Source organism: Narcine bancroftii, chromosome 7 (genome assembly GCF_036971445.1).
Source record: "Narcine bancroftii isolate sNarBan1 chromosome 7, sNarBan1.hap1, whole genome shotgun sequence".
NCBI classification, from domain to species: Eukaryota; Metazoa; Chordata; class Chondrichthyes; order Torpediniformes; family Narcinidae; genus Narcine; species Narcine bancroftii.
Window position 1 is genome coordinate 20,047,004 of NC_091475.1, and position 144,179 is coordinate 20,191,182.

Below are 144,179 nucleotides of genomic sequence, written 5' to 3' on the forward strand. Positions count from 1 at the left end.
TATATTCAATAAAGTCAAATGTGCTATACACTTTCTTTACCGTCTGTGATAGTACAGATTCTATCACCAATGTGAATATGTACAGATGGTAGTGTAGGATGACTGTGATTGGCTGAGAGTGTAGCCACACCTACTGGCAGGTCTTAAAGGATTGCTCCTAGCCAGACCAGGTCACTCTGGACTGGTCGACCTACTTGTGATATGCTCCAGTCTTTTAGTTAATAAAATCCTTGGTTTGGATCAACAAGTCGTTGGTTCTTTCAACACGCACTACACCGCCCGATCTATTTGTGAATCTACTTGGCCTCTGGATCCATCTGCATATCAATGCTGTTAAGAGTCCTGCCTTTAGCTGTACTGTTTCCCCTTACATTTCACCTCCCTAAGTACAGGACCTCATACTTGTCCAGTTTAAGCTCCATCTACCATTTTGCTACACATACAGTATCTGTAAATGATCTATATCCTGCTGTATCCTTCGATAGCTCTCAGTGCAGTCCACAATTTCACCAATCTTTGTTTCATCTGCAAACTCACTAAATTTAAATTTAAATTTTAACATTTAAAATTGTGAGACGTACAGCACGGTAACAGGCCCTTTTGGCCCACGATCCCATGCTGCCTAGTTACACCCAATTGGCCTACAGTCCCTGGTACACATTGAAGGGTGGAGGGAAACCAGAGCCCCAGGGGAAACCCCATGCAGGTTATGCCACCCATTTAATACGTTTTAATAATTTAATGCTTTTTCATTTTTTATTTATATAAATAGCACAAACATCATATAATAAAAGCAGAAATTTTTAATAATACTTAGCTGCCACCTTATCAGGACTGGAGGACAGGAGTTGTAAGGTGATTGGATGGCTGGGGCGTTTCTCCCTATAATGTAGGAGGCTCAGGAGCAGGCAACTTACAGATCATTTGGGAGGGGGTTTAGAACCATGGGCCAGGAAGAGTGACACAGATAGCTGGAGCTCAGGTTCAACCACTGGACAGGGCAAGAGCCCATGTAGCTACGGAGGTTAAGAGAGTGCAGCAGGCAATGGCATCGGAGGAGTTGGTGGGATCCACGGGCACTCTGAAGGGACTCCCATTTGCTTCTCTTTTCCACCTTGATAAGGGTGCTTGACCAGTGCACCTCTTTGTGTGTCTTTATAGGGCCAACAGAGGAAGAAGAATTTTTTGCAGTTTGGTGCACCGGTCAATGAGTGGAATTCTAGAATCTTGAATCTTGTAAGGACAGGTGGTTGTGTGGGGAAAGTGTAGGAGAATGGGGAGTGGTTGGTGGGGATGGGCGATCAGGTAGGCAGAGGACCATGTAGAGCACAGGAAACATACCGGCTGAAGAAGGACTTGGACAGATCAGGACAATGGACAGAGAAGAGACAAATGAGATATAATGTCAGAACGTGTACAGTCATTCACTTTGATAGAAAAAAATAAATGGGAAGATTATTTTAAATGGGGATAAAATTGAAAATACCTAGATGTAAAGGGACCTGGGAGTCCTTGTGCAGGATAGCCTGAGGTAAACTTGCAGGTTGAGTTGGTGGTGAAGAAGGCAAATCCAATTCAGGAGGAATAGAATATAAGAGAAGGAATGTGGTGTTAAGACAATGGGAAGACCTCACTTGAAGTATTGTGAGCAGTTTTGAGCTTATTATTTAAGAAAATATGTGATGAGAGGGTTCAGAAGAGGTTCACTAGGATGATTTCAGGAATGAAATGGTTACCATATCAGAAGACTGTAGTCATTGGAATTTAGTAGAAAATTAGATTTCATTGAAACATTTTGAATGTTGAAAAGATGGACAGAGTAGGTATAGAAAGATTGTTTCCCATGATGAGAGAGTTGAGGACAAAAGGGCACAACTTCAGGATTGAGGGGCATCTGCTTAGAATAGAAATGCATCAGAATGTCTTCAGCCAGAGGGTGGTGAACCTGTGGAATTTGTTGCCACAGGTAGTTGTGGAGGCCAGGTCATCGGGTTTATTTAAGACAGAGATTGACAGGTTCTAGATTAGGTTATGGGGAGAAGGCAGGGCAGTGGGGCTGAGTGGGAAAATGGATCAGTTCATGATTAATTGGTGGAGCAGACTCAATGGGCTGTATAGCCTATTTTAGCTCCTATGACTTATGGTCTTATCATCAGGCCAGGCAGTTGTGTAGGAGCTGATCCATTTGAGATGGTGAAAGGAGAGTGGAGTGAAGCGTGGCCATGATGGTGGAATCTTGTTGGATCTTATGGGAATTACAAAACACGATCTGTTGAATGGGAAGGCTGGTGGGTGCACCTGCAAAACTGTAATCTTTCTATGCACAGGATAATATGGAGTGAGTGTGAAAGGGCAGGGAATCAATGAGACTCAGCCAAAGGCTCTGTCTTCTAGGGTGAGGAGTGTCTGGGAGGGTGGAAGTATTGCCCAGCTCCATTAAAAGGATCTTTGGCATCATCCAGCTACAGGAAAACATTACTCTCGATCATACCCTTCCATTATCAGCATCTCAATTATACCTTACATTTTAGAAGAGGAAGAAAGGCAAACCTGCATGTTTCAACCTCTCGCGCAACTGAACCTTTTCTGGGCTGGAACTGTATCCTTTGCAAGCCTTTTGCATCCAACCTCTTGGAAAAGGCTCAGAAAAGAAGTCTGGACCATGGTTAGAAAGAGCTGTACATCACAGAAACAGGCCCTTCAGCCGACCAGATCTGTGCTGACCTTTCTCTCCATCTATGCATCCCATTTGAACATTATTTTCTTCCTGTTCGCATGTCTCTTGAATGTACTTGTAGCATCGAAACAGACCTTTCACCTGCACTGATCACCAAGCATTCATTTGCACTCATCTCATTTAATTCCCTCCAAATTCCCTGGAACTCTTCCCAGGTTCCACCACTCATCGACAAACTGGAGGCAAGTTACAGTGGCCATTTAGCCTACCAACCTACACTTTTTTGGGGTGTGGGAAGAAACCGGTGCAGACAGAGGATTGTCATTCTGCAAACTCCATATAGACAGCATGTCGCTGGAATCTCAGCACCGGCTCTACAAGTGCTGCTGCGCTGCTCGTATCTCTCTCAACCAACTGGAAAGTTAAATCTGCTTCTCTTGCTATGGATACTGTAGATTTGTCTAGTTCCACCAGCAGTTTGCTTACTGAATCTGATTTCAGGTTCACAGACCCTTGTCTGAAAATGTTTTGGGGATATTTTGCCCTTCCTCTCTGACAGAGGTCGACTGCTAACATCCAGGAACAGGCCTGCCGACGCCATTATTCCTTATATGGGGTGTATGGTTTACGCTGCCAGTGTTGGCAAGTTATCAATCTGAAAGAACAGGAAATTCCATGCAGAGACACAGATGTGCACATGCATTATGCGAAAGTGCACACGTGCGCAGCCTGCCTGCGCATGCACAAAGATATTCTTGGATCCAGTTACCCACGCATGTGCATAAACACTGATACATACACACACTTGTGCACGAAAACAAATACACCCATACATATACACAAATTCTTGCATTTAGTTATACACACACACATTCACATAGGCACATGCACACAGGTATTCACAGCTGAACACATACAACATATGCACACACCAGACACACAGACACGCACACACACACACCATGCATCCATTGACACACAGGCACACATATACCAAACATGCAGATATACACACATAGACACACACAGTCACACACATGCACACACATATACACACACACACACCTACATATACACACACCACGCACGAAGACACACATATATTTCTTCTTTGGCTTGGCTTCGCGGACGAAGATTTATGGAGGGGGTAAAAAGTCCACGTCAGCTGCAGGCTCGTTTGTGGCTGACAAGTCCGATGCGGGACAGGCAGACACGGTTGCAGCGGTTGCAGGGGAAAATTGGTTGGTTGGGGTTGGGTGTTGGGTTTTTCCTCCTTTGCCTTTTGTCAGTGAGGTGGGCTCTGCGGTCTTCTTCAAAGGAGGTTGCTGCCCGCCAAACTGTGAGGCGCCAAGATGCACGGTTTGAGGCGTTATCAGCCCACTGGCGGTGGTCACATATATACCACACATGCAAATATACACACATAGATACCCACCGACATGTGCACAATTACACACACACTCATATATGCAGAAACACACATGTGCACACACACTCCACACGCACCCACATACGTACACCACCCCCTCCCCCCCCCACACACACACACACACACACACACACTCTTCTTTTAAATTCCACTTGAAAGAGATCAAAGCAGGAACACCATCTTCACCTTATAGATGGTGAAACTAATGCAGCTTTACAATTGACACGCTGACTGAGTTAAGCTCCACGAACATAAATAGTGGATTGACCTTTTACCTGACCGCTCCTTATTGTTTGATTCCACATCATGGAGATGGGGGATTCCACTGTCTTTGAACTGCCCGACACTATAATTAAGTGAACTATTGGAATAAATGTTCCAACACTGTGTCCTTTCTCCTCTCATTCATCAGAGCTTTCATTGTGAAAGGTCAAGTACCATCAGGTCATGACCTCTGACTGCTGAACTTTCCATTTGACAAGGGCAGTGCTTTTCTCAGGAAGTTTCCTGTGAAGGAAACTCCCTGAGGGGTGCTGAGGAACTTAGTGAAAATGCGACAGATTCTGCAAACCTCACATCTCTGCAGTTTGACAGGACCCAAAGTAATTGCTTGGCAGATACAGTGAAATCAGAAGAGGGTACTTCCAACTGAGCTGTGCTTGAAACAGTACAGGACTTCACAAGGGTCTTTTTGATTGGTTTCTACCTGAACTGCCAAATCTCCCATTCCCCTAGGATCCCCATAAGTGTGTGTTTAAATTCCAAGTGACCACTGTGCAATCCAAACACCGTCATCCCCTTCCATCAGTCGAGAGGAATCTGAAATTTCTGACCCACTGGCTTCTCCCTCCTCCCACTCGGAAGAAACTTCAAGTGTGTCAGATCATGCACTCTCATGTGCAAGGACAGTTTCTGGACCACTACTATCAGACTATTGAATGAGAAATGAGAGTTTATTGTCAATATACTCTAAAACCCCTGGAGGCTGTGGGGGATTAATATGATGCCCATTAAGTACATGTTCCAGTTGCTTGAGACTGTGTGTTGCGTGATTGGCGAACTTTCAAATTTTTTTGCCGATTTATCTTCCACTAATTTTTTTGCCAGTTGCTTGAATTCTGGCTAACGGGGATTTTGCTGTACTTAAGTGCAAGAACAGATGTTCTGAAATTCTTACTTGCTGTAGCCACACAGCTACATAAGATAGACCAACTACATTAGCATACATTAAATTACCACAATATGCCAAGACAGAAAAAGAGACAATAAATATAAAATTATAGATGTAGTTGCCATTAATGCAAGAAAAAACGGCATCGTTCAATCATACAGACAACAGGCCTTTCTGTGATACTGGAGCAGTTCATGATTAGGAGGGTAAGGTGAGGTTGATGAGACTAATAACTGTGAATAAATGTTGCACGTAATATAATGTTGCCCTTGCTTGGTTCCAATAGTTCTCTCATTCGTAACCCTATTCTCTGCTGTACTTATGCATGGATAGCACACAAAACTAAGCTTTCACTGTAACATGGAAAACTTGACAATAAGTGCAAACTTTAACATCAACTTGGATGATGTCGGATCTGAACACACAGCAGAGCTGTGAAGCTGCTCACTTACGATACTGGAAGCCACAGAAACTTCAAGCTGCACCCAAGTCAACTTTATTATTATCTGATTGTACAATTAGAACCCGACAAAAGTCGATCACTATTTTTGGCCAGAAAATCTGTAATTTTCCTCACTAAAATTACTGTATCCTTGAATGGGTACTTAGCACCTTAACTACCATAAAATTTCAAAAGCCTGAACACAACAGTTCATCTGCTTGCCGTTCACAGATCTGTAAATAGTCACTTGTAGGAACACAGCTTGCCCAAAATTCATTACTATTATATTATTGAGTGCTGGATATATCACACCATCATTCCTTATATAGATAAGGTAGGCCAATATAATGGGTTCTACATGAACTTAAAATTATGCTTGTTATCCACAGCCATGGATAACAGCTAAGCTGATTCAGTCAAAATACATTAGTGTGAATTTCAGCCTCTCAAAAGTAGTATCCATATAAATAGTCGACCCTGTAAATTTAACATTAAGAAAATAGTCTAGAAAATTCAGCAATTACATAAATAGATACAGTAATTAAATATAGACGATGAATACTGGCAGTGTTCGCCAAGTCCACATCTCAGAAATGAACAATTAAGTTTTGCTACTTATCCTGGGAAAGAGAGCTTAATGTTCAACCCATAATTTGCTCCATTGTCTCTAAGCAACAACATAAACAAAAGGTTAGATTACCATTCGCTTGGGCAAGATTTTTTAACAGTAAAGGGCTTATTAAAGCAAAGAAAAAATAGCCCTTAGTGTACTATCTGATATTATTGCAGGTACAAAGATAGCAATTATCTTACCACTGCCATCAATGTAAATACTGTCATTAATGTGAGGTTCAATTTAAAATCATTACCTGTTTTGTTTTCTGAGAACGGTTTATAAAAACTTTTCCCACTCATTCCTGAGTTAAGGAATGAATGCAAATTAATGAAGCCTTTCAAAGGAAAACATTATTTACTTCAAAGAACAAGAGCACATAATCAGCAGAAGGAGGCCCATCACACTCCCCCGCCACCCCGCTCGCTCCCCATTCCTCTCCCCCCCACAGCTGAACCCTCAATTCACTATGATCAACCTTGCTTTGTGCCATGCCATGCCAGTTCCCTGTAGCCCTCAATTCCCCAATCTTTCAAAGTATGTATCTATATCCCCCAGTGATCTCAAATGATTTGCCAGAGATATACTAAGATCCAAGACTGAAGGTTCAAGATTTGCATAAGAATGTCAATGACATGATGAATAAGGTTGCAGATGACAGAAAAATTGGCGGTGCAGTGGACAATGAAGAAGGTTGCCAAGATTTACAAGAGGATCTGGTTCAAGTGGGAAAGTAGGCAAAGGTGTGGCAGCTGGGATTTCACTTTGACGAGTGCCAAGTGACACACGTGGGGATGTTAATCCTGGGCAGAACATAGACATTGAATGACAGTGTCCTGGGTAGTGTTGTAGGACAGAGCGAGAGTGAAGGCTACAAGCACAATAAAATCCCTTCTCTCTGGAATTCAAGCAACTGGCAGCCCCATGCAAGTGGCAAAATCAAAAATAGTAAAAAATATGGAAGTTTAAAATTAGTGCACCACGCCGTTAGTCCGCCAGTCACACAGCAAGCAACAAGAAAATTAATTTCTCCAGCATTCTACCAATCCCCATAGGTGCCAGATACTAGGTGTTTTTCTATACATAGTTCTCTGAAGGTGGTAGACAATGTAGTGAAGAAGCCAGTAAAGCATGAGAGTCTGCAGACATTGTGATTGAAGTGAAGACCCAATGCCGGAGAAACTCAGCAGGTTACGCAGCATACTTTATATAGCAAAGATACATACATAACCAACGTTTCAAGTTTGAGCCCTTCATCAAGGTATGAGTAGAATGATGGCAGGCGTCTGAATAAAACGATGGGGAGGGAGGGAGGAACACAGGCCCAAAGCCAGGAGGTAATGGGCGGATAAAAGTAATGAAGAAGCTACGTGACATGGTTGTCTTCGTGAGACGGGTCAATGAATATAAGAGTTGTGACTTCAGGTTAAGCTGTACAAGTCATTGGCTGATGAGACCTCACCTGGAATATTGCATGTCATATAGTCACCTTACCATAAGAAGGGTTTGATTAAGCTCGAGAAAGTGCAGAAACGTCTCACAAGGATTTTGCTAAAACTGGAAGGTTTGAGTTGCAAGGTGAAGCTGGATAGACTGGAGCAGAGGATCTTATAGAAGTTTACAAAATCAGGAGGGGCATCGATAAGGTGGGAGGTCACAGACTTTTACCTGATGTTGAAGCATCTGAAACCAACAGCCATTACCCTAAGAAGAGAGGGGAAAATTTAAAAGAGAATCTGGGGGGCAGGTTTTTCAGACAATGGATGGTAGGTATAAGGCACTTGCTGTGAGGGGAAGTAGTAGAGGAGGCTACATTTATGATGGTTAGATGACATTTGGACAGGCTACATGGCTCAAATAGGACCGGAGGAGTGAACCAAATGCAAGAAAATGGGACGACCTTCTGTTGGTATGGGTGAGATGCGCTGAAGGGCTGTTGCTGGGCTATAGGACACCATGATTTTTATGAATCAATAGACCCCTGGGATGGATAATTCCAGAAACTCACCAGCTTCTCAGAGGAGAAGTTCTTCTCACCTCAGTTGACCATCTCCGACTCTTATTGCCACCAGTGGAAACATCTCAGTACTTTAATCACTGATGCACTCTCAGGATCTTGTATGTTTCATTGAGATCACCCCTTATTTTCCTAATCTTCAGCCACTCTGAAAAGACAAATGAAAATCAATTAATCTCAATAGTGTTGATTTCTTTTTGGATTTGAAAGAATTTTGTGCATTTTCCATTTTCACACCGAATAAATGTTTGTGATCTTTTGCTGTCATCTTCTCGACTGCTTTTGAGTTTTTCTGATCTCAGTCGTTCAGTAACTTTAAGTCAGAAGATTGTGATCTTAATGGCATTAGTTCACTTTCTCTCCAAGCCATTGTAGTCACAGCGATTTCTGTAAAGGCAGCACTGCCACTGGTTTGGACCTTGGAGAGCGAGGAGCAAAGACACAAGGGTACTCTGAAGGGTTCTACTGCGGCAGCTCTGTACAGACTTTAAGAGGCCTGTTGGAGGAGCCTGCAGTGTTTTTAAACTATATTCCTGCAGCCTCGGGGTCTGTACCCATGAGGGTGACGCCTGCACTCAGTAGCAGCCATAAGGCATTGCGAATTATGGGGTGGGCACCCCACGTTGAGAAGGAGGACGGTGACCACAGCAGCGGACCAGAGAGAGCCAGCAGTAGAAGGACCTGCATAGGTTACGGGCTGCTGGAGACCAGCTCATGGGAAGCAGGTACTGGAGCCGGGATTTGAGAGGGTGCCAAAGGCAAGAACATCTCCTGAAGGGCCACAGGGGTTGAAGGCTTCCTGAGCAACTTGGAGGTTTGGATCTGGAGCTCAGGTTTCCGAGGGATCGAACAGGATTCTGTGCGGCTGGAGGGGTTGCAGAAGCACTGGACGGGAATCCACGGAACATCAGTGACTCTGAAGGGTCTCTCTTGTCCTCCTCTTTCTCTCTTAAAGGATGTCGGGTGACATGAATGCCAACTCTTTGACACATTGAGCCTTCACCAACCATCAACCACCCATTTACATGGCTCCTACATTAATCCCCTAATGCCTCGTTGGAGAGGGAGGCATCATTTTAACGGCACTTGATTTGCATGCATTAGCTTTTATTTCACTTATCGCCAGGCGGGCGGTGTTGCTTAAATGGAAGGACGTTGCTCCACCTACGCATGCTCAGTGGTTACATGATGTTATGTCAAATTTAGAGAAGACCCAATGCTCAATATCCAATTTGAATTTAAATTTTCAAAATCTCTGATCTGGTATTAATGCAGAGGTTTTGGCTAATAAGGTCATTTATTACTGTGACAGGGAGTTCTTTTTTATCTCTCTTTGCCAAACAGCTCCGGTTTTGGTGGTAGGATTAGATTATGTTTTTTTATAATAAAGTATTACTAGAATATAATTTGTTTGATTAAGAATGCAGGTACTGTGGATGAAATAGAATGATCTGAGTGCAGTGTACTCAGTACTTTCCTTTTTTTTTACATGTATTTTTATGTACTCTGAATTTTTTTTGATGTGGAATTTCAATAAAAATATTGAAAAAGATTAATCCCATTGTTATTCTCCCCACATTCGTATCAACTCCCCCCTCTCACCAATTCTACCACTCATGTACTTACTAGGAATAACTGACTAACTTTAATGCCTTTGGCCTTTGGCAGGCAAACCATCGGCCCACTCCTCACACTAATCCTGCATCAGTCTTCTTTTATTCTCCCACGTTAACTCACACACTTGAGCCATTTAACCTACCAACCTGCATCACTTTTGGGATGTGGGCAGAAACCAGAGTGCCCAGAGAAAAACCCTGCAGTCTCAGGAAGAACCTGCAAACTCCATGCACACAGCATTGGAAGTTAGTATTGAACCCATGCTTCTGGTGTTGCAAGAAAGGGCCTCTGGAAGTAGTGCAACCCTTTAAGCTTATATTTTTTTCCTTCCTCCATACACCTTTCCAAGTGAGTCACTCTTGGTATTCAGAGGGTTTGCTATTGCAGCGCTAGCAGCCCAATTTTGAATCTGGCGTTGTCTGAAAGGTGTTTGCACTTTCTTCTCATGTCTGCATGGGTTTCATTCCGGTGCACCAGTTTCCTCCCACCCTTCAAAATGCACAAGATTTGTAAGTTAATCAGGGTATTTGGGTGGCACAGGCTTGTGGGCCAGAAGGGCCTGTTCAAGATCAAGATTCCTCTATTGTCTTTCAATGATACAGAACAGGTAATATTATACTGTGGTTGGTGGGCTGTGCAGTAAAGAAAAGAAAATCCACACAGAAGCTGTGAGTGAGTTGAACCAACCAACTAACTTTACTGGAATTCTCCGAGAGCTGATCGCACAACTCCCATGATCCTTTGCCCATCCCCAGACTATTGTGATGTCAGCCCTATCTATGTGAGCTTGCATCTCTGTGATCCAGTTCACTTGAGGATCAGTGCAGCCCACTACAATAAAAATAAAATTGCCTTCTGCCTGCCTTAAGGCATAGAGTCACCTTTAGTGTTGCCCAGTGCCCCTTACAGTAAAAGAGCAAAAAAGAAGCAAAAAAGAGACCCTTCAGAGGTGCTGAGTGTCGGTGGATTCATCTGTTACCATGTGGCATTCCTAACTAAATTAAAATGAAATTAAATGAGTTACACAACAGGTCTGTGCTTGAGATTACGGATGAGTTTCTTTACATTACTGTGAGTAGATGATCTGCTTTAATATTTATTGGATGCAGTTACCTGCACTAAACAGACAAATAAAGCAAGAAACAGCCATATCTCTCAACACCTTTTTTGTTTGATCTCAGATTACGAGGGAAGTAGCAGCAACAACCTTGGAGAACAGAAACCCTTTGAAGCCTTGCTTCCGTAACAGTGAATAATGGTAACCTGCATGTTATTATTAACCTGGGTGAGGGGCAACATTCAGTCTCAAAGCTGAGAGCTAGCACTGCTTAGGATCCTTTTCTGCAGCTTAGTGCATCCAATAGACCTTCAAAACCCCTCAACCATCAGACGCTTAAACAACAGTCTCAGGGAAACTCTCATTTAAGATCTCGTACTTATCTCATTATTTATTACAGAATATTTATTTTTCTGTATTTTCGCAGTCAATCTGCTTACATTTCTTTCTTTGTTTACATTTCTTCCATTTGTACATATTCTTTCTTCTTGAGTACCATTTATAGTTACCATTAATTAGAAATTCTACATGGGCCACAGGAAAGAAGAATATCAGGATTGTATGTAATGCTATGTATGTACTCTGACAATATACTTGATCCAGGTTCAATCCAGGTTGCGGGCCCTGGCCAACGTAGACAAACCAGTTGTGTTGTACATGCTGGTACAGGCTGGGGGGCTAGTTGTGGCATGCAACTGGGGTATCTTACCCATTGTGGATTGTAACCAGATTTGTACCTTTTAGTTACTCAGTGAGAGATGGGTGGCAGGAACTATTTATACAACCCTCGTTTCACAATTGGAAGGCGTGATTATCAATAATCTATTGAGAGGTGCAATTATCAGTGATTAACCCCTGCCCTCACTTCCCTGTAATGTACTTGGCTCCCTTGCCTCTCACTCACACACTCGACCCATTGGTCAGCCCCTATCCTCTCCCCCCACTCGTCACTTCCTTCTTTATTTCATTCTCCGACACCATCTCTACCCTTCCTCTCCCACCTGGCTCCACCTGCCCATCAACTCCTCCCTACTAAGATCCAACTACCACTCTCCAGCTCCTGTCACACCCCTCTCCACTTTATACTGGTTCTCTCCCCTTTGCACTCTAAAGTCTGATTGACCTAAAGTGTCGACCATCTCCTTCCCTCATGGACGCTGCCCAACCCAATAAGTTCCTCTACATCTTTTCATTGGGTAAGAAACAAGAGCACTAAGGAACATGCAAGCTCCACCTAGACAGTGTCTGAGATCAGGATTGAACACAGTATGGTGATTCCAAGATTTATGAGGGTGTTACCAGGTCTTGGTGGGGGGGGAGGGTTGAGCTACAGGGAGAAGTTGTGCAGGCTGGGGCTTTATTCCTTGGAGCACAGAAGGATGAGGGGTGATTTCATGGAGGTGTAGAAAATTGTGACAAGAATAGATTGGGTAAATGTGGGGTTTTTTTTGCCCTTAGTAGGGGAATTGGTAACCAGAGGACACAAGTTTAAGTCAAGGGGGAGAGATTCAACAGAAACTTGAGGGGTAACTTTTTCACACAGTGGGTGAAAAGGTATGGAGAAAGGTGCCAGATGAAGTTACTATTGCAATGTTTAAGAAACATTTGGATAGATATATGGATAGCATGGGTTTAGAGGAATGTGGGCCAAATGTGGACAGGTGGGACTCATGTGGGTGGGATAGTTGAGCCGAAGGACCTGTTTCCTCACTATATGACTCCAAACATATTCCTGAGAAAACATACGGCACTGCTGGTGCTTCAGAGGTCAGTAGCATTGTCACTGGTGCAGGCCCGGGAGAACGGAGACACAGTGCTGTTACTGCCACATGGTCCTACTGCTGGCAGATCCATAAAGGCTCTGAAAGATCTGTTATGGGAACCAACCGTGTTTTATTTTAAAATTCTGCAGCCACAGGATCTGTGCCCAAGATGGTGACGCCTGTGCTTAGCAGTGGTTGCAGATTCTGGGAGAGCAGTGGACTGGCGCAGGGCACCAGACGTGGGGAGGATGCCCACCATTGAGAAGGAGAAGCACAGGGGATGACGCTGCAGGGAAGGTGAGCATGGCAGCACACCAGCGAGGGTCTCACCAGCTGAAGGACCCCTACAGGTTGCTGGCTGCTGAAGACTGGTTCATAGGAACCATTAATCAGAGCAGAGATTTGAGAGGGCACTGAGGGCAAGAAAGGTTCCCAAAGGGCTTCAGATACCGGAGGTTTCCTGATCGTGTTGGAGGTTTGGATCTGGAGCTCGAATTGAGGATGCAGCTGAAGGCAAATCCGTGGACACTCAATGTCTCTGAAGGGACTCTCATTCGCTTCTCTTTCTCTCAGACATCGCTGGGCGACGTTAATGCCGAATCTTTGTCTGCCTTGCAGCAGGCAGAAGGAAATTTCATGTAATATTACATATTCTGCACTATTACATAACAATAAGGAAACCTTGAATCTTGAATATTATCTATTCTCTTCCAAACCATCACAGCTCAGATAAGTATCTTCCCTCCATTTTAGCCGGAAGATTCCATTATTTCTGTTGAGCTCACCTTATTAGGTTTATCTAATGTTATTAGTCAAAACTAAGAATGCAGCAGTGAGGACTGAAGCAGAAAGTGGTAGCAGATGATGAGCAGATAGATACCAGGTGATGTTCTGCTCCTTTCAGACACATAATAACAATAATAAAAAGCCTCTTCACTGTGTTCTTTGCTTTTGAAAGCTTTTCATGTAGAAGTCTTTAAAACAAGGATCAAAGATCAAAGTGTGTGGATTTGTTGCTACCAAGTCCACACGAGATGGTCATCTCCTCTCGTACTGTTTATGTCAAGCCTTTCAGCGGGAGCTTGGGTTTAAAGCCACTTCACTAAGACTGATGGTAGGTCAGATCCAGTCTCAGCTTGTTGTCATCTGAGTGTACCAGTTCAACCCACAGAAGCAGCGTTCGCCAGTCCTTGGTGCGCAATACACAGACACTCAACTAGACATAACATGCATGTAGACAAACATATGCAGGGCATAGATTCATCCATGCAAATAAATAAATATCTTCTCATAAATATTGGAGACTCGCATGGTCAGTGTGAGCAGTTCCTTCGGTCGTCCAGCATCCTCACTGTCTGTGGGAAGGTCCTCCCCTTTCCCCTTCCTCCTTCCTCTCCTCTCCTCCTCCTCCTTCCCCCCCACCCCCGCCGCCCGCATTTTGAATCTACCTGCTTTTACTATGTTCCCCAATACTTTTGTGCCACTGCATTGGTCTTAAACTCTGCAAATCCCCAATCAGACCCTATACCCTTATCCCTCTGCTCCTTGCCCTTGCGCAAATGCTGCCTGAAAGGAGGAATAATCACAGCATAATCAAACATACCGGGAACTTCTGAAGGTGAAAGTGGGAGATGATTTTTAGAAGATGCTGCTTTGACTTCAGGTATATGGATATCTCATTGCATGTATCTCTGGAGAGGTACATCTCCGACATTATCTCCAGAGTATATCTTGTCTAGCTACATTTCTCTGTTTACCCTTGCAAGTCTATCAATGCAGATTATTCTGAATAAACATTTTTTTAAAAATTCAAGCTGAGGAAATATATGACCCAAAGAATATGTGAATCAAACAAATGTAACACCTACACATTACACAGGGGTGGAGTGCTGCTGGAACTCTCCGGAGCTCCACTCCTGCACCGCATGGAGTCACTCCAGGCACCTCCTTGGTGCCGGTCTTGGTGAGCACCGGCACCTACAAAATTCAGTACCGCACCCCTTCTTCGTTGCAGAACTTATACCCAAATTAAAAGGAGGGAATTTGCGCAGGTACAGCGGATAGGAAAGGTTTGGAGCGATATGGGCCAAATGCAGGAATTGATGACCAGGGGGAACTGGAAGTCCAGGTCCATAACTCATTGAACGTAGATAGGGTTGTGAAGAAGGCTTGGCTTCATTGGGCAGGGCAGTATAAAGAAAGGAAATTATGTTGCAGCGATGTAAAACTTGGGTTAGGCCGCACTTCGAATACAGTGTGCTTTTTTTGATTGCCCCATTATAGGAAGGATATGGAGGATTTGGAAACGGTGCAGAAGAGATTTCCCAGGATGCTGTCTGGATTATAGGGGGTGAGCTGAAAGGGGAGGTTGGACAAACTTATGTTAGTTTCTTAAGAGGCTGAGGGGAGACCTGATTAATGTTTTTGATTCATTAGCGGCACTGATAGGATTACTTTTATCTAGGGAATATTTATCCCTAGTGAGGGGATGTTTAAAGTAGATGTAAGGGACAAGTTTTTTTTTAAACAGAGAGTGGTAGCAAAGTTTCCTCTAATTTTTAGCTGTCAGTGTGTGCAAAAATCTGAAGTTGTGCAATTTTGTTTTTCCCTGTGACAAGTGCATGCACACCAAATGCTTGTGCAAATATAAACTTGAAATTGCTTCAAGATCATTTTGCCACAGCCGATCCCTCATGGCCAATAAAACTGCGTCGCGGACGAAGATTTATGGAGGGGTAATGTCCACGTCAGCTGCAGGCTTGTTGGTGACTGACAAGTCCGATGCGGGACAGGCAGACACGGTTGCAGCGGTTGCAGGGGAAAATTGGTGGGTTAGGTTGGGTGTTGGGTTTTTCCTCCTTTGTCTTTTGTCAGTGAAGTGGGCTCTGCGGTCTTCTTCAAAGGAGGTTGCTGCCCGCCGAACTGTGAGGCGCCAAGATGCACGGTTTGAGGCGATATCAGCCCACTGGCGGTGGTCAATATGGCAGGCACCAAGAGATTTCTTTAGGCAGTCCTTGTACCTTTTCTTTGGTGCACCTCTGTCACGGTGGCCAGTGGAGAGCTCGCCATAGAACACGATCTTGGGAAGGCGATGGTCCTCCATTCTGGAGATGTGACCCACCCAGCGCAGCTGGATCTTCAGCAGCGTGGACTCGATGCTGTCGGCCTCTGCCATCTCGAGTACTTCGACGTTAGGGATGAAAGCGCTCCAATGAATGTTGAGGATGGAGCGGAGACAACGCTGGTGGAAGCGTTCTAGGAGCCGTAGGTGATGCCGGTAGAGGACCCATGATTCGGAGCCGAACAGGAGTGTGGGTATGACAACGGCTCTGTATACGCTTATCTTTGTGAAGTTTTTCAGTTGGTTGTTTTTCCAGACTCTTTTGTGTAGTCTTCCAAAGGCGCTATTTGCCTTGGCGAGTCTGTTGTCTATCTCGTTGTCGATCCTTGCATTAATATAACACAAGTATGATTGTATTCTATTAAGTCATGTATTTAGTTCAGATTTTATTCTATATTTTGAACTAGGTTACCGAACTTTTGTGCCCACATTATGCCTTTGTGCTCTGGCTGCAGAACAAGTGTGTGCGCATACACGCACACAGCTAAACGGGAATAATGGTGGTGTGTGGTTTGAATGGTCTACCAATGAGAGAAGTGGAAGTAGATGCAGCAGTAACATTAAAGAGATTTTGAGATGAACATATCAACAGAGAACAAGGCAGCACAGTATAGACCCTTCAGCCCATAATGTTTTGCCAATCTATATAAATCTTCTCCTTGATTAATCAAGCTCTTCCCTCCCTTGAAGCCTATAATATGCAGGCAATGGAAGAATATGGATTACGTGCAGGCAGCAATTTTACTTCAAGTTGGACATCACGTGCAAAACAGACAGGTGGGCCTGTGTTGTGCTGTAGATGTTCCAAAGTAGATGACCTCACACTTCCCCACATTGCACCACACCTTCTTGTTTAATTCATCTATGTCCCTCTGCCGACGCCTCACAACTTCCTTCCCTTCTCGATTTGTTTTACCAGGAAGCATGTCTGCAGCACACTTTGTGCCATGAACATTTATTATAACTAGTTGAGGTCCCAGTGTTCATCCCAGAGGCTTCCTACTAGTGGTAGCTCGCCAACCTGAGAACGATTCATTTGTCTCAATGCCCCGTTTTCAGTTGGCTTAACAACCTGCTGCAAATAGTAATATGACACCCAAGGCCCTGAAATCTTACCTCAGGAAGTCACTAATTATATGAAAGATCATCAAATGACTTTTGGAAATCTAAATCTGCTACTTCTGATGTTTCTCCTTTAGAACAGCACTGAAGTCCCATTTTCCCGCTTTTAGCTCATGTCCGTCTGAACCTTTCCAATCCATTCCCAATCTAAAATTCCTTTAAACTTTGTAATTGTGCTCATGTCTCCCATTCCATGTGACAACTTGCTCCATATACTCCCCATCCTCCATCCCTCAGATCCCTTCCAGTTTTAGATTTTCCATGGAGAGGAAAATTTAAAAAAAACTCTGACCTTTCATTTAATCCAGGCCCCTCATGATTTTATAAACCTCCACAAGGTCACCTATCAGCCTCCTAAACTTCAGGGAGAAATATCCCAACCGAACCAATTTGGAGCGTAGAAGGTTGAGGGGGGATTTGATCGAGGTATATAAAATTATGAGGGGGATAGATAGAGTGGATGTGAATAGGCTCTTCCCCTTGAGGGTAGGGGAGATTGGAATGAGGGGTTATAAGTTAAGGTTTTAGAACTAACATGAGAGGGAGCTTCTTCACTCAGAAAGTTGTGGCTGAGTGGAATGACCTTCCGGAAGTGGTGGTTGCAGCAGGGTCAATTTTGTCATTTAAGAGAAGGTTGGATAAGTACATGGATGTGAAGGGATTAGAGGGTGGAGGTGGGGTGGGGGGGGGGGGGGGGGCGGGGTGTGGCAATGGAAACTGGAGGTCAATGTTAATGCTATCTAGTTGGGGATGGGGGTGTTGTGCCCAGATGGAAGATGATAGAAGTTGCTCTTCCATTTTGTGGGTGGTCTCAGTCTGGCAGACATGGATAGACATGTCAGCAAGGGAATAAGACGGGGAATTGAAATGGGTAGCCACTGAAAGATCCGCGCTATTGCAGCGGACTGAGCCGAGGTGCTCAATGAAGAAATCTCCCAGTTCGCGTCCATTCCCTCTGAGGTAGAGGAGACCATATCGGCAAGAACCAGATGCAAGAGATGAGCCTTGCAGATTCACAAGTTATGGACTTGGCTGGGGGCTTCATATGGTCCTGATCTGCCACCTGCTGGCCAATGCACATTGTGCAAGCAATGGCATTAATTTGCAAGTTTGGTGTTATGACACCCAGCTACTTTAGAACAGAAAGCATCATCTCAGGGTTGTGACTGAGGGATCAGTGCAACGAAAATGAGTGTGCAACTTTCCTGGACCATTTCAGCAGATATATCAAGCGGAAGGCATCGAGACTGGATGGATATTCTGAAGAAATTGAGAAGGGGTAGAGATGAGGGCAGAAGGCTCAGAAGGGTAGCTCTGTATTCTATCTCTTCAGTCTCCAACTAGAATATCAACCTCCAAATTGCACTCTTCCCCTTGATTTCTCTTTCAGTCATTCCTCTGTCTCCTTAGCCCTCTGCCCTCTCCTACCTTTACCTCTTACCTATTAGCCTGTGCTCCTCCACCTTCCCCTCCCACCCCCCCATAGCCCCACTATTTTATTCGGATGTCCCCCTTAATTTTTGACACCCCTCACAAAGGGTTCAGGACCTATGCATCGACTACCTTCTATTTCCTATTGATGCTATGTGGCCGGCTGAGTTTCTTCCTCGCTGTTGTGTACTGCTGAAGTCATTCATCATCTGCTTGCTTTACTTTGGATCTTGCTGTCCACAAATTGGCTGCAGTAGCTGGAACTGTGACTTTGCTTTATTTATCACTGACTCTAAAGCACATTGTGCAGTGTCTTCATTCATAAGCTTCTACAGGTGTACTCTGGCAGGTTGCATCACTGTCTGGTACAGAGGCGCAAACTCTCAGGACAAGAATAAACTCCAGAGGGTTAACTCAGTCTGTCACATCTCAGGCACCAGACTTCACTCTATACAGGGCATCGACAGGAGGCAGTGTCTTAAAAAACAGCCTCTATCCTCAGAGATCCCCACCATTCTGCTACCATTGGGAAAAAGGTACAGGAGCCTAAAGACAAGCACTCAGCAGCTCAAGGACAGCTTTTTCCCCACTGCCATCAGATTCCTGAATAATCAATGAACCAAAGACACTACCTTACTTTTCGTGCACAATTAACATTATTATTATTTAATTTTATTTTTATAGTAATGTCATAAGATGGTTATAATATGTATGTTTGCTCTATGACGCTGCCACAAAACACCAAATTTCATGACCTGTTCATGTCAATAAATCCTGACTCTGATTCTGATATCAGAATCACTAACACAGCATTATCTTTCCTCCTAATATATTGGGGAAACTAATTTGAAATAGCTTTACGATGTTCGGCTCAAAGGAGTGACTGCCACACCTTGGGGTTGCCAAGGCATCAGGCTCTGTTACTTCCTCAGAGCCCTGGTTAAGTCTCTAATTGACTGGATTCAGTTCAAGCCCCCATGGGCTCTGGCCAAGACCTAAGATGAGTCTCGGCTGTCGATGGAGTGAAAACGGAAGTCAGAAAAGCAGCCAGGACCATCCACTGATGAAAGACAAATGGCTCACTGGGCGAATCTGCTTTGAACCCAGCGGTGTGCCCCTAGCTGAAGAGAGATAACTTGGCAGGGGCCAAAAGCACTGAGCCGTGATCCCAACAGTCCTTCATAAGTGGAAAATATTCCCTTTCATGACTTTTACTGCCTTATATTTGCTCATTGAAGATCTCTCCAGCTTTTCACATCGTCTACCTCTCTCTGCACAATGCTTCAATCCAAACAGTGATTCAGTTCAGCATTTAATGACTGAGAGCAAAGAGTGACATGGCACCATAAAGACGAGAGGGATAGGTTCTGGGGGAAGGTTCGCAAGGAATGATGATGGTAGTTGCCAGCTGATTATTGAGTCGCACTTTGAAACGATACCGCAGTGGCAGATTATGGAGGTACAACATCGTGGCCTGAAGGGAATGTCCTGTTCTATGTAAAACAATGGTGAAGGAATTCAACAGAGAGGGAGGAATTTAGGCACCGTGCATAGGACAGCACAGGAATAGGCCTTCGGCCCACAATATCTGTGCTAACCATGATGCTCAAGTTAAACTAAATCTCTGCTGCCTGCACATGATCCTTATCCCTCCATGTTATGGCAGCAAAGGAAAGAAGGGTTAGATTGACGGTGGAGTATTATATAGGTCAGCACTGCATTGTGGGAAGAAGGACCTGTAGTGTTCTATGTGTCTATCTAGAAGACTCTCAAGTGCTACTGTTGTATCTACTTCCACTTCTATCCCTGGTGGCACCGAGCTCTCCATGTAAAAACTTTCCCCACGCATCCCCTTAAATTCCACCCAGCCCCTCCGAGCACGTCCTCTAGTTTGTGACATTTTTTACCTGGGGTAAAAATAACAATAATAGAATAATGGAATATCAGAAATAGGGACGGTCATAGCCACACAAGATTATGAGAGGCATAGATAGGGGAGACAGTCAGCACCCCTTTCCCAGGGCAGGATCAGCGAACTCCAGAGGGCATGTGTACAAAGTGAAGTTTAGGGGAAAGATCAGCAATAAGGTTTTTTTACACAGAGTTATGGGGGCCTGGAATGCCTTGTCGGGGATGGTGGTGGACGCTGAAACACTGGGGGCATTTAAGAAACTCTTAGACAGACACATGGATAAAAGCTCACACTTGACTGCAGGGAGAACTAATGCTTTTATTAACTTACAACACAGGTCGAGTTCATGAACAGGCTTCAGAGGGATTCAGGGTTTAGGCAGGAAACCAGGGTTATATATGGGAGAGGGTCCAGGAGGCAGGACCAGTCATGAGTACAGGACACCTCCAGTGAATCCCAGGTCACTACAATGGATAAAAGAAAAATAAAGGGTTACGGGCAGGGAGGGTTTAGTACTTTTTAAAGGAAGGAATATATGGGTCAACACAACATGGAGGGCTGAAGGAACTTGAAGCGTTCTGTAGTGACTCAGCCCTGCTCCATTGCTAAGAATAGTCCAGAAATTGAAGCGAGTGACCTGGATCTCAGTTTAATTCCCGCCGTAGCAGCTGGAAGATTTCATTAGAGTTAAAAACAAATATAAAAGTAAGGGAAAGGATAGGTCACTTCATGTCTGCCCCTCCATTTAATGATATCCGCTTGTTTGCCTTTTTCTGTTACCCTGAGTAACCTTTCACTCTCTTGGTTGTCTGACTCAAAAATGGTCAAAGGGTCTGCTTCTACGGCTGTTTAGGAGTGAGATGAGGAGCAATTTTCTTCTGTCGGAGGGGGAATGAGTGTTTCTAATTGTCTCTCTGCCATCCAGGATATCTTTGGAATTCTGAAAGAATATGACACTCATAATGGGGATCAATAGATTTATCAAATCAAAGAGTCACACAGCGGGGAAACAGACCCATCGGCTTAACTTGCCCATGCCGAGCAAAATGTCTCAACCCACACTAGTCCCACCCACCAGCATTTGGCCCATATCCCTCGAAACCCAACCAATCCACATATCCCTCTAGCTTTTTTTCTTAAAACATTGCAGATCTTTCTTTCTTTGGCTTGGCTTCGTGGATGAAGATTTTTGGAGGGGGTAAAAGTCCACGTCAGCTGCAGGCTCGTTTGTGGCTGACGAGTCCGATGCGGGACAGGCAGACACGGTTGCAGCGGTTGCAGGGGAAAATTGGTTGGTTGGGGTTGGGTGTTGGGTTTTTCCTCCTTTGCCTTCTGCCTTAACCACCCCCTCCGGCATGGTAATAAGCCCTTGGACCATGAACCCACCAAACAAAGCCCACTGTCACCTGCATGGTCACGGATTTCATTGCACCAGGAGATCTTCCCACCACAGCGTCCATATGAAGAGATCTGATTCATCACTTCCAAAAACCTTCCTCTCCCACTGATGGTGTTCGGCCTGCTGAGTTCCTTCAGCAGATCATCAGATTCAGATTTCAGATTTATTATCTGAGTACATACATGACATCACATACAATCCTGAGATTCTTTTTTTTTTCAGAGTAAACTCTGGAAGTCTATTGGCTCACTGAATCCATGCTGACCTTCAACCATGTGAGTTACACAAATAATTTTGATTCCCTCCACATTCCCCTGAAGTCCCTCAAAATTCTACCACTTGTCTACAAATGACAGCTGCCAATTAGAATCAAAATTTATTATCATGAACATGTTACAAAATATTTTGTGGCAGCATTAGAGTGCAAATATTGCTATTAAAGGCATTTTGGGAGGACTAAATGGAAGGCTGAGTGCAGGGTTAATGGTTGGATAATTAACAATGGGGAGAAACAGAGGGACCTTGGGGTCCAAATCCATGCATATCTCAAGATTGCCGGGCAGGTAGATAAGATAGTTAAGAAGGCCAGTGGGATGTTTGGCTTCATTAAAAGGGGGATTGAGTTTAAAAGTCAAGAGGTCACGTTGCAACTCTACAAATCTCTGATGAGACCACATAGTGTGTTCAGTTCTAGTAGCCTCATAAAAGGAATGATATGGAAGCTATGGATAAGGTTCAGAAGTGTTTTACCAGGATGTTATTTGGATTGGAAAAATATGTCTTATGAGGCAAGGTTAGCAGAGCTGCGACTTTTCTCTTTGGAGTGAAGAAGGATGAGGAGACTTAATAGATGTTTATATCCTCTGGGACTTTGCCTAAAACATTTTAGGAAGCATCTAATTAATTAATTTGTAAAAGAGATAAAGACCTAACTGACTGTGCCTCCCACAGGACAATATCATTATTAAATGTAGATTATAAAATCATTTCTAAAATTTTAGTCAACAGACTTGAGAATATTCTACCCAAAGTTATATCTAAGGATCTAACTGGGTTCATTAAGCATAGGTATTCTCATTTTAATATTCAAAGATTATTTAATATTATATACTCTTCTCCAGCTGAAAAATCTGGATGTGTTGTATCCCTTACTGCTGAAAAAGCATTTGATAGAGAGGAATGGCACTTCTTATTTGAGATCTTAAAACGATTTAATTTTGGTCCAGGATTTATTTATTGGATTAAAATGATTTATCATGCTCCAGTGGCCGTGATTATTACTAAGAATCAAATCACTTTATCTTAGGCTGTATGGGGTCACTCGGCAGGGCTGCCCTTTTAGTCCTTTGCTATTTAATTTGGCTCTGGAGCCTTTAGCTATTGCCCTTCGAGACTCCAACGACATTCAAGGTATCAACACGGGTGATACGATACATCTTCTTTCTTTCTTTGGCTTGGCTTCGCGGACGAAGATTTATGGAGGGGGTAAAAAAGTCCACGTCAGCTGCAGGCTCGTTTGTGGCTGACCAGTCCGATGCGGGACAGGCAGACACGATTGCAGCGGTTGCAAGGGAAAATTGGTTGGTTGGGGTTGGGTGTTGGGTTTTTCCTCCTTTGCCTTTTGTCAGTGAGGTGGGCTCTGCGGTCTTCTTCAAAGGAGGCTGCTGCCCGCCAAACTGTGAGGCGCCAAGATGCACGGTTTGAGGCGTTATCAGCCCACTGGCGGTGGTCAATGTGGCAGGCACCAAGAGATTTCTTTAGGCAGTCCTTGTACCTTTTCTTTGGTGCACCTCTGTCACGGTGGCCAGTGGAGAGCTCGCCATATAATACGATCTTGGGAAGGCGATGGTCCTCCATTCTGGAGACGTGACCCATCCAGCGCAGCTGGATCTTCAGCAGCGTGGACTCGATGCTGTCGACCTCTGCCATCTCGAGTACCTCGACGTTAGGGGTGTGAGCGCTCCAATGGATGTTGAGGATGGAGCGGAGACAACGCTGGTGGAAGCGTTCTAGGAGCCGTAGGTGGTGCCGGTAGAGGACCCATGATTCGGAGCCGAACAGGAGTGTGGGTATGACAACGGCTCTGTATACGCTTATCTTTGTGAGGTTTTTCAGTTGGTTGTTTTTCCAGACTCTTTTGTGTAGTCTTCCAAAGGCGCTATTTGCCTTGGCGAGTCTGTTGTCTATCTCATTGTCGATCCTTGCATCTGATGAAATGGTGCAGCCGAGATAGGTAAACTGGTTGACCGTTTTGAGTTTTGTGTGCCCGATGGAGATGTGGGGGGGCTGGTAGTCATGGTGGGGAGCTGGCTGATGGAGGACCTCAGTTTTCTTCAGGCTGACTTCCAGGCCAAACATTTTGGCAGTTTCCGCAAAGCAGGACGTCAAGCGCTGAAGAGCTGGCTCTGAATGGGCAACTAAAGCGGCATCATCTGCAAAGAGTAGTTCACGGACAAGTTTCTCTTGTGTCTTGGTGTGAGCTTGCAGGCGCCTCAGATTGAAGAGACTGCCATCCGTGCGGTACCGGATGTAAACAGCGTCTTCATTGTTGGGGTCTTTCATGGCTTGGTTCAGCATCATGCTGAAGAAGATTGAAAAGATACATAAGGTTTCATTATATGCAGATGATTTATTCATTTATATTTCTGATCCTAAGAAATCTATTCCTTTTATGCTGTCCCTACTTTATGAATTCAGTAGTTTTTCAGGATATAAATTAAATAATTATGAGTAAACTTTTTTCCTATTAATAACCAGGAGTACTTATATATCAAGTAGCTTTTAAAGTTGTTAAGAACCAATTTACTTATTTGGGTATTAAAATTATGAGAAATTTTAAGGATCTGCATCAATATAATTATAAATATAATTATCTCGATAGAATATATGAAACAAACGCTTCCCAGATGGTCTCCAATGGTGCAATTAAAATGATAATTTTACCAAAGTTTTTATATATTACTCAAGCAGTACCATCCTTCATCCCTAAAATATCTTTGACAAGCTAGATATCTTCTTACATTTGGAATAATAAAAATCCTAGATTGAGCAAACCTTTATTGCAGAAACAAATGAAAGACAGAAGAATGCCTCTCCCTAATTTTAGTTTTTATTATTGGCCTATTAATACCCTTTTGGATTTATTATTCAGACGTATATGAATGTCCTTTATGGGTAGATTTGGAGAGGAATTCAGATGGGGGGGGGGATTACTCGTTGGCCTCATTGCTGGGAGCTCCTCTACCCTTTGCATTATCCAAAATTAATAGATGAGATCTTAACTCAATTCTTCATCATTGATTGGTCAGGTGTCTTCAATATGGAAAACTAAAGGAATGACAACCTTTACAAACCTATTTGCAGGAGGCTGTTTAATGTCCTTCAATCAGTTAGCAGACAAATACGATTTGAGAAAGGCACAATTTTTTAGGTATTTGCAAATTACAATCTGCATACATTACTTAGATGATCTAATATGATAGACACCTTTTTTCAGGTGTATCCACTTCAAAAAGGGTTAATAGCTACAATATATAATGGTTACTTAACTTGCGGTCGATATCCAATGATAAAATTAAAGGTGCTTGGGAATTGAAATTCCAAGAATTGCCTCGGGACGAACAATGGGATCATATTTTTTGACTAGTAAATACTTCATCAATTTGTGCCCGTTATTCCTTGATTCAGTTCAAGCACATCGGGCACATATGTCTAAAGATAAGTTGGCCTGTATTTTTCCCAATTTAAACCCTACTTGTGATAGGTGCAAAGTTGAGGTCACGACTTTAACTCATATGTTCTGGTCATGTTCAAAACTAGATACCTTCTGAAAAGGTATCTTTGAAACCTTAGCAAAAGTTCTAGGATAAGAATTATAACCAAATCTATTAACAGCTCTTTTTGGAATCATACCAGCAGAGACTGGGCATATGCCTGTCTCTGCACAGCGAATAATTGCCTTTTTAACGTTATTGGTCTGAAAAGCTATACTACTTAAATGGAAGGATCCAAACCCACCTACTCTATTTCAACGGCTCTCTTCTGTCATGTCGTGTACATATTTGGAGAAAATCAGGAGTCGGACATTTGATACATCTTTCAAATTTGAAGAAGTTTGACGAATGTTTATTCAATATTTCTGTACAGTTTAAGAATCATAATTTTATACTGGATTCTCTCTTGGTTCCTGATGGTAAATTTGGTTTTAACCAGGAAACCCTTTAACCCTTTGTTTTCCTACTTTACTCTCAGAATGGACGGCCCAGTCCCTCTTTCTTTTCTTTTTTTTTAGATTAGTTAGAGGGGTTTTTGCAATAAAAATCAATTTTTTTCTCTCTTTTTTTCTTGCAGTTTTACAAGAGGATACAAAATTTATGGTTAATATATATTTGTTAAATACTAATATGTTCTTTTCTTTAAACACTTGTAAATACATGAAGGTTATGCAACTCTCCTCTTGTATACATGTTTGATATAACTCAATAAACAGATTGAAAAAGAAAGAAAGAGAGTGGACAACCAGCATCCTTTTCCTAGGGCAGCAATGGCCAATACCAGAGGACATCCCTTTAAGGTGAGAGGAGGAAAGTTCTGGGGAGAATTCAGTGGTAAGTTTTTTTTAAACACAGAGAGTGGTGGATGCTTGGAATGCATTGCTGGGGTGGTGGTGGAGAATGGTACAATAGGGACGTTTAAAAGACTCTTAGATAGGTACATGGATGTAAGAAAAAATATGGGCGTCACACTCTGTGAGGGACCGAAGGTTTAGATTATTGGTAGAATAGGCTTATAAAGGATGACATAACATTGAGGGCTGAAGGGCTTGTACTATGTTCTTCTATGTTCTATTTTCAGTACTAATTGCACCACTGTGCCACACCAAAATCAGATATTCCCTGTGGCAATGACTGCTGGAGGTCCCAGTGGCAAAGTGGGCCTGCTTGGTTGCATCAAGTAAGAATGTTGATGCATTTGTATGACAATAATTATTTTCTGTCCCACTCTCTCTTTCTCTTGCACGAATGCAGCACTTCACCCTGGCCGTTTAATTTCTCAGCAGGGCACAGCTAAGGATGTAAGAGATTGGTTTGGGAAGAAGGTTTTTTCAGACAATGGTGCTGGGAATTGCCAGCAGATTACTGTTGCAGGGTTTAAAATTATAATCTAGTGCCATATTATTTGGGTGAACTATAATTAAAGTACAGTAAAACCCCGGTATCTGGAATTCAAGCCAATGGCAGCCGCAGGCAACCGGCAAAGGAAAATAAATTTTAAAAATTAAAATAATAGGTAAAAAATATATAAGTTTAAAATTGTTAAAGTAAATGTTCTCTGAAGTGACACATAAAGCTTTGGTGAAGATGAAGGCAATATTCAGCCAGCAGAGGGCTTTGGTCGTACTTTGCTCGTAGCAGCTGCTTGAATAAAGATGTGTGAAACAGCAATGGCGTCGCCCAGGATTAAGAGCTGGTTGATGCTGTTCGTCGTTGGGGTGACTCTCCTATAGTGTCTCCTTATCTCTGCTTAGTAAGAGTTGCCACAGTCAGAGGCTTTATCTCTTAATTATCTATAGACTTATTGTTCATCTTTTGGATGGTTCCGCAGAGGGGGAGGAACTTGGAGATGTAGCGACGATTAAATGTTTTCAAAGAATGTGACTGAAAATAAAGTAAAATGCTTTAAAGTTTATATTTTCATGCATGAAGTTTATTCAGTGTAAATACAATATAGTATTTTTGTCTTTTAAATTGTTGATTTTTAATCCAGGTATATTAGTTAGGCAATGATGCCTAGGATGCAGCGAAGGCTGTGCAGGTGAAAACTGTTGAGTTTCCTTTCCATCTTGGATTAGGTGGTCCAAGTCTCGCTACCATACAGGAGGGTGCTGATAATGCACAGCATTCTTGGTCCTTGTAGTGAGTTTCTGATTCTCCTCGACCCACAAAGAGAATAAAGCAAACTCTGCTCTGCCAATACTCCTATTGATTTCAGCATCAAGGGAGAGAGTGTCACTAATGGCTGACCCCAAGCATAGTTGTCAGTACCATGGATTCTGATTCACGAATGCAACAATTGCCATTCTGGTCTGTTTAGCAAGAAATTTGAAAACCATAATTTGAGTATTTCAAGCATTGACAATGTCAGCCCTTAAGCACTATTTGATCTACTTCCGGCAGTGTTTCAGAGCTGGGATTAACAATGCACCTTCTGTAAACCAATCTGTCCAATGTCGGCAATCTCCTCTGGCACAAACCTTTCCAGAATCCTGTGCTCTTCCTATTCAGGGCAGATTTTTGTAAGGTATATAAAATCACAAGGGGCATAGATAATTAAATAGTCAATCTCTCTCTCTCTCTCTCTCTCTCTCTCTCTCTCTCTCTCTCTCTCTCTCTCTCTCTCTCTCTTTCTCTCTCTCTCTCTCTCTCTCCACCCCCCCTCCCCCCCCCCCCCCCCATCTTTTATCATCTTCTGGTCCTGCTCAGCACCTTGCCCCAGCACATTCGCTGACATCAACCCTCACACATCATCCATCTTCAACTTTTGCTTTAACTCTCTTGTCTCTTGCTCCTACTCCATTTCACGATTGCCCTAAATCTCAGCCATGACTTGTGTAGGGAAACTCAGGGCACAATTGAATAGATTAGAGAACTGGCAAATTAAATGAAGAAATCATTTCTTCAAAGATTAATACAGACTTAAGCCAGGAAAAGTATATCTCTCAGATTCATGGCACGAAACAAAGAGGTCTCCACTCAGGGAATGGACACAAGACAGAACAGTGTAGAAATAAACAAGTGGATGGTGAATTGGCAACTTCAACACCTTTCTGAATGATAAATTAAGATGTACTGAACAGAAAGTTCTTCACTTTCTTTCCTCAAAATAACACTGGCAGTCAGAAACATTAATTGTTCATCCATCTTTGGGAATGATTGAGCAGGAACTAAAATTTGACTGCTTTATTTCCCTCTCTATTTCTGTCACCTGTGACTCATGGAATGTGCCCCCCTCCTCTGTGGCAGAAAATTGTGCACCCAAGTCCCCCTCCAGAGGCTCAGTGATGGAAACATCTCGGCTGATGTTCCAATGAAGGACTGGGCAGAGGTGTCTTCTCATGAAGGTAGAGACATTCAACTGAAATAATGTCTACTCCCATGGTGGCAGTTGTCAAGATTGATCCTTCAATTTCACTGGATCAGATGATTTGATGATTTGTCTGGGCTGCTTGCTCCGGATAGTATAGCTGGCTTGTAATTTCCATAAGGATATTTAAAACAGGCACATGGATGGAAGAAAAATAGAGAGTTAAGGGTGTGTGTTAGGGAAGGTTTAGTTTGCTGAGTCAGTTTACATAGGTCGGCACAACATTGAGGGCCCTGATGCAGCATCAATTCATTCAAAAGACTAGAAGTTATATAGAAACTGATAGGCTTTTATTAGTAATAGAATGGAGACACGTCCATGTTGGTCGACTGTCCTGGACTGAGGAGGGGGCTGTGGCACAGTCGCCTTTATTCAGAGGTCTGTGGGAGAAGCCACAGGCACAGTCAGCAAGGGCCATGTCCAGGCGAACTATAATAAGTACTAAGACACCCAGAACTTATATAGAGGGGTTTACCACAGGGCCAAAGGGCCTGCACTGCGCTGCAAAATTCTTTGTGAAAGTCGCTCAAGAGATGCACGTGTTTTTTTTCTTTTTTTTCATTTTATTTTTTCAAATTCTCCGTGTAAATCTGTAGACCCTCAACTCAACGGCATTGCAACTGGATGTCCACATAAAAGGTACAGCATGGGAATAGGCCCTTTGGCCCAAATATCTGTGCCAAGCATGATGCTAATTTAAACTAAATCACTGCTGCTTGCCCATGATCCATATCCCTCCATTTCCTGCTTTTTCATATCTAACTAGCAAGCTCTTAAATGCTACTTCCATCACTACCCTGGTACCCACTACGAAAACATTTTCTCCACTCATCTTCTTTAAACTTTCACTTGAAACACATGTCCTCTTCTATTTGATATTTTTAACCTGGGATTTTTTTTTTAAATGACCCCACTGTCCAAGCTTCTCTATTATAGCACCAGCGACCCAGGTTTGAATCCAATGCTAGCTGTAAGGAGATTGTTTGATTTTCACGACCCTGTATGGGTTACAGGTTGCACGGGTTTAACTGGCTGGAATCAGCTTCTACTGTGCTGTAAATAAAATGAAAAATAAAAGAATTTTACAAGCGCATCAGGTTTTCTTCCCTCCGTCTCTGATGCTCCAGAGAAATCATCTCAAGTTTGTCCAACTTCTCCTTACTCTGTAGGTTTGCTTAATAATTTGGTTAATATTGGTGATCCTGGAAACTGTTTACTTATATGATGATTGATGGGGCAATTATGAGATTAAACTTCAATTAAATGTTCTTTCTTTGTCTGCAAAACATGAAGCATATTTCACCATTCACTCTTTTGGTATTTGGTACAGATGTAAAGTAAACATTTGCACTGTCTCTTCCAGTTATGACATTGAAACACTTTGACTTTATTGCTAGTTGGCAAGAACTCACAGACACTGAAACCATCTGGATTCAAGTTGAAAATGCCCTTTTTGAAGGAATAATAACTGAAATTAATAGATGAAAATCCTCTGTAATCTCTTCCTAATAACTAATCGTGATAATAAGCCGTGCAGAGCAGAGATACTAATTAGTTTATGCATGTCATGCAACAAAGAGATTCTTTCAAATTTAATGAATGATGCACCATCAATGAGTCGAAAAGACTGAAGTTGAGCAAACTGATAGGGTTTTATTCGCGATAGAACAAAGGCACGTCCACGCTGCTCAACTTCCCTGCACTGGGGAAGGGGGTGTGGAACAGTCACCTTTATTCAGGAGTCTGTGAGAGGGGCCACAGGTACAGTCACCGAATGGGTGTACACAAGCAGATAATGGTAGACAAGACCCGATGCTGTGCAATTTGGTTCACTATATCAGATATACGGGAAGGGGGTACACATCTAGTTGTGTGTACCTATTAATGGTCTGACTGTAGTCGATGACCATCCTGTTCTTCTTCCCATTCCTCACCATTAACACGTGCTCTCCAAGGGCTTGCACTGGTCTCAATGATCCCCCTCATTAAATAGCTGCTGCACCTCTGACCGAATAAAGGCCCTGTCCACGGCACTATACCGTCTACTTTTGGTGGTGAAAGGTTTACAGTTTGGAATGAGATGACAAACAATGGTGGAGGGATGATTTTGAGTGTGGAGATTCCCAGATCATGCTTGATGAGCAACTGGGTTGCTGGCTATGTGCGATGGGGTTGGGGGAGGAGGGTTGAAGGATGTGTGGGCGATTTGAGAACTGCTGGTTACAGAGAGTGAGGAGATGGTAGGGCCCACCTTTTAAGGTGACTGAAAATCAATTCCCAGAGCTGCAGCATCACCAAAACTTTAAAAGTCTTTGTAGTCTGTACCCTGCACGGTTAGAGCCACTAAACAGTAGTCATGGACATCAGTCGTATGTGACTTTGAGGCCAAGGAGACCTTTTGGTTTATTGGCCTTACCACAAGGGAGTAGTGCTGCCCCGTGTCGGGATCAATAAAGCTTTCCATGCTCCCACTATCGAACAGGCAACTTGTCATGTGGCCGATTACCCGAATATTCATCATTGACCTGGCAAGCTGATGTGGGCTGACCTGGTCAATATAATGATGTCCAGTGTCAGAGCATTGCCAATTGCTGCGGCGGAGAGATGACATGCTGAATTAGAAGATGGCTGTGTCCAAGATGGCAAACCCCATGGCCTGCACATGGCGCTGATGAGTCATGAAGATGGTGCCCAAGAAGGCAGCGCCACCCCCCATATGTTGTGCTGCTTGTTCCCGGCAATGGTGGGATCCAAGATAGCGGCTCCCCACATTCTGCACACGGTGCTGCTGGGGAGGGGTTTGGATCAACACACCTTAGCATAGTGTCCCTTCTTCCCGCAGCTGGTTCAGACTGTGTCTTTCGCTGGGCAGCATTTCCTCAGGTGCTTGCCAAGACCACAGAACTAGCACTTCGGGTGCTTCCGGAATACAGTGACTGTGGTCGGGTCACTGACAGAACCTGGCGCTGACAGTAGAAGGCGTTTGTTTCGAACTGTCATCGTGGTCAGACCGTTAGTGGGGTGAGGGGGCTGCAGCACATCCCAAGATGGCAGCGCCTGGGGAAACCTTGAGGTGGCCGCATTGTCGCTCAAGAAGGCCTCCAAATTCTAAAGGGCTACCTCCAGTGTACCTGCCAGATCGACTGCTCTCCACAGGCTGAGCTCCCCATGCTCCAATAGTATTTGACGGATGTAATTCGACCTGATCCCTGCAACATAGGCATCTCTGATCAGGTCCTTCGTGTACTCAGTGGCTGTCATAGCCTTACATTCACAGGCCCTTCCAAGAGTTCGCAGGGCCCGAAGATCCTCGGCGTTGGACTCCCCAGGTTGCTGCTTTCGGGTCACCACGAAGTCCCTGGTGTAGACTTCATTTTTCTTTCGCAGGTACTGGCCCTTTAGAGTGTCCGTGGCCTCCTAATACGACACAATGTCCCAGATCATCTAGTACACCAGGAAGCCGACTCGGGAGTGCAGTACCTGTAATTTGTCAGCCTCTCACTGAGCGACGTCTGAAGATGGCTGAGGGAATCCCTCGAAACAGCGGAGCCAGAGTTCAAAGTTGGTCGATGCCTCAGTGATTGAGGGTCGATTTCCAGCTTCCCTGGCTGCAGGATCTGCTCCGTTATATTTTTAAAAAATTATAGCAAATAAAATTGATGCACCATCAATGACTCCAAAAGACTGAAGTTGAGCAAACTGATAGGCTTTTATTTGCTATAGAACGAAGGCACGACCATGTTTCTCGACTGTCCTGCATTGGGGAGGGGGCTGTGGAACAGTCACCTTTATTCAGGAACCGGTGGGAGGGGCCACAGGTACGGTCAGCCAATGGTGTGCCCAAACAGATAAATATATACATACAGTGGTTTAACACACTGAAGGTTGCCACTGCCAGTTAGAAAATCAAATAATAATATTGATGAAATGCTTATTAAATTTAACATACCACTTTAACACCCAAATACCCTTGCAGTATTTTCAAATATACTAATGACACCACTGTCAAAGGCTACAATTCAAATATTGATAAGATAGAATACAGGCAGGAGATTGAGTGTCTCGTGGCATAGTGGAACTTAGCAACCTCTATCTCAATGTCAATCAGATGGAAGGGATGATCGGAGATTTCAGAGGAGGGGGTAGGCCGTTCTCCCATCAATATCAATGGGGCTCAAGTGGGAAGAGTAAAGAGCATTACGTTCTCAGGAGTGAACATTTCTAATTCGCTGATCTGTCTCAACCATGTTGACTCAGTGGTCAAGAAAACACACTAAGGCTTCTGACTTTCTTAGGAGACGAAGGAAGTTTGGCCTGACTTCCCTGTCTTTCAACAACTTCTACAGGTGCACCATTGAAAGCGGACGTCCAGGATAATTAATAGTGTGGTACGGGAACTGCTATGCCAACATTGGAAGAAGCTGCTAATTGTGGTAAACATACTAAAAACACAAAATTGCTGGAAGAACTCAGCAGCCCATGTAGCATCCTGAGGATGTAAAGATGTATAACCAAAATATCGGTCCTGAGCCCTTCTTCATGGTCCTCCTATGGATGTTGTGTGACCTGCTAAATTCTTCCTGCATTTCTTGTTTTTAACCACAGCATCTGCAGACTCATGTTTCACTGAAGATGGTGAATGTAGCTCAGAACGTTATGCAGACTTTCCTGCTGCCTGGGAGTGGTAGCCATCACGCTGAAGGTCTCATCACACCTGGGCAATCGAAAGCAAGGTCCGAGGGTGTGAAATCACACATCAGCAAGCTCAGAGACAGTTTCTTCCCAGGAATCCTCAGACTCCTGAATGAGCTCAATCCCACCAAAACTAACGAGCTGATTACTGACTTCAAGAAAGGAAAGCCAGAGGTGTACAATCCAGTGATCATTGGGGGACAGGGTGAGCAAATTTAAGTTCTTGGGAGTCACCATCTTGGAGGATCATTCCCAGACCCAACACACTAATGGCATCATGAAGAAAGTACATCAACGCCTCTACTTCGTCAGGAGTTTGCAGAGTTTGGCAGGACACCAGAAATCCTGGCAAATTTCTACAGATATGTAGTGGAAAGTGTACTGACTGGCTGCAACATGGTCTGATTATGGGGACACCAATACTCCTGTGCTTAAAGTCCTCCAAAAGGCAGTGGACGCACCCCAGGACATCATCGGCAAATCCCTCCCTATTATTGGAGAACATCTACAGGGAACGCTGCCGTCAGAGAGCAGCAGTGATCATCAAGTGTCCTCACCACCCCACGCACGCTCTGTTCTCACTGCTGCCATCAGGAAAGAGGATTGGTGCCACGAGACTTGCACTACCAGTTCAGGAACAGTTGCTACCCCTCCACCATCGGAGTCCTCCATGACAATCTCAGTTGGAGACTCATTTAAGAATTCTTGTGCACTTTATTGATTTTCTTTTTAATTCTTTCTGTACTGCAGTCGGTTTGGTTACATTTGTTGCAATGACTCTCAGAATAGGTCCATTGAGCAAGGAGTATAATGGCTGGCATGGACTCACTGATGGGTACAATTTTGAACCATTATCCATTGCACTTTTTTGCCCTCATATTATCAGCTCAGATTGAGACCAAACACAACGTGCTAGAGGAACTCAGTGGGGTGAAGCAGCATCCGCAGGAGAAAAAGGATAGTCAGCGTTTTGAGCTGAAACTCTTCCTCAGCCGACTCTTCATTTTCTCCTGCAGCTGCTGCTGCTCAACCCACCGAGTTCCTCCAGCACGTTGTGTTTGGCTTCACATTCCGGCATCTATCGTCTCCTGTGTACGTCGAGCTCGGACTGAGAATTGTTTACAGTATCAACTAAGCCATTGACTGATTTGCATTTTCACGATCTACAGACTTCCCAAATGACTCTAAACAGCCTTGATAAAGCAGCCAGTGTTGTTGTATATCAGCCGATTTGTACACAAGACACCCCGAGGACTTTATGACAATCGCCTGTAGATTTATTTGTGACTTTGCCTTTTATACATTTTATCCGAAATCCTCGCAGAGATGTTAACCCTAAAATTTCTGACTCAAAGGAGAAAGGATTATTTACGGAGCTACTGAAATGGCTCTCCGATATCCATGTTCAGGTGTATAGAATTTGGGCTGTGTTCCATCATCCAACGTTGGATCAGAAGCATAAGGAAAGGGGGAGTGAGCTCAGGCTTTTCTCTTTGATGAGATAGAACTTAGCAGAGGTGTATAAAATTCTGAAAGGCATTATGAAAGCAGAATAGGATCCGGTCCTCATCGAGGGCTCAGTAGTGGAGAGGGTCAAGAACTTCAAATTCTTGGCTGTCAACATCTCCAAAGACTTGTCCTGGACCCTCCACATTGATGCAATCACAAAGAAAGCTCACCAGCAGCTATACTTTGTGAGGTGTCTGAAAAGATTCGGTATGTCACTGAAGACTCTCGTAAACTTCTGCAGGTGTACCGTGGAGAGCATTCTGGCCAGTTGCATCACTGCCTGGCATAGAGGAGCCAAGTCTCAGGACAAGAATAAATTCCAGAGGGTTGTTTACTCGACCTGCAACATCACAGGAACTAGACTTCACTCTATAGAGGACATCTATAAGAGGTCTTCTTTAAAAAAAACAGCCTCTATCCTCAAAGACCCACCACGACCCAGGCCATGCCCTCTTCACTCTGCTACCATTGGGAAAAAGATAAAGGGCCTAAAGACAATCTTGCCTATTGCCATCAGATTCCTGAATAATCAATGAAGCAAAGGCACTACCTTACTTTTCGTGCACTTATTTTTTATTTATAGTTATGTCGTAAGATGGTTATAATATGAACATTTTCACTGTGATGCTGTGCCAAAAGATTGCATTTCATGACTTGTTGATGACAATGAATTCTGATTCTGACTCTGAGATAAGATGGACAGCTAACACCTTTCTTCCCAGGGCAGCAATGGCCAATACCAGAGGAGGTCTGTTTAAGCTGAACGGAGGAAAGTTTAGAGGGGATATCACAGTTTGGGTTTAACGTGGTGGGTGGCTGGAATACATTGATGGTGGTGGAGGCTGCCACAATGGTGATATTTAAAAGTCTATCGCATCAACTTAAGAGAAATGGAGGTTTATGAGCTGTGAGGGTCCAACATTGTGGGCTGAAGAGCCTGTACTGTGCTGTATGGTTCCATGCTCTATGTACTTGAATGAAATTCATTTGCAAGCGGTGCAAATTGAAGAGCTTCCCTCAGGCCAGACAGAATCAGTCTTCTTCAAATCAGTTTATGGAGTGTTACTTGTGTCAGTTCAGCCCGAGCTAGATGGCATTTTTTCAGATGGAGATCTTCATTGGGCATTAACCTGTTATTTGATTCTTCACCAGCTTTCCATGGGGACCTGTCAACTCCCAACATACCACAGTCCACATTCAATAATACATTTCTATTGGAGTTCCCCAGCTGGTCTACATTTCCTATGCACTGAATTTTGGTTTTGGATTGTTTTATGCAAATTACATTTTCTTGGAATTTGAAAGACCAAATAAATAAAAGGCATCTTTCTTTTATGGAGCTCTTGTTTATATTAATGGGTTGCATGTGTGTGATATCATTAGTACTCTGCGATCCATTGATATATTGAAAACAAGTGCCCATTATTCTGGTGCAATACACAAGAGTGATGGAAAACCTCAGTAGGTCACGCAGCAATCCATTGGAAAACACTAGATTTAGATTTCAGATTTATTGTCAGAGTAGATACATGCCATCACATGCAACCCTGAGATTTCTTTTTCCTCCAGGCGCGGCAGAATTACGGTTAATTGGTAGTGCAAAGAATAAACTGTGCACAGCATAAACATGTAAGGAAATAAAAGCATTGTAAACAGGCAATGAATGTAAACACACTGACTGTGCAATTCAGAGAGAACAAAAGAAAATTAATAAAGTGCACAAATAAGAGTCCTTAAGAGGCCCAACAGCAACTTTACTTCCTGTGGTGGTTGAGAAAAATCCAGCTTCCCCCCTCCACCCTCACTACATTCTACAGGCGATGCATTGGGAGCATCCTATGTAACCACATCACCTCCTGGTTCGGGAACTGCACCATCCCAGAACGCAAGTCCCTGCAGCGGATAGTAAAGTCTGCTGAGGGGACTATTGGGGTCTCTCTCCCTGCCATGATGAACATTTATAATGACATTTGTTTACAGAAAGCCATACACATTGTGAAGCACTCCACACATCCCTATTCTCCCTCCTGGCATCAGGGAAGAGGTACTGAAGTGTTTGGGCCCTCAAGACCAGATTTCGAAAGAATATTTCCCCCCCAAGCCATGAGGCTTCTGAATTCCAGGGACACTGGCTAGCGTATATTACATGATATTTATAAGTGATATGTTAATTATTAAAAAAAGTTTCTGTTGTAATTTAGCCATGTAAATAACCAGCTCCATGGACCAGAGAAACACTATCTCATTTTCACCATACACTGCAACGGTTATGGTATGAACGACAAATAAATGCGACTTGAAAAAGTCTCTGATTGAGCAGTCATTGAAGAGTCTGATGATGGAGGGGTAACAGCTCTTCCTGAGGCCAGTGGTGCGAGGCAGTCAATGTCTAGCACCTGAGCCCTCCTTCAGATGTACTGGAGGTCAGGCAGACACCCAAATTACAGAAGACGTCCAAAAACCCAGATGCCAGAAATCCAGACCACCTGAAAATCTAGACTTTCCAAAAACTCTCAATCTTTTTAAATTTAGTGGGGTTTTCTGTGCACACGTACATGCATAGGTGCCACAGACCTTGCCATAGTCATGGTTATCCCTCGTAGTCGATGCTGATTGCCTTCGTTCCATTGATCCACAGAGTGAAAACGTTGTTGAGTGTGTATTTGTTTAACGTGGACTTGATGTTGCACTCCAAGAAGCTCACGGTACTTCACAGATCAACCAACTAATTCCAATGGCATGGAAACCACGACGATAGAAGATGATGGATTGGTTGCAGCCTTCACAGCCTTTGAGTTCAGAGTAACTTCATTCGCCTGTTCCACCGTTGAGGACTTGGTTGGATCGTTCTTTGTCAGGGACCTTGCCCTCAACTTTATCCCTATGGGTGGCCCTACCAGGAGCCTAGCTCCAGATGGCATCACTCTCGGGATCACAGGACCACAAGAGTTTCTCCACTATGACAAGATAACAATCCATGGAGAAGCACAAATGTACAGTGGCAACGAGAGACCATGCTTTCAATCAAGTGTTGACCTTATTTTTCTTTAAAACTACTTGTTTAAATAAATGAAGCGTGCTGTATTTATTAATGAATAAAATCAAAATTTACCTTTTCATCTCTTCTTTATTCCTCCTTAAATTTAAATTTAAAAGTACTGCCTGAGATTCCAGAAAATCCAAAAATCCAGACCAACCCAATCCCTGAGCAGTCTCAATGTTCAGACTTCTACTGTAAGAAGTTGAAGGGGGGAGAGGGAGGAGCAAGAGCACAGGGTAGTAGGTGATAGATGGGTACAGGTGGGAGAGGCCAGAGGAGAAAGGAGCTGAGAGGTGAAAGGAGGAAAGATGCTCTCTGATAAGAGGAATAAAGGAAAGGGGGTGAGGAGCTATAGGTTAATCCCTATTGTTCATCTGTGTGAGCATTCCCTAACTAATGCCCTTTAAAAACTGAGGGAAGCTACTATTGAGCCTTCGATGGGCTTCATTGCAACATCAGTAATGGGTTAATTGGCTGTTTTACATCATGAATAGGTTTGACCTTGTTCAGAAACAATTCTGTGTGAAGTGTTCTTTCATGTTTTCATTTACGCTTTAACATAACTTGGAAATTTATGAGATTTTTATGTGCGGTTGCATCTACTCCATGGAGTAGGATGAGTCCATAGAATTGACTGTAAGCCACCATTCATTAGGATCATAGCTGAAGAAGGTGTGTAACCATCTCTGATACCACAATATGTCTAAATATCTCCCTAATAACAAGGGATATCCACTCCTTCTCCAAAGCCAAGGTGTGTCTGGTTTCCTCCATGGCACTTATTCTACCTGCATCCCCATATATTTTTTCACAAATTTTAGATTTGGGTTTGAACTTCATAACCTCCACTTAAGATCCTTATGGTTCACCAGATGCTACCAGGATTTGAGGGAGACTAGAAGGATCTGAGGACAATGTTTTCACCCAGAGGGAGGTCCATATCCGGAAAAGGCTGCCACAGGATGCTGAAGAAGTTGGTACAAGGTATTTGGATAGATAGAAGATTCAGAAGGATATGGACCAAATGCAGTCATACAAGAGGAGGCCAGATGCCATCTTGGTCGAGTTGGGTTGGAGGTCCTGTTCTGTGCTATAAAACTCCAGGATTGTTTGAAATCACTTAGCAGAGGGTTGTGCTGAGAAATGCTGAAGTTTTCTTGCCACCAAGGAGATTGATATTTCAGTGATATTCTACAGACATGGGGAGATCATACAAACTCCTTACAGACATAGGTGAATTTGAACCCAGGTCGCTGGTTCTTTAATAGCATTGCCCAGACCACTATGGTAGTATGTCAAATGAGGTTAATTTCATTAAAGAATTAGTATTGCCATTGTATGAGTATGATTTGAACTACAAGAACAACATTTCTGAGTTTAAATGAAGTGGTATCTTGTCAAAACTGCAGAATAGCCAATTGCATGCCAGTGTAATATCAGTCCACTTGCAATTTATACATCTGTGTGAGTCAGACTCTGACAGGTTTGCTTGGGAGACTGCAAGGGACTGAGCAGAGAAAACCTGTTTACTTGCCTGCAAGGATAATCATGTGTTACTTCAATCAGAGCAGTTTAAAGCCATGAGCCTGAGATGAAATGAGGATGGCATAATACACACCAGAGAACGGACTCTCAAACAATAGAGGAACCTTGCAGGGCTGGCACAGTGTCAGTGTAGCTGTTAATGCTTAACCACGCTGCTCTGTGTACGCCAGCTCCTCCAACAATAGCTGCTGGAGTTGCACATCGCCACTCTGGGTCTGTGAAACATTAGCAGCCAGGCTTCACAGAAGAGTCCTGACGGTGCTGTGTTTTCCACAAATTTTTGGAGGGGCCTGCATGTTCTGGGACTACTCCAGTAAAGCCCTAATCCTACTGGAGGAGCTTGGCGAGTAATGTTCCAATTGCTCCCCAATGTTGCCTGACATGAAGACCACCAGTAGAGCTCGAACTGTGCTGGGGAGTCTGGTCCTAGATTCTGCTTCACCCCTTGGTTCATTTGCTGGTGATTGCGAGGCATTTATTTTTGATTGTTCATAATGCTTTCAATTGTGTAAATGTACTTTCAGTGGCTTAGATGATCTTATTCTTTTGATTATTAGATTTCAGATTTATTGTCAGAGTGCATGCATGACCTCACATACAACCTGAAGATTCTTTTACCTGCAGGCGAGGCAGAATTACCATTTATTGGAAGTGCATAAAAAAAAAGACTGTGCAAGACAGAGAGAAAAATAATCAATAAAGTGCAAAACTAAGAATTCTTCAATGAGTCTCTGATTGAATTTGTTGTAGAGGCGTCTGATGGTGGAGGGGTAGCAGCTGTTCCTGAACTTGATGGTATGAGTCCTGATGAGACCAGTGAGAACAAGGGATGTGCTCGGTGATGTGGATACTTCATGATTTTTATTCTCTAAACTCACAATTATGACAGCAAAACCAACTGGTGGAGGAATTCAGAAGGCCGCGCAGCATCTGTGGAGGTAGAAGGATAGTGGACCTCAGAGAGACAACAAGAAATAGACGCCTCGAGAGCAAAGGGTGGGTTGGCTGCTGAGGGGCTTATCTTATGGCGTCAATGGAACCTGGGGTTGTTTTCATTGTCCCTGCAGCTTAAAGCTGTGGAACAGATGGCATCTCCATGCAGGGTGCAGGAGGACAGGCAAGAGTGGAGATGGAGCTGGGGATTTTTGAATGAATGGGACAGGTGGTTATGGCAAGAGCATCACTCCAACTGGTGAATCAAGCAGCAGGAAGATGAAAGGTTCAAGTAACAATGCAGAAAAGCTGGTGAAACTCAGAGGTCAACATCCCTCAGAGGTAAAGATACATAACTGGTGTTTTTGGCCTGAGCTTTTCCTTAAGGTTTCCAGTTAACATTAGTTCCAAGTGAAGTAGGAGGACATTTACTGAAGGGACTGAGGTCAGTGAAAGAGCAGAGGGCAGCATGGTTAGCTTGGTAATCAGTGCAATGCTATGACAGAGCCAACCACCAGGGTTCGAATCCAGGCCTGTCTGTAAGGAGTTTGTACGTTATACCCATGACTGAGTAAGTTTCCTCTGGTTTGCTCAATAATCCAAGGGTTGGTAGGTTAATTGGACACATGGGTATATTTGGATGGTGTGGGCTCATAGCCATAAGATGTAGACGTGGCTATAATTGTGACATTTGAAAGGTGATAAGAGAGATTGGATAGGAATATTTGCAGGGATTAGTGCCAAATGCATGCAAAGGTGATTAACTCAAGTGGATAACTTAGTCAAGTGGACCTGAGGGGCCTGTTTCTATACTGTACAACGCTATGACACTATAACTTATGATCTGATGTTGTTCCCCCACTTGTGTATCACTAAATACTTTTCTTCATCTATCATGCCTGAAAATGGTGGACCTGCAGAAGTTACTGAACATTTTTAGGCTACCCCTCCAGCATTGTTCCAATGCCCCTGTGTCAACACTGCAGAACAAGCCAACATCAGTATGCTTGTAAACACTCTCAATGAATTCTGCCAAGCATCAGTTTGTTTTGGACAAATGCTTGGGGTTTTGGCTAAACATCTGGGAATCAAAATTGCTTGCCATGCTCCGAACAATCGCAAAGATATCCCCCAGGTCAACTGCTGGTGTATCCTGTTTGGTTTCAGTTCAACATAATCATCTGGTGTTGCTTCATTTCCCCACACACAGATTTTTAAACCAGATGAAATATGGCCCGCAAGGAGAAACGTGACATCTTATGTAACATCCTTAATGCAACATTTGAACACAGGTACAGATCATCGATTCAAAGGTCAGAAAATTAAACCTTAAATCGTCTGAACACTGTTGAATTCTTCTGCTCCAGAAAGCTAAGGATTTTGGAATAAACAGTGGTCAGATGTTTTTGATCTGGACAGATTAACATAAGTAACAAGAATATGCATTTGTGCGACAAATTATAATGAGTTAAACCATGTAAGGTATTTTTTTAAATTTAGAAATACTGCACTTTCGGGTACTTTCGGCCCATGAGCCCATGCTGCTCAATTACCACGCAATTGACCTAAACCGGAACACCCAGAGGAAACCCACACAGACACAGGGAGAACATACAAGCTCCTTACTGACAATGCGGGATTTGAACCGCCATCCCAATCACAAGCACTTTAACAGTATTACACTAACTGCTACACTCATCATGCCTCCCTTACAGACGTGGTTTGACTCTGTCGCAAGAAAATATCGGAGGAAATTCTGGGTCATAAGGAAAATGAGCAGAATTAATCTGTTTGGCCCCTGCAGATATTTACACAGATAATCTGATCTTGGCCTTAACTTCTTCACTTCCAAGATTCCCTTAAATCTTGTTTGCCCAGTGTGGTAAATGTTAAACTTGCAACTTAATGACATGAGATTTAGCTCCAAGGAATAGAGACTGAAGCAGGTGGAAGAGCATAAGAAAAATACAGGGACACAAGTGACCAAAGGAATAGCTGGAGAAACACAAAAATGCTACCGGCCACTAACTTTCTACAGGAGCTCTATCGAGAGTGTGCTGGCCATCTGCATCACAATGTGGTACAGTTGCTGCAGACCATTGGATCAGAGGACAATCCACAGGACAAAAATAGTGGGAGAAAGAATCATTGGTATCTTCCTACCTCCCCCTCAACATGCTCTACTGGGATCGTTTCCCGAAGTGGGCTTGCAAATTCATTGAGGACCCCCATCAACTCGCATGCAGCACCTTTCAGCTACTCCCATCAGGAAGGAGATACAGGAGTATCCGAGCCAGAACTACCTGGCTCACAAACAGCTTTTTCTCATGGGGAGTGAGACGGCTTCATGACTGACTGAACTGTTCATACAAACCCTCCAAGACTCGACTCTTGTTTTAACAATATTTATCTATTTTCACGTATATATGTACAGCATATGTATAAGTTGCATTTGTATTTTCATATGTAACATAATGTCTGTGGTGCATCTTCACGTTTTTATACTGAGGTCCAGAGAATGCTGTTTTGTCAGGTTGTACTTGTACAATCTGATGTTAATAAACTTGAACTTGATCTGAAATGAAATTGAGCAAACAATCAAGGTCAAATAGAGTCAGAACAACAGGCAAGTGGTGACAGGGATTAGACATTCCCAGTGGGATTGGTAACAGGGAGATTGCATGGACTGGTTGTGGTCCCTTTATCTACATTGTGATCTTCTTTGGCAGATGATCCATGTTGATTGTCTGGTTCTCAACAAGGAAGTAATATCAGAGATAGTTAGGATAAGATCACAGTCGGAGTCTGCAGTCTTAACATCTCACTAGTTTAAGCGTTCTGCTTAGTAAATAAGCATGGCCTTATGTATTATGTAGGTCCAATGCCTTGATGAAGATAATACAAGGTGGGTGTAAACATTTCCCAGATGTATCAGGTTGATGCGATGGTCAAGAAAGTCTCTCCTGTGCATATACTTTCTAAGGATGTTCGGTTGTCCCCATGTCTGTCCACAATTTCACCATAAAAAGTATATGAGATGGTCAGGCGCTGCTTTGACCAAGAGTCAGACGAAGCTAGTGAACACAGCTCAGGACATCACACAAAACCCCCTTCCCTCCATCAACCATCAATACCTCCTACTGCATAGGAAAGGCAGCAACACACTGAAGGACCCATCACACCCCAGGCATACTTTCTTCTCTCCCTTCCCACCAGGAGAAGGCTCAAGAGAATGAAATGAGGCAGCAACAGGCATAAAGACAGTTTCTTGCCTGCGACCACCAACCTCCCGAATTAACCTAACGATATGATACCATCTTGCCCTTGCTATGATCATTTCACTGTAACTGTACTCTCTAATTGCTCTTTTGTTCCACTTCGAGCAGTTGTATTCATGATAATGTTGACTTGCTGGACTGCTCACTGTATCAGAATGTGACAATAAACATTGAATGTGAACTTGAATTGGATGCAAGAAGGAGGAGGTCATCCAGCATGAATTGGGAGAGAGATCAAATGAGTTGTTTTTTTTTCCCTAAAGCAAAGAAAGCTGAAGGGTGACCAGACAGAAATACATAAAATTATAAAAAACACGGCTCGGCTAGAAACTCAGAATCTTTTTCCCTTGGAAGTGGTATCAAAAATCAATGGTCACAGTTATAAGGAGAGAGGAAGGAATTTTAACAATAATGAGTTTATTGTCATGCACATTGTACAATTTACATATGCACCCAAATTCTTCCAAGGGAAGCAACACTTCACGTGAATCTGCAGGGATAATCTACTGTGTCCAATGGTCCCTTTATGGCCTTCTCTTCATTAGAGAAAATGGATGCAGATTGGGAGAAAATTTTGCTGAGTACCTTCACTCTGCCCGTGGCAATAACAGGGATCTCCCAGTGGCAATTTATTTCAATTCCATGCTATACACTCCCACACCCACATGCCTGTCCATGGCCTCATGCACAGCTAAACCAAGGCCATCCTTAAATTGCAGGAGCATGCCTAATATTCTGCCTGGCAACTCTCCAAACAGGTGATATTTGCATCTTCTCCAGTTTCCCCATTTTCCCTCACTTCCTTATTCCTCTGTCTCCTTTTCTCCAGCTCCCCTCCCCCTTCCCTCTCCATTCAGAACGCTATCTCCTCACCTTCTCACCTATTTTTTCCTCCCACTCCTATCCACCTATGACCTCTGCCCTCCTCCCCCTGCCTCTCCACCACCATTTTATTCAGGTGCCTGCCTACATTTTGCTCACACCTTGACATCCTCAATTATCCAAATTTTTTTAAAGCCGAACTGATCTCACAGGTTCGAAAAAAAAATCACTCGACATGAAATTAGTACGATTGTCCTCACTTCAGGTAACTCCCTCCCCTCTCTTACCATTTCTTCTCTACCTACTCCTATTGACTTTTCTCTCCAACTGTCTCTCTCCAACTGCGTGCCATTGTCTCCCAGCCACAAGTGGTTGGAAGAATCCCTTGTTCCAGATTCATCAAGGAGAGCAGCCTCAGGTTCCCGGGCAAGAGTGGGGACGTTGCGCTTCCACCAAGAGTGGGGAAGTTGGGCGTCTGGGCAAGAGTGGGGACTAGGGATCCTGGCAGGAGCAGGACCCCAGTGGGGAGGTGTCAGTGATTGGCAGTGGCTAACATTTTTTTTGGTGAGAATTAAACATTTTAATGCTTAAAAAAGCCTGCCCTTGTTTTTTTTTGTTGTTGTTTAAACACTGTTACAAGTGATTTGCTGCTGCTACTGGGCTGTTTAAAAAAAATTACCAGTTATCCAAAAAACACGTTTATCTGACATAGGCCTGGTCCAGACCATTTCAGATATCAGAGTTGTACTGTATAATAGTATACAATGGGGATCTGAGGGTAATGGTTGATACATGAAACATGTGACCAGGACAGGTGGTGGAATGAGATACAATCACCAGTTTGTAAGATTTGGACAGACATTTAAACAGACAAGAGAAAGAGGGACACAACCCTTTGCAGGTAAATTGAGTTATTGCCAATGGGAAAAAATTCAAGTTTATTTGAAATCCGAATGTACTAGTAGAACCTGATGAACAGTATTCTCTGGTTCACAATGCAGAACAGTGCATAATGCATGTACAGACATGACACACATACAGATAAACAATGCATATGCATGCTAAATATGTAAATATCTTAATAAATAGTAGAGTCACGGAGAGTTGATTTTAAACAATCATTCAGCAATCTCACTGCTTGTGGAAGTAGATATGTCACAGCCTGACAGTCCCAGGTTTTTATGGCCCTGTACCTTTACCTAGAAAGTAGTGTCTCAAAGATACTGCAGGCTGGATGATAAGATAACGGTCCTCAATGATTGACTGAGCCCTCTTTAAGCACCATTCCTTGTAAATATTGTTGATGGAGGGAAGGAAGGCCCTAGTGATTTTCTCAGCATTTTTAATCACTCTCCCTACTGACCTCCAATCTGATGCTTTGCAGCTACCATACCACACTATGTTGCAGCCAGCCAGGACACTCTCTATTGTGCTCCTGTAGAACATTGTTAGGATGGTGGCTGGTAGCCGTGCCCTTCTCAACCTCTGCACCTACCTGACTAATGATGAGATGCTGTGGGTCCAGGATAGGGTGACCTTTAAATGGATGCCAAGGAACTTTGTGGTCTCCACTTTCTCTACGATGGAGCCATTGATATGTGGTGGGGAGTGATACTTGGTCCTCTTGAAGTCCACAATCATTTTGTTTGTCTTGTCCATGTTGATATTCAGGTTGTTGCTCTTGTATCACTGTGCAGGCCTCCTCTCTGTAAGCTGACTCATTCATTGTGGCCAATGAGGTCAACTACCATTCAGTCCTCTGCAAATTTGGTAACTCTGTTGGATCTGAACCTGGCAGTCCATTTACTTGATCTTATTAGAACAGCATCTTTCTAAGCCTTGCCTACTCAACTGTATGTCTCAATGCATCTTAAACATAGTGATTGTATTTATAGGTTCAGAGACAAGTATTTAGTAGGAACAGGATAACGAGTTCATCAAAGATGTCCTCCTTCAAACAACATGGCTTTCCCTCTACCACTATCAATTTGGCCCTTACCTGCATGTCTTTCATTACCCACACGTCTTCCCTAGCCCTCTCTGCCCCAACATGCAATAAGGACCAAATTCCTCCTGTCTTTACCTACCATTGCACCAGCCTCCTTCCTTTGCTATTCCCACCACCTACTATGTGATCCCACCAACAGACAAATATTCCCCTCTTCTCCTTCTGCATGGACTGCTCCCTCCATGACTCCCTTATCCCATCCTCCTTCGCCATCAATCATCTACTTGGCATCTACCCCTGTAAACGCAGGAGGTGCTACACTTGCACCCTCAACTCCTCCCTCAGCAATATTTGGAGCCCCAAACAGTCCTTCCAATTGACCAACACTTCATTTGTGAATCTGCAGGAGTCATCTACTGCATCTGATGCTCCTATTGTGGTCTCCTCTACATTGGGAAAGACTGAATGCAGACTGGGAGATCGCTTCATTGAGCACCTTGGCTCTGTTGGCTGCAAAAATGTGAATCTCCCAGTGGCCATCCATTTCAATTCACCAACCTGTTCCCTTGCTGACATGACTACTCATGCACTACCAGACTGAGACCACCTACAAACTGGAGGCACAACACTTCATCTTCCATCTGGACAACCTCCAAATGGATGGTATTAACACTGAATTCTCTGGTTTCTGTCAAGAAGCCTTCCCGTCCCCTCTTCCTAATCTCCTTCCCTCTAGTTCTGTCTGTCTCTCTGCCTTTCTCTCTCTCTGTCTCTGTCTCTCTATCTCTCTTCCCTTTTCCCTCTGTCTCCTTTCACAGAGCCAATATCAATTCTCACCTCTCCTCTTATCATATCCAATTGACTCCTCCCCTTCCCATTCTTCCCCCTCTTTTCTCATATCTTTAATTAAGATGCCTGTCTGCTTTTTCCATATACCTTGAAGAACAGTTCAGGCCTGAAATATTGGTGATATATCTTTACTTCCTGTGAATGCTGCAAGACTGACTGAGTTCCTCCACCATTTCTGTGTGTGTTCTAGGTATATTTCTGAAAGAAGACTTGAGTCAGCCCCACTAATGAGGTAAGCAAAGCATGCTGCAGGTGGAGTCCTGAAAGCCACAGTAAAATAACTGCAGGCAGCAAAAAATTACCACCTTTTACTTGGCAAGACTTGTGTGGGGCCATGAGCATGTTCAAAATGATCCAAACTTGGATCTCCCACATGCCTACACATAGTTGAAAAAGGCAGTCCACAATATCGGTCCATCAAGACACACAAAGGGTCCCACTCATAGACAAGATCATTCTGAAATCTCGTCCTCACTAAATACTTTCACCACTTATGTAATCAGTAAGATCTGTTGATTTTTATGAGGAAAAAAGATCTTTCCGATCTTGGAAGAAGTGTTTATGAGCACGGTGTGAAGCTCAAATAAAGAAAAGGGAGGGAGTGAACCTTGATTCAGGTTTATTTTCATTTGACTGCACACGTACAACCAGACGAAGCAGTGTTTCTCCGGAACAGGGAGCACATGCAGACACATAAAATATGCAGCTCAAAGTAATCACATAAAGGCTCGCCAGCAGCTATTCTTTGTGAGGAATTTCAGGAGACTCTTGCAAATGTTTAAAGGTGTAATGGGGAGAGCATTCTGACGGGTTGCATCAATGACTGGTTTGGAGGTACCAATGCACAGGACACGAAAAGCCGACAGAGTTGTGAACTCAGCCAGTGGCATCACGGGCATGCCTCCTCTCCATCAAGGACATCTACAAGAGGTGGTGACTTAAGGAAGCCTCTTTCCTCAAGGACCCTCTCTACCCAGGCCATGCCCTCTTAACTGTTACCATCAGGAAGGAGGTGCAGGAGCCTGAAGATGAACACCCTGTGGCACAAGGACAGCTTCTTCCCCTTCGCCACCAGATTTCTGAATGGACAATGAACCACACCTTATCTAATTTTCTTTATTTTTGCACTAATTTATTTATTTTTAAATGTAATCTTATAAGAATGTTTGTACAATGATGTGCTGCCACAAAACAACATATCAATGGCAATAAATTCTGATTCTGAAATACAATACAGTATATGAATGTTTTGGAATGATTTACTCGCCAATCTCACAGCCTGCAAGAAGCTATTTCCCAGCCTGGCAGCCCTGATTTTGATGCTCCTGTACCTTCTTGCTGAGAGTAGAAGGTCAAAGGTTTGATGTGCTGGATGGAAAGAGCTTGAGCTCTATTTAAGCAAAGCTCCCAGTGAATGTCGGCAATAGAGGTGACAGTGGGTAATTTTTTTCTCTCTCTCTTCCCACTAGCTTGCCGAAAATAGAACAGGGCTGAACTTGTTCCTCGGGGTGGTGCAATATCAACGCTTTTCAGATCCTGCAACAGTGCTCAGAGTTTCTTGTGTGTAGTCAACCTAGAAGATAAATTATGCACATTTTAATGAGATTTAATAGAGGTATTTAAAATTATGAGAATAGACAGAATAAATGTAGATCGGCTTTTTCCACTGAGGGTTGGCGAGATACAAACCAGAGGACATGGGTTAAGGATGAAAGGGGAAAAGTTTAGGGAGAACATGAGTAGGAACCCCTTCACACAGTGAGTGTTGTTAGTGCAGAAGGAGTTTCCAGCTGAAGTGGTGAATGTGGGCTCAATTTTAACATTTAAGAAGAATTTGGACAGGTACATGGAGAGGAGAGGAATGGAGGGCTATGGAGTGGGCGCACGTCAGTGGGACTAGGCAAAAAATGTGGGTCAGCACAGACTAGATGGGCTGAAGGGGCTTGTTTCTGTGCTGTAATATTCAAGGGTTCCATGATTCTATGAAGAGGGCACACAAGATTATTGAGGACCCCTTCCACTCCACACATTGCATCTTTCAGCTGTTCCCGTCAGTAAAGTGATACAGGACTATCAGAGCGAGCACCTACAGGCTGAGGTACAACTTCTCCTCACAGGCAGTGAGAATGTTGGAACTGCTCACACTAACCATCCGAGATCCCTCTACAGTAAAATCCCTGTAATTTACTACAGTAAGTTCCCCAGAATTCAAGCAACCGGCAGAATCAAGCAACCGGCAAGAACAATAATGGAAAATATATAGGTAAAAATATGGAAGTCTAAAATTGGCACCCCCTTGTGGTTAGTTCGTTAATCAATGCAACCCGCAATCTCAAGTTGCCAGCAAATTCACTTATCTGGCATATAACAATTCCCATTGGTGGCATATACCATGGGTTTTACGATATAATTAAATAATATTTATTTTTATGTATGTATATTTGTCCTGTGTATGTATTGCTTGCCTGTATGTGTGTTATGTCTGGTTATGTGTCTGCATGTTTTGCACCAAAGATCGGAGAGCGCTGTTTTATCGGGTTGTACTATGCAATTGGATGACAATGAATTTGAAGTTGAAGTTATCAGTGTGGATAGTGGTGCAGCTTCAAGAGTGAAAGGTGAAACTAGACCACAGCTCACATGATGGCTTGTCCACTGGGTGATCATCGGCTTGTGCATTTTGATTAAGGTAAATGAGGTGTTAGGTGGCCTGAGTCATTCATAATGATAATAAGTTTATTGTCATTTACATTGTTCAATGTACGCATGGATCAAAATCCCTACTTGCTGCAGCCAAATAGGCTGCAAAAAAATAATCAGCCACAATTGAATATATTAAATTAAATTCAAAAAGGTCATAAATCCACAGTGCAAAATGAAGGTCAGTGCCTGAGATGTATTTGCGACCTTTTGCATTTCTGTGTCCTTGTATTGGCAAACCAAGTTTGATAGATTATCTGCCAACAAACCAAATCTCCTCAGACTCCTGAGAAAGTACTGGTGAGGTTGTGCCTTGATCATGGTTGCCTCAATGTGCTGGGTCCGGGAAAGTTCTTCTGAAATATGGACTACTAGTGAAGGTACAACCCTCTCCATTACCTTCCTTCAATATGGACAGTTGATTGGTTCCTCATCCTCCCCTTCATAAAATCAACAATAAACTCATTGGTTTCGATGATGTTTAGAACAAGATTGACCTACTTGGCCCCACCCATCCAGCGTCTCGATCTTCATCCGTATTCTAACTCAGCATTTTCTGTTATTGTTCCACAATGATGGTTTTGTCAGCAAATTTGTAGGTTGAGTTGGAGTCAACTTGGCTGTGCAATCTTTGGTGTACAAAGGATAGAGAAGGGGACAAAGCACATAGCGTGAGGGAGATCCTGGATTGATGACCAGCAACGAGGAGGTGATGCTGCCAGTCCACATTGATTGGAGTCTGCTGATGAGGAGATCATAGATCCATTTGCAGAGGGACAGACAGAGTCCTGGATCCTTGAGTCTAGTCACGTGTTTTTTTCTGTAAAACACCAAGCTGTAGTCAAAGAACTCCAATTTGATGTAGAAGTTCTTGTGGTCCACGTGATCTATTGCAGAGTGGAAGGCCAGCAAGGTGGCATCTGCCATCGACCTATTGTGAAGATAGGCAAACTGAAGTGGGTCCAGGTCCTATCTGAGCTGGGAGTTGTTTCACTCCAACCCCTAGCTCTTGAGACACTTCACCATGGTAGATGTCATTGCCACTGGCAATTTGCCTATTTGCCTGTGCTTTCCTGAATGGGATGGGATTTAATGATAATTCCATCATTCCATGCCAGCCTCTTTTGAATCTCCCATGTAAAATGTCAACCCCATTGGACACTTATACAGTAATGCAACTAACAATAGCACTGAAACTAATGCAAAGCAGGGCAGGCTTGATGGGCCAGATGGTCAACTCCTTTCTGATGTTCTTATGTACCCTCACTCTCACAGAAATGCCCATCAAATAAGCTGATTTCTCACTTATTTGGGCTTTTTTTTAACAACTGCTCATATTATGCTCTTGAAAACCAACACCCCCAAGAATTTCAAGTCCAAGTTCAAGTTCATTATCATCTGACTGAACCTATACAACCAGATGAACCAATGTTTCACGGTGAAAACACACACACACACACACACACACACACACACACACACACACACACACACACACACACACACACACACACACACACACACACACACACACACACACACACACACTGAAGAAGCAATTTCCCAGGCAGTCCTGACTTTGATTCTCCTTTACCTCATTCCTGATGGTAGTGTGATGGGTGGAAATGGTCCTCAATAATTGTTTGCGGCCTTTTTAAGCAATGTCCCTAGTGAATGTCATCTGTAGAGGAAAGGGAGACCCTAGTGATTTTCTCAGCTGTTTTGATAATCCTCTGTATTGCCTTCTGATCTGATGCTTTGTAGCTACCATACTTATGCAATGGTGCACCCAGACACTCAATTGTGCTCCTGTGAAGTTTTGTTTTTAGCATCTTTACTCTACGCTATTTTGTTTCGTGTTGTTGGAGCCATTTAATGAAGTGAAACAGAGCAACTTAATGAGCCTGAGCAGACAAAAAGAAGACTTGCCTGAGGGTAGAGGGTATCAGGAACTTGGATCGCCATAGCTGCTTCTTTTCCAGCCATTACCTCAGATGGCCTCATCTCCCTCTGGACGCTGATATAACTCCTGGCCTTGGATGAACTGTTGACGTTACCTGACGCGAGTCTCTCCACTCCCTCCTGTCACATTCCTTGTTTTCCCTCCTTCTTTCTTTCCTTCTCTTTGCCAGTTGGATTCCAGATGTTCAGCTGCTGAACAAAAAATTCCCTCTCACTGAATGGCTCCCTGAAACTAATTCCAATTATCTAATGGATACATGGAGAGATTTGTCTCTTGGTTGCTCTGGATTTTCTCATTCTCCAGAAAATAAGAACACAAAACAATACAGCACAGGAACATGCCCTTTGGCCAAAGATGTCAGCACTGAATATACTGCAAAATTAACCTAAATCTCTTCTGCCTGCACATTGTTCCTATCCCTCCATTCTCTGAATGCCCATGTGCGCATCTGGAAGCCTCTTAAATGCTATCATAATTGCCACCACTGAAGTCTGTTCCACTTACCTTCTACTGCTCATACTTGTCATTTTTTACCCCAGGAATAAGGATTCTGACCGTAAACCTTAACCATGTCTGTCAGAGTTTAGTAATTTTTTTTGTGTGGTCTCCCTTCACACTCTGATGTAGCAGAGAAAGCAACCTAAGTTTGCTCAATTCCCCTTATAGCTTATAGCCTCTTATCCAGCTATTCTGAAAGCCTCTACATTCTCCTGCAATTGGGGCATCTAGAATTGTGCATGATACACCAACAATACTCCAAGGACTCACACATCACCCAACTGTTTGTCGATTATAGCTTCACCTTCAACACAAAAGTACCAAACAAGTTAATCCCCAAACCCCTGGTGAAGGTTTCGGAACCCAAACAATGACCAACCATTTCTAGTAAAAACACAATGCTGGAGAATCTCAGCAGGTCAGACAATGCACTTTATGTAGCAAAAATAAAGATACATCACCAACGTTTTGGGCTTGAGCCCTTCATCAAGGTTTGACCAAAATGCAGGCAGTTGCCTAAACCTTCGTTCCAACATTTTGTTCCTACCTTGATGAAGGGCTCAAACCCACCTGCTCCAGTGTGAGCACCTATCACCAGTTAAACTGGACCGTGAAGATTTTGGATCCTGAACACTTTGGGGTGTATTTTATGGATTTTGGGCTGGTGATCATGAAAATCACCTTTAAAATTTTCCTTTCCCATACCGTTTTTTAGATATAACCAATTTTGTGACTTCCTGTCATACATTAAGTCGACTTCAAGCATACAAAGCCATGAAATGTAACACGTCATTGAAAATTCATTTGCATTCATCCTTGGAATTCTTTTCTGCTGATCTCGGTGCAGTCAATGACACACATGGTGAAAGTTTTCACCAGGACATTGTAAAGCCTGAGCAAGTGGAATCCACCAAAGCTTGCTGACTATTCTTGGACAGTGAGATGAGAGGCATCAGATGCTGAGTACAAATGAAAATCAGGAGCAAAGTATTTTTTGGGTCTGTTGACCTAATGAAATGTATCGGCATCGTTATGCAATTAAACATGCTGAATTCAATAAAAGTATATTTAATGTTTCTCGAACTTCATACATGAAACAGCAAATCTAAAATTATCTGTGATCAACTTGAAGTTGTCTGTAATGATCCCCATTGTTTTTCAGGAAGCAAAATATATTGACCAGTGTTATTGGTCTTGAGTTATACACTATAATTTTCCCCCAAGTCTCTCAAAACCATCTGGGCTTCATGTGCAGGTCTGGTACATATTCAGAAGGTGTGTTTATGCTTATGTCAAAGGCAGATGATTACCTGGCCAATCCCAAGCTTGATGGTTTTACATAAATGAAAATGTGAGTTTATTGTCCCAATGTATGGAAGCAATACATTAAGATACCACAAAGATAAAAAATGAGAATAAATCATAAATAATAAATATTCACAGTTGAGTATTGCAAAAAAATGTGTTCTATCACAAATGTGCCCTGAGCTATTAATATTTAATTTAGATATACAACACAGTGATAGACCCTTCTGGCCATGAGTCCACACTGCCCAAATACACACATATGACCAATTAATCTACTCACACCATATATCTTTGGAATGTGGAAGGAAACCAGGGTACCTGGAGGAAACCCACATGGACACTGGTGCAAGCTCCTTGCAGACAGTGCCGGATTTTAACGACTGACATTGTAATAGCATTATGCTTAATCACAGTTCTAACCATGCCACCTTAGAGATGTCAGATTTCAGTGTCCATGATGGACTTGGCTGTGTCTGCTTCCTTCTGCAGCCTTCTGTGTTCTTCAGCATTTGAGTTTCCAAGCCACCTATGAACCAACGACCAGTATACTTTCTACAGGACACCTGTAGAAGTTCGATAAATAATTTGATAACATGCTAAATCTCCTCAAATTCCTCAGAAAGCATTTTCTCAGAAATTCAGGTTACCAAGGTCATTGTTCCAAACCCATTGTTCATCACCCAGTTGGGATTAGCTGCTGGGTGCAGCAAGTAAAAACAACAATTGGATTCAGATGACCTCATTGATCCCAGTTGACAAAAGACCAATTCTGGCCAGGACACATTTAAACAGGCCAGAAGCCTAATATGTTGGATTTGTGCTTGGCCAATGTCCATTCATAGCAGCTCAAAAGCTGAGCCCAACATTATTCCTGGGCCAGGCAGAACATGTCAAGTTGCTGCCAACTTACTTGCTCCCCTCTTACTCTTTCCCCTCTCCCCATCATTCCACCACCTCCCACTGCCCAACTCAACACAGTTCAACTTTTGTTTTGAGAGGCCTGAAAGTTACTTGGAAATGGGACAATGGGTCGAGCATCTGGAAAGATTTCTAAATGTTCAGCAGCAGGCAGATCTGTCAAACTTTATGCTGTGCAATCTCAGCCAGCTGTTTCTGTTAAACCTATGTGCAAATTGGATTAAAACCAAACTTAAATATTGTTTGCCCTTGCAGAGGAATGTACAGTGGAGGCAGAGGTGATGATTAACTTCACTCCAAGAACAAATGGTTTGGTTAAAGATTTGTTTTCTTTTAATAGAGTGTCACCAATTACAGGCCAAAGTGACAAGAGGAACAAGTTGAGGAGTATCATTTATTAAGATTTAAATTCAAAATAAATACTCTAATAAATTTCACTGTGCCCTGCTCCTCTCAAAGATTTCACCTGTTTTATTCCCTTATTGAATGTGTTTACCTCTTTCAAAGAATGACATGTTACTCAGGAGAAAACAACCCTGTTTTCACAAACAAGTTGAGTACCGAAGTAAAACCACAATGCTGGAGAAACTCAGCAAAGATAAAGGTACATGACCAATGTTTCAGTCTTGAGCCCTTCATCAAGCAATGAGCAAAATGCAGGCAGGTGCCTGAATGAAATGGTGGGAGAGAGGAGCACAGGCCTACAGGTAAAAAGTAATAGGGAGGTAAGAGAAGGAGGGCACAACGGAAAACAGAGGGAGAGGGGTTGGCTCTGTGAATGGAGAGGCAAGGGGCTGGAGAGATGGAGGAAATGAGACAGAAGGATGGAGAAGAGAAGGAGAATTTCAATGGCATGTTACACTTCATGGCTTTGTATGCTTGAGGTGGATGTAATATATGACAGGAAATCACAAAATTGGTTATATCTAAAAAGTGATATGGGATAGGAAATTTTAAAGGGGATTTTCATCATCACCAGCCCAAAATACATAAAATACACCCAAAAGTGTCCAGGATGTAAAATTTTAGTCCAAGAGTCTTAAGTGGTTTTACGATGCTAGAAGTCTGATGACCACAGCAAAACTTGTTTTTGTTTAAAACAGATGGCCACCTTCAGCAGTTCTTATTGAGTACTTCAATACTTCAGTTTCTAATAAAGCAAGCACTCAGTGGTTCTTCAATCATTTAAAATCCACTTCAGTTCCATTAGCTCTGTCTTTCCAAGGCATACTGACTCTGAAAGTAAAGACTCTTTCTGAGTTCTGTGAATATGCTGACCTGTGTGTAACCCTGTATCCAGCCCACAATTCCTTCACTAGAAATACATTTAACTCTACAACTTACTTTACGAAGATATTTTTATATGAAATATCTTTCTTTCTTTGGCTTGGCTTCGCGGACGAAGATTTATGGAGTTTAAATATTAATATTAACACAGATCCATTACAGTACTTTACGTAGCAAAATGTAACCAATGTTTAGGACTTGAAACCTTCATCAAGGTATGTACAAAATGTAGACAGGACGACCCCCCCCCCAGTTGTTTGATAGTGTGAGAGATAATCTGTGAAGGTACTTCTGTTTCTCACAATAGTTTAATGCAATCAGTGGATTGCAGGATTGGTTTTGCTGCTGTATTTCTCTTGAGTTGTGGTGAAAGAAAATCCATCTCCAGTACATCACAATTATTGTTAAGTTTAAAATGTTGGAATAAACAATGATAAAGTGGAGGGACTCATCGGGTGAGATAGCATCCATGGAGAGAAATGGTCAGCCAATGTTTCAGGATGAGAAATGATGACCAATCATTTACTGCCTGACCCGTTGAGTCCCTTTGGCATCTCACTTGTAATTGAAAAGTTTCAACCAAGATTCAAAATTCAAGAATCTTTTATTGTTATGTAATAAAACAGGTGTAATATTACACAATTTTTTCTTTAGTCTGCCATCAGCAGAAATTGCCTGAAGCGCTTCCTACAGTCAGAAAAAGAGAAGCAAAAAAGAGTCCCCTCAGAGTCACTGAGTGTCCTTGGATTCGCCTCCAGTCCTGTCGCAGTCCCCGCAGCCACACAGAATCCAGTCCAAACCATCAGCAGCCTGAGCTCCAGATCTGAACCTCCGACATGATCAGGAAGCCTTCAGTGCCCTTGGCCCCCTCTCAATCTCGGTTCCTATACCTGGTAACCCTTTAGCCAGTGGTGAGCCAGTCTCCAGCAGTCTTCAACCTGGTGTGAATCTCTCTACCACAGTCGCCAGCATCATGCAGTCTGCATGGGTTCCTCACCTCAAGTCACCAACAGCCCGTCACCTGTGTGTTCTTCAGCCACAGAACCCTTCACTGGTCTGTCATTGTGGTCAACTCCTCTGCTTCTCTTTCTCAAACCGGTGGGGAAGGGGAGTGTTCTACCCATTTTCTGGTGCCCTGTGCCAGTCCTCTGCTTACCCGGAGTCTGCAAACTCTTGTTGGTGCTGCCAATCATAGGTGCTGCCAACTTGGGAGCAGAACCTCCAATCACAGGATTTTTTAATAAAACACTGTCAGCTCCATTAAATGCCTTTTATAGATGTACAGAGCAGACAGCAGTCGGATTTGCAGCTGGGCCCCACGTGAGCGCTGTGTTTCCGCTCCTCACTGTCTGCTTGTCCACACCAGCGGCAGTGCTGGCCATGTTGTAATTATAATTGAGAAAATCCTTGCAGAATGCAGGTAACGGAAACAAGAACATAGTGTCTGAAAGAAAACCAAATACCACATATACTCATGCAAAAATTGAACTCCGGAAACCATTTTTTAAATGTTATATTTATGGGTTACTGCTTTTGAGGGGCTGAAATTCACACTAGAATCCAAAATGCAGAAGTCCAAATGATCACTAAAAGAATAAAGAACAAAACCACAATGAATTACAGTAATAATATCGAGTCTGTGCATCAAAATACATGTCCAACCATGGGAGAGGCTGGGTCCATGCTAAACATCTCTGTGAATGAAGGCATCATGAGCTCTGGCCTGTGGGTGGGCAGCCTTGGCTGAGGCATGAGATTGTGGCCGAGGCATTGGGAGCACGGGCCTGCAGGTGGCCAGGGCCAAGGTGAGAGACTAGGGCTGACTTTTACATGAGATATATGGAAAATTCCAGATTTTTTGGCCAAAAATAGGGGGTCAACTTTTACTCAAGAACAACTTTTGCATGAGTATATGAGGATACTGTTCTTGGAAAGGTTTATCAAAGCCAGATTGAAAGGAAAGGGTCTTACATTGGCAAAACTTCCCATTCACAGTCAAAAGACTGGTGAAAGATTTTAACTCAAAGTATTACCCATGTCTACTTTCTGCCTTACTGTATATTATCAGTGCATTCAGATTTTATAACAGATTTATAGGACTGTCTGCACAATATGTGCAGTCTTAAAAACTGTGATTCACTCTTGTTGTCTCATGCACATGGAATGCAATTTTTATTCCATCTGTATCAGTGTGCAGGGTGAGGTCGAGGGCACTGCTAAAGGAAAGAAAGGAGAGAAAGAATTTGCATTCGTAGAGTTCCTTCTATGATCTGAAGGGACGTCCTGAAGTCCCAGCAAAGTTATCTGGTACAGAACTGCTGTTGAAATACAGCAATATCAACAACCAGTTGATGTGAAGTAACCATCTACTCTCAGCTGTTTGTCAACGAGAGCAATGTTGGATAGAGGATACACTTGGCCGAGCTAGCAGAGATTGTTTTCCCACACTTTTTCATGATAAAGGATAGGAGAATAACTTGCTAGGAAGGCAGCACGGTGTCTGACTCAGTTGACTGCCCCAGTGTTGCAATGTCAGTCTGGATAGAATGACCATATCTTTGGCACAACTGAAAGGCTTGGCACGCATTCTGCTCTGCCTAAGTAGCTGTAGAGGGTTGGGAATGCACATCAGGGCATCTCACAAACTGACCTCTGCTGACCTCCCAACCAACTCCATCTGCTGCTTCAAAAAACTATCATATTGAAGGACCGATCCCACCTCAGGCTCCGCTGATCCAGAGAAAATAAATCCAAATCTCCTCCCATTAACTAATACTCTCTAATCCACTTCAGATCCAGGCAAAGGTCTTTTGCACCCTTTCTAAAGCCCTCACATCCTTTCTCTAATACAATGACCTAATCGGCACAAAATACTCTAACCTACGTTTTACACATGAATCCCCGCCCATTTAACTCTGTGCTCCGAATGATAAAGGCATCTCTTCCAATATCAATTTCCCATCCCATTCACTTTCTGACATGTCTGACCATGATCTCATACACTGCCAGACTGAGACCACCTGCAAATTGGAGGAACTACACCTCATCTTCCATCTGCTCACCCTCCAAATGGATGGTATTAAATCGACCTCCAGTTTCTGTTAAACCACCACCCCATCTTTGCCCCCCTATCTCCTTTCTTTTAGCTCTGTCTCCACCTCTCTTTCTCCTCCCTTTGTCTCCTTTCACAGAGCCATAATCAATTCTCCCCTTTCCACTGATCATATCCAATTAACATTTTTGGACTGTTGGTCTGGACTCCTTCCCCTCCCATTCTTCAGTTTTCATTCTGATACTTTTCTGTCTTTTGCCTCTACCTAGAAGACGGGCTCAGGGCCAACACATCGGTAATATTTAGTATTTACCTCCTAGGGATGCTGCAAGACAGGCTGAGTTCCTCCAGCATTTCTGTGAGATTTTTTTTATGTCTTCCCAACACCACGTGTACTTGTGCTGCCTCTTTCAGGGTGGTGTGGCCTTGCACCCAAATCACTCTGTATATCGGTGTCCCCAAGGTTCTTGCCTTACTGCTAGTGCAACATTCTTCTGAATAGCTTTCTGTGAAAATCATTGGGAGGGCTTCACCTGAACCATTGACAGTTGGATTGTTTCACGGCACTATCCGTGGCAGATTTTGATGCATAATTAGATATAGCAGCTATATTGATAATGTTCATGGATTGATTTCAGCTCAAGCAATGAAGAAACATTCCCTCAGGAAGGTCCTGTCACCAAGCTTACTCTCCAACTTAAAAACAAAAAAAGGAAGAAATGCTTCTCCCAGAGAGTAGTGAATCTGTGAAATACTCTGCCCAAAGAAGCAATAAAGGCTGTCTCATTAAATATATTTATGATGCAGAAAGATTTATTCCAATGCTGACAGCCTTTGTCATTTAATCACCAATTCCCCCCTGTGTGACTCATCTTCCTCCCCTCGACCCCATCCATTTCTTGCTTCTCTCTCCCTTTGTCTGGCATCCGCCAACCTACTGCTTCTGCCATCATATTTCACCTTTAGCCCTTTCAACAATTGTATGTGGGGCCTTTGATTCCTCCCTTCCCATCCTGTCCTATTTACACTGCTTCTGTTCTAACTCTCCTCAGTCCTGATGAAGATGTCCGACTCAAAACGGCAACCATACTTTTCCAGCTTGACTCGCTGAGTTCTTCCAGCAGAATACGTTTGGCTTCAGGTTCTAACCTCTGAAATCTCTTGTGTGTCTGCAAATAGATTGACTTTTGAAAAGTAGGGGAATTAAGGATTATGGAGAACAGATGGGTAAATATAGCTGAGTCCATGGCCAGCTTAGCCATGATCTGAATGTCAGAGCAGGCTTGATGGGCCAAATGACCACCTCCTCCTCCTAGACCTTATGAAAAACCAAAGGGTTTGGTTTTGTGCTGTATCTCTCCATGATATTGAAGATAATTGGAGTTGGTCCAGTCTCTCCATGTTAAAGCTTATCCCTGAGGACATTCCTGTCAATTATTTCACCTTGTCAAGGTCTGCACCGAATACACATCCTGAATTGAATGCCATACTGTAACCAGTGATTTATACACATTTTGCTTAGTTCCTTAGTTCCCTTGTTGCAATTGGTTCAGAAATTTGAACAGCTGATTGGTTGAACAGGTAATCAGGAAGGAATGGGGCATCTTCCTCCCAACTCTGTAAATTGGCAGTGTTGATCTTGGATCATTTCTGTTTCCCTCTGACTGACAGCCCGAGCTCAGCCGCCAATATCAGTCAAAAATGATTTATGGGGAGAACCAAAAGCCAATCCACCCAGACCTCCATGAAGGCAATATTGTTCCTTCATTTGAAAGAAACATTCTATTGTTCTGTACCACTCAGCACCAATGAGGCATTCCTCCGGCATCAGTCAAAAAAGAAAGTGCCTGGAACGTTCCTCCAGCATTTTAGGTGTTGAAAAATTCTCCATTCGGTTGATCAAAAGTTGGCATGAATAAAAGACCATTTAGTGCATGCAGCTCACTTCATTAATGAATGTATTATCATGGTCCCTGCTCACTTCCATCTCCAATTGCCTGTTGCTTTGGCAGGAAACCTAAGTCATCGAAGACCAGGGTAAATCACAAAATAGTTTTCTTCAGCGCTCTGCCTGTGTCTCAAACCGACAGCTCCGAGCCCCAAATCTTTGCGGCTGAAAGAGTTTTACTGCAGTGATTATTTCTTGCTTCATTTTCATTCACTTCGTTGGTTTCGATCCCTCGCATTCACTCTAGTACAGGGTGGCCAAACGATGAGCCACGGGCCAATTGTGGCCCATTGTCTATTTTGTACTGGTTAGTTAGAACATAGTCTCTAACAATAAATTGCACTGTATGTACATTGCACTTTTTAGCGTTGCCACTAGCTGCTGCCATTTTGAACAACTAATAGACTAACCGTTGCAATGTTACTCATCGATGAAAACATTTACTTCAAAGTTAAAAAAAATATTGACCTTAGTTTAAAAAAAGTGAGGAGGAATGTTGGAGATGGCCTTGTCCCTTTCTTGATCTTTTCTCCTGTTCCTATTTTTCACCCAGCTTTTTATTTTGCACTGCTTTTTGAATGATAGTTTTATTATATTAATTTCATTTAAATTTAAGAGTAGCAGATGCAGAAATGCTGACTGAAATACGTGAACACATTAATAAACTACTGTAATGTCATCAGTTAAACTGTTCAGAAGTATCATAATGAATTTTCGATGACACATGCATTTTCTTGTAGTGTAAATGGTTGGGCTTAATTTTTTTTGGCCCATAATTCCATAACAAAATGGTTTGCCCACCCCTGCTCTAATCTGTCTCTGTTCCAGGATCACAGAACTAAATTGTAACCATTTCCACTGGGGCGAGGTGGGGGTGGGGGGGGGGGGGGGTGGGGGTTGGGAAGATGCATCAGCAACAATAACCTCCTATGATGTCTTACTTTCAACATATACAAAAAACATCACAGGCATTTTGCAGGAGGGTAATCAAATAGAAATTCATGGTAATAAATATTAGGATAAATGATCGAAAGATAGGTTGATGCTAATGAGCATTTTTTAAGGAAGAAAGGGAGATGGAGAAGTTAAGGGAGGGAGTAACAGAGTCTATAATCTTGGCAGTGAAGAGACAGATTCATTACTAAGGGCAGGTGATAAGGGAGTGTAATTGGATATCTCAGTAGGGGACGAGTTGGTGATAGAAGATGTAAAAGGTCCATAACAATAAAAGGTTGGAAAATGGTGACATTGTGGCTTGGAAAAACTGCATTGCATCAGGAATGAAACACGAAAGTCTACAGATGCTGGCGATTGTAGTAAAAACACAAAACCGCTGGAGGAGCTCAGCGGGGCTCACAGAGTCCATAGGGGCTAAAGGTATGCAAGCTTTTCTTCTAGGTATGAGCAACAACAAAAAATGAGCAGGTGCCTGAATAAAAAGGCTGGGGGAGGAAGAAAGGGCAGAGGGAGGAGCACAGATCAACAGGTATAAGGTCATAATTGGACATGGAGAGGAGGACAGGAGAGGAAAAGTGAGGATTGATCGGGGGTGAGGGAGTCGGCTCTGTGAATGTAGAGGTGGAGGAAAGGAGACAGAAGGAAAGGGAAAGGGGGAGAGAGAGAGAGAGAGAGACAGAGAGAGAGACAGAGAGACAGAGAGACAGAGAGAGACAGAGCTAGAGGAAAGAGGAATAGGGATGGGGAAGGGGAGAGATGGGGGAGGGTATGGTCTAATGGAAACTGGAGAAGACGATGTTAATATCATCTGGTTGGAGGGTGTCCAGATAGAATATGAGGTGTGGTTGACCACCCACAAACTGGAGGAACAGAACCTCACACCTATAAACTTCTTTTTTCTTACATCCATTTTCTTACATTTTTTCTTTCTCTTACATGTAAGAGTCTTTTAAACATGCCTATTGTGCCAGCCTCCACCACCCAAGCAATGCATTCCAGGTACCCACCACATTCTGTATAAAAAAAACTATCTCTTACATCTCCCATAAATGTTCTCCCACTCCCCTTAAACAGATGACCTCTAGTATTTGCTTTTGTTGTCCTGGGAGAAAGGTGTTGGCTGTCTACAATATCTATGTCCCTCATACACCAATATACTTCATCCTCCAAAATAAAAAGTCTTAGCTCTGTCAACCTTGCTCCATAAGACATGTCCTCCAATCCAGGTAACATCCCGGTAAATCTCCTCTGCTCTCTCTCCAAAGCATCAACATCTTTTCTGCAACGAGGTGACCAGAACAGTATGCAATATTCCAAGTGTGGTCCAACCAGAGTTTTATAAAGTTGCAACATTACCTCACTGCTCTTGAACTCAACCCCCTGACTGATGAAGGCCAAAAAAATCATGCACCTTCTTAATTACCCTATCAACGTGTATTGGTAGGTTCATTCTCCATTGTAAATGGCCCCTATAGAGAGCATATAAATAGTAGATATGGGGCAGTTAATAGAAATGAGGAATTAGATTTTTATATCCCATAAGATATAGGATCAAAAGTAGGCCATTCAGCCCATTCAAGTCCACTCTGCCCTTCCATCATGAGTTGATCCATTTTCCCACTAAGCCCCAATCCCTTGCCTTCTCCCCATAACCTTTGATGCCCTGATTATTCAGATACCTATCAATCTCTGCCTTAAATACACCTGACAACCTGAACTCCACACCCACCCATGCCAGAAAATTCCAGAAGTTGAGCCATCTTGTTCTTGACTCCCTTATCAAGGGAAGCAACTTTGCCACGTCTCCTCTGTCCAGGCCTTACCACATTCAAGATGCTTCTGTGAGGTCCCCCTCATTCTTCCAAACTCCAAGGAGCACAGTCCAAGGACCATCAAACTTTCCTCATATGCCAAACCCTTCATGGAATCATTCTTGATGGTCAACACAGACTCCGAAGAAGCAGTGTTGATATTGTCAAACCCTCTGGCTCCACAAAATTAAGAGGGAGTTGGACAGTTAGTGGTGGAAGATCACATGGAATGTTTTGAGGTCTCTTGTAACATTCATAACTCAACCACACCAATACTGTAAGCCAATTATCTAGTATTTATTACTGATTGTTGCCTTCAAATAAGCAAGATATTTGTCTGCAGTGCAAAGCTGTCCACAGTTCCCTGGTTCAAGAACAGTTTCTGGAATGTCAACGACACAGGTTGTGTAAGTATCTTTGTTCTTTCTTCCTTCTTCACCACCACAACTTACAAACACAGACATGAGTCACAGCTTACTCTCCCTCTTTCCAAACCCAGAAGTTTTCCTGTCACACAAAGCTCAGTGTTTAGAGTGCTAAATCACAGAGGTTTAACCCCAAATCAAAATACTGCAGAGGCTGGAAATACAAACAGGAAATGCTGCTAACATCAGACAGGTCAGGCCACAGCTGTGAAGAGAGGAGCAAAGCTAACGTTTCACTCCAGGGTAGAATTGTTGAGAGTTCATTTACCTGAGGCTTCACATTTCCCGCCCCCAGCATTATTCTGCAGCTGAATGCTGCGAGTGTTTTCTGAGTTTAAACCAATGTGAGGAAATTTTTTGGTGTCTTTTCTTGAACAATGGATGGCAGAAGATCTGGATGTTAAGGAGATGGAGCAGTTACCACTATTGCCTCAGTTCTAATAACCCTGACCTCGGGTGCAGTCTGTGACCAATTAACCTACAAATCCTGGGCTTCCTGCCCCTCTGACTTTGGGACCCACTTGACTCTGGTGGGCTGCGTGTTGAAGAGGGACCATCAGATCTATTTGCTAACCCAAGCTTACTGGTGGGGTGCAGGGAGGGTAAGTGCTTCTTTCCCTTCACAGAAATAAGGTAGTAATATTTTCCTGCTCATTATCAGCCAAATGTCTCCTATCTCTGTGATCTCCAACCTCTTCCTTATGATAGTTAAAAAATATACAGAAATGCTGGAGGAAGTCACAGTGTCATAGGAGGTAAAGATATACAACCGATGATCCTCTACTAATAGAGCCACTGTCTAACAGCTTCAATGGCCCGGGTTCAGTTTGAGCTCTGATGCTGTCTATGTGGTGTTTGAATGTTCCTCTGCGTTTCCTCCCGGTGCTCTGCCTTCCTCTCACATCCCAAATGCATGAAGGTTTAGTTGGTTAATTGGTATTGTAAATTTCCACTAGCATACAGGTGAATTGTAGAAGAGTTGATTAGAAAGTGGGGAGACTAAAAAAAAATAGGCTTAGTGTAGGATGAGTATAAATGTGCCCTTGGTGGTCAGCATGGATTTAATGAGAAGAATGCCCTTCTGTTGTGGTTTATGATTCCACGTTGAAAATCTTCAAAGTCCACCATTAGCCCCCACGTCTCCAATTTTACATTCTCCCTCCAAACCTTTCTTCCCAATGGCCTGCTAAGTGCATTCAACCCCATCTCTCCAACCAAATTGTTTGGAGCAGAAAACTTTCCCAACTCCTTTCCAAACTTCTCAATGACAAGCAAAGTTTTCACTAGCTTATAAATGTAAGCACACAGCTTTCGTGCACTCGTGAGACCGCAGCACAAAATAAGTAAGTAAGTCTGCCTCCAAAATTACAGAATCATAGTGCAAAATATAGAGACATGCAGAGAAACAAAGGCCATTCAACACACATTAATAATCAGTCACACTTTAAACTAATTGCATTGGTTTAATTCCTCTTGCAATCTGATAATGATAATGCATCTATTCTCACACACATTATACACATGATGACATTTTTTTACCTGCTGAAGCACGTCAGACACTTCCTGAGAAGTCTGAAGTGGGCGAGGCGACCAGCCAACATCATGCCAACCTTCCACAGGAGCTCTCTTGAGAGGATACTGGCTGGCTGCATCACCGTGTGGTATGGTTAGTGTAGAGAAGTGGATTGGAGGTCAATCCACAGTGACTGTTGAGTCACTGTGTTCTCCCTTCCCCACCACCCCATCCTCATGATCTACTGGGTTCTTGTCTGAAGAGGGTGTGCAAAGTCATGGAGGACCCCTTCCACTCTGCACGCACCACCTTTCAGGAAAGAGATACAGGAGTGTCAGAGCCAGCTCCACCAGGTTTCTTCGCACGAGCAGTGAGAACGTTGAACGGGCCAAAGGAACGGCCGTCCGAGATTCTCATACTCATGAAACAATGTTTTTTAAAAATATATTTAATATTTGTCCTGTGTACGTAATGCTTGACTGTATATGTGCTATGTTTAGTTGTGTGCTTGCATATGTTTTGCAACAAGCACTGGAGAACGCTGTTTCATCAGGTTGTACTTGTATAATCAGATGATGAATAAACTTGATCTTGACGACATAAAGAAAAATTATGATAGTAAACTAATTAAATTGTATTAAATTGAAAATAAATGCATTAAAAAAAAATCACAGTAATCCTCATGCAAAAGTATAAGAAGCAGTTATACTGTAGATAAACAGGGCATTTTACGCTGGATGGAAATATAAAATACAAGAGCAGTTAAAAAGTCAACTTCATTCATTTTGCAGCCAAATTCCACCCTAATTTCAAACTTACCTGGTCCATCTCCAACAACACTCTCCCCTTCCTGGATCTCTCTGTCTCCAGCGTGGGAGACAAGTTTCCATCGACATTATTACTAACTCCTGCAACTACCTTGACTACACTTCCTTGCACCCATATAACCATATAACCATATAACAATTACAGTACAGAAACAGGCCTTTATGGCCCCTCTTGTCCCCACTGATTTAAGTGAACTCCACTAGCTACCCTACCTGCTTCCTCTCCATAACCCACCAGTCCCCTCACATCCATGTGCTCATCCAAACCTTTCTTAAATGACGAAATTGACCCTGATGCAACCACCTCTTCCAGAAGGTCATTCCACTCAACCACCACCCGGCCGCTGCAAGGGTTCCATTTCCTTCTTCTGATTCATCCATTTCCGTCGCATCTGTTTCCAAGATGAGGGCTTCCAGTCCCGATCTTCGGATATGTCTGCTTTCTTCCACAAATGTGGCTTCCTGTCCACCACCATCAACTCAGCCCTCACCTGCATCTCCTCCATTTCTCGCTCATCTGCCCTAGTGCCCTTTGCCCCCAGACACAACAAACATAAGAATCCCCCTCATCCTCACCTATCACCCCACCAGCCTCCACATCCGACACAATATCTGCTGGAACTTCTGGCACTGATTACAGGATCGCACTACCAGAAACATTTTTCCTTCTCCGCACCACCCCCCCCCCCCTGCCTTCCATAGGAACTGTTCCTTCTGTGATTCCCTCATGCACACATCCCCTCCCCCCCAACCAATCGCCTCCCCCTCCCCACCCCGGCCCTTCCCCTGTGGCTGCAGGAGGTGCAACACTTGCGTCCACACCTCCTCCCTCACCACGGTTAGAGACCCAAACAAGCCTTTCAAGTGAAGCAACACTTCACTTGTATATTCACAGGAATGATTTACTGCATCCAGTGCTTCCTTTGTGGCTTTCTCTACATCAGAAGGACCAGTTGCAGATTGGCAGCTCGCTTCACTCAGCTCCTCTGTACCCTCTGCCACAATGGAGATCTCTCAGTAGCCAACCATTTCAATTCTGTGCCACACTCTCATACTCTCATGACTGCCACTTATGTACAGTCCCACCCTGACCAATCACAGATTGGAGGAACACATTTTATTTTCCATCTGGGCACTCTCAAGTCAAATGACATTAATGCAACTTCTCTGCTTTCTCCCCCCACCCCTTCCACCCCCCGCCCCTTTCCAGTTTTTCCAGTTCTCCCCTCCCTTCCTCCTCCACTCACTTAGCCATCCCTCCTCCTCCCCCTGATTGCTGCTGTCCCTCCCTCCCTCCCTTCTCCACTTATCATCTCCTGCCTTTGCCAACCCCCCCCTCTTTCCCCCACCCCATCCTTTTGTTTCGATGGCTATATGTTGATGAAGGGCTCAAGCCTGAAATGTCGGTTATGTCTTTTTTCCTTTGCTACATAAATGCTGTTTGACCAGCTGAGTTTCTCAGCTTTTTGCGTTTTTAGTTCAACCACAGTGTGCATAGATTTTCGTGATTTACTTTAAGGTGAAAGGAGGACATTTTAAATGAGATTTGTGAGGCATTTCTTTTTATATAGAGAACAGTAGTTAGTACCTGGAACACACTGCCAGGAGTAGAGGTGGAATAGGATTTGATAGGAATGCTTAAGAAGCATTTGGAAAGACACATGAAGGCTGGGGATGGATGGACGTAGACCACGTTTAGGCAAATGTTCAATTTAAATTGGCGTCATGGTAAGCACAAAAATGGAGGGAGAAAAGGCCTGGGCACAACACGTTGCTTACCCTTTATCTCCTATGGATGATGCGTGACCTGCTGAGTTTCTCCAGCAGGCTTGTGAATTGCACTCAATCCTAGCATCTGAAGGCTTTCTTGTTTACCGTCAGAGGGACTGTACTGTACTATGATCTAGCTTCTGTGAATGGAGATGTAGGCTGGAGGGGATCCTCAGGGAACTGAAGTGAAGTCATTTATTGTCACCTCATTGCCGCATTACAACCCAAACAAACAAGTTCTCTGGTCCTTGGTGCAAAATACGCAGACACCCTATCAGACGTAACACACATGCAGACCGAGAATACATATGCAGGACAAGTATTCATAGAAACAATCAATTTTCTTTTCTCTCCTCCATAATTGCACTGGAGCCATCATTTCTCTCGTTACTTGTACATTAGCCAAGCACCTGCATCATTGTCAATCTCCCTGACTCTGATTTGTTGCTCTTTCAGTTCCTGTCATTTCCATACATCCTGGAAACAGGACCTTTGGCTCCCAGAGTCAGCACTATCGAGCACAAACTTTTATTCTAGCCCTACACTAACACTCAATCCCTTCATTCACCTCTGCCAATTTATCACTCACCTACACATTAGGAATAATTTACATTGCCCAATTGATTAAATGTAATAGCCTGAATATGCCTGAGATTGTCTGTCCTCAGAAGCTAAGCAGGCTCGGAGGGGAGATTGCATAAGAACATCAGGTGTTGTAGGGGCACTGGACAAAGTGACCACTCTCTGTCTGCCTTACAGTAAACAAATTTTTTTTTAAAAACCCTGCATCTTGGCGCCTCACAGTTTGGCGGGCAGCAACCTCCTTTGAAGAAGACCGCAGAGCCCACCTCACTGACAAAAGGCAAAGGAGGAAAAACCCAACACCCAACCCCAACCAACCAATTTTCCCCTGCAACCGCTACAACCGTGACTGCCTGTCCCGCATCGGACTTGTCAGCCACAAACGAGCCTGCAGCTGACGTGGACATTTACCCCCTCCATAAATCTTCGTCCGTGAAGCCAAGCCAAGAGATTATGTGACAATAATGGAATCTTTACCTTTACCTGTAAATAACCTGATCATTTTGGGGACGTGGGAGGAAAACAGAGCATCCAGAGAACATCCCACAAGGTGACAGGGAGAATGAGCGAACTTCACGTAGAAAAGACCGGAGGTGAGGATTGAACCAGAGTCACTGGAGTTTTGTCACAAAAAGCTAAGCCATTTCACTGCCTGCTGTCCTTCACTACGACCCCAACACGATTCCACTGCTACCATTTTTTTGGCTTCGCCCTTGGTTCACAAGTTCAAAGTGAAAGGCTGCCACCCGGAGCACTCTTCCTTGGATGTGGTCAAGATGTCGTGCATCTCCCAATGTCATCGGCTGGGGCAATTGCATTGCTGAAAGTTGGACAGACTCCAGGGAGAATGTTGAAACATGATGTAACTGCTGCTTAAGAAAGACATCAACAGTAATTGCAACTGGAGTGATTTTTTTTTTGCAGAAGATTAATTCGACTGCTTGAGACAAATGGTGTTGACAAGACCAGATCTGTTTTTAATGGGTTTCAAGGATACTGCACTCTATTCATTTCATCTGTCTGGGAAGGAGGGTTAAAAGATCATGAAAGACATAATATGTGCTATCTGATTGTAGAACAAGAAGATTTTTTATACTTATCCTGGACATTTTGTTCAGAATAATATTAATCGGAGTTTTTTGAGTATGTTAATGGTTTAAAATTAAATTCTCATGAATCCATAAATTGGAGAGAGACTCATTGTAAGTAATGTGATCCACTCAGCTGAGAAAGCCACAAAGTTTTTGAGGCTGCAAGGAGATTTGCAGTCTTTTAATTTAATATTGTTTTTTGAGAAAGCTTGGAAGAATTTCAAAGTTCAGATTTATTGTCAGAGTACATTCATGACAAGTTGAATGAAGGGGGGGGCAACTAGTAAGCAGGGAAGCATCTCCTCTATTCCCTAGTCCATCCGCTAGTGTGGTTTCAGGAGGACCACTAGAACATAGAACAATACCGCACAATTCAGGCCCTTCAGCCCTCAAGGTTGGGCTGACCCATATATTCCTTCCTTAAAAAAAGTAATAAACACTCCCTACTCCATAACCTTCTATTTTTCTTTCATGTATGTGTCTGTCTAAGAGCCCATTAAATGCCCCCAAATGTTTCAGCTTTCACCACCATCCCTGGCAAGGCATTCCAGGTCCCCACAACTCTCTGTGTAAAAAACTCACCCCTGATGTCTCCCATAAACTTCCTTCCCTTAACTTTGTATATAAGTCCTCTGGTGTTTGCTGATCCTGCCCTGGGAAACATTCGCTGGCTGTTCACCTTATTTATGCCTCTCATAATCTTGTAGACTTCTATCCTGTTTTCTTTCATTCTTCTATACTCCAAAGAGAAAAGTCCCAGCTCTGTGAACCTTGCCTCATAAGACTTGTTTCCCAATCCAGGCAACATCTTGATCAATCTCCTCTGCACTCTCTCCATAACTTCCACATCTTTCCTGTAAAGAGGTAACCAGAAATGAACACAATACTGTGGTCTTTGTAGAGTTTTGTAGAGTTGCTACATGACCTCTCTATTCCTGAATTCAATCTCTTTATTAATGAATACCAGCATCCCATAGGCCTTCTTAATTATCCTATCAACCTGTGCAGCGAACTTGAGGGATGCATGGATTTGAACCCCAAGGTCCTTCTTAATCCTTACTCTTAATTAACCCTGTACTCAACCTTCTGGTTAGTCCTTCCAAAATGCAACACCTCCCATTTACCTGGATTGAAATCCATTTGCCACTTTTCTGCCCAACTCTACATCCTGTCTATATCCTCTTGTAACCTTTTCCAAACTTCAGCACCATCCACAACTCCTCCAACCTTCGTGTCATTCGCAGACTTACTGAGCAATCCTTCTGCCTCTTTATCAAGGTCATTAATAAAAATCACAAAGAGCAGGGGTCCCAGAACAGATCCTTGCTGCACTCCATTAGTCACCAACCTCCAGGCAGAATACTTTCCTTCCACTATTACTCTCTACTTTCTTCCTCCAGGCCAATTTTTCATCCACACAACCAAGTTTGCCCTGATCCCGTGCCTGATGACTTTCTGGATGAGTCACTCTTGGGGGACCTTCCCAATGCCTTGCAAAAATCTAATTAGACCACATCTACCTCCCTACCCTCATCAATTTTGTTTTGTGACTTCCTCAAAAAACACAATTAGACTTGTGAGTCATGGCCTTCCCTTCATAAAGCCTTGAGTAGAATGTACTTCTCCAAATGCTTATAGATCTTATCCTAAAGAATCCTCTCTGTAAGTTTGCACACCACTGACACACGTCTCACTGGTCTTTAATTCCCAGGATTCTCCCTATTACCTTTTTTAAACATGGGGACAACATTTGCCATTCTTCAATCTTCCGGCACCTCCCCTTAGTGAATGACACATTCCCTCTTACAACCGGTAGGACACAAGAAAGGGGGCAGGAAAATTTAGTGGGTGTGGATTCCACCAGAATTTTCTGACCAACAAAAAGTTTGAACGAATCAAATTCATCAGACAAGGGGAGAAAGATTTCATCCATTATAAAGCAGTAACCTTCTTCTGTGACACCTTTGTACAGGTGGCTCCAATCCAACTCAGCTGGATTGGAGTTTGGGTCAGAATTCGGTTTCATTAACTCTAAAGATTTTGAGCATGTACTAAGGGTGACAAAGTTGCTTACATGAATGTAGACCCCTGTTTGCAGACAGATGCTTGAAGATTAGCTAGGTGTCACTGATAAGATATATGAAAAAGCAATCCACCTTGACGAAATGAAGGAACAAGCCCTGTGCACAAAAATCTCTTTGGCCAAAACTCTGAGTCTATCCCTCAAGCAAATTGCACAACATGTATATTATTCACCCCTCTGCACCCTTCTCTGCAACTGGATCTTTGACTTCCTCATAGGATGATCACAATCAGTACAAATTGGAAACAACATCTCCTCCTCACTGATTATCAACAGAAGCACGCCCCACTGCTCTAATTGTTATACAGCCATGACTGTGTGGCCAGGCACAAATCCAATGCTATCTAAAAATGTGCAAGAGGGAAATAGATCAGCTTGTTGAATGGTGTCATGCCAATAACCGTGTGCTCAACGTTAGCAAAACCAAAGAGATGATTGTGGATTTCAGGAAGAAGTCAGGGGAACATGACCCAGTCCTCATCGAGGGCTCAATATTGGAGAGGTTCAAGAACTTCAAGTTCCTGGCTACCAACATCTCTGAGGATTTGTCTTGGAGCCTCCATGTTGATACAATCACAAACAAGGCTCACCACCAGCTATACTGTGTGAGGTGTTTGAGGAGATTCAGTACGTCACTGAAGACTCTAAAAAACTTCTACAGGTCTACCATGGAGATTCTTCTGGCTGGTTACCTCATTGTCTGGTATAGAGGCGCCAATTCTCAGGACAATTAAAAAACTCCAGATGGTTGTTGACTTGGCCTGCAACATCACAGGCAACATCACATTCACTCCATCGAGGACATCTACAGGAGGTTGTATCTTAAAAAAGTAGCCTCTATTCTCAAAGATCCCCACTACTCAGGCCATGCCCTCTTCACTCTGTTACCATCTGGAAAAAGGTACAGGAGCCTAAAGATGAGCACTCAGCGGCACAAGGACAGCTTCTTCCCCGCTGCCATCAGGTTCCTGAATAATCAATGAACCAAAGACACGGCCTTACTTTTCATGCACTATTTTAAAAATTATCGTTGTAAGGTGGTTTATATGAATGTTTGTAAAACATCGAATTTCGTGTTCATGGTGACTGATTCTGATTCTGACCTAAGCTAGTCAAATTTGACTGTTTGGTTCACTGTCTAAACCAGCCATTCTCAACCCTTTATTTTGGCTATGGAGCCCTTAGGACACCACTCGGAGTTTATGGACCCCCTTACGATGAAGCAGTTGTTCAGTTGGTTTCTTCTATACTTCTCTCCTGCCATCTACATGAAAAAAAACGTTAAAAATATTTTATGATTTCAGTCTGTGACTCCCCACTTAAATGTGCCATGGTCTGCAGGGGAGGGGGCTTATGCCCCCCCATCCCCATTCAGGATGACTGCCCTAAGCCTATTCATGTCAATATTTTAAATGTATTTATTTTATATAAATATATGACATGGTAATAAGACCATCTGGCCCAAGAGCTCATGCCACCCAATTGTATCCAATTGACCTACAACCCCGGTACGTTTGGAATGGTGGGAGAAAACTGGGGAACCATGCTGCACTTGAAAAACGAGTTACAGCCAGTCCTGCTTTACAGTATGCGCAATAATATATATCAAGGATGAAATGGTGTTGCGCTGTAACTGCTGGGAATATGCCACAAACCACAGGAGTGCTCTATTCCCTAATTATCCCCAATCATTCTCAAATGCCAATGTTCAGTACGAAAATGCCCAGCAGTTATTTTGTGAATGATGGGACTCAGTGCACCAGAAGATGACAGAGACAATCTAAGATAGCAGTACATTCATCAAAATGACAGCTTTGGCCTAATCTAATGCAACACAGAAGTTACTTAAAAAGCACTTAAAAAGAACATGCTGTGATGAGGAATACATTCCTTTTTCCTGTTTCTCATTGTGAAATGAACACAACAGAATGCAGCTGGAATAAAATAGTATCCAAAATATTATTTGCATGGTGATTGTACATACTCCATATGGCGTCAATTAATTAGTTCACTGGATACCTCTGAGCAAAAAGCCCTGCAAAAGGTAATGGGCACTGTCCAGTAGAGCGCAGGCAAAACTCTCCCCACCATCGAGAACACCTACGGGGAATGCTGCCGTCATAGAGCAGCAGCAAACAAGGGTCCACACCACCCAGCACATGCTCGGTTCTTGCTGCCATCGCCAGGAAAGAGCCACTAGACTCACACCAGAAGGTTCAGGAACATTTGCTGCCTCTCCACCATCAGACTCCTAAACAGCAAACTCAGAGACTAATTTAAGGGTTCTCAATTTGCACGAGTTATAATTAAGTATTTATTTTCTGTTTTACACAGTTTGTTTGCACTTCCCTCTTGTTTACCTCTCTCTTTTGTGTAAGTATCTTTTCTTAAGTACAGTTTTTATTTTATTCTGCCTGACCCAAGGAAAAAGAGTCTCAGGGTTAGAGGTGATGTCATGTACATACTCTGACAAAAACAAAGAACTTTGAACTTTTTTTAACTGAGGAGTTTGTGAACAATTTCTCCTGCCATCCACTTGATTCCAAATTATATATTCCAGTCACCCCCGTTCTACTTTCAGCAACAAAAAAGGATCTACAGATACGAGAGCCTGAAGCAAACAAAGAGAAGCTGGAAGGACCCTACAGGTCAGCCACATCCATGGAGAGAAATAGATGAACAATATTTCTGGTCGACACCATTTTCAAGACTCGATCTCAAAAGAGAGGTGCGTATCGGAATTTGAACATTTTCTTTAAAAATTGAAGTTTAAATTGAAATTTGAATTTAAAAATTGAAATTGAAATTTATTTAAATAAAATTTCAATTTCAATTTAGGCCTACAGCACGGTAACAGGTCATTTTGGCCCAAGAGTCCATCCTGCCCAATTATACTCAATTGATCTACAACTCCTGGTTTGTTTTGAAGTGTGGGAGGAAAGCAGAGCCCCTGGGGAAAACCCACTCGGACACAGGGATTCAAACTCCTTTCAGACAGTGCAGGATATGAAGCCCGGTTCCAATTGCTGGCGCTGTACCAGCGTTGCCAAAATTGCTATGCCAACCGTGTCTGAAATCTGAATCTCAAATGACAAATCCATTGAGAGGAACAGGTCATAGTTTATCTTAATGCCTTTGTCACTTACATCTCTGTTTAATGTTATGGAAGATCTAGTTAGGTGGAGGCAGTTGTGGAAGAAATTTTATGAAGATTGACACTGACACCCTGAGAAAGAAAGTTTGCATTGCAGCTTTGACTTTGACACTAACATCCTTGGTGAACTGCCTGCATTAATAATGTGTCTATTCAGTGAGATATTATTAACACTTGTCAAGGACAATAAGCAGTGGGTGTCGACAATAACAGTGACACTAAAACTCTCTCCTTCCTATTAGACAAAACTAAGATTTTAATACAGAAATTGGAGTAAAGGTCTTGTAGTTTTTGATGAGTTTATTCCATGATGTAATCTTATTTTCTGTAACAGCGTGATTGTCTCTCTGAATAAATTTTTCTGCTTGAAGTAGTTTTCGGAGTCGGTAAGCAGTGGAAACTGCCGTCTGCTCCCCAAGATGTATCATGTGAAATAAAGTCTGTGAAATGATACCTAAGGTCTCCGAATCAGTTAATTTCGTTGAGAGTGGTGCCAAGTCTGGACCGGTATTGATTCTGCGTTCGACAGCCCCTTCTCCCTACGTACCACCCTCATGTGAAAAAGCTGCCCCTCAGGTCCCTCTAAAATCTTTGCCCTTCTCACCTTAAATTTGTAACCTCTAGTTTTAGGCTTCCTAACCCTGGAGAAAAGACCACCTTATCTATGCCCCTCATGATTGCCTAAATCTCATTAATATCATCTGCTCAGCCTCCCACACCCTCCAGCATGGGTGATATTGTTGTGATATCAGAGTCAGTGCTGAGGACAAGAAGGGCTCCTGAACTGATATGTCGAACAGAAATCTGTGCAGCTGCAGAGGTTTGCGGGAGCACTGGAGGTGAATCCATGGACACTCAGTAACGCTGAAGGGACTCTCTTTTGCTTCCCTTTCTCTCATACTGTAAGAGGCGCCGTGCAATGCTCATTGTGGACTCTTTATCTGCCTCAGTGCATATCATGCATGTTGTCATTACATGACAATAGCAGAAGCCTCGAAAATCTTCATGGGAATAGACAAGGTTCTTTCCCATAGTTGAAGACACAGCCCACATAAAGGAAGTTGGTCATCGTTGTATGAGATCAACCATCCTTGCTCCAAGATATGACCACTGGTGTTCACTGGAGCCACGGTACAGGTCCAATCACCTTCAGTTGCTTCATCACCCATCCCATTGGAAAGAGGGATGCTCACTTCTGAAAGCATAATGTCCAAATCCATTGCAACTCCTTGTCAAATGAAGCAACACAACCCTTGGAGAGCGTTCAGGCACAGACAATGTAAGATCACACAAAAAATAGCCACTCAGCTGACCCGTCTATTCCAGCATCTATACTCCACTCATCTGCACCTGGCTTTCCTGGACCAACTCTATCAGTATGACCCACTGTTCCATTCTCCCTCAGGTGCTTCTCATTAAGTGAATCTGCACTAATTGTCTAACCCATATCTGGCAGGAGCAATTTACTCATGGTCACCACACTTGATAACAAAGAAAATGACTGCAACTAGGATTTCACTCGAAAGGGTTTCCTCTTTGTCGAGTCAGAATTACATCAAACTCCATACTGAACAACAAACACCCACTTAAAGGAATCTTACACATCCCAGTTTATTTTCCTCAACCTTATTCCCATTAACTCCTCCCAGATTCCATCACTCATCTACACACTAGAGGCAGTTTATGGTTTATGGTCCCTCTCAACCGCCTCAGCTCTCTCTTCCATTTACCTGAATGGTTCCAGTGATGAAGGTTTTCAGCCACATTTAGACTAGAGATGCCAGGGTGCAATTCTTCTGGCAACAAAGGAAGTTCAGGTGAGCTATTTCCCAGCCTGGCAATCCTGATGCTTCTGTACCTCCTTCCTGATGGGAGTGGGTCTAAGAAAATGTGCACTGGGTGGTAGGATAGGTCATTGGAGTGGTGGGTGAGAGGAATGCATTTCTGAGGGTAGTGGAGGAGGATGGTACAATAGGGAAATTTAAAAGACTCTTAGAAGGGCACATAGGTATAAGGAAAATAGAGGATTATTGGCTATAAGGTTCAATTGATGGTTTACACATGTCAACACAAAATCATGGGCCGAGGGACCTGTACTATGCTGTACTGCTCTAAGTTCTATTTTCTCCTCAGATATAAAAACTGCCTACTATCTCCACCTCAGTGCACTGATGTGAACAGTGGAGTAAGTGGTTCTCTTCTTCCTCAAATTGAACATTAACTCCTGAGTCTTGCTGACATTCAAAGTGGGAATTGTTGTTCTGACACCAACCCATTCTATCTCTATCTCTTTATTCCTCTCCACGCCTCCCTTTTTTGATTCTCTCATTGAAGGCTTCAAAGTTGCAGAAATATGGGGAAGCTGAGCAAATGTTTTCAGAGTATTTAATTAAAATGGTTATCAAATTTGATGTGTTGCTGAGAGACAATGGATTAAAATACTATGTTCCAATAATAGAGACTTGCAAAATAGGAATATTGGACAGGAACGATGGCACATAAACAATTGCTGGCAAATATGTTGGGCTTACCATCTGATAACACTTCTAGGATATGTTGCTAAACATTAGAAACTGAGACATCAAACATATTAATTTGCCTTCTCTACAACACTGTTCTACATATTAAAGTCTTCATCCACCCTTAACCATTACTGAACTCAATGCTCTGTGAAAAATATACTAGGGAAAATAGGAATAGACAATCTCTGAAGATTGTGCCAGGCACCTTTCCCTGGGACTGAGATACATCTTGTCTGGTAGAAATCTGGCTCCACAGATCCCCCTCTGTTGACAAGCAAGAAGGAAACTTGGCTAGACCTATGATCCTCGTGCCAGATTTAGTGAGAGATTTACTCTATAGGGTACTTGTTTGTCATTCTATTTGATAATTATGGCAAGGGAGCATCACCTAGAAACAGTGGTAAATCCCATTTCAAGCAGCTAAGTTTGCTGCAAAGCATTGGACGGGAAGTGAATACAGAGAATCATCAAAACTGCTGAGAGGATCACTGGGGTCACCCTTTTCTCTGTTGGCGACATTTACAGGAAGCATTGCTTAAAGAGACTCAAACAAATTATAGAGGACCCTTTCCTCCCCGCACACATCTTTGATCCACTACCATCAAGAAGGAGGTACAGTATATCAAATTCAGGACTGCCAGGCTGGGGAACACTTTCTTCTTGCAGGCTGTGAGATTGATGAACAGTATCTTGTAACCGAGTAAATCATCCCAAAATATTTATACTAATTTTTTTTAATGATGTTTTCATGTAGATATGTGATCAAGTATTGTGGGTGTACCATGACTAGAGAAACGCTGTTTTGTCAGGTTATATGTGCACAGTCAGATGATAATGAACACCAAGTTTGTGAAGGGTTGAAGTCTTTGGTAAATCCAATACAGAATTAAGGCCGTGGATAGACATGTCTGCAAACGGGGAGATTGTTTTGTTGAGCACCTTCACTTTGTCCGCTGTTTCAATTGCGCACCCCATTCCCACACATGGGTACATGCACTGTCAAACGGAGGCCTGCCACCACATGGAGAAAACAATAATATTCCAACGTTAGGCATTAACATCAACACATCCAATTTCCCTCCACTCTCCTGTCTTCCTATCTTACCCTATCCCTCTGTCCCCTTTCCTCCACCTCCCTACCCGCTTCCCTCTCCATTTAGAGAGCTACCCCCTATTCCTATCACTTCCCAGCTTTTGTTCTTCTGCCCTCCTGCCCATGTCCAGATATGCCTGTGATCTGTACTCCTCCCCCTGCCCTTTCTTCCCTCCTTCTCCCACTGTTTTACTCATACCGTGACCCAGGGCTCAGGCCCGAAACGGTGGTTTCACATCTTTGTGTCCCATGGACATTCATGACTGCTGAGTTTCTACAGCACTTTACTGTACCGCACCACAATCACAGCTTTCATGTTTAATGCCATGTTTGTTGCCTTTTAAATGGCCAAAGCACAACTGCTGGTCAAGTAGACAGCAATAAAGTCAACTCTAATTTTCATATTTTAATTGCAATTTGAGATGAAAATGAACATCCCTTTCTTCTCCCCAGACTTTTTAATGCAAGCCCCTGTCAGTTTTTTTCTCATACCATGAAGAAGTACTCAGACCCAAAATATTAGTTATATATCTCTGGATACTGGATGACCTGCTAAGCTCCTCCAGCAGTTTTTTTTTGTTGTTTTTACTTGAAGCTGAGATGGAGGTCGATAATAACGTCAATAAGAAAACATTTATTACCAGCATCAGCAATCTGAGTTCAAATCCATCACTGTCCGTAAGGAGTTTGTACGTTCTCCTGTGTCCCGCTTGGGTTTCCTCCAGGTGCTCTAGTTTCCTCTGAGTGCTCCGGTTTCCTCCCACATTCCAAGGACTTAGGATTTGTAGGTTAATTGGTTACATGGGTGTAATTGTGCGGCATGGCCTTGTGGGCAGGAATGGCCTGTTACTGTGCTGTATCTTTAAATTAAAATTAAGACATATCAATGTACAGATGCAATTAGAGTCTTACTTGCTCTAAAAGAGGGAAATAAACAAAACAGGATTCAGTGTTCTAATAGTTGTCATAGGTTAAACAATCACTCTGACAACTCATCTGCTCAATACAGGAAGAGAAAGATCAAAGCAAATAATCTATGCAAATGGGAAAACTATGATTTGTTGAATCAACATCTCCTCCACTTGGGAACACACGGAAGTTAAATATCCTGGCTCCCTGCAGGTTCCATTGAAACTGTCACCAACCTATCTCAACTAACACCACCATACAGTTTCTCTTGATTGCCATCTTATAACCAACCTTGCACTTTATTTCTCTCTGCAACTGCCCTGATCTCCCAATCCTACTCTTCAAATTAAAATGATGTCCATTGCTGAAAAGGCATCCAGCTGAAATACAAACTCAGTTTTTCTCTCCACGAATGCTGTCTGACCCACGAACCAGTTCCAGCTGTTTGTTTTTATTTCAGATTTCCAGTATCTGCTGTTATTTGCTTTTTGAGTCATTTCCTCCTTCTATTCTGCTCAACAGTGACATCCCTGTTCATCCAATGAACTGCAATAGAAAGCCAAATTGTATTTGCTGCATGCTTTAAGAACATCTGCAACAGTTTACATGTTTAATAACTGACTTTGGAGCTGGACAAAGTACACACTGGAAAAAAGTAATCCAAGATGTTATGAAACTAATCTATGCAGAGGAAAGTAAATGAATTAGAGTCCAGGGATTAGTGTTGGCTCTACAATTATACAGAGCCTAAACACATTTTTATGAAATTGTAAACTGTTATTTAAGTGTTACCAACCCTCTGGGTTTTTAACGTCACCAGAAATGTAAAGAACAAAGCAACTTGAACGTTTTAACACAAGCAAACAACTTGCTTATCTGAAATAGTTCAATGAATCATTTGGATCTGGATCCCACTGTGTGAAAGGTAGAAGTCTGTTCAGATTTAAAATGGATCTAAATGAGCACTTTAAAAGTGTAGTTTGCAGGTAAAGATACTAAAAGCTGTATTGCGGGTTGAATTGAAACACTGTTTTGGGGTAGCATCGATACGATAGGCCGAATAGCTCCTTTGGTGCTGTCTGATTCCACAGCCTCTCAGAAGTAGGAATGAAGTTGACCACATTGAAGAAGCAGGTTGAAATCAAGAATATAAAATGTATGGTCAGTGTAGCGGTTAGTGCAACATTATTGCAGCGCCAGCGAACCTGGTTCGAATCCAGCACTGTCTGTCAGGAATTTGTATGTACTCCCCATAACTGTGTGGGTTTCTTCCGGGTGCTCCAGTTTCCCCCCACTCTTCAAAACGAATGGCGGTTGTAGGTCATTGGGTGTAATTGGATGGCATGGGTACGTGGGCTAGAAGGGCATGTTACTGTGCTATATGTCTAAATTAAAATAAATTAACATTTAAAATAAATACTCTTGTCAGCTCATGTCCTGAACAGGATTGGTGAGTATGTGGGAGAATGGGGCGAACCTCTTCAATTCTCTTTGCCAACTCACACATCACTTGGTCTCTCTTCCAAATCAAGCAATGGTAGAATCATGCATTACATTGTCCAGTAGGAGGCCCTTCGGTCTAACTTGCCTGTGCTAATCCCATTTGCCTGATCCCTCTAAATATTTCCTTCAACTTTTCCTAAATCCACCTCTGACCTCTTACCTGCATTCCTTTCCTTGCCTCTTCTACATCCTTTCCTCTTCTCCCTCTATTTCCCCTCTCCCATCTTTTATTTAGACACCTGCCTACTTCTGGCTCATCCCTTGATGAAAGGCTCAGACCCAAACCCTATAGATGTCGCGTGACCTGCTGAGATTCTCCAGCACTTTTGTGTATTCCAATACAATAACACTCCGCAAAGTTTTCTTTTTAACTCCAGGTACCTGTCAAAATTGTTCTCACCTCTCTCCTTCCCTCCAGCAGCTCTATCCACAGTACCCCTTTGAATCTCTCTCTCTTTGTTCAGCCTCTGTGGTGGGGAATAAAAGATTCTGATTATTTAGCCTAGATAAGTCCCTCATAATTATTATAAACCTCTATAAGGCCACCCCTCCATGTCTTTCGATTGAGGGCAAGTAATTCCACTTTCTCCAATCTCTCTTTATAACTGGAATGCTCTAGTTTCAGTGAATACCATGTGTACCCACTCCAGCTTCTTGATTTCCTTCAACCAGCAGGGCACTGCTAAAAGTGTGGCCGTACCAATGTGGACATTTACCCCTCCATAAATCTTCGTCCGCGAAGCCAAGCCAAAGACCAAGACCAACGATTAGTAGAGACATTTCTAAACAGTAACTTGCTTTCAAAGGGAATCAGAATCAGAACCTATTGCCATGAACACATTATGAAATTTGTTGCTTTGCGACAGCATCACAGAATAAATTACATGACAAAGTAAAAGAGAGTGCAGGAAAAAAAAAAGACAAAATAAGTTGTGTCTACGTTTCATCGTTCATTCAGAAATATAATGGCAGTGGGGAAGAAGCTGTCATTGTGCCGCTGAGTACTCATCTTCAGGCTCCTGTACCTTTATCCCAATAATAGCAGAGTAAAGAGGGCATGGCTGGGGTGGTGGGGGTCTTTGAAAATAGAAACTGCTTTCTTAAGACACTGCCTCTTGTAGATATCCTTGATGGAGTTAAGTTTAGAGCCCGTGATATCCAAGGCCAAGTTAACAACCCTCTAGATATTTTTCTTGTCCTGAATGTTGGCACCTCTGACCCAGAGAGTGATGCAACCAGCCAGAATGCTATCCATGGAACACCTGTAGAAGTTTTAGAGAATGCAAGTGAGATTTTGACTTGTTTGTTGCCTTCCACTCACTTTCCAAATGTTCTGCAGAGTGGTTAGCAAAAGATCCTTGAATTGTAGCCCCTATTATAATGCAACACAGAGATTGTTTTTGAGTTAGTGACCTGTGGCCTGGATTATTGGTCTCCAAATGTGAGTCTGAATCCTATTAAGGGAAATAAAAAATTGCACTTGAGTAATTCAATAAATCTGGAATAAAGGAAACAATATCAATGAAGGGGCTCATGAAAAATAATTGGTTGCCTTTTAAAAAAACTTTCTGATTCTCCAATGTCCTTCAGCAAAGGTATATCTGATCTGAACTGGCCAGATGCTCTTGTTTAGATAGCAATTAGGAATGGGTAATAAATATTGGCCTTGCCAGCAATGTCCAGATTCCAAAAATGTATATATTTCACAAATGCAGTAAATATTCAAACAAGGCTCACAGGAATACTTGCATTCTTCTTTATAACATTTGCATCAGGGCAGCAGAGTTGGCATAGTGGTCAGTATAATGCTGTTATAGCGCCAGAGTTCGAATACTGCGCTGTCTGTAAGGAGTGTGCATGTTCTCCCCATGTCTGCATGAGTTTCCTCTGGACACTCCAGTTTCCTCACAATCTCCAAAAACCTACGGGGGTTGTAGGTCAATTGGGTGTAATTAAGCTGCACGGGTTCTTGGGCCAAAAGGGCCTGTAAAAATGCTGCTTGTCTAAACTTAAAGCCCTTTTGGCCCAATCGAATTGAGAAAGGAATCCAATTGCCATCAATAATTATCTTCCCTGAACATATTTCCTCCCCATTCCCATCAACATCCAGTAACGTACAAGGAGCAACTTAGTCTATCAACCTGCATATATTTGGCATTGGGAGAACACCTGGAGGACATGTACTCGGTCATGGGGAGAATGTGCAAACTTGTCACAGACAGCACTGAGTGCAGGTCATTGGAGCTGTGAAGCAGTGGCTCTACTACCTGCTAATAGCCAAATGAAAAATGAATACCAAACTATCGAAAGAGATGAACACTAGGCCTGAGCTAGAGAAGGGAAAAGGGTTAACCATTAGTAAAGAACATCTTGACATCCACATACATTCTTCATATAGCTCCACCATTCTATTTTTCACTCTTCTGAAAGCCAATACATTAACTTACACTGAAGCCATTGCCTACCCATGATCCTCGAGGGTTGGCATGTGATCAGATCCTGGAGCGCAGCTCGTGTCCTCAGGTGACATTATCAACGGATAGGTTCCAGCTGCGAGGAGAGCACACAGGGACACAGAATTCAAACCGTGGAAAACCTGGCCAGTTCCTCATCTCTCTTGGGATGCTGACTTCAGAGCCGGGTCCTTCTCCTCCCCTCTGATAGGCAACAGACAGCCTTCTCTTGCCTAATACTGATGCCAAAGTGTCTTTGCTGTGGCAGCTGCTGAGATACAGGACATCGATCTGTACAGTTTTATTTCCAGAAATAACAAGCCTACTTTCTATTTCCATGATCTCAAACAGAGATGCGACATGTTAAGTTCATGAATTATTTGCCCATATGCATATAATTTTCCACATCATGCATGTGGAAAGGGTAAACCGCACATGCAAACTGTGTTTTAAACTCACAGCGGACTATCAGTGGAGTGTGTATTTTGAAGAGATCATGACTGATTTAACCCAGATTACTTGCTTTGATTCTGTAATTTTTAAATATTTTTGCTAATTGCAGTGTAATTGAATATGAATTGAGCTGTTCTTTTGATGCTCATATGTGTGTTTGTACTGTGCTTGTTTTACAGTGATAGCAGGTGATAGGCTTGCAGTAATTTTGCATTGCAACAGACAGAACAACACTTTTAGCATGAGCTAGCAGTTTAAAGATGTAGCATGTAATAGCACACATAATTCAAACATTCATTTTAAATTGGGACAGACAGCACACTAACTGGTCCTTTCATCTCACGAGCCTGTGCCGCCCAAATGCACCCAATTGGCCTATATTTCCAGTATATTTTTGAAGGATGGAAGGAAACTGGAGCACCTGAAGGAAACCTATGCAGACATGGGGAAAACATGCAAACTCCTTTCAGACAGCGTGGGATTCAAACCCTGGTCGCTGGTGTTACGAGTCCAAAGGACCCCAAAACCCAGCAGCAATAGATATTCACCATGGCAAATGGTTATTTAAACAAAAGTTATTTTTAATTATCCTTAAACATGAAAACAGGATCAAACTTTAACTTACCTCTATTAACTTAACTAATCCAAATTAATCCCCTTCAAATTCTAAGCGTACGTTTATGATGTGTGTGTAAATTTAAGAGAAGTTCTTTGGTTCACAGTTCAATCTCACTTTTCATTCCTCCATGTTCACTGGTTGCAGGCAATTCTTATACTGTGTGCAGAATTTAAGGTGTGTAAAGTTCACCAGGCTCTGGTGCTCGAAAGTTTCCCCATTCCCATTCAGAACACAGCTGAATATAGGGTACAGCTTTAGCTGTTTCATTGTTGAATGGGACAGAACCTCAAGGCTATGACAACTCTCATTCACCAGGACTCAATATATAAGAACCATTCTTGCTGGCAATATTGATGGAAGACACTTGTTCTGGACCATCCCACATGATCCCATCAGAATCTGGAAATTCAGTGTTGACTCAGAACACAGCCATTGGATGTGTTTGAATGCAAACATCGTCTGTGTGCTCCAGCTCAACAACTGGTGGCTTGAGTGACTTTGGTTCTGGAGTGTGTCAGATGAACAGCTCCCCATTAGTTCTGAAGATTGGCTCCACTCCCATAAGAGGTTCACTGGAGACAAGCCGAAGTGAGGAAGGCGGAGAAAACAGTTAGAGCAATAACTCAACCTTGTTTGACACTGAGATTTCCACCCATACTTTGTAGCTATTTAACTTTCAAAGTAGAACAAGAGAATATTGCAGCACAGAAACCAAACTCTTTGGCCCTTCTAGCCTGTGCCAAATTATTATTCTGCCTAGTCCCACTAACCATATAACCTCCCCTACCCCTCCCATCTGTGCTCCTGTCCAAATTTTCTTAAATGTTAAAATCGAACCCTCATTCACCACTTCAGCTGGTAGCCCGTTCCTCACTCCCAGCACTCTCTTGTGAAGGACTTCCCCCTAATGTTTTCCGTAAATTCTTCCCCTTTCACCCTTCACTCATGTCCTCTGGTTTGTATCTCAGTGGAAAATGTCTGCTTGCATTTACTCTATCTATCTCCCTCATAATTTAATTTTGTTTAGCTCTATAAAACCTTTCCAAAGTATAGGGTCATTTATAATGGAGGGAAGAGGACAGCAAGGTAATATTGTTATTACTGCTGATTGATGAGTCTTGGCAAAAACACCAAGTAAAAGTTTTACTGGCCACTACATCTGCATTGACCTATGCAGGCTCATGGGCTGGAAGGGCCTATGACCATGCTGTATCTCAAAATTAAATTAATTTAATAATTAACATTAAATTGTGCTTCCCCAGCCTGCTGCTTGGAAGTTTGCTTCCTATCCTGGTCACCCATTCCCTCCTCATCCAGAGCTAATTTTGCTGGCCCTCTATAGCCTGAATTAAGCAAGGATTGGATGACAACTAGACTGCAGGATGGGAATTGGTATAAATATAATGTTTATGTAAGTGGGTGGTTGATAATCCGTAGGGACCCAGGGTTGAATGGAGACATTGGAGCACTGAAAGGTCTGCTCAGATTGTCTTTTGGAAAGGGAAATGCAACCCAAACATTTTGTGGACTTCAGGAGGACACCATCCACCACGCATCAGCAACTCTATAGTCTCTTTTCTTTGGCTTGGCTTCGCGGACGAAGATTTAAGGAGGGGGTAAAAGTCCACGTCAGCTGCAGGCTCGTTTGTAGCTGACAAGTCCGATGCGGGACAGGCAGACACGATTGCAGCGGTTGCAGGGGAAAATTGGTTGTTTGGGGTTGGGTGTTGGGTTTTTCCTCCTTTGCCTTTTGTCAGTGAGGTGGGCTCTGCGGTCTTCTTCAAAGAAGGTTGCTGCCCGCCAAACTGTGAGGCGCCAAGATGCACGGTTTGAGGTGAGATCAGCCCACTGGCGGTGGTCAATGTGGCAGGCACCAAGAGATTTCTTTAGGCAGTCCTTGTACCTTTTCTTTGGTGCACCTCTGTCACGGTGGCCAGTGGAGAGCTCGCCATATAACTCTATAGTGGAGAGAGTGGAAAACCCCAAGTTCCTTGGAGTTCACTTAACTAGTGACCAATTGTGGGCACACAACATCCCCAGAAAGGTGCAACAGCAACTGCATTTCCTAAGGAGGCTGAAGCGGCCAAGGGTACTGGTCACCATCGAGTCAACTTTCTACAGGAGCTCTACCATGAGCGTCCTGGCTGGCTACATCTCAGTGTGGTATGGTTGCTTCAGATAAATGGATCAGAGGTCAAACCACAGGACCATAAGAGAGCAGAGAAGATCGCAGGAGTCACCCTCCCACCCATTGCCGTGATCTACTGGGATTGTTGATGAAGGTGGCATGCAAAATCATTGAGGACCCCACACGCAGTATCTATGATGAGGAAGAGTTGCAGGAATGTCAGAGCCAGTACCACCAGGCTAAGGAACAACTTCCTTCTATTGTAGTGATAAAAATTAGCCCAGTGTTATATTTAAAATAATATTTTTAATTATTAATAAAGAAAAATATAACACTTTATCTAATTTAACTAACTTATCTACATTTAACTACATTTATCTACACATCAAACTTAAACCCTAAATATCTGTGAATATTTTGGTGTGTGTGGAACACCCCAAAAGCCACTACAGCTCAAGATCCAATTCTCAGAAGGCAGTTCAAAGTTTAGTTTCTGAAATTCAGTAATGACATGTGGGCTTGAAATTGATGTGACCTGCAGGCTTTAGATGAATGTGACACCCAGGCTCTAGATGGATCAGACACACAGGCCTTAGATTCAATGAACAGTTCAGAAAGTGGGTGAAAGAGACTGGGGTGACAGAATGTTGATTAACTGACGAAATCCTTGTTGAGGTGTTGTAGGCAAGTGCCAAATAAAATTCCCCTCCTCTTTGCTGTAGGGGACATGAAGCAAGTGATGTTCATGAATCTTCCAGAACCCTTTTCATGGGTCAGTCAAACTCAAGTGACTCTCACTCTGGTCACCATCCAAGCACAGTATTTCTTCTGCAAGTAAAACTCTTTTCGTAGGTCAGTCAAACAAAAAGTGACCTGCACCCTTTTTGGGTCACAAAGTGGCCTTCTCATTCCTCAATAACTAAGAGGAGGAAATCTGAAAGTTTGTCTATAGCCACACAATGAGGCCAAGTGGGTTTCTCATTCCTGAAAAGGAGGTCGAAGAGCTCTTTACTCTTGTGCTGCCTTCTTAAAATGGCCTCCTGAGCAAATTGTGTACTGTCTTTTCAATAAGGAGGTTATATGGTGTCTGGCCTTGGCTTCTCCAAGGCTTTTTTCCTTCACTCTGTAAATATATCAACTTTCAGAACTTGCTATTTTGAAGCCTGCTGCTAGTTCACAGTCAAATCTGTACTCTTAAAGGGACACAAATAAAATGAACTGAAAAATGGGAGAATGTCACACCACGGGCGGAGAGAATGCTGAACAACCAAATTAACTGCTCACAATAACCATCCGAGACTCTCATATTCAAGAAACAATATTTATTTTCATTATTTGTACATATGAATACTTGTCCTGCAAATGTATTGTTTGTCTTCTTTTGTGTTAAGTCTGGTTGTGTGCCTGCATGTTTTGCATTAAGGACCTGAGAACCCTCTTTCATTGAATCGTACTTCAGATGACAATAAACTTGCCTTGACTTGAGTTGCTTTGTATGCCTCCAAATGGTGTCAACACAAATAAATACTTTCCTTGCTGTGCGTGACTTGAGTGAATGAATTGATGAATAAATGAATGATTGAATGAATGAATGAAGATTATGGTCATATATAAAAGTACTGTTTTTTTTTTCTCCAACAGCTTTCAGGCTCTTGTATTTCCCCAATTACCCTAAATATATAGTACTCTGGGACACTAAAAGGTCATTGAAGTTCCATGTTGATTTGACATGAGTTTCTTAAGCACTTTTATATATTCAGCTACAACAGTGAAAATAAGTTATCTATTCTTCTGTCTCATAGTACATTATGGTAATTTAACTTATGCTTTTGTAATTGCTGTATCTTGCATACATGTGTGGCTGCAGCAAGTAAGACTTTCACTGAATCTGTACGTTGTACTTGTATATATGACAATAAACTCTAATTAAAGATCAGTGCAGTTAGTGGTTAGTACGATGCCATTACAAGATCAGTAACCCAGGTTTGAAACCATCCCTGTCTGTAAGGAGTTTGTCCATTCTCCCCATGTCCATCTGTATTTCCTCTGGATGCTTTGGTTTCCTTCCATGTTCCAAAGGTATACTGGGTTGGTAGGTTAACGGATCACATGCATGTATTTGGATGGTGCCTTCTACAGTGTTAAACTCCAAATTAAATTTAGAACATATCAGTGCACAGATACAGTGAAAGTTGTACTTGCTGCAAGAGAGAAAGGGCGAAAGGGAAGTAAACAAAACAGGGTCCCATATCTGAGACTGTACTCAACCAGGGAGTCTGATTTCCATCTGTATGAGTAGCAGCTGTTTTCACTCTCTGCAGCAAACTCTCCTCAAGCACATGGAAAAAGAATGGCACAGGAAACGTCAAGGCGTCATGCACGTGAAGCTTAGCTTGTCACAGCTGTCGGTACTAATCATCAATGGACATCCTGAAAAAAAATATTTGCTACAAACCAAATGAAAGATCAACAAAAACGCATGCTAATGAATGCTTCAACAGATATGTAAACTATAGTTTGAATTGTAAATGAATGTGTGTGTGTGTGTGTGTGTGTGTGTGTGTGTGTGTGTGTGTGTGTGTGTGTGGGAGAGAGAGAGAAATGGGTTTCAAAATTTTCTTGTGAAAGTGAATGTTTGTGTCAGTGCCCATCTGTGTGTGTGTCACTGTGCATGCATCTGAGTACATGGATGCATGTATGCATCGATATAGAAATGTATGGGAGGATGTGTGTGCATTTATAAGTGTGCATGTTCATCAGTGAATGTATGGTTAGTTGTAACTCCGTGTGTGTGTGTGTGTGTGTGTGTGTGTGTGTGTGTGTGTGTGTGTGTGTGTGTGTGTGTGTGTGTGTGTGTGTGTGTGTGTGTGTGTGTGTGTGTGGTGGGGGAGAGAGAGAAGGGCCGAGAGAGGATCTGAATTATGTGGCTGTCTCCCTCCCCTCACCCCATCAGGTGCAGAGCCATGATCACTGAAGGTGAGGGATATGTTGTTTTCATTGTGTTGGCTTGGTTCCAACCTGTGTTATCTGTGGTTTGAAGAAGAGGCATGTTCGGGAATTCGAGACTAAAAGAACATTCTGTGACTGTCCTCAGTGCCAGGCTTATGTTGTCATGTATTGAGGCACTGTAAAAACTTCCATCTTTGGCCAAAACTGCCTGTGTAATGGTGACAAGTACACTTCTTTATTTATCTGTCATGAATAGTGTGTTTAAAATTTGAGAGTAATAACTTATGGACTTGAGATAAAGTAGATAAAGTAGTATATATTATTGACTTGAACTGCAAGATGAGAATAGTGTCTGTGCGTATTAAGCCATTGACAAGCAGTAAAAATGTCGTAAAGGAGGGTTTGATTGATGTGGAGTTGGCACATCATCACAGGCTGAAGGGCCTGTATTACGCTGTACTGTTCTCTGCTCACAAACTGCAGCTCAGAACCCTAGAGATGGGGGAACAGATGGAGGGGAAAACTTACAAATTGCCCTCTGCCAGTCAGGGAACTGTGATCTAATGGAGCAGAGGAAATCTGTGACTACAGACACATTGAGGTATGGCCTCTTTACCTGCACATGGTAAAATACAAAAAGGGAAGAGTGTACTGAAGTTCTTTCAGCAATTGTAGAAATCGGACTTAAAATATGTTAAATAGAGTCTCAATTTTTAGCCTTGGATGGCTTGTACCTGTATTGACATGGAGCATCCATCATCTGGGCAGGTTACAGGGTCTGGGCCTCAGTCTTCACTCCATTACCATTGTCAATGTCACTTTAGGATAGGCCAACAGGAGGTACGTTTTCATTGGGGTCATCCAACCATGCCGTTTTTTTCCTTCATCAGAGATGGTGCATTGTACAGTGCACCTTGCTCATTTTTTTATGCCATACATCTTGGAAATATTGCTCCCAAGTAATAATTGTCTTGCTGTTTCCTTGGTTCATTGGGTCAGCACCTTGGAACACTTCACATGCATTATTTATGTATGTTCATTTCAGTGGAATGAACAAACACTTTATGTATTCTTCTCTGATAGCATTTCAGTCAGGTGCCTTGCCGTTCGGCATGAACGATCATTTCTCTCCATCCGTCACAATCTTTGACCCTCTGAATTGTAGTTGTTGCCTCCCCTGTTCTCCTCTGGCGAAGGTTCCATCTTTGAACTGAGACCGTAGTTGATGTTGAGTTCATGATTATACAAGGGAAAAATACTGAAGTGTTTCCCATTGCCTTCTTCAGTTGCAGTGTCCACACTGGACGGGTAATCCTGGCCATTGATCAGCAGATTCAACTGCCTGGCATTTTTAGTTTCACAACCATAAATTCAAATTTGTAGATTCTGCTTGTAAAAACCATCCACCATCTGCAATTCATGACTTCAAGTGACCCTGATTGGGAGGATAAACAGGTACTGCACCTTGCCCAAGGGTGACCTGTAGGCTATCAGACTGAAGGAGCACATTAAACCTTTTTTCTGAACAACTATGCAGCACGAACACTTCGTAAGCCCTTTGACAAGGTCCCACATGGGAAGTTAGTTCAGAAGCTTCAGACAATAGGTATCCGTGTAAACTGGATTCGAAATAGGCTGAATGGGAGAAGACAGAGAATGGTAGTGGAGGATCGGTTCTTAGACTGAAGGCCTGTGATTAGTGGTGTGCATCAGGGATCGGTGCTGGCATTGTTGTTTGTTGTCTATATCTATGATCTGGATGATAATGTGGTAAATTAGATCAGCCCGTTTGCTAAGATTAAAGGCATCTGGACAGTGAGGAAGGCTTTCAAAGCTTGAAGAAGGATCTGGAACAACTGCAAAAATGGGCCAGAAAATGGCAGATGGAATTTAATGCAGACAAGAGTGAGGTGTTGCATTTTGGAAGTGCAAACCAAAGTAGGACATACACAGTAAATGGTAGGGCACTGAGGAGTGCAGAGGAACAAAAGGATCTGGGAATACAGATACTTAATTCCATGATAGTGACATCACAGGTAGACAGTGTTATAAAAAAAGCTTTTGACATCTTGGACAGGAGTTGGGATGTTATGGTAAGGTTGTATAAGATATTGGTGAGGCCAAATTTGAAGTATTATGTGCTGTTTTGGTTGCCAAACTACAGGAAGGACATCAATAAGATTGAAAGAGTGCAAAGAAGATTTACAAGTATATTGCCAGGTCTTCATGAGTTGAGTTACAGGTAAAGATTAAACAGGTTGGGACTTTATTCCTTGGAGCATATAAAAATGAAGGGAGATTTGATAGAGGTTTACAGAATTATGAGGGGTATAGACAGAGTAAATATGAGTAGGCTCTTTCCACTTAGATTAGGAGAGATAAATACAAGAGGACATGGCTTTAGGATGAAAGGGGAAAAGTTTAGGGGGAACATTAAGGGGGAATTTCTTCACTCAGAGAGTGCTGGGAGTATGGAATGATCTGCCTCTGATGTGGTAAATACGGGCTCATTTCAGAATAAATTGGATGGATACATGAATGGGAGAGGTCTGGAGGGTTATGGAATGGGCACAGGTCAGTGGGACTAGCAAAATCATGTTTCAGCACAAATAGTCTGTTTTCGGTGCTGCAGTGCTCTATGGTTCTAAGGTGAGTGTTGATAAGTAAACACAACAATGCTGGATAAATTCAGCTGGTCAAACTGTTTTTTTTTGTAGCAAAGATAAAGGTACATAATGGCGGCTCAGTTGGCATAGTAATTCGAATCTTGCGCTGTCTCTAAGGAGTTTGTACATTCGCCTAGTGTCTGTGTGGGTTTTCCCCGGGGACTCCGGTTCGCTCCCACCATTTGAAACATTCTGGGGGTGTAGATTAATTGGGATTAAAATGGGCGGCACGGCTGAGATCCCGCGCTGTATGTCTAAATTTAAAATTTATGATGAACATTTCAGGCTTGACTACTTCATCAAGGTATCTTGGTGAAGGGCTCAATCCCGAAATTTTGGTGATGCATCTTTATCTTTGCTACCTGTTTGATCAGCTGTGTTTCTCCAGCATTGTGTTTTAACCTTGCACGATGCACATCTGCATTGAAATTCTTACTTGTGGCAGCATAAAAAAGGCTACATTAACGTACATAATTCCAATTAAAAAGAGACAATCATTGCAAAAGGTTGATGGCTAACAAATGTTCACAATTATCCTCGTCCCAAGAAAAAAAGTGACTTTACAGTAGTGGAGGCTTCTGTGCCGTTGGATCAGTCCTTGATTAACATAACAAGAGGAGGTTTGAGTGCCTTTAGGTTTCAGAAAAAAAAAACTATTCTTGAAAACCAAAGGTGCTGGACTTCTGGCTTCCACACCTTCTGCCTGAAGGTTAACAGTGAGAGGAGTTTGTGGCCAGGGTGACTGAAAGACCTTTGTGATATTGGGTCCTTTCTTAATGTAGTGTCTCTCATAGATGTCTTCAATGGATGGAAGTTGGAGCCTGTGATGGACCATGTTAGAGATGAGTTTTTATTCATAAAAAATACATTCAAGGAATAGAAAAAAAATCATGCTTGACTCCATTTTCATTAGTAGTTTAAATTACTCTTTCCATTAACCATTTTATTGGTTCTATATATTTGTCATGTTCGCACGCGCCCTCCTAGGATGAGTTATTTAAGATAAAGATATTTGTAAAATATGAAGGCTCTTGAATGAACCCACAACAACACTGTCATACTCTTGAAACTATCTGATCCTTGCTTTTTATTGTAACTCCACACTATAAATTCTGCTGTTTACACGACTGTATAAATGTTAGAACTAACCTGTAATGTTGCTTGCAGAAGAACACTTCTCATTACACTGGATATAATCTGGCAAATAAACACAACTACAAGGCAGCATATCTCCATATTTCTCATTATAGACTCATGTACTGCTGAACCAAGGCCACCCATAAATTGGATCAACATCTGATATTCTGTCTAGGAACGCTCCTCCCTCCCCCCTCCCCTCCCCAACCAGATGGCAGCAACATCGGCCTGGGTTGACATAGGGGTTAGCACAATGTCTTTACAGTGTCAGCGATTGGGTCAGGGGTTCAAATCCTGCACTGTCTGTAAGGAGTTTGTACGTTCTCCCTGTGTCTGCGTGGGTTTTCCCAGTTCTCCTCCTACTGTTCGAAACGTACTGGGGATGTAATTTAATTGGGTGGCACAGATTCAGGGTCCAAAGTGGCCAGTTACTATGTTGAATGTCTAAATTCTTTTAAAAAATGGACCTCTCCAGTTTCCATCAGGCCACTCTCCTGTATCCCTCTCTTCCCACTTGTTTCCTTTCCTCCAGCTTCCCACCCTCTTCCTTATCCATTCTGAGACCTACCCCTTCTCCTTATCACTTCCCAGCTTTGTTTTCTTCTGCCCTCCCGCCCCATATTCACCTATGACCTCTTGCTTGTGGGCCTGTGCTCCTCCCCCTGTCCATGCACCCACCATTCTATTCATGCCAAAGGACGAGTTCAGGTCTGAAAGGTTGGTTATGTATCTTTATCTTTGGTGAACAAACAATGCTGTGTGACTTGCTGAGATTTAGCAGTTTTGTGCAAACTCCTTTACATTCAGAGTGTGGTTTAATTCATACATTCACAGTGTATAGGTACAATGTAATGTTTGCACATTTTGTGTCCAATATTGGTTCTATATATTTGCCACTTGCTACTCAAGTGGCCTCCTGGGATGATGCAAGATTCCACTGTTTTAGAGGCTTCTACAACAGATTTACCCTTCAAGGAGGATCCCAGATTGTTGCCCTTCCCCACAAACCCAATGCATTCACTGGATGCAAATTTGTTGCAGCTCAGAGCATTGACCTCATCAAGAAGACTGGAAGAATCAAACGTAGCAGAAGAGATTTTTGAGGTTTTTAATCAGCTCTGGAAAATGAGAAGCGACTGAATGGGCTGCAGTTGTGTCCTTTGTCTCACAGGTCATTTATAAGAGATTCTTTGGCTTGGCTTCATGGATGAAGATTTATGGAGGGGTAATGTCCACGTCAGCTGCAGGCTCGTTTGTGGCTGACAAGTCCGATGCGGGACAGGCAGACACGGTTGTAGCGGTTGCAAGGGAAAATTGGTTGGTTGGGGTTGGGTGTTGGGTTTTTCCTCCTTTGTCTTTTGACAGTGAGGTGGGCTCTGCGGTCTTCTTCAAAGGAGGTTGCTGCCTGCTGAACTGTGAGGCGCAAAGATGCACGGTTTGAGGCGATATCAGCCCACAGGCGATGGTCAATGTGGCAGGCACCAAGAGCTTTCTTTAGGCAGTCCTTGTACCTCTTCTTTGGTGCACCTCTGTCTCGGTGGCCAATGGAGAGCTCGCCATATAACACGATCTTGGGAAGGCGATGGTCCTCCATTCTGGAGACGTGACCTACCCAGCGCAGTTGGATCTTCAGCAACGTGGATTCGATGCTGTCGGCCTCTGCCATCTCGAGTACTTCGATGTTAGGGATGAAGTCACTCGAATGAATGTTGAGGATGGAGCGGAGACAACGCTGGTGGAAGCGTTCTAGGAGCCGTAGGTGATGCCGGTAGAGGACCCATGATTCGGAGCCGAACAGGAGTGTGGGTATGACAACGGCTCTGTATACGCTAATCTTTGTGAGGTTTTTCAGTTGGTTGTTTTTCCAGACTCTTGTGTAGTCTTCCAAAGGTGCTATTTGCCTTGGCGAGTCTGTTGTCTATCTCGTTGTCGATCCTTGCATCCGATGAAATGGTGCAGCTGAGATAGGTAAACTGGTTGACCGTTTTGAGTTTTGTGTGCCCGATGGATAGTGGCAGAGTAAACAGTCAAGACATACCGTATATCTTCAGAGATGTCAGTAGCGGGGGGAGGGGGCGGGTGGGGGGGGGGGGGGGAACAGAGATTCAACTTAGGGATTAGAGGAAAATAAAAGTGTGGTTGGAATCTGGAATGCACTGCTTGAAAGGACAGTGGAGGCAGAGACCTCGACACACTTTACAAGTATTTGGAGGACAAACCATAACCTCGAGGGCTATGGTCAAACAGCTGGGAAATATTGTTATACTCGGCCAGTTTTTTTTCTGGCATGAACATAATGGGTAAAATGGTCTTGACTATCAGTGATCTGATGAGTGTTTTCAAAATCTAGTCAATGTTACTGAAGCACACTGCAATTTTAAAGTTCTGGATAATTTAATTAACTAAATTCTGGTAGCCTCTCCGCTTGTTTTCGCAAGACTTTGTATCTTTGCTTTTCTGACCCCATCCTTCCTTTTTATTTCCTTCTCCTTCTCCTCCCCTGCCCTCTCTACCTGCCTGTAACCCACATCTTCCTCCTACTCTTCATCTTCTTCCCTTCCTTCCTCCTATTGGACTGCACCTTCCTCAGCCCTCTGCCACTTCTTTCCATTGCCTCCTCGCTTCCTGCTTGGGTGGGACGGTCAGCATAGCAGTTAGAGCAACGCTTTTTCTAATGCCAGCAAGCCAGGTTCGAATCTGGCGCCACCTGCAAGGAGTGTGTCAGGATTCCCCGTGACCTGTGCAGGTTTCCACTGGGAGCTCTGATTTCCTCCCGCCCTGCAAAAACATCTGGTGTTTGTAGGTTTGGCGGCACAGGCTTGTGGGGTGTAAGGGCCTGATATCGTGCTGCATTTCTAAATTAATATTTCCTTCCACCTTCCCACCTGTTTTCGATCTTCGCCTGCCAACCTGTGCTCCTCCCATCCTCCACCCTTTTATTCGGATGTCGACACAGTTCTTGCTATTCCTGATGAAGGGTTCTTATTGCACCAGGCTTGACTCCCACCCCCAGCAATGCACTCTGTGTACAAAAAAATTACCCCTGTGGTTTCCCCTAAACTATCTTCCACTCATTAAACAGATGTCCTCTGGTATTTCCTGTTGTCACCCCAGGAACAAGATGCTGGCTGCCCACCCTATCTTGGTCCCTTTCTTCATATGACATGTTCTCCAATCCAGGCAACATTCTTGAAACATCCTCCATGCCATCTCCAAAGCATCTACATCCTTCCTACAATGAGGTGACCAGATTGAACACAGTACTCCAAGTATGGTCTAACTCAGTTCAGGTCAAATCAAGCATGGGAAATAAACACGGTAGATGCCGAAAATTTGAAATAAAAATTTAAGGTGAGACAGGAGTTGTAGAAAAAGAAAGCGAGTTAGTACTTCAGTGCAAAGGGGTATTAAAATCTTTAGGTCTCTGTTAAATACCTCCTCTCTCATTTAAACCCTTGCCCTCTAGTTCTAGAATCATTGTCCCCAGGTAAAAAGACTGTGAGCCCTCCAGAATCATGACTGCTCTGAAATATATTTTCATAGAAATCTTTTGGTCTTGATTTTCCCATGCTGGAGACTGTGATCCTGGCACAGACCCAAGGAAGGGGCCCACTCCCACTTTCTGGCAACTCTGCATGCCTGATCTCGTCCAACGTTCCTCTTGCAAGGCCCATGAATAAATCCCGCAGAGCTCATAAGTAGAGAGCACTGGGAAGATTTTGGGCTCAAGTGCCTCTGTCCCAAATGTAGGCGTCTCACTGATTGGAGCACCACTGCATTTTTTTTTTACAAAAAATATATACTTTATTCACAATAAATTATTTACAAAAGGAAAACCATTCAGAGTCTGTTCCCACCCTTAGTTTCATTATCCATGCATTCCTGTCACTGCATTATAACATTCTATTCTATTTAGACCATGACCATCGCGTTATCACTTCTCCCCCCTCTCTGTATGAGGGACTTCCTCTTAGTCTCAGCTCCTTAATGCCCAATAATGGAAGGACTCTAGACTGTGGTCCTTCCCCAGTGACCCCTTGTGTTGGCTGCACAAAGCGCCAGTGCATCCCTCAGCATGAACTCGTGCAGCCTAGAATGTGTCAGTCGGCAGCATTCCCTCTCCAGCACGGTTAGCATAGGGACTGCATGGTTAGCATGGGGAGGCAGCATAGTTAGTGTAACAGTTAGCGCAATGCTATTACAGCGCCAGTGACCTGGGTTGGAAACCAGCGCTGTCTGCTATGGCTGCTCTGGTTTCCTTCCAGCCTTCAAAACTGTACGGGAGGTTGTAGGTTAATTGGGTGTGGTTAGGCGACACAGGCCCTTAGGCCAGAATGGCCTGTTACTGTGCTGTGTGTCTAAATTTAAATTTAAATTTAAAAATCGTGGTCAAACGATCAGTTTACAAAGATGAAAATCTGGGGCCTTTCCCTCCATTGAAGCAGAGAGCGAATGTGGAAAAGAGCAAAAAACCTGGAATTAAATGTTTGGTTCAGCCCTTCCACATTAATTCATTTCTTCCACACCAGCAGCTATATTAATTGTGTGGGTCCCTGTGTGTCCATGGCCCCTTATTAACCTTGACTTTAATTATTAGTCCAGCCTATTCTTGAAGACTCGCCTTGGACCTTGCTTCAAACACATGCTGAAAAGGCACTCAACAGTTTCACAGCTCTGGAACCTGTCAGACAACAGAATAGGATATGATTTTGACGTGTCTTGATTTGTGGTGCAAAGACTGTCACCTCCAACTCTTCAGTACTCATACTTAATAATGTAATATATTTTGGAAAGCGATGAGAACACTGAGTGATTCAGGCAAACACCAAGCCACTACACTGTTTTGCCAACTCTCGGCGATGGATCTCTTGAGGAAAAAAGCATACAGTTCATGCTGTACCGGACTTGGATGTGGAAAATTGCCATAAATAAACAATTTAAATTTGTAGATGTAAATCACTTTGAATTAAACCATGGTCCTCGTCAGATAATTAAATTGTGTCAATTAGGCTCTGATGATGATCAAAACCAAGAAAAGTTAACGTTACGTCACGCTAGTGTGGCTTTGATCCAGCTATCAGGCTCTGCCACAAAACTTTAGATTTAGCAATGGTATATGGCACAGAACAGGCCCTCCAGCCCATAATGTCTGTGTCATCCATGATACCAAATTAAACAAAATCTCTTCTGCCTGCATGTGATACATCAATCTAATCTTTGCGTGAGGTGAGCAAGGCTACCGGCCACCTTCCTGTCAACCTTCCACAGGAGCTCTATCAAGAGCATCCTGGCCATTTGTATCACAATGTGGTGTGGCTGCAACAGAGGATTGGATTGGAGGCCAAACCACAGGACCATAAGAGCGGCTGAGAGGATTTCTGGCGTCTCCCCCCCATCAACAAGATTTACCGGGATCGTTTACTGAAGAGGGCTTGCAGAATCATTGAGGACCCCTACTGCACTACACACAGCATCTTTCAGTGACTCCTGTACCCCCAATGAGAAAGAGGTACAGGAATATCAGAGCCAAAACCATTAGGTCACATATGTCAAACTCTGGCCCGCGGGCCCATTTGGCCTGCAAGATCATTTCAAAAATGTATTAGAGGTGGCCCGCTGGCCACCGCGCCAGTATAGCACATGCACAGTAATACAACAAATCCCAGAATGCATTGGCGTCAGCCCGCTAATCGCCCCCACCTCCTCTGTTTACATTGCAGGGTCTCACCGTGTACTCTGGTTTTGGGGCCTGGCCGGTGTCAGGGGAAGCCAAGGCCGCTTCTCAGCGCCCGGAACCGGAGGCCTCGGGCCTGACCTCGCCAGGACTGTTGCCCCCTCCCCCTCCCTGCCGCAGGCCGACCCACGACTCACGGTGACGGGGCCGCTGATCCGCCGAGATGCCGCCCTGCAGCGAGAGCCAATGCCCCCGCTCTGTCGTTGTCCAACCCGATCGCCTGCAAACCCCGCCCTCCCGCACACAGGCCTGAGTAAGTAATATGAACTTTAATCTCAGGATAAAACGATCTTCCAATAGTTTCATGTCACAGTGATAAATATATTCCTGGTTAAAAATGGTCCTGCACCTGGACACAAGCTCATTAGGCATAAAACTTGAAAAGTGTGTAAATCAAAGGATATCCGTACCAATGGAAAAAGGGCATGGCAAATAACCCTGCTAGAGTTCATGCCCACAATCAGTCACCCATTTGATTGTTTCAGGAATCATGTTATTCTCCCACATTCTCAATAGTCCTCAGATTTTACTATTCGACAGCACACTAGCAACATTTGACAAATCCTCTATAGAGAAATATAATTTATTGAATATTTTATTTCTCATTTGTTAATGCTTCTGGAAAGAGTTTATCCAAAACTATTATTAAACATTTATTTTAATAAGAAGAAGTTTAACATTACATATATTGAAAGAAGAGAAAACATGCAGATGTTGTTGAAAATTTTCAATAAATATTTAGTTCGGCCCTCGACTTAGTCCAAGTTTTTAATTTTGGCCCTCTGTGAATTTGAGTTTGACACCCCTGCATTAGGTTGAGGAATAGATTCTTCCCATGGGCAGTGAGACTGCTGAATGAGTGAATGGAATGAAACCCTCTGAGACTATTATATATATATATATATATATATATATATATATATCTAAAGCAATATTTATTTATTTTTATATTTGTATATACATACTGCATACATATCATTTGTCTGTATTTGTGTTATGTATGGACGTGTTTTTTCATGTTTTTCATGTTTCGGAGAACGCTGTTTCATCGAGTTGTACATGTACAATCAGATGATATTAAACTTGACCCTGCAAGCCTTTTCAACACGACTATTGTATCTGCTTCCACCTCTGCTCCTCGCAGCCTGTTCCAGGCACCCACTTCTCTCTGTGTAAAAACAACCTGCTCCACACATCTCCTTAAACATTCCTTTTCTCACCTTAAACACATTTATGGGCCTCTAGAACACTTTCAACCAGTTTAACCTGAACTATGCCTTTCACAATTCCATGAACCTCTGCCAAGTGTCCCCTCAGCCTCTGGCATTCCAGAGAAAACAAGCAATCCTGGACTATACTTTCTTATAGCTCGTGCCCTCTAATTCAGGCAACATCCTGCAAAATCTCTTTTGTATCTTTCCAGTGTTTCTACATCTTTCCTGAAATGGGGCAACCAGAATTGAACACAATATTCTGAGTGCAGCCAAATCAAAGATTAATGTGACTGCAACATGACTTCCCCTCTTATTTTGTGTCATAGTGAGAAAGACCTTCTTGATTAATTGCTCCATTTTGACACTAAACCAATGGATTTAAGCTCTTCATGGAGGAACAGGTTTTACATAAGAAATGGGATGAAAAGTTTCTCTGGAACAACAGATCGATGAAAGCTACATTTGATCACAATGAGAAAATATTGAATTGTCTTCTTTATTGTGAGATTGGCATTCACTGGAGATTTAAAGATTTGTTAGCCAGCGTCTTACATGATTAATGAATGTGAAGCCAGAGTCATGGAGTCACACAGCATGGAAACGAGCCCTTGGGCCAGACTTGTCCATGTTGATCAAAGTGTCCGCCTGAGCTGATCCCATGTGCCAAGAGCGCCGAGTCATACAGTCAGAGTTTTATAGCACAGAAACAGGAACTTTGGCAAATGTTGTCCATGTCAATCAAGGTACCTCCTACCTGAGCTGATCCCATTTGCCAAGTGAGTTACTCTGTCAAAGGGTGACTGAAGCTAACTTCAGGTGGTTACCAGGTATAATGCTGTTGAAATAATAATCAAAGAGTTTTAAGAAATTTGATAAAGTATACTGGACTATACAATTATTACTCTCTCCTCTCCTCCTCCTCCACCGCCCCCCCCCCCTCCACTTTTCAATTTGGCATCTCCTGCAGTGCTGGACACAGCCAAGAAAGACTCAGCCACCACACTGAAAGTTGTTAATGACTGCTTTGATTCAAATTCAGCATGCGCCCCTTTAAGGGCAGTGTGAGCTCAGTCTCCTTGTGCATTGTAGCATCATAATCGTTGCCCCAGGCACGCGCTGGGCAGGAGACTTGGGGCAGGGAGAAAACCCTGACAGCGCCATCTTCCCATGGCTGCCCTGCCACGTGGCGTTACACGTGGGGCCGGTTCGCCATGAGAGAGTGCGCCGCCGCACAACCTTCTTCCCCGCATTCCCGACGTTGACCTCCTAAGGATGCTGCGTGACATGCTGAGTTTCTCCAGCACTTCTGTACACTGCACTAGACCTGCAGATTTTCTTTTTTAATCTGTACTATTATAACCTTGTGTTTCTGGATTAACATAATATGGCAATTCTTGCACTCATACTGCATCCACAAGCGTATAAGCTTGACGCATAATTTGAAGGTTAGAGTTTCATAGTTAATTGAATATCTGCTGATTAGTTATTTGGAAGTGAGCCTCCTTGGTATGGCCAGCATTTATTCCCCGTCTCTAGCTTTCAATGAGAAATTAATGGAATTATCGAAGGAGGAAAGTTTTAATTTTGACTACTTGATATAAAATGTAGATGCAAAGTTGCTGGTTGCATTGGGAGGTAGGTAAGGTAGAATCCGGTTGAGATATTGGACTTTACTATCTATCGATATTAACATCTATTTTGTGGTATTCATGAAAATGGCAGCACTGCTTGCTGGCGGGGGCCTGTGGTGAACGGGGTGTGGAGTAACGGTGCTCCCGCTGGACCCAGCCACTCAGTTCGACTGCCGTCAGCTTTGTTGTGCCTTTGAACGGCCTGTGAGTGGAGCCGACGGTGATTTTATTTAAAATCCCACGACCGTGGGGTCTGCACCCAAGATTGTGGTGCTATGATTGGCAGCAGCCACCGGGAGTTTCTGACTCTATGAAAGCAGAGGACTGGAAAAGGGAACCGGAAAATGAGGAGATCACCCCCAAGCACCACCACCACTTTGAGAAGGAGAAGCAGAGGAGATGGCCCACGGGATGGTGACTACAGCGGCGGGATGGAGACGGGCTCTGAGGATGAAGAGCACACAGGTAACGGGCTGTTGGTGACTCGAGGCGATGACCCATGCAGGCTGTGGGCTGCTGACAACTGCAGTCGAGGGATTCACACCGGGCTGTGGACCGCTGGAGACTGGTTCAAGACTGGCTGAAGGGGTACCAGAAATCAGAAATGAGATGCAGAGGGTGCTGAGGGCAATGAAGGGCTCCTGACCGTGTTGGAGGTTTGGATCTGGAGCTCGGGCTGCTGATGGTTTGGACTGGACTCTGCTTGGCTTCAAGGGCTGTGGGAGCGCTGGAGGTGAATCCACGGACACATGGTGACTCCAGGAGGAATTCTCTTTTGCTTCTCTTGCTCTGACTAAGAGGCGCTTCAGGCAATTTTTTTCTGATGGCGAATCTGTCTGCCTTATTGTGGATGAAAACAAATATCGAGTAATATGGCAATGTCATTATTGCATGGCAATAAATTGAATCTTGAATCTTAAATCTTGAATTGATCCAGAAGGTATATATCATCAAGGCTGCCAAAAGAGTGAAGCAAACCTAAGACTAAGGTCAAAACCAAACAATTAATTTTTTTAACCACTTATCCACTGTCAACTTTCATGAAAAGAAATTTACCACTCTTACCAGGTCTAAAGCCAATCAAGAATGAGGGATCACTGATTCAAATGAAAATTTACGCATTCGGCGCAGAGATGACATGCGTCTTACTTTCTCTGAGAGGGTTGCGAGCTTTTGAAACTTCTCAGAGGAAGGAGAGTGATTGATGCAGGCTCAATTTTAACATTTTTAAAAGTTTGGACAGGTACATACATGCGAGGGGTATGGAGGGAAATGGGAGAAACACGATAGGCTGCAGACACTGTGATTGTAGTAAAAATGCTGGAGGAACTCAGCTGGTTTATTTACCATCTGTAGGAGACAAAGACCTATTGCCGACATTTCAGGCCTGAGCCCTTCTTCAAGGTAAAATCAGAAAAGGCAGGAGCAGGATATATCAGAAAGTCTCAGAATTCAAACAATGGGGAAGGAATCCAAACCAACAAAAGGATGTGATAAGGGTCTGGATGGGATTTATCATGTCTGTGCAAAAGGAGACAAGGGATCTGCGCAATGGAGAGATGATGGAGGAAGCAAGGGGATGAGGATTTAATGAAAGCTAGAGAAGTCAATATTAATGCCTTCTTCTTGGAGGGTGCCCATCCAATTTATGGGTGGTCTCAGTCAGGTAATATGAGACTATGGACAGACATGTCAGCAAGGGAATGGGAAGTAGAATTGAAACGGATTGCCACTGGGAGATCCACATTATTACGGTGAACAGAGCCAAGTGTTCAACAAACCGATCTCCCAGTCTGTGTCCAGTCTCTCTGATGTAGAGGAGACCACAGCAGGAGCATTGGGTGCAGTAGATGACCTCTGCATATTCACAAGTGAAATGTTGCTTCACTTGGAAGGACTGTTTGGGGCCCTGAACTGTGCTGAGAGAGGAGGTGTCAGTGCAAGAAGACCATCTCTTGCAGTCATAGAGGTAGGTCCCAAGGAGATGATTGATGGGAAGGGAGGAGTGGAGAAGGCAGTCCCTGAGGAAGGTGGAGAGGGGAATAAGTTTCTAGTGGTGGGATCACACAGTAGGTGGCAGAAATGGTGGAGGAGGATGTGTTGGATGCGGATGCTAGTGGGGTGGTAGGTGAGGACAAGAGGAATCCTGTCCTTGTTGCGTGTGGGGGCAGAGGAGGCCAGGGCAGATGTGCGGGTAAAGGAGGATAAGTGGGTGAGTGCCGAGTTGATGGTGGTAGAGGGAAAGCCATGTTGCTTGAAGAACAATGACACACAGTTGTCAGCAGAATCACAAACGGCCATGAGGAAGTGTACACGATAGATCAGCTCGTTGAATGGTGTAATGACAACAACCTTGTGCTCTATGTCAGCAAAACCAACGAGAAAGAGAGTCAAGAACTTGAAACTCCTAGGTGTGAACATCTCCAAGGATCTGTCCTGGATCCTCCACTTTGATGCAATCACAAAGAAAGCTCATCAGCAGGTATACTTCGCGAGGTGTCTGTGGAGATTCAGTATGTCACTGAGGACTCTCGTAAACTTCTATAGGAGTACCGTGGAGAGCATTCTGATTGGCTGCATCACTGCCTGGTATGGAGGCGCCAACTCTCAGGACGAGAATAAAGTTGTTAACTCAGCCTGCAACATCACGGGTACCCGACTTCACTCCATCGAGGACATCTACATGAGGCAGAGTCTTAAAAAAGCAGTCTTTATCCTCAAAGACCCCCACCACCCAGGCCATGCTCTCTTCAATCTGCTACTATCAGGATAAAGGTACAGGAGCCTAAAGACGAGCACAAGGCCAGCTTCTTCCCCGCTGCCATCAGATTCCTGAATGATCATTAAAAGACAGACTTTCCGTGCAATATTATTTTTTTATAGTCATGTGGTGAGAGGGTTAGAATATGAACATTTGCACTATGAAAGCTGCTGCAAACACCAAATTTCATGACTTGTTCATGTCAATACATTTTGATTCTGATTCTGAGAAGGAGGACATCTCTGATGATGGAGGCATTATGGACTGGCTGCAGGTCAACATGACTAGGCAGAATAATAGTTTGGCACAGACTAGAAGGGCCAAATGGCTTGATTCTGTGCTGCAATGTTCTAAATATATTTAAGTAGAATCTTGGTAAGCGAGGGGGTGAGAGGTTAGTGGAGGTAGTTTGAGATGAGGAGTTTATGTGACAATCAGATGAACCATGATACTCTTGAGTGGCCAGAGGACCATCTTGCTTCTAATTCATATGTGCAGCTAGTTGTCACATGACATTGAAAGAATTCCATTTGATTTTTTTTTATTTAATTTTTTTCTTAATTTAGACATACACCATGAGCCCAAGCCGCCCAAATACACCAATTAAACTGCAACCCCTTTATGTTTCGGAGGTTGGGAGGAATCCAAAGCACCTATAGGAAACCCACACAGACACGGGGAGAATGTACAAACTCCTAACAGACAGAGCCAGATTCAAACGGGGGTCATTACTCTGTATTAGCACTGTTCTAAAAGTTATATTAACCATATATATGGAACATTACAGCACAGTAAAAAACCTTTCAATCCACAATATTGTGCCATCCTAAGTAAACCTACTGCTCAACTCATTTTTCCTGACTTCACACCTCTAACCATGTATTTTTCCCACATCCATGTGCCTGTCTAAAAGTCTTTTAAATGTCCCTACTGTACCAACCTCCACAACCACCTTTTGCTATGCATTCCAGCCACCCACCACTCTCTGTGTAAAACAACTTATCTCTGACGTCTCCCCTACATTTCCTCCACTCACCTTAAATACATGTCCTCTGGTATTTGCCATTGTCACCATGAGAATTGTCTGTCCATCCTATCCAAGCCCCTCATAATCTTAAATACCTCTATAAAGTCACTTTGGTCCAAAGACTAAAGCCCTAGCTCTGCTTCATATATTCCCCAATTCTTATGCTTCTCTAAGTAATACTGTACATGAAACAAGGCAATAAATTTTGACAACATTAATAATGAAAACGCTCCATAAAATTTCCCAACAAAACAAAACAAAAATCCCTTTAGTGGAATGGGAAGGGGCTCCAGTTTGCCAGCACCCTCCCTCCCCATTGGCGGTCCATGGCTTTGATACAGATAGTCTAGGGTAAGTAAAAAATATTGCAGGTGGTGTGTGTTGAGGAATGGTCGAAGGTATGGCCCAGCAAGCCAGCAATGACAAGAAAAATTATATTATTGATTTCAGATTTCAGATTTATTGTCAGAGTCTGTACATGACATCACATACAACCATGAGATTCCATTACCTGTGGGCAATGCAGAATTACTATTTATTGGCAGTGCAAAAAACTGTACCCAGCATTCACATGCAAACAAATAAAAAAATGTAACCAAACTGACTGCACAATATAGAGAAAACAATAAAGTGCAAAAGTAAGAGTCCTTAAATTAATCTCTGATTGAGTTTATTGTTGAGGAGTCTGATGCTGGAGGGGTAGCAGCTGTTCCTGAACCTGGTGGTGCGAGTCTTGTGGCACCTAGACCTCTTTCCTGATGGCAGCAGCGAGAAGAAAATATATGATGGATGATGTGGATTCTAGTCAGCAATGCCCATAGTTCAGGAAAAATAACTTTTAAAAATGGGAACAGGTAATGAGAAAGATGATTCTATATTTTGAAAGCAAAAAAAAATACTGCAGATGTCAGAAATCTGAAATAAAACCAAAAAATAGCTGGTGAAATTCAACAAGCCAGGCACCATCTGTTCCTCCTTCGCAACCACCCATCCTTCCTCCATGTGAAACATGGATGATTCAAGATTCAAGATTCCGTTATTGTCGTGTAGTAATACGGAATAAGTAATAATGGGTGGCAGAGTTGGTGTAGCCATTAGCACAACACTGTTTACAGGTTCGAATCCGGCGCTGTCTGTAAGGAGTTTGTACATTCTCCCCTTGTGGATTTCTTCCAGGTGCTCTAGTTACGTCCCACTCTTCAAAACATATGGGGGTTGTAGGTCAATTGAGTGTAATTAGGTGGCACAGGCTCATGGGCCGAAAGGGCCTGTTAACGTGCTCTATGTCCAAATGAAATGTAAAATTACACAAAATTGACTATTACACAATTCTGCCTGACCTGCTGAATAATGCCAGCAATTTGGGTCAGTCTCTACTTTTAGCTAGCCGTTCCTGACCGTGATGAAACTTGTTGATGGATAACTTGACGACAAACCAAAAGTCATAAAACTGCCCACAGTTCCTATGGTTAATGCGTGACTTGAAAATTCACAGCCATTTTCAACAGAAAAGGAATGAAAAACAGAGAAGTAATGATAAATTTGATACAAGTTTGGACTACAGTGCACAGTTCTGTTTTCCATATATTAAAAAAAAGATACACTCCTGTGAAGATATTGAGCAACAGTCTCTGTGATTCCAATTACATCCAGTTCTTTCTATAAGTTCTTAATCTGTGTCTGTGTCTGTGTTTATCTCAATATTTTTTTGACAGTGGTTACCACTGGAGCGAGAACAGTGGAGTTATCAAGACAACCACCCCAAGTTCTCAACAATGGCTCCAGCTTCAAACCTACCAGCTACAAACCTAACCACATTCCACACCCATAACACCTTGAAACATAGGAGCAGAATGAGGCCATTCAACCCATCTGGTCTGCCCTGCCATTCATAGAGCAGAGAACATAATAGCCTACAATGTCTTTCCGACCTATATTTTTAGACGTATTCAACAATCTAAACTTTCCCTACTTAACCCGTTATTTTTCTTGCATTTTTATGCCTTTCTAAGAGTCTTTCAAATGACTCAGCCTCTCTAACACAACCCCCAACAATGCATTTCAGCCACCACTACTCTCTATGTAAAAACTTACCCCTGACATCTCCCCTAAATGTTCTTCCACTCACCTTAAACAGGTCCCCTGGTATTTGCTACTGTTGTTCTGGTGGGAAAATTGCTGACTGTCCACTCTACCTATGCCTGTCATAGTCTAAATTTCAAATGCGTTCCATAGTCTGGAGAGGCCATTTCATCCAGTTGTATATGTACAGTCAGGTGATGATAAACTTGAACATGAACTTTAACTATGTGTAGCATGAGCATCCTCTCAGGGGACCTTAAAAAAAATCAAATACTGATTGAATAATCCAACTCAATGTGCATTCGTAGCTTTCACCCTGAAAGCGGTTGGTCAAAGCCTTGGACATCATATTCCCCAATGGCAGCTAGTGTAAACTTACAAGCTGCTTCACCATTGCCATATTGACTACTGGGAAATGAGCCTGACCTGAAAGTAGAGTCTGTGGTTGCTATGGAAATGAGGGAAAGTAGAGCGGCGGAAGTGGGGGGGGGGGGGTTGGTGGGAAAGTGGAGGTCACAGCACTCTGAAGTTCAAATTCAACTTTATCGATCATCTGATTGTCACAGTAGAACCTGATGAAATAGTGATCTCTGGTCCATGGTGCAAATACAATGCAAACACGCAAAACACACCATACAAGCATACAATACATTTACACAGATACGCAGAACCTATATACATGTCTTACTATATATGTCAGTGTATAACATGGAATTTGAACCTTAAAAATGTCACCCCAAAACCAGGGGTTACCTTAAATGCCAAATATAAAATCTGAATCTTAATATCCTATGGTTTAGACTGGTGTAAACAATCCTACCGATAGTCTCGTGAAGCAAGACTGAGTTTATAAGTTAAAGGAAATTCCTGCAGTGTTCGTTATGTTAACATTTCTAATCTATTACAGTATAATATTATACATAACTAAATCAGTAAATCAATTTCAAGTAAATGGTAAAATTATACTTGACACCATGTTTGTCCCTGTAAATGAACTGACGCTGGTTCATTTAAGTTACACCAGCTGGGAACATTTGATGCATAATATGGTCAGTACTTTGCCATTTGTTCAAAATGAATTGGCTAAATTTAAATAACCAAGACTGTGTGGCTTTGTAGTCTTCTTAGCAGCATCACTCCACTGGTCAGTGGGATGGTTAGTAAAGGACTATTGGAGCAGTAAGCTCTCAGCAGTGAGTGCCAGACTTGGGGTAGTGTTATACAGTGAGTATAGCTCAAACCCTATATTTTAAGTGAAAATTCTTGGGCCATGCACCCAGTTGCCTTATATGCCGACATATATGGTATATTGAAAATAAATATTATTAATAAAAAGTAGAGTGATGGGCCATGTGCATGGGATAGAGTAGTACTATGGCCATCTCCGATGTGTTGGGCCGTCTGAGCTGTGTGCTAGTGTGCAGTATGGGCTAATTAAAAACCAGTAATTATAGTTCCTTACACTGAGGTGTATCACATTGAGGAGCTGGATTATTATCAATCATGCCTGTGAGCAAATACATCTGGCAAAAGCAGAACTAGGCTATTCGGCCTGTCGAGTGCATTCTGCCATTCCATCATAAACTGATCCAGTTTCCCATTCAGCCCCACTCTGCTGCCTTCTCCCCATAATCTTTGAGGTCCATTTAAGAAATTGTCCCTGAATCTAGAGTTTCATGTTCTCAAGCCCATGTATCTTCTGCTCAATGGAAGGGGGTAGAACAGAGCATGACCAGGGTGGTTGGGATGTTTAATATATTCATAGTGGGAGGTATACAGGGAGTGAAAGAGGGAAGGTTGGGCCTGGTCCTGGTCCTGGTCCTGATTATTGGTGCTGTAACAGGATTGCGCTAACCATTATTCCAACCATGCTGCCAATGCCAACTGTTGGAGAGTGCCCAGATGGAAGATGAGGTATTGTTCCTCCAATTTGAAGATGGTCTCAGTCTGTCATTGCGTGAGAACAAGGACAGTCATGCCAACATGGGATTGGGGGGGTTGGGAATTGAAATGGTTGGCCATCTCTACCTGTACCAAGCTGCAATGAATCCAGACAGGATACCTTCTCAGATACATCTAAAATAGTTGGCAAGATACTTCGGGAACATGCTGAATTTCCTTGGGCTTCCATGAAAACAGTCATTGGAACACTTTCTTGGTCATAGTGTTTTTTTTTGAAGACTTTATTTAAAATTTTATAACATGAATACAATAGAGAATTACATTTAAAGAAAAATTTTAAAAAAATTAAAATGGTATGATTACAATATTGCATCAGAAAACTACACAAAATAACCTCCCCCCCCCCGTTAATTGTAACACAATATTAGTAATCTAACTTAAAATTAGTCCAGCACTCCACCCCCCAAAATAAAGAGTGAAGAGTTAATAAAATTAACAATGTTATATATGGAAAAAAAATACCCACTTACAAAAAAAGAGATAAAACTTAACCTAAAAAAAATTCTAACAACAAAAATTTTTTTTATCAATACTAAAATATCACGCTGAAACATATATTTAAATCAAACTTAAATGCATATAATTAGCAGAGTCCACTTTAACTTATAAAAAGACATCTTATCCTGAATTGAAAAAGATATCCTTTCCATAGTCAAACAAAATTTCATCTCCAAATATCACTTATCTAAAGTTAATATATTTTTATCTTTCCAAGTAAATGCTATACATTTCTTAGCCACGACTAAAGCTAAATAGATAAAGGAAATCTGATAATCCTCTAAACCTAAATCAATTAATGATTGCATGTTCCCTAATAAAAATATGTCGGGATCTAATACAAGATGGATATTATATAAACTGTTAAAAATAGATTGAATACCTTTCCAAAACTGTTGCAATCGATCACAAAGCCAAACAGTATGCAAAAAAGTATTGGCCGTCTGATCACATCGAAAACAAGAATCCAACTTACAAAGACCAAATTTTTTTAATTTCTCCGGCGTTAAATATAGCTGATGAATAAAATTATAATTAACCATTGCTAGTCTAGCGTTAATTAATTTCCGAATACTATTCTGACAAATTTCCATCCAAGCTTCTTCAGCTATTTTATGTCCTAAATCTTTTTCCCATTTCAACTTATCTTTATCCCAGTCTTTTTTTACTATCAATTTCTTGTAAAATACAATACAAATCAGATATATATCCCTTTTTTGGTATTGAAAGTACATATTCTTCAAAACTAGATTCAGGTAATAAAATCATATGTCGACCATATAACTGTTTTACAAAAGATCTTAATTGATAATATACAAATATAGAATTTCCACTAATACCATATTTCCTTTGTAATTCGTCAAAGGAACAAAAACAACCCTCAGAAAAACAATCAGATAAATTTTTTATTCCCTTCTTTTCCCATTGTTTCAAAGTGGCATTGGAGACCGTAAAAGGAACAAGTTGATTATTATATAATGGCAATTGATTATAAGTTGATAATAAGTTGATTATTATATAATGGCAATCTTCCAGAATATATAATATATAATATATAATTTGTAAAGATGATTATTCAGTGTATAAAAATATTACAAATTTGAAGTGAACTACACAAATTAAATATTTAGGAATTAATGTTAATACGAAATTTCAAGAATTATACTCAATTAATTATCTTCCTTTAATAAAAAGGATTAAATTAGATTTGATTAGGTGGAGGGATCTACCTTTGGGTTTACTAGGGAGGATTAATACCATAAATATGAATATTTTTCCTAGAATACAATATCTGTTTCAATCAATTCCTTATTTTTTTTAAAAAGTTTCTTTAAGGACTTATATAAAGCGATTAGAGAATTCTTATGGAAGGGAAAATTCCGAGAGTAGCAATGAGAAAATTGATGTGGGATTTTCAATTTGGAGGTTTAAGATTACCGAATTTTCAGCATACCTGAAAAGGTATGCTCAATTTAAATTTCTCAGTGCATTAATGAATATGGACGACCCACCTAGTTGGGTAAAGATAGAAATGACGGTTATTTTAGAAAAATTTCCTCATGAGTTTTTGTTTCGATGGAATAAAAATTTACTACAAACTTACGATGTGCCAATATTGAAACATTTATTGAATTTATGGACAAGTAAACTTAAAAAATTGGGACTTGGTCATAGTGTTGATGTGGATCAGTCACAGTCACTGAACATTCCTCCTGCCCTGTATTGAAGTCTAAACAACAGTTTCCAATGATGCAAGAAGCACATTGCCACCCCAACAGAAGATGGTTTATGAACAAAACAGGGAGAGATTCCACCAAATCCAGCAGCACATTTGTCTGTTCCAAGAAGTCATTCTAAAACATTTGTGATGCGGTTTATATGATTGCAAATTAACACAAATCATTTCTGCCCTGCTGGTAACTTGTGCATCAGGGAATGAAAATAAATTTATTGTGGACTGTGTTTTCACCAGGAAGGTTGACTGTGTCCTCCTTTCCTCTTGGTTCTGAGGAACCCCAGTGGTGGAAAGTAACAAGAACATCAGATTGGCATGGGATTGTCTCTGAAACTTCATCCTGCCAGTCACAAGAAATAGTCAGGGCGGATAAACTACTCCTGACGTCTCTCCCGCCCACCCCCCAACCCCTTTTGTTTGTGGACTTTGGCTATAGTGAGCTAAAATTTAAAAAAAATAGAGAAATAATTTGAAGCGGGAACATTTTGTCTGTGGAAATATAAGCCCAATTTCATGGCTTTGAGTTGATGCAATAAAACTCTCTGTGGCCGGTTGTAACTTCCAGTGGAGTTCCCAGATGTTATTGCTTTCTCTCAATAATTGTTAGATCAGGCCTGTTCTGACTGACTGTTGTACAGTTGTGCAGCACAAGAAGGAGGCGCTTCAGCCCATCATGTTCCTTCCAACCATTTTACCATTCGCTATGAGAGTAAACTGCTGGAGGGGGAACTCAATGGGTCAGGCAACATTTATGGAGGGAGAGGGATGGTCAGTGTTTCGGGTTGAGGAGACCCTGCATCAGGATTGGAAGCCCAGTGGGAGAGGGACATTATAAAGAGGTGAGGGCAAGGCTGGAGCTGGCACTAGTAGATCAGATGAAGAAAGGTTGATGGGCCTGCATCCTGACTGAGAGTGCAGAGGGCAGGTAGTCAGTGTATGTATGTGAAAGGGTGGGCTGAGATCTGCTATTATGACAATGGCCATTGAGTGGGAGAGATAATCAGTCATGCAGGAAAGTGGTGATTCTATAGCAGGGAAGCATGATCTCATTGCAACCTGTGGTGCAACAGAATACATTTTTCTGAACCATGGACACGTCAGTTTCTATCTGGAAAACATGAACATATTCCTATCGCCATTCTAAGAGCTGCATGTGGAGATCTTTGCACAATACTTCACTGCACGTATACCAAGTGAAGGTGCTATCTTTTGAATGAGATCATAAATCCAAAGTTTCAGCTGATCTTTTGATTGGATATAGACCATTGTTGGTCCATACCACCCAGCACATGCTATTTTTTCACTGCTGCCATTAGGAAAGAGGTATAGGTGCCACAAGACTTGCACGACCAGGTTCAGGAATAGCTGCTACCCCTCCTCCACCAGAATCCTCAATGACAAACTCAGACAGAGACTCGTTTAAGGACTCTTAGTTGTGCACTTTATTGATTGATTTTTTTTTGTTCTCTCTGTATTGCACAGTCAGTTTGTTTACATTTGTTATCTGTTTACAGGTCATTTATTTGTTTACATGTTTACGATTTATTTTTACACTACCAATTTGAGGTAATTTTGCCATGTCCACAGGAAAAAGGATTCTCAGCATTTTACATGATATGCATGTACTCTGACAATAAATTGGAAATCTGAAAGCCAATTGGCGTCTTTTGCTGGTGCGAGTTTGTCAGCCAGAAGGGCCTGTTACGGTGCTGTATATTGAAAAATTTTAAAAAATAATTAACCTTTACGATGCATGGACCAATTGCAATTGTCCATTAATCCAAGTAAAATGACTATTTACTATTCACTCAGAGAGAAACATCTTTGGAGTGAATTATAGCAACTGCCTTTCTTTTCATTAAATTTAGACATAGGGTACCATAACAGGCCCTTCCAGCCCATGAGTCTGTGCTGCCCAAAAACTCCAAATAACCTACACCCCCCCCCCCCCATATGTTTTTGAAAGGTGAGAAGAAACTGGAGCACTCAGAGGGAACCCATGCAGAAACAGGGAAAACATGCAAACTCCTCACAGACAGCATGGATTCAAACTCAGGTTGTCGTTGCTATAATAATATAGTGCTGGAGTAACCATGCTGTCTGAAATGTATCATTGTTTTATTTTAACAGAAAAGCCACAAAGATATTCACATATGGTAAGTGACCATGTCATATTATCTGTTCTCTGCCAACAATACAGTAACACATCAGTTAAAACCACTGGGTTAGAATATTGTCCTGTGAAGTCTAACTCCACCAGAGCACATGAGGAATTTAAATGCAAATAAATCTGAAAAAAAGAAAACTACTATTCAGTATGGTGTCTCTTTCTTCTCTGTTTGGCTTGGCTTCGCGGACGAAGATTTATGGAGGGGTAATGTCCACGTCAGCTGCAGGCTCGTATGTGGCTGGCAAGTCCGATGTGGGACAGGCAGACACGGTTGCAGCGGTTGCAGGGGAAAATTGGTGGGTTGGGGTTGGGTGTTGGGTTTTTTCTCCTTTGTCTTTTGTCAGTGAGGTGGGCTCTGCGGTCTTCTTCAAAGGAGGTTGCTGCCCGCCGAACTGTGAGGCGCCAAGATGCACGGTTTGAAGCGATATTAGCCCACTGGCAGTGGTCAGTGTGGCAGGCACCAAGAGATTTCTTTAGGCAGTCCTTGTACCTCTTCTTTGGTGCACCTCTGTCACGGCAGCCAGTGGAGAGCTTGCCATATAACACGATCATGGGAAGGCGATGGTCCTCCATTCTGGAGACGTGACCTACCCAGCGCAGTTGGATCTTCAGCAGCGTGGATTCGATGCTGTCGGCCTCTGTCATCTCGAGTACTTCGATGTTAGGGATGAAGTCGCTCAAATGAATGTTGAGGATGGAGCGGAGACAACGCTGGTGGAAGCGTTCTAGGAGCCGTAGGTGATGCCGGTAGAGGACCCATGATTCGGAGCCGAACAGGAGTGTGGGTATGACAACGGCTCTGTATACGCTAATCTTTGTGAGGTTTTTCAGTTGGTTGTTTTTCCAGACTCTTTTGTGTAGTCTTCCAAAGGTACTATTTGCCTTGGCGAGTCTGTTGTCTATCTCGTTGTCGATCCTTGCATCCGATGAAATGGTGCAGCCGAGATAGGTAAACTGGTTGACCGTTTTGAGTTTTGTGTGCCCGATGGAGATGTGGGGGGGGCTGGTAGTCATGGTGGGGAGCTGGCTGATGGAGGACCTCAGTTTTCTTCAGGCTGACTTCCAGGCCAAACATTTTGGCAGTTTCAGTATATAACACCCATCTGATTCATTCATGTTCATTCAGAGGTCTCCAGGCCTTATTTGGCCTGGTCTACATCTGACTCCAGATCAGACCCCGTGTGAATGAAAATCAAGCACCCGCAGATGTCAGAATTCTGAAATAAAACTGAAAATATTGGAAACACTCAAAATTTGCGGAAAGGAAAAGGAGTTAGCATTTCGGGTTGAAGATCAACCTGTGGCACTAACTCTGTTAACGCATATGTTACCCGACCTGCTGAGTGCTTCCAGTATTTCTGTTTGTAGCATTCATATTGCTCACTCAAAGAACAACAAACATTTCGGGGGTGGTTACTGATCGCCATCTCACGCTTATCCCTATGGTCTGTGAAAGAGCAGGACACAATGACCATCTCTGATATTGAATGGTACAGTTCACATAAGAACAGAAGAAATAGGAGCAAGAACTGGCACCTGGCTGGTCAAGCCTGTTCCATCATTTAAAAGATTTTGGCTGATCTGGCCAAGGACTCAGCTCCACCCTTAATTCCCCTTCTATGATTTAAAAAATCTATCCACTGTGTCGAAAATACTTTTACCGAGGCAGCCTTTACTGCTTCTTTGGGCAGAGAATTCCTCAGATTCATTTCTCTGGGAGAAGCAGTTCCTCTTCATCTCCATCCTAAACCTATTCCCACAAATCACTGGGCTAGGCTCCCTAGTTCTAGTCTCCCCTGTCCATGGGAACAACTTTCCTGCCTCTATCTCATCTATCCTTTTCATAATTTTGTAAATTTCTACATGATCCCCTCTGGTACTTCTGAATTTCAGTGAGCATAGTTCCAAATGAGACTTGTTAAAATGCAGGACAAACATTGAAAATCTAGTCCTGGTGAAATTTCTTCTAGTGACCAGAAATGCCTGCATGTGAATCTTGAAGTGTCCAAGAAAGGCAACATGAAACACAATTTATGGAAGGTTGGGAAGACTGACAAATAATGTTCTCAAGGATTATGCTGATTTGAGGTGAAGCATAAATGTTTGCTGTGATTGTAGCACAAATGCTAAAGACGAACTTAGCAAGTCACACAATTTCCATAGGAGGTAAAGATACACTTCGGGCCTGAGCCTTTCTTTCAGATGTGAGCGAAAAGCAGACAGGTTCCTGAACAAAAAGGCTGGGGGAGGAGGGAAGAACGGGCCGTGGGGGCAGGGAGAGAAGCACAAGCCAACAGGCTGAAGGCCATTATTGGATATGGATAGAGGGACAGGAGAGGTGAGAATTGATTGAGTGAGGGGTTGAGTCTCTGAATACAGACTGGGAGAAAGGGAGACAGAGGGAAAAGGAAAGAGAGAGAGAGCACTAGATCTTGACGAAAGGGGAGATAGGGATGGGGGAATAGGAGAGAAGGGGTGGGGAGGGGTGGAGAGGGAGGGTGCTAACAGAAATGAGAGAAGTTGACGTTAACATTGTCTGTTTGGAGGGTGCCTTGATGACACATGAGGTATTTTTTTGATATGTCGGCATGGGAATGAGGCAGGGAATTGCAGTGGGTGGCCACGGTGGACAGAGGGAAGGTGTTCAATGAAGCGATCTCCTAGTCTGCATTTTTGACATGTCTGCATGGGAATGCGATGGGGAATTGAAATAACTTGCCATTTATTTTTGTTTAGCTGTTAGATTTGCAGTGAGCAAAAAAAAAACACTCTGCCGCAGGAGCTCAGCAGGTGGAACAACATCAGTCGGGGAAGTGGGAATTATCGAAACACAGATTGTCTCAAGCTCCACCATCCACCATCTGCAGTCTCCTCTATCCCCAGGTTTGACGTAAGTTCTATTACTTATTTCCCTAAGAAGCATCTCTCTCTTGCACCCCTCAGCTAATGAAAAAATCACCAATGTATGGAGCTGCTGAACACTTCATGGGACAATAGCCCAGTGAAGATAATTCTTTCAAAGGAGGAGTAGAGTCATATTTTGTCCACAAGATCTAACTGAGTCAAGGAACTTCCACGCAGTTTATATTTGAATGAATGTGGTACCCTGTTGTTAGGAACCAATGGGACAAACAACCCTCTGAGCTGACAGTAGTCTCCATGTTTACTAATTGCACTGTTTCAGATGCTATTAACCTTTCACGCTGGATAAATTAATTAAGTCTCGCGGAGACCACCTGGGAACACCAGGTGCTGTAGGTTTCTGTGAGGGGCGCAGGACAAAGTGTCAACTCTCTGTCTGCCTTATGGTAGACAAAAGTCAAAGAATTTCATGTATGTTACTTTCTAAATGTAGTATTACATGACAATAATGGAATCTTTGCTTTTACCTTTCTCCTCAAGAAACAGGTGACCCTCGGATTGCATTCCCAGGGATTGATGAAATGTTGACAATTTCAGTTTGCAAATGATCAAATATCATCGGGGAGAGAAAAATAGTAAGTGCAAAGGTTGGAAAGCGGGGAGCCATCTGAGATGAAATTTTGTGACTACGGAGTTCGTATGTTCCTGTCAGAATTGCAGGTAAGATGTACGGAAGGTGTATGGAACCTTGGTTTTCAAGAGATATTGAGACCCTGGTTAAGAAGAAGAAGAACGGGACCATGAGAGGGCGCACAAAATCAGTGAACCGGTGCGGACTCGAAAGGCCAACGTGGCCTGTTTCCGCTCCGTAAATGGTTATATGGACAAACAGGAGGATTGTTACCGGGGATATTGCTCTGCTCGAGAGCCCTTCACATTGAAATGCAACCGGTTCTCCAAATACGCTATCCCAAATGGTTCATCCATTTCCTCTGCCCATCATCAGCCACTGATGTTGTTGCTACGAGCAACAGTATTGGGTTCCGTTAACCGCATAGTCTCGCAATTGTTTCAGGAGCTCGTCCTGTCTGAATATTATCTGATTGCACAGTTAGACACACACAAAACAGCGGTTACATGATGACCTGCACAGTCCAGTATTGACCCTTCTTCCACCACCCAAGTTTGTAACATCTGCTGCTTTTATAGTAAAACTCCAGGGCCACCCGCATCCTGAAGGAACGACAGTTCATATTCCATCTTTGCAGTCTCCAATCAAGATGGCATTAACAGTGACTTTTCCAGTTTCTGTTAAACTCCTCTCTATCTCTCTCTTGCCCTCATCCCTCTGTCTCCTTCTCTTCAGCTCCCCATCCCCCTTTCTTTTCTCTCCTCTTGGAGAGCTTCCCTCTGCTTTCTCCCCTATCACTTCTCATTCTTTTTGTTTCTCTTCTACCCTTCCACTTGTGTCCACCTATTACCTCCTACCTGTTAGCTTATGCTCTTCTTCCCCTTCCTCTCATCTCCCCAGCAGTTTATTCAGGCGCCTGTCTGTTTCTACTTATACGTGACGAAGAGTCCAGGCCCAAAATGTTGGTTACGCTTTATTTTCAATGGATACGGTGTGACCTGCTGAGTTTCTCCAGTACGTGTGCTTGTGGCACTCAACTCCAGTATCTGCAGGCTTGCTTGTTTTCTCAAGTAATTTGGCACGGTTAAGGCTTTGCTTGTGCTGGACTATGAGATATATTTATTGTTCACACTAGAACAAATTTTAATTATTTTTAAAATTCAAGGTTACACTGGTTTTTTTTGTCGTAACTGATGACTTTAAGAAGGCATAGAAAATAGGGCCCTGGTGTGTTCAAAGAGGGGTGGGAATATAGGCGAGGAAGAGGTAATCTCATCCATTAAATCTGCTCCACTTTTTAATATCTTGGCTGATCTGGCTGTGGACAACTCCATTAAGTTTGCCATAATTGCCCTCCTATTCAAAAACCTATGTCTTTAATACAAAGAATGAAGCAGCCTCCATTTTGGTCAGAGAATTTCACAGATTCACAACTTTCTGGGAGAAGCAGTTCCTCCTCATCTCTGTCTTAAATCCATTCCTATAAACCTTGAGGCAATGACCCTAGTTCTAGGGAATGGGAATTTTTAAAAATTGGAATGGTGCTCCGGTGATTTTCTGAGGAGTATGCGAACCTAATGTTTAAAGGGAGTGCAGGAAACATTCCCCAGCGAGCCAGATGCTAAATGATCAAGAGACAACAAGAGCTTCAGATAACACTGGACAACTCGAAGCTGAGCACAAAGAAAAATTCAGATTTGCTGCATCATGTAGGAAGTTAGAGATACATTAAATTAACTTTTAGCATGTTTAATCGCATAATGATGCTGACCTTTGCTTTCATTGCCCTTTTAAAAGTCTGCACAAAGTGCTCAGCTTTCCTATTAGTACTCGAGTGATAGGGTGCAGACCAGGGTCAATGTTAGAACAAGTCTAATCGGGGGGCATTAGGATATCTCGGGGGGGGGGGGGTGCGGGTGGGTGGGTACAATCTGACATTTGAACCCTCACTCTCAGGTGGGGGGTGGTGGTGGTGCTAACTGTTTCGATAGCCTTTTCTTTCGCTTTCTGGTATAGAATTTGCATTTTTCAGCGATTAGTATTGGTTTTAGGGACAGATGCTTTCCAACAAAGTCACATAACTCTTTATAAGACTTGGTATTTGATTTTACTGGTCTTGAGCAGACCGTATATTCTGCTTCCCACTTCGCTTAAAAACACCTTTTTTTATTGCAGGTTTCAGTATCCTTCATATCATGGGCAACGCAGTACATATCGAACCCATCTACATAATCGGACCAGTCTTCGTTTCTTCATATCCCCAAAGCATCCTCCTGTCATTTTCACTACTTATTATTTAGTACCAAAGTAAATCTGCTATGCCAGTGCTGTTTATACTCCCTCTTCCATTTGTCTTCTCCAGTTTCTTTCTTTTTTTCACTGCTGATAAACATGTGCTTTCGTCCCGTTGCTGCAGCTCGACGTCGTCCCGGTTGTCATATTCACCACAAAAGTTTCACCTCCGACCTCCTCTTTACTCGAAATACCATAGCTTCCATTGCCCGGAATGAGGGACTTTATGTTTTGATCCTTGTCGCCAATTCTGTCGTGTATTTCTCTTAAAGAATTGCCTCACACGAGAGAAACTGTAAGCACTCTTTATTCTGATCAAGATGGTGTCTAACTGAATATGCAATACGAATGTATCTCCTTTTATGATGTAACACGCACATGCGCATTCCCATAACACTCTCCACAAACATTTCTCTTCAGAACAGTCCTGCACCATTGAGCTCTTAAATCTGTCCACCAGTCAGTTGAATGATGTACTGAGAACTTGGCTGTCTGCTCCAGTGGACACATTTAATCAGATGTTTACTGAAGGCAAGGAATAGTTACCTTAGCAACAGAAGCACAAAAACAACAGCCACAATCACATTGTAGCTATTTCATGGTAAATATTTCACAGCACTTCAACCTGGTTTTAATCTAACTTTATCAGTCTCTCCTCATAGTTATAAATCTCCACTTGGACAACTGCACTCACAATAATCCCATCATTTCCTTCCAGCTGTGGGATGATCAGGGCAGCACAAAATTCTCCAGCTGTGGCCTAAATTTATTCAATGCTGAAGAAGATCCCAAGTTTAATGCTGCATTTGGTTGGATGAGATTGAAGTTGGCTGGGAAAATATGGTGTGGTGTCACCTCCTGCACTCATATATATTTTAGATCACTGTATATGTGTGATTTGTGTGCAGGGTGAACTGTTTGTGCATATGTTCTATGGTCTGGAAATATGCTGTTTTATCAGGTTGTCAATTCAAGATTCCTTTATTGTCACGTGATTTAAAAAAAACCTGTGTAATATGGCGCTAAATTGACTTTACTCTGCCGTCAGACAAAGATTCATTATCAGCAGAAATTACCAGGCGTTTCTTACAGTCAGAGAAAGAGGAGCAATGGAGAGTCATTGTCGTCCGCCCCCAGAGTCACAGGGTGCCCATGAATTCACCTCCGGTACTCCCGCACAGATTTCAGTACAAACCATCGGCAACCCGAGCTCCAGATCTGAACCTCCGATACAATCAGGAAGCCTTCGGTGCACCCTTTCGCATCTTGGTTCCGATACTCACCACCTCTTCAGCCAGCCTCGAGCCAGTCTGCGGCCTGGTGTAATTCCTTTGACTGCAATTGCTGGCAGCAAGGCAGCCTGCATAGGTTCCTCATCTCAAGTCATCAACAGTTCACCACCGGTATGTTCTTCAGCCGCGGAGCCCCTCACTGGTCCGCTGCCGTTGTCACCTCCCCTATCCTCCAGGATCCTCTCCTCTAGAATCCCATTCTCTGCTTCTCCTTCTCAAACTGCCCTACACTAGTCCTCTGCTTTCCCAGAGTCTGCAACCCCTCAATGCTGCCCTGCTGAACATAGACACCACCATCTTGAGCCCAGATATTGTGCTTGAAAGATTTTAAAATAAACACCATCGACTCCTTTAATGTGCTGTTTTAAGCCTGAATGGAGCCATTGATAGTGCGACTAGGTGGAAGAACCCTGTGGATCTCCTCTCTCCCCAGAGCAGCACCTCCAGCAGTGCCGCCATATACACATGCATATATACAATCCGATGCAATAGACTTGAACTTGAACTTAAGATAAGATTCTTATTTCATAGTTCAGATTGATTGTCAGAGTACATACATGTCATCACACACAATCCTGAGATTCCTTTTCCTGTGAGTGAGGCAGAATGACTATTTATTGGTGCAAAAAAAACTGTATTCAATGTACACAAATAAAGAAATGTCAACAAACTGTTCCACACAGAGAGAAAAAAAGCAATAAAGTGCAAAAGTAAGCGTCCTTAAATGAGTTCCTGATTGAGTTGTTGAGGAGTCCGAAGGTGGAGGGATAGCAGATGTACCTGAACCTGGTGGAACGAGTCTTGTGGCACCGATACCTCTTTCCCAATGGCAGCAGTAAGAACACAGCGTGTACTGTGTGGTGTGGATCCTTGATGATTGCTGCTGCTCTCCAATGGTGGGGGGTGGGGGAGGGAGGATTTTGCCTTTGATGCCCTGGGTTGTGTCTACCTTTTGCAGGGCTTTACTCTCAGAGGTATTGGTGTCCCCATACTGGACCATTATGCTGTCGGTCTGTGCACCTTCCACCACGCATCTGTAAAAATTTGCCAGGGTTTCCGATGTTATACCAAACCTACGCAAACTCCTCTGCAACGCTGGAGTCAACTGCAGCTTAGCAGACAACACATTTATTACTCCCCCAATTATAGAAACAGGCTCATTTCCATCTCTCCCACTTTCTTTGGCAACTTGTTCCATCTATTAAAAAAGTTAGGCCCTTTAAAATATTTCCCCTCTTATTTTAACTAATACCCTCTAGCTTTAGACTCCCCTCCCCGAGGGACTGTTCACCATACCTACATCCTTCCTAATTTTATAAATGTTGGTAAGATCTTCCCTCAGCCTCCTTTCCGCCCAAAGTGCCCTTGCTCTTGGAAAGGTGATGGGGAGCCTCCTTCTTGAACTGCTCTGGTCCTTCAGGTGTGACTCCAAATATGGCTGACTGGGAGAGAATCTAGGCTTCAGGTCCAGCGACAGTGAAGGAACAGTGATGCACTTCTACATCAGGATGGAGCATGGCATGAAGGGCAACCTGCAGGTGATGGTGGACCAATGCCTTTGCTGCCCACGTCCTTCTAGAGAGGGTGGATTTGGATGGCCGTGTGCATGTCTGTTTGCCATAGGAAGGATGTGATTAAGCCAGAAAGGCTACAGAAAAGACTCACAAGGATACTCACAAAGGTTGGTGTGGTTAGCATAGCGGTTAGCAAAATGCTGCTACAGAGCCAGCGATCCTAGTTCGAATCCAACGCTGTCTGCAAAGAGTTTGTACTTCCTCTGTGTGTCTGCATGGGCTTCCTCCAGGAGCTCCGGCTTCCATGCACACTTCAAATTGTACAGGGGTTGTACTTTAATTGGGAATAATTTGGCAGCACGGGCTCATGTGCCAGAAGTGTCTGCATGTCTAAATTTTAATTTTAATTTAAAGTATTTAAAGTACTATTAGGACTGAAGGGCTTGGGTTATAAAGTGATTGGATAGGCTGGGACCATTTCCCTGGAACACGGGGTCCTTGTCCATTGTGAATAAAATCCTATAGATCAGTGGAGTCAGTCTCAGCCCCTCAAGTTATTTACTGTGCGTCAATTTTATTCACATTTTTTTTTGTTTTTATCGCTAATGATGGATTAACTCCTGAAACCTGACAAGCTGGAGATCGATCCACAGTTGCCTAATGCCTCAGACAGCTTTGAACTCTGGCTATGCTGTTTCAAGGTCTTCCTTCAAAACTCAGCCGGCAACGTGACCACTAACGCAAACAGACTGCGTCTTCTCTTCTCCCGGGTCAGATCCCGAGTGTTCCCAATGATTAGGGATGCCACCACATGTGTGGAAGCAATAGATATACTCAAAGGGCAATACAGGGAGAAAGTTAATGAAGTATCCGGGTGCTCCAAGGACTTGCGCAGACGTACATCTTCTAGGCAGTATCGGCCGCCAAAAATATGGAGGATATGATCTGAAGCACCTATGTTGCAGGCATCATGTCTGACTAATGCACCAGAGGTTACTCGAGCAGAATATCACTGGAGATCACCCTCTGCAACGCGGAAGAGTATTCTGCAAATGGGCCCACATGTGGATCACCATCCTGGGACATGGGTCTACAGGCCACCGGTCCACTACCGTGCCTGATTAACGAGCCCACCACAGCCACTGTCTCCCAGGAGCACCCAAACTTATACCTCTGCTGCCAGGCAAAGCACCCCCAAAAATGCTGCCCGGCAAGGGATGCGACATGCTTTGCACAGGAAGAAGGGCCACTATGCAAAAATATGCTGATCACAGCCCTCCAGCCCCAGCACTATCTTTGATGCTGGCATCTTCCAGAGACAACCATGCCACGACATGGGAGCCGCCATTTTGGATGCCACCAACTTCCGGGTAGATCCACGCTGCCATCATGCACCCTGATGAAATCTCAGCGTGGGTCGGACCACGGACTTGAATGGTGCTGGACCAGAAGAGCTCTCACCAACTCGCCTGCTTCATGATGGACATCTCCATCAAAGACCAGGTGACTAAATGCCTTCTTGATAGTGGGAGCACAGAGAGCTTTATTCATCCAGGCACTATTCAACATTACTTCCTTGAGGCTAAACCAGTCACCTACAAGTCGCTCTAGCCTCAAAGTCTCACTCCTCAGAAATCCACAGCTACACTACGGTGACACTAACTGTGCGGTGCACAACATTTAGAGAGTATACCATAGCTCTCCACACCAGTACTGTTGGGGCTTGACTTCCAGTGCCACTTAAAGAGTGTCACTGCAATATGGCAGCCCTCTCCCACTCCTCAAAGTCGGCAAACTACAGTTCCTTATCCCGCCGCTCTGTCCCCTCCACCCCCGGTGGCCAAACCAATGCATCTACCCTCTTCATCAACCATCTGCCGCTGTTCACCAAACTCAACTCCAACTATAAGAACACGCTGCAAAAAAACAGTGAGGTGGATAAGGTGTTTGTAAAGGTGGAGGTACGACAACTACTGGACAAGGGGATTATCGAGGTCAGCACCAGCCCCTGCAGAACTCAGGTAATGCTGATCAAAGGCAAGGGTAAATGCAGAATGGTGATTGACTAGAGTTGAACCATTAATCATTACTTGCAGTTGGATGTGTACCTTCTCCCTTGCATCGTGGATAGGGTTAACCAAATTGCTCAGTATCGTGTGTTCTCCACGACTGTCATAAAAATAATACTGGACAGCAAAGATTTTTCTTCCTGAATATCTCTGCATATATTTTATGGATTTTGGTCTGTTGATCATGAAAATCACCTTAAAGTTTTCCTATCACATAGACATAACCTATTTTTGTGATTTCCTGTCATATTTTTAACATGCTTCAAGCATATAAAACCACAAAGTGCAACATGTCATTGAAAATTAATTTTCTGCATTCGCACTTTTTCCCTGCTGATCTTGGTGCAGTCAGTGATGAACGAGGACATTGCGAGCATGGAAAAGTGGTATCAGGCTAACTGGAATCCACTAATGCTGGCCGACAATTCTTGGACACTGACATGAGAGGCATCAGATGCTGAGTACAAATGAAAATCAGCGGCAAAACATTTTTAGGTCAGTTGAACTAACGCAATGTGACAGCATCACCATTATGTGATTAAAGATAATAAATTCAATAAAAGTTAATTTAATGTTTCTCCATCTTCCTATGTGAGACAGTAAATCTGAAATTATCTTTGTGTACGTTGTCTATCATAATCCCTATCTTTGAAAAATAAATATTGTCCAGCGTAATTTCTGCTTTGTCTCAGTATAAATTCCAGTAGCACGGTTTAAGAGAGAGTCCTTCAATGCAAAGCTACCAAGCCATCACAAGGAAATGTACATTAAACAGTTTCATCTTCTTACTGTAAATTACAACCATCTCAATATCCATGTCATCTTCAGTTATTCCTTTCAGCAGTAACAGGAATTTGGCAACAACAGTGGAAATTTAAATTGTGCAAGGATGATTGAAACCTTGTCAGATTCCAACAGAGATTTAGTTCTAATGATGAGGAGTTGAAGGAGTGTCCAATTACAACCACAATCCAAGAAGTTAATTTTTAATATAGGATAAAGGAATAACAGAAAGCAGCTGATGGCAACTACAGCAAGTATTAATGTCTCATAAATTTAAGCCCCCAATGCTTTGTCACTGACAGAGAAAGATGAATTGGATTTCTGTTCTACATCATGAAACTGAACAAGTCCCTCGTTAATTTTTCATCCAGTGGTACATAGTCAGGGTTCAGGTTAAGATGCTTGCCCAGGGTGAGAAATAAAGTGGAAAGTGTTGATTTTGTTGACTCGTGAGCAATTTGGATTTATACACCACGGAAACAGACCCTTCAGCCCAACTTGCCCATACTGACCAACCTGTTTCCTTTAGCTCATCCCATGTATCTACTTTTGACCAATATCCATCAAAATCCTTCCTATTAATGCACCTGTCTAAATATCTCTTGAGTATCTCTGGCAGCTCGTTCCACACACCCAACACCCTCTGGATAACTAACGAAAGTAGGTTTACATTTGCACACTGAATTCAGGAGTAAAATTTCAAAGGGCAAGTTTATTTTTCTCTCTGTCCTTTTTTTTATTTCCTGTTGCTTTTGCCTCTGTAGTTCTTTAGTGATCAAGAGTCACATTCAAGGTAAAAAGTCAAAAAGAATCTACTGGAGGAACTCAGCGGGTCAACCAGCATCAATGGGAGCAAAGGAATGGTTGACATTTCAAGCAGAAATTCTGCAGGACTCCTGAAAAACTGAACAGTCCTGATGAAGAGTTCCAGCTTGGGACATCGGCCGTTAAAACCATGCTGACTCTGTTTAAGCATTTTAGCTTATCTAAGTTATTATACATTTCCTTGTTTGACTATCAACTCCAACATTTTTCCCATTATAGTTGGCCTGTTGTTATTACAGAACGCAAAAATGCTTCACCATCCACAGAAAGCAAAAGGCAGTTGATGTTTTGGGCCTGATCCTTTCATCAGGAGTGACAAAAATCAGGTGGATTCTTGAATAAAATGATGATGGGGCGGGGGGGGGGGGGTGGTAGTAAGTAGGTAGAGAAAGATGAGGAACACAGGCTAACAGGTAAGAGGTGGATACATATGGGAGGGTGGAAGAGAAAGAAGATGAGAAATGATGGGGGGGAAGGCAGAGAGCAAAGACAATTCTCTGAAAGGAAAAGGAAGGGGAGTGAGTGGGGATCTGGAGGCAGGGATACAGAGAGGTAGGGAAATACAGACCAGGGAGCGTGTTATGGATATTGAAAAAGTTGATATTGATGCCATCTGGTTGGAGACCACAGAGACAGAATACAAGGTGTTGTTCCTACAATTTGCAGGTGCCCTCAACTTAGCATTATTGGAGGCCATGGACAGACATGCCGGCAAGGGAATGGGAATGGGAATTGAAATGGCGCAACTGGGAGATCATTACTGTTGCAGCAGACAAAGCAAAGGTTCTCATTGAAGTGATCTACCAGTCTGTGACATCTCCCTGATGTAGAAGAGATCACATTGGGAGTACCTGATGCAGTGAATGACCCCTAGAGATTGCAAGTAGACTGCGGTTACCTGCCTTCTGTCTTGCTCCTGTTTTGAACAAAGGGGCTGCATTGGCCAATTTTTCCAATCTTCTGATAGCCTTGAATTTAGTGAGTTATCAAAAAGTTTCGACTTTGGTGCCTGCAACCACTTCTGGTAAAACCTAATTGTGCAGTTTGGCAACTTACAATCATTACTCCAGAGATTCTTCAATACTTTATCCCTTGCAATGGTATTTTTTTTACAAGTTCAACTATATTATTTGAAATTAGTCCATTTGATATCTTTGGAATATTTGCAAGGTCTTCCACAAAATATCCTGTGATAATTTTATTCCCTTCAAACGTGCTCTTGATATTTTCCCATTTATGCTCTGGCCTTTAAACTCAGCAGGCCAGGCAGAACCCATGGAAGGCAGTAGATAGTTATTATTTCGGGCCGTAACACTTCATCAGAAATCCTGAATCACCTCAACCAGTAAAATGCAAAACCAAAGGCTACATTTAAATTTAAATGTTTTCTCTGCGATTGGGACTGGGACTGTGACAGTGAGTGAGAGAGAGAGGGAGAGGGAGAGACAGAGAGGCAGAGAGACACAGACAGAGGCAGAGGGAGAGAGAGAGAGAGACAGAGACAGAAACTCAGAGAGAGAGAGGGAGACAGAGAGAGAGAGAGAGAGAGAGAGAGAGAGAGAGAGAGAGAGAGAGAGAGAGAGAGAGAGAGAGAATAGAGACAGAGTGTAGTCGAACCATTGCACAACTGTTATAGTTGCCTAATATGAATGTATTGTATGGGCTAGCCTGTCCCAATACCTGTCACACCTCCCCTCAGAATTCCCATGAAGGCAATTATGCCCAAACCCTTCCATCAGTACCTGCCTTGGAACTGGGCCAGCAAGGTGTGAGACATGCTTGCAGTTCATGGTGATTAAAGGCTATTAATCATGACTTCTAGTTTGATAGGAGTCATTGATAGTGTATCAATTTAATCACCATACTATCATACCATGTACAGGGCAATACAGGTGGATAAATTAGACACTGCCCCTAAAGCTCCCAAGACCTCCACAAAATTTGGCCCGTGGCTGCATTTCCTCAACGACTTCATGAGATGAAATGACATACAGAGTGAAGAAGATAAATGGGACCTGGTCCTCACATAGGTCAGCCAACGCATTTTTCAAATGATCAGAAATTGCAGTACTTACACGGCCTCTATGGAGCTCCTACAGAAACAGCACGGGACCCCGATGAAGGTCATCTACGCCAGGTATCTTCTGGGCCATTTCAGACAAGCGCTGGGTGAGTTGATGGATGAGGATATGTAGGTTCTGTAGGAGCTGGGGTGAGCCTGTGGCTGCAGAGAAGTTTCTGCAGCACTCCACTTAGAGGAGCTGATCCGAGATGCATATGCAGCTGGCTTCAGGTCAGATCACATTTGCCAGAGGCTCCTAGAAAAGGGCAATCGGAACCTACAGGAAGTGTGGACCTGGCCAAATCACTTGAAAAAGTGCAGCAAAATGTGGAAGTCTTCTCCTCTAGCAATGCAGCCGCCATGTGGGGAGCATGGGTGTCGCTATCTTGGGGGGCGCCACCGAGCCAGTACAGTAACTGCGAATTGGACAGCGACCAGACGTTGACCTCAATCATCCTGGACCAGAACAGCCCACATCAACTAGCCAGGTCTATGAAGGACATTGAGGTCATGTTACAAACTGTCTTTTTGATACTGGGAGCACAGAGAGCTTCATACACACGGTCACAGTATGGCACTACTCCTTCCCGATGACTCCAACTAAGTGCAATGTCTCTTTGGCCTCCAGATCCCAACTGACTGAGATCCATGCCAGCTGCACCATGACATTGACCCTGAACGGAACTAAATACAAAAACTTTAAACTCCTCATTATGCCACAGTTCTGCGCACCAGTCATATTGGGACTGGACTTTCAGTGCTAACTCAGGAGTGTCCTAATGGAATATGACGGGCCTCACCCCTCCCTCATTGTCCCGCAATGACCAAATTTTAAACCACCTGCCATCCCCTCCGAACACGGCCAATCAGCACACTGAAATCCGCCCATGACCTGAAGTTTGTCCACCCTCCAGGTCCCACCACCACCCTTGTTCATGAACCTCATCTCTGACTGCAAGCCTGTCATCTCCAAAAGCAGGTGTTTCAGCCCAGGGGATAGAGCCTTCATTAGAGCAGAAGTTAAAATGACTTTTGGCTGAAGGGATTATAGAACTTAGCACCAGCCCCTGGAGATCACATGGCAGTGGGGAGAAGCACTGCATGGTCGTAGACTACAGTCAGACTATCAACCGATTCACCCAACTGGATCCCTATCCCCTCCCCCGCATAGCCGACAATATGAACGAGGTTGCCCTGTACTGGGTCTTCACAACTATCGACCTTAAGTCGGGATACCGCCAGCATCCAATCCACCCGGAGGGCAGCCAGTACATGGTGTTCAAGGCAGATGGCCGCCTCTACCACTTCCTCCGGGTTCCATTTGAGGTCACCAATGGAGTTTCCGTCTTCCAGAGGGAGATGGGCGAGATGGTGGACAGCCACAGGTTAATGGCCACATTCCCCTATCTGGGCAACATGACCATCTGCAGCCATGACCAGCAGGACCATCATGCCAAGCTACAGAAATTTCTCCAGACAGCCAAAAAGCTCAACCTCACATATAACCAAAAGAAATGTGTGTTCCGTACTTCACATTTGGCAAAATTTGCTTGTGTTGTGGAGAATGGAGTCAATGGGCTCAATCCTGACCATATGTACCCTCTGCTGGAACTCCCGCTGCCCCTCAGCCTCAAGACCCTGAAAAGGTACTTGGGGTTCATTTCCTATTATGCCCAGTGGGTTCCTAATTATGCAGATAAGGCCCACCCGCTGATGAAAACAACCAGCTTCCCTCTGTCGGCAGAAGCCCAAGAGGCTTTCACATGCTTCAAGGATGACATCGCCAAGGTGACAATGCATGGTGTGGATGGATCCATTCTGTTCCAGGTGGAGAATGATGCACCTGACTTTGCTCTGGCTGCCACACTTAACCAGGCAGGCAGACCCATGGCATTCTTTTCCCGGACCCTCCAGGGCCCTGAACTTCAGCACTCAGCCTTTGAGAAAAAGGCCCAGGCCATAGTGGAAGCAGTGCACCAATGGAGGCACTAACTGGCTGGCAAACTGTTCACCCTGGTGACTGATCAACGTGCAGTCACTATTATGTTTAATAACAAAGAGCAAGGTAAAATTAAGAACGACAAGATCCTGAGGTGGAGAATTGAGCTATCCACCTACAACTGTGATATCTTGTACCAGCCTGGGAAGCTTAACAAGCCCCCTGATGCACTGTCTCGGGGACATAAGCCAACACACAGACAGACCACATCCAAGCCCTTCATAATGACCTCTGCCAGGTTCTTCTACTTTGTTAGAGCTTGCAACCTCCCTTACTTGGTCGAGGACATAGGGAATTGACCTGGAGCTGCCCGGTCTGCGCAGAGTGCAAACCACAATTCTACCAGATGGAGAAAGGTCATCTGATTAACGCCACCCGCCCATATGAACATCTGAGTATGGACTTCAAGGGCCCGCTCTCCTCCACGAACCAGAATGTGTAATTTCTCAGTGTCATCGATGAGTACTCAGGTTTCGCATTCTCAATCCCCTGCCCGGACATGACCACAGCCACCACCATCATCACTGCACAATCTGTTCACTCTGTTTGGATACCCCTGCTATATTCATAGTGACCGAGGGTCCTCCTTTATGAGTGACAATTTGCACCAGTACCTGCTGGCCAAGGGTATAGCCACAGGCAGGACCACCAGCTACAAACCCCAAGACAATAGCCAAGTGGAAAGGGAGAATGCTACTGTTTGGAGGACAGTCCTCCTAGCCCTCAGGCCAAAAGGCCTAGCCATTTCCCGGTGGCAAGAAGTCCTAGGAAGTCAGCATCAAGAACCACACTGCCATTCTGGCTGATGACTGCAGGGCTTGTTCTGCTCTGGAGATACACCAGGATCCATAAGAAGATCCATCTTCTCCACGCAAACCCCCAGTATGTTTACATGGAGTACCAGGATGGGCGGAAAGACATTGTTTCCATCCGGGACCTGGTGCATGTAGGAGCCACCATGATGGACCAACCGGTACCTGCCCCCCACAACTACTGACGACACAATCGGGTACGCGGCCACATCATTGACTCCACAGACCACAGACCAAACAACCCACATCGCCCTCCCCGACCCAATGAACCCTTTTTAGTCACCAGACATCCAGCCTGTCACGCAAACCACCACTCAGGAGCCAACAACTGAACCATAGCCGGCACTACAATGGTCGCAAGATCACCCTACAGGCTGAACTTGTAATAGACTTTCAATCACTTCACTCTGCCAAACTCTGTTTTAAAAAAAGGGGTGGAACCATTATGTAACAGTTAGTGCTGTCTAATACGAATGTATTGTAGGGGCTGGCTCGCCCCTGTACCTGTGACTCCTCCCCTAAGAATTCCCATAAAGTCGGTTATGCCCAAACCTCTCCCTCAGTACCTGCCTTGGAACCAGACTAGTCAAAGTGCAGTTTATGGTGATTAAAGTCTATTAATCACAACTTCTAATCTGACATGCTATTGATAGCGTATCACAGAGAAAGAGAGAAAGATAGAGAAAGAGAGAGAGAGAGAGAGAGAGAGAGAGAGAGAGGGAGAGAAGGAAAATGGGGATAGGTGACAAAACAAAGAGGATGAAGAAAAAGAGAGGAAGGGAAAGGATGAAGAGAAAAAAAAGAGTGGGCAGTTCTTTTGCTGGACAGTCCATTGACAAAGGAAAGCGGATTTGTAAACTTGGGTTGTTCTCCTTCTTGCATTTGTGTTTAATTATGCAGGCTCACCTATGTGAACAATGGTTGCTTTCTTTATTGCCATACCCAAGAAAATTAATGTACTCAAAGCTACACAAAATGTCCTTCATGGGGAAATGCACAGTCTTCTTAAAAGTTGAATGAAAAATAACATAGAAAATCAATGTTACAATTTTGCAATATTACCTTTAGAGTCAACAAGGCTTTCCTCAGGCACAAAAGGATGGAGAAACAATCTCAGAACGATTGACCAACGTCTTTGTACCACTTGCCAATCACCCACATACTGTTTCGACTGTGTCTCCAGTCTCCTCCCCCAAAAGGTTGCATCTGCTTCTTTTGACTCCACTCATCACCTTCTTTATTCATCAGCACCAACTATCTGCCACCTTTTACCTCCACCTGTCACCTTCCCATCTCCATCCAGAAGAGATAGAAGAATAAGACCATTCATCCCTTTGAATCTGATCTGCCATTCAACTCGTGGGTGGGGTATTCTGTCTCCATCCTCCCAACTGGCTTTATCTGTCTCTTTCTTTCCTTATCTGTCTCTCCTTATTATCTGCCAGTTGTGGTCTCTCAACTGCACCCTTCCCCTCACTGCTCTAGCTGTCCATCATCACAAGATAGAGCAACAGAAGAAGGCCCATTGAGTCTGCTCTGCCCTTCTAATCATGAGCTGATCTGTCCTCCCACTCAGCCCCATTCCAGCTTTCTCCCGGTAACCCTAGATAACCTGACTAATCAAATACCTGTCATTCTCTGCCTTAAATATACCGAATGACCTCACTTCCACAGTCACCTGTTGCAACAAGTTCTACAGATTCATGATCCTCTGACTAAAGAAATTTTTCCACAACTCTGTTTTAAATCGACACACTTTTATCCTGTCTTCCTGCCCCAGACTTCCCTACCATGGGAAACAACCTTGCCATATTTACTCTGTCCAGGATTTTCAGCATTCAAAATGTCTCTATGAGGTCCCCCCCTCATGTCTCTCCTCATCTGGTTCCACCTATCACCTGCCAACCCCCATCTCACCCATCCTTTCACCACTTTACACTGACTATCTACACTGATGTAGCGTGTCAGCCTGAAATGCGGACATCTCTTTGCTTCTACATTTGCTACTCACACTATTGACCTCCTCCAGCAGTTTGTTTTTTTAGTCCAGACACCAGCATCTCATATCTCCAGGTTGCTAGAGCTGCAAGACACTTCCACTACCTGCTGCTTCACTGTGCCACCCTTCTCACTGATCTTCTCAACATGTTTCACACTGAACTTTTGCAACTGATCGTCAAATCTTAACTCAATGTAAAGGATACACCTGACTGAAGCTTACGACCATGGCCAGCACTTGCCATCCATTCATCTGATTGCCTGGTTGAGAAAGTAAAAATTACTGCTTATAACCTCCATATTGTTAAACTGTCCCCTGAAGGCAGTGAACACATGCTCCCTTCGAAGTTCAAAGTTCAGATTTATTGTCAGAGTACATACATGATATCACATACAACCCGAAGATTCTTTTTCCTGCTGCTGAGGGCAGAATTACTACTCATTGGTAGCACAAAAAAACTGCATGCAACATACACATGTAAACAAAAAAAATCGATAAAGTGCAAAAGTATGAGTCCTTGATTGAGTTTGTTGTTGAGAAGTCTGGTGGTGGAGGGGTAGTAACAAGCTTCAAGGATTATGGAGAAATAGCATTATATTTCTCAACCTTTATAAATACTTTCATTATCTGCACATTATCTTGAGTTAATTACTGATTTATAGTTTAACCTTTAAAAAGACATGTAGAAGGATAGGAAGATTTTAGAGGATTTGGGCTGAAGACAAGTAAATGGGACTAGCTTGGAGGGGTGGCACGGTTGGCGAACCGGTTAGCACAGTGCATTTTCATTGCTGGCAATTTGGGCTGGGGTTTTAATCCCACCCTGTCTGTAGGGAGCTCGTACATTCTCCCCGTGTTTGTGTGGGTTTTTTCCCAGGGGCTTCAGTTTACTCCCACCAATTGAAATGTACTGGGAGGTAGATTAATTGGGAGTAAAAAATTTAAAATTTGGATAGGCAGTTTGGTTGGCATGGATGAGCTGGGGCGAAAGACCTGTTTCTGTGTTGTAAAGCTATGTAACTCTATTTTGAGATTAAAACGTGAATATGGCATGTGCAATGAAGCAATTTTTTTAATATATATAGTGGTGAAGAACAGTAGAAAGAACCCAAATATATGACTGGGAGAAGTGTCAAGGTGGTCACATGAATGTTCAGATGTACATCTCTTTAATTAATCATTTGTTTTCCAAATTAGAGCTTGTTCACCAGGCAACGAAGTGGAGGCCTTTTGTTTAATCTTTCATGGCCTGATATTTCGCAAGTGTGTTTCTATAAACATTAACCATCTCGCTATGGTAACCTCCAGGGATATTTGGACCTAAAACTGCCAAACACGTTTGCTTTTACTTAGTAATCAGGATCCCATTTTCACAATCAACCTACTGACATTTCCGAAATAACAGAATTAAGAAAGGTTGCCTACAATAAAGAGATGAAATAGAGTTTAGGAAGAGTCTGCAATTTCAATTATCACATGGAAAGTGCGCCACAAAACTCACGTCACCAGGTTCAGGAACAGCTGCTCCCCCTCCACCTTCAGGCCCCTCAATGACAAACTCAGTCAGAGACTCATTTAAGGAGTCTTACTTGTGCACTCTTGATTTTTTTTTCCTCTCTGTGTTGCAGAGTCAGTTTGTTAACATTTTTTCATTTGTTTATATGTATATGTTGTGTACAGTTTTTTTTTGTTCCACTACAGCCTCCTGCCTCCAAAACCGTCTCCAGGATAAACTCCAGCTGTTTCAGTTTCCCAATGCCTTCTACTCCAACAGTTTGATTATATAGAATGAAAGGAATTTTATGACACTGAAGGAGGGCACTTGGCACATTATATTCATGCAAGTCAAAAATAAACTCTTGGTCAATCCCATCCCAGCTCTTGGTCCATGGGATGTAGCTCTTCATGCTAATCTTAGTACTATTCAAACACTGAGAGATATTTTTCCATCTACCTCCCTCCACAACACCTCCACTGCTGAGTGATAATGACGAAGTTTCTTACTGAACACATTGTACTAAGACTCTTGCAAATTTCTGCAGGTGTGCCACGGAGATCATTCTGACCAGCTGCATCACTGTTTAGTACAGAGGTGCCAATCCACATGACAAGAAAAGACTACAGAGAGTTAAGAATTTGGCCAGTGCCACTGGAGCAGCAATCTTCATCGAGGACATCGACAAGAGGCGGTATCTTTAAGAAAGCAGCCTCCATCCTCGCGGACCTTCACCACCCAGGCATTGCCCTCTTCACACTGCTATCATCAGGAAGGAGATAGAACATAGAACATTACAGTACAGGTCCTTCAACCCTTGATATTGTGCTGATTTACATATTCCTGCCAAAAAATATACTAAACAGCACCCCCCCCCCCCACCCCCACCTCATAACCCTCTCTTTTTTTTCATCCATGGGCCTGATCAAGATTCTCTTAAATGTCCCTAATCATACTCAATGGCCACATGATGTCATGCCATGTTTAAACTTAGAGAAAATTAGATGCTCAATTTCCAATTTGAATTTAAATTTTCAGACACTGTGGGGACCCTTTTTGAATTACTTTTACAATCTTTGATTTGTTATGAAGGTAGAACTGTTGACTAATAAGGTAATTTATTACTCCTGATAAGAATTCTCTCTTCCTTTTCTTTTTTTTTATTGGCCAAACAGCTTCCTTCTTGGTAGTGGGTTAAGAATTTCCTTTATTTTAGTAATAAAATAATATAATATTAATACAATATAATTTGTTTGATTAAAATGTTGAATTCTTGGATTAAATTAAAGGATTTGTGTAATCTATCTTCTTTTAAATTTTGGCATATATCCATAAGTACTCTGTATTTTTGGATGTGAAATTTCAATGTTAATAAAAATATTGAAAAAAAAAACCATGATGTATATTTGGTATATAGGTCGACCTTGAAGCGTCCAAAAAACACATCTGAAAAGCAGACCACTCCCGACACCTCCCCACCGCTGCTATAACCCACTCTATAATTGTTGAGCCCGAAGTCCCTGCTCCTGCCCGGGAGCCCGAGGTCCTGGCCAGGAGCCGGTGCCCCCCAAACCGACACCTAGCACCGAGTGCACTTGGGCAGTGAGGTGACTTCTTCGATGCAGACGCCACCACACTCTGCACTTCTCCAGAGTCTGCATTCTCTTGGGCTTAGAATGGAGTCGCCGTCACTGACTCTGGTGCAGCTGACGCTGAAGACTTTAACCCAGCACCATTTGGCATCTTCCTGGCCAGAATTTAAGGTTTTTTTTTAACTGCTATTATAATCACTTGCTTGCTTAATTTACAGATTTGTTACTTGGTGACTGGGGTGTTGTAACAAAGTTTGGGTTGTTGGTGAACACCAATCTCCGGCACGTTCCTTGCAGCCACTCTGAGGCATCGAGCAGAAGATTGGCAGGTTGCCTTACATGCCCAATATATAACCATCCTATCTAAAGATTGTCTTATATGCCAAAATATACTTTATCCTTTTGCCTGGTTATACTTACATGTGATTCCAGAAATATGTTGACTCTTAATTATTGTCTAAATTAGTTCAATTCAAGATGGTTTTATTGATTCAAGATTATTTTGTTGTCATATAATAAAACAGAAAATGTGACATTACATGAAATTTCATTTAGTTTACTGTAAGGTAGATGAGAATTCGCTATCAGCAAAAATTGTCCACTGCCCCTTACAGCCAGAGAAAGAGAGTCCTCCTGGAGTCACTGAATGTCCATGACTTCACTTCCAGCGCTCCTGCAGCCTCCTCAGCCACACAGTCTTCATTCAAAACCATCAGTAACCCGAGCTCCAGATGCACACCTCTGACATGATCAGGAAGCCTCTAGCACCCTCTCACATCATGGTTCCGATACATGGTTCCCTTTCAGCCGGTCTTGAACCAGTCTCCAGCAGTCCACAGCCTGGTGTGAGATCCTTGACCACAGTCGCCTGCAGCCTATGTGGGTTTCTCACCTTGAGACACTTACAGCCCACCACCTCCCTGTGTGTTCTTCAGCCTTTGAGCCCCTCACTGGTCCACCCTTGTAGTGACCACCCCATGGGTTGACCTCCGCTTCTCCTCCAAACGGAGTGGTTCACCCCATTTTGCAGGTGCCCTGTGCTTCTCCAGAGTCTGCATTCTCTTGGGCTTAGATCCCGCATTGCACGATTTTTAAAGTAAACCACTATCAGCAAGTAAAAGGCAACAGGTCATATGAGGAAATTAAATTTGGGCAATAAACGTTAGGCAACCACATGTTGTGAATAAATTAGAAAAAAGGTCTTGTGCAAAGGTTTTTTAAATGTGTTGAGTCAGATTTGGGTCCAAGATGCTTTCCATCCTGTTTAAATAGTGCATTTGTTATAGTCAGATGTTGGGAGGGCATTGGGTGCCAGGTCTAGAAGGATGTTGTGTACATTTTGGAGCTTGGAAACCTGATTGCAGTTACTCCCCTGCTGGGCAAGGAAACATGCTTGAGGCACAAGTTATTTCTGTAAATGAACTAAGGCTCTCCAGCTGAATGCAGTGAATACATTACTGCCCCGACGAGGATTCAGATTTTGGTCATTCTGTGCTCTTGTTCATCTGGCTCAAAGTCGATTGTGTACTGCACAATCTCATCTCGCTGCCATCTCACTGGCTCTACACAAAGCCCTGGAACACCTGGACTGTAAAGATGCATACATCAGGATGCTCTTTATCGACTACAGTTCAGCATTTAACAACATCATCCCCTCAAAATTGATCAGCAAACTCCAAGACCTAGGAGTTAACATCCCACTGTAATTGGATCCTAGATTTCCTCACCTCCAGACCACAATCAGTGAAAATTGATAAGAACTTCTCCTCCACATTCTCCATTAGTACCGGAGCCCACTGCTCTAGTCACTTTACACCTATGACTGCGTAGGTCGGTACGACAATAAAACCATCTGCAAATTTGTCAATGATCCCACGGAAGTGGATTGTATAAAGGAAGGGGATGAGTCAGCCTACAGGGTAGAGATTGAAAACTTGGCTGAATGGTGCACCAACAACAACCTTGCACTCAATGTCACCAAAACTGATTGTTGATTTCAGGAAAGCCAGAGGTGTACAATCCAGTGATCATTCAGGGAATCAGAGGTGGACAGGGGGAGCAAACTTATGTTCAGGAACAGCTGCTACCCCTCCACCCTCTGACTCCCCAATGGCAAACTCAATCAGGGATTCAATTAAGGGCTTTTTCTTGTGCACTTTATTGATTTTCTTTTGTTCTCTCTGTATCGAACAGTCAGTTTGTTTACATTTGTTACCTGTTTAGTTCTTTTATTTGTTTACATGTTAACACTGTGTTCAGTTTATTTTTGCACTACCACTTAGTGGTAATTCTGTCATGCCTGCAGGATAAAGGAATCTCAGGGTTGTAAGCGATATAATGTATGTTCTCTGACAAGCTATTGGGACTTCTTCTGGTTGACAAGGCTACAGTGCTACGCATCACCTGTGTGGGAAGGTGAGGTTAGATCTATGAGCTCATGTTGAACCAGCTTAGTGACCTCAGTGATGTCTCAGTGCTCAGTGGTTGAAGGGAAAAGGTATTTCTGACACCTTCTGATGTATCTGCATATATGATGCAGCAGATCTCAGATCCAGATTTGAGAGTACATACATAATATCACATATAACCCTGAGATTGTTTTTCCTGTGGGCCAGGCAGAATGACCACTTATTGGCAGTGCAAAAAAAAATGTATTCAACATATACATGTAAACAAATAAAGAAATGTAAACACACTAACTGTGCAATATAGAAAAAAAAATCAATAAAGTGGTAAAGTAAGAGTCCTTAAATAAGTCCCTGACTTGAGTTTGTCGTTGAGGAGTCTGATGGTGGAGGGGTAGCAGCTGTTCCTGAACCTGGTGGTGTGAGTCTTGTGACACCTAGACTTCTTTCCTGATGATGGCAGTGAGAACAGCGTGTATGCTGAGTGGTGTGGGTCCTTGGTGATTACCGCTCACGTTGTTGGTCCTGATCACTAACGAGGCAGAGAGAAGCAATCACCTTCCCTTCTTCTTGGATGTACTATGCTCACCACTGTCCGGATGCTATGGCAGGCAGTAGAGAGAAAACAACTTCATCAGAAGACAAAATCCAACAGCCTGATGTTAAACGACAGGTGACCCACTCCTGCTCCTTGTGTTTGTGTTCGCCCATTTGTAAGGTCTCCTTATGTTGTTGAGAGGAAAAAAGAGGCAGAGGGAACCACATGGGATTGTTGAAATTCCACCTCTCAATGCATTCTTCTTCTTGTTCAAGGCTAGACTAAGAATGATTATAATAAATCCCCTAGTATCTCAAACTATAGGGATTGGTAGATGGAGGATATCAATTGTCTGGTTGCATGAGATTGCGTGTTATGGAGATTGGCAGACTGACCATGAGGGAGCGCCAATTTAAATTTTTTGCATTTTGTTACCTATTAATTTTCCACAATTCTTTTGCCAATTGCTTGAGGCTGCCGGTTGCTTGAATTCCAGATAATGGGTATTTTACTGTAGTGGGAAGCATGGAGGGGAGGTGATGAAAATGTCTCTTGGGTAGGTGGAGGTCTGAAACTCACTACCTCAATTGTGAGGGTGGGGGGGAAAAGGAACCCTCACTATATTTAAAAAGATGCTGCAAAAGTACTCTAAAAGGGTCAAATCTGCTTGTGTGATGTGATCGTGTGAATTGGTTCACTTTGAAGAGTACCGCCATTAAGCCAACGGTCACTCATCCACACACGGTATGTGTAAAGAGATTTGGGGTGGGGCAGGAGCAGCTTTGTCATAGCTATTGGGACTTCTTCTGGTTGACAAGGCTACAGTGCTACGCATCACCTGTGTGGGAAGGTGAGGTTAGATCGATGAGCTCATGTTGGACCAGCTTAGTGACCTCAGTGATGTTCAGTGCTGTACATTGTCAGAGCTTCCATGTTCCTTCCCTCAGAGCAATGACTTTCCTGGATAAAGGAAAGAAGATTCAGAATTCCCTTATTGCCCTGTACAAAAGATGTGTGTTCCATGTTGGCCATGCAAAGGTGCACTAGGAGGTGCCGTGAACTCAATGCCCCTACCAAGGTGAGGAAGAGCGTATCCTCGGAGACATCGTGTCCCCGGATCCCTCCACTTTCTTCAATTCCATTGCCATCTGCGATCCCAGAGGCCCTGTAGCCACACGCCGTCCAGTCTGTCCCACCAGAAAGCCTGAGATCCAGGCATTCACGATGCTATCTTCAGCCTCTGATTCCAAACATCCAGTGCAATGAAGAAGCTGTCAGGACAGCAGCCTTCAAAACACGGAGAAATCCTTGGAGGAACACAGCTGGTCTGGCAGCATCCATAGGAAGTAAAGATATATTACCAGGGATGCAGGGCTGCCGAAGCTCACCAGATTGCCACTCCAGCACTTCAAAGTGCAGCTTTGGCACCTCAAGGGGGCTGCTCCAGGCACCTCATGGGGTGACTCTGGCACCTCCTTGCCGCTGTTTTTGGTGAACTTCGGCACCTAAAAAAAATAGCCCTGCACCCCTGCATATTTCGGGCCTGAGCCCTTCTTCAAGGAATAAGGGAAGAACAGGAAGACCAGAATAAAGACTGGCAGAGGGAGGAGTCCAGATGTTAATTGGATAAGATGAGAATTGTTTTTGGTTCTATGAAAGGAGACAGAGGGACTGGGGGGGAAAGGTGAAAGGAGGAAGATGATGGGAGAGGAGGGTTTTAATGCAAATCAAAGAAGTCAATGTTAATGCCACCCAGTTGGAAGGTGCCTAGATGATGAGATGTTGTTCCTCCAATTTGTGGGTGGTCTCAGCCTGGCAGTGCACGAGACCATGGACGGACATGTCAGCAAAGGAAGGGGAGGGTAATTGAAATGGGTGGCCATGGGGAGATCCATGCTCTTGTGGCGGACAGAGCCAAGGTGACCTGCTGGCTGACGGCAGCCTCGGCAACCAGGACTCCCACATGGATGCTCCTGACCCACCCCCAACCTCTTTACACACACTGAGGTGTGTGCGTGACCGCTGGCTTTAATTGCTCTACTCTTCAAAGTGAACTTTTGATGACTGCTTGCAAAATTCACACTGTCCTGTCACCACAAGCAGATTTGGCCCACATGTTTGTATTAACATTTATCAAAGCAGAAAGACTTGCCACTGCAAGAACAAAGGAGGAACTTCTATACAATCATTGATAATTGCTCCCCTCGAAACATGCACAGGCAGAGGCCCAGAGTAATATGTCAAGAAGATGGATGAAGCGACACTAATACTGTGTATAACTAAACCTAGAACTCGAAACCCTGTCGTTACTGTGCATAATAACATCTTGAAACGCGTCCATGACGGTATCATCTGTTTGGCAGATTGTAAACACAGACATCAAAACATAACGCTGTTGCTGGTGGGTTTCCAGAATCCAGGGATCCAGATAGGAGAGCACAGACTGAGAGCACTATGAATAATTAGCTTGGTTGACCGAGAGAGAGCGTTTCACCTTGGAGTGACTAAGGATGATATGCGATAGCACATTTAGCGTAGTGGTTCACGTCATGCTTTTACAGCGCCAGCGACCTGGGTTCAAACTCAGCGCAGTCTGTAAGGAGTTTGCATGCTCTCTCCATGTCTGCGTGGGTTTCCTCCCACTATTCAAAACAAACCAAAATGGTAGGCTAATTGGGTGTAAGTGGACAGCAAGGGCTTATGGGCCATAAGGGCCTCTTACTGTGCTCTATGCCTAAATTTAGACATAAGATTATGAAGGGCTGAGATAGCATGGAAAGACGGCACCTTTATTCCATACTGACAAATGCCAGACGACATCTTTTTAAGGTAAGTGGAGGAAAGTTTAGGGGAGATGTCAATACTAAGATTTTTATGCAGAGTGGTGGGTGCCTGGAATGGATTGCCGAGGATGGTGGTAGAGTGGTGGGTGCTTGAAATGGATTGCCGAGGATGGTGGTAGAGTGGTGGGTGCCTGGAATGGATTGCCGAGGATGGTGGTAGAGTGGTGGGTGCCTGGAATGGATTGCCGAGGATGGTGGTAGAGTGGTGGGTGCCTGGAATGGATTGCCGAGGATGGTGGTAGAGTGGTGGGTGCCTGGAATGGATTGCCGAGGATGGTGGTAGAGCCTGGTACCAGAGGGACTTCTGAAAGATTCTTCGATGGACTAATTCATGTAAGAAAAATAGAGGGCTATGAATGTGAGGAAGGGATAGTTGGCGAGTAGGTTTACATCAGCCGGCACAACATTATGGGCTGAAAGGCCTGTACTGTGCTATAATGCTCTATGTTCTGGCCTCATTAAACCCATTTGGTCCCAGTGTATGAATACAGGATGTTTCAATGTTTGGAGGGCTTGAGTTGTGGGGAGAGGTTGGAGAGGCTGGGTTTATTTTGCCTGGTGCAAAGGAGGTCAGGGTGACTTGATACAAGATTATGAGAGGCGTAGTTAGGATACATAGTCATTTTTTTCCCCTCCTTTACTAGCGATATGAAAAACAAGAAGGCATGCGTTGGAAGAGTTTGTGAGGGGAAGATTTCTTTCCGCCGAGGGTGTTGATATCTGGAATGTGCTGTCAGAGGACGTGCTGGAATCAGATACAATTACCATGCAGTAGACAGAAAATTAAATAGGCAAAACCTTCGAAACATGCAGGCAAATGAGATTAATATAGCTGGGCAAAACTGTCAGCAGGGTCATGTTGGCCAACAGGTCTGTTTTTGCGCTGTACAACTCTACGATCAATAAGTTTACTCTGGAAGCCCTGGCTTCCTCCTGCCAATAATTCATCCCTGTAACCCATTGGGCCGAATCCCCTGGAACTCCCTGCCCGAAGAGCACTGTGAAAGAAGATACAACAGAAGCGCTACAGTGGTTCAGGGAGGTTGTTCACCATCACTTTACTCACGCAAAAACGTGCAGATTCCAAAAAGATGAATCCTCCCAAAAAATATCTATCCTTATGTATGTATACACATTATGACTCCCCTGGCTTAGTCAATGCTTTTAGTATTCAGCCTAATTCCAATTCCTGCCTGATTGTCAAATCCCCTTCATTAGAAATTTAGAGGTCCGTTGCTGTGTTTAAGACACTGCCGAAGGCTCTGCTGTCGCATTATCCATATCATCCCAGAGAATTAAAGTTCAGCAATGGATCAGTTCCTGGTTACTCATTATCAGTAACTTTGTTTTTCAATAAAATTTTGTAAGGAGAGTTTTACTATCGTCAAAGGAAACTTCCCTTTCCTGCCAGAAAATGGAAAGTGTTTCAACAGATTGCCATTCTTCTGGCTGTAATCTCTCTGAAACCAAACAATTGTGCCAAGCCTCAGTATTCTTTAACCC

The 144,179-nt window shown here is 43.2% G+C and overlaps 3 long non-coding RNA genes across 15 annotated transcripts in view; 2 read left to right on the forward strand and 1 right to left on the reverse strand.

Moving 5' to 3' along the window:
- Positions 1-10,779: 10,779 nt before the first annotated feature.
- On the forward strand, positions 10,780-90,239 carry LOC138739804 (uncharacterized). Of its 12 annotated transcripts, XR_011342436.1 has the most exons (6): positions 10,780-11,037; positions 11,148-11,224; positions 41,844-41,925; positions 47,721-47,762; positions 74,845-74,991; positions 89,419-90,239. It is a non-coding gene; the product is annotated as an uncharacterized lncRNA (long non-coding RNA). The 12 variants fall into 12 exon arrangements; XR_011342434.1 differs by lacking the exon at positions 41,844-41,925; XR_011342437.1 differs by lacking the exons at positions 41,844-41,925; positions 47,721-47,762; positions 74,845-74,991; positions 89,419-90,239 and adding exons at positions 21,994-22,046; positions 26,261-26,344; positions 59,895-60,012.
- On the reverse strand, positions 78,658-80,328 carry LOC138739803 (uncharacterized). 2 transcript variants are annotated; one of them, XR_011342433.1, is made up of 3 exons: positions 80,233-80,328; positions 79,674-79,892; positions 78,658-78,950 (listed from the first exon to the last, which is right to left on the reverse strand). It is a non-coding gene; the product is annotated as an uncharacterized lncRNA (long non-coding RNA). The 2 variants fall into 2 exon arrangements; XR_011342432.1 differs by lacking the exon at positions 80,233-80,328 and having other exon boundaries at positions 79,674-80,036.
- A 52,350-nt stretch (positions 90,240-142,589) lies between the features above and the next one.
- Positions 142,590-144,179, forward strand: part of LOC138739805 (uncharacterized) — a 19,965-nt gene continuing 18,375 nt past the window's right edge. Inside the window, exon 1 of the long non-coding RNA XR_011342446.1 lies at positions 142,590-142,662. This is a non-coding gene — a long non-coding RNA (uncharacterized lncRNA). The remainder of the gene's footprint in view (positions 142,663-144,179) is intronic.